Source organism: Mauremys reevesii, linkage group 10, assembly GCF_016161935.1.
Source record: "Mauremys reevesii isolate NIE-2019 linkage group 10, ASM1616193v1, whole genome shotgun sequence".
Taxonomy (NCBI): Eukaryota; Metazoa; Chordata; order Testudines; family Geoemydidae; genus Mauremys; species Mauremys reevesii.
The window spans coordinates 45,874,659-46,003,123 of record NC_052632.1 but is presented as its reverse complement, the minus strand read 5'-3'; the positions used below and the strand labels follow the sequence as shown (position 1 = coordinate 46,003,123).

Genomic DNA, 128,465 nt, shown 5'->3' with positions numbered 1-128,465 from the left:
AAGAGGCGCGGCGTGGTCCAGTCCGGCCCGGCTTCCTGGCCCTAGCCTGGCCCCGGCCAAGCGCCCCCGGCTCCCCCATGGCTCCAACCCGGCTCAGGCCCCACGGCGCCGGTCCCGGTCCTGGCCCAGCGGCTCCGGCCTGGCCCGGCTTGGACCCGGCCGAGTGGACCCGGACCCTGGGTGAATCTGTGAGGCGAGCAAATCCGCCAATAAGTGCAGGACCCACCAAGGTAGAGGAGGAACTTTGTCACAATAGTAAGATTTTTAAGCATGTGTTTAAAGTACCTACACATGACAAGAGAAGTTAGTAACATAAATATAGAAGCAGCAGCAGCAGCTGTTGTTTGGACAATTGTCCACCAGGAGATGGGGCTGTAAGATGCATTATGAACAGGATCTTTCAGTTGGGTGATGGTTTGATTGGAGAGCTGGACTTGAATGCAACCTTTAGTGACGTGGTTATGAACGGTGGTAAATGCAGATGCAGCAGCCAGGACCACTTTGAGTAGGAGCTCCTTGGCCAGTTGAACCCATGTGTTGTCTAGGTACAGGTTGTTATACCACCAAGGAGTTGCTCTCATTTTAGTGAACATGAAGGGCACATCACCTAGGGAAATTTCACTAATTTCCTTCTTGTGATGTGCACATCACCTAGGGTAAATGAGTCAGTAATCTGCAGGCACATGGAAGCGTTTGCCTGGAACTGTAATGGTGCGTACATGTAATAAGATGCAGTGGTGATGAAACACCACTGGGTAGCGGATACTTGTACAGCAACTTCACCATCTGCAAAAGGAAGGAGATCCACAACAACAGAAGAGGACGAGGTCATAGGGCGAAGAGTAGAACAGGAGCACACGATGTAATTGTCTGTTTTTGTGCAACAGTCCGAGGTTGTCATCAGTGTAGCATTGTTAGGGGATGGTGTCAGGTATCCAGACAGTCCTACTTTGTACACCATATTATTAGCCACATATTCAGTAGACTTGAAATGGAAAGAAGGAGGAAACACATGAGTAAGAATAACAGAAGGATACACAAGAAGGAAATTGGAGGAGGGTGAGTCTGAAGGAAGTAGAGAGGCTACTATTAGTTGTGTAGAGATGCCCGCAATGTGAGCAATGGCGAGGGAGGAAAGGGTATGGGACGGGTAAAACCCAGGCATACATCTAACATGTTTGGGTTGTTTTTTTTTTTTTTGCAATGTTAAACAGATCACGAGCCAGCATATCACAAGCACGACCTTTAGCTTGTGACTTGGCCAAGTTGACAATAGCATTGGAGGTTTTCTCAATGATTTTCTAAAAATCCTCTATGGCTACATCAATTGCAGTCAGAGCATAAGATAACCTGGTGTTGGTATGTCTAAGGGCTTGGTTGGTTTGGCCTTTGAAACAACATTTTGTGATCTTGCATTCCGAAATTGGGAGTTCTACATGCATGTGCCCACATTCCCTGAAGTTAAATACCCAGTTACAGTTCAGAGCCAGTGAGATGCAGGGAGGGAGCTGAAGACTGCTTCCTGGCTGTGGTAGTGGATTGAGACTTTGGAGCCTAGATGTTTTTGGAGGCCAGCTGTAACCACGATAGGTCCCAGGTGGTCCAGTCTGGAGGCAAGCCAAATGGCTGGTTTCTTTACTCATTCACTGCTGCCTCCTGTAGAGAGTTGCACATACTGGCCAGCTTTGAAACAGGTATCTTGTGTAACATGTACCAAGGGCAGATCCCAGGAGGCTGCATCAGGTATGTTTGCCAGGAGGATTAACGTGGGGAGTCACATTTGTTACCTAAAAGGATACAATATAAACAAAATGAATGTATTTATACATTTTACATAGGTTTTATGACCCCATGTTGGAATTCCTTGCACTTTCATAGAGGTATTTGTGTGGGCCAATACTATGACCTGATTTCCCTCTTGTACGACTGTCCAAGAGGGGGTCTCTGGAGGGTCCTGGGCTTAAGAGAGTGCTTAAGAGGGTGCACTTCTACAAGGAACCATTATGCCTTGCTGAAGTAAAGAGTAAATATTACCTACCATGTCCATGGCCTCAGATTTGAGGGGTATTGCTTGGTAGGTGGAGGAAATTGACTGGTAACCTGGAAGGGTGGGCAAAGATGAGCAGGCATCGAACTGCAAGACAGCTTATTTTCTGCTCAAATAGAAGGGAACCTGGAACATAATTCTTGAAAAATGATTAGATGTATCCCAAGGAAGAGCTACAGATTTGGTAGTGCAACAGAAGAGAGAAATGCATAATTGCGGAGGGGGATGGTATGAGTATGCATAAGTTTATCAGTAACTGTACTCTGAGCAAGGTTAAGAATTGCTGCAATGTCGCAGAGGACATCCATGCCCCAAATAGTCCCCTCTGCATTTGAAGCTACATAAAAGGAATGGGTCCAAAAGAATAGATTAGATTCTACAAGAACAGGATAGCTTTTGTAAGCCGTGAGTTGTGCACCTCCTACCCCTGAAATAGTAATATACTGGTTAGTAGTGGGGAGGGGGAGGTCAGTAATAGAAACAGACGCTTCCGTGTCCATGAGAATTGTGCATGGCTGGTCCCTTATCCATGCTTGTAAGTGTGGCCTCAAGGGATTTATATCTGCATCAGCAGTACTGACAGGTAAGAGGGGAGGGGGAGCCACTGGATCCTAGCAGGCCATGGAATTTAAAAGCCTGGCCACTTCCTCTTTACTCAAGTGTGAGTAAGGGTTGGCAGTTGGTTGAGACGCTGGGTGGGGCTGTTGTTGGTTACCCAGAGTTATTTGGCTTGGACACCCGGCTGCCCAATGTCCGGTCTCTCTGCATACAAAAGGCTGGGAGGTAGGGGGTGTGTGGGGGCAGGAACAGGTTGAAAGGGCAGTGAAGTACTGAAGGGATTTAACTGGCTGTGATTTTGTCCCTGACTAGGCTTTTAGGTTTTTGTGTTTGCAGTTCTTTTGGGTATGCCCGAGACGCCCACAATTATAGCAGGCTACATTATCTTTTGCTGTTACCACAGCAATGCGAGTAGCCTTGCTCCTTATTTCTTTAGCTTGTCTGGCTTCGCATTCAGAGGCCCACATACAGATGGATTCATAATCAGAGCTTGGGTTTACTCCCAAATTAAGGGCTGTTCGCAGGTGGGAGTTAAAACCTTCCTTTAACATCTTTAAAAATGCCTGATCCATTTTCTTTGGATCTGCAATGCCTGCATTGCTGGAATACATCTCCCACTTTCTCTCACAATACTGAAAGGCCGGCTCATCCTTGCCTTGTACGCAGCCCATGATCAGTCCCCAATTACCAGCTCCGTTTCCCAAGGCTTCTTGGATGGCTTCCTTAAACTCAGGGCAAGTAAGAGTCATATCATTTTCAGATTCAAATTTAACCGAGGCCCTAACACCGTTTCGGTGTCCTTCTGTAGGGATCTTGGCCCATGATAGATCGGGGCATTTAGCTTTTGTTAAGATATAAAGACCCCTGGGATGTAACATATAGGTGGTAATCATCTGGCTTATTCTTTTCCAGAAAATCAAATTTGGGTCTTTAGGCTTTAAATCAGGGAGATCTTTTAGTAAGCCCCTCATTTCCTCAGTGCTGAGAGGAGTGTACTTATAAGTATTATGAGCCACTCTGTTTTCACCTGTCCCTGACCACCAAGAGGTCACTTGGAGAGGGGCCAAGGGAGCACTGGCACTTAATTTTGGGTTAAAAGGGGAGAGAGGAGGAGGAGGGGGCCAATGATCTTGATCTTCCCCAATGTGGGCCGGGTTCCAATTTTGAATTTGTTTCTCAAGGTGTTTCCAATTAATTTCATTTTGGTCTTTATCAGTATCGCTGCTTGAGTTGGGGTTAGTAAAATTACCCTTCTGTTGTATGCTAACAACAATAGGATGTGCAGAGAAGGTTGTCTTCTGGGGGGTTTTTTAGTTTTGCTTTTAGAGCCTTGTTTTCTGCTTTAAGCTTGCTCAGCTTGCGGCTGCAATCTGCCTTTTGATTAGAGCTCTGATGTAAGAGACTTTTGGAGTGTTTCCAACTCTTGTAATTTTCTTTCATGTTCGCAATACATTATTACAATTCCTTTCTCTAATCTTCCTTTCATCTGACCAGACCACCACAACATGCTATCCATCATACTCATATCTTAGAATCATAGAATATCAGGGTTGGAAGGGACCTCAGGAGGTCATCTAGTCCAACCCCCTGCTCAAAGCAGGACCAACCCCCAACTAAATCATCCCAGCCAGGGCTTTGTCAAGCCTGACCTTAAAAACCTCTAAGGAAGGAGATTCTACCACCTCCCTAGGTAACCCATTCTAGTGTTTCACCACCCTCCTAGTGAAAGTGTTTCCTAATATCCAACCTAAATCTCCCCCACTGCAACTTGAAACCATTACTCCTCGTTCTGTCATCTGGTACCACTGAGAACAGTCTAGATCCATCCTCTTTGGAACCCCCTTTCGGGTAGTTGAAAGCAGCTATCAATCCCCCCTCATTCTTCTCTTCTGCAGACTAAACAATCCCCGTTCCCTCAGCCTCTCCTCAAAAGTCATGTGCTCCAGCCCCCTAATCATTTTGATACCCTCCGCTGGACTCTTTCCAATGTTTCCACATCCTTATTGTAGTGTGGAGCCCAAAACTGGACACAGTACTCCAGATGAGGCCTCAGCAATGCCGAATAGAGGGGAATGATCATGTCCTTCATTCCATCCATCTTTTGCCATTATCTTTTTTGAATCTTCTCATGTTTCCCTTTCATAAAATCAATGAGTCGCCCTCCCCTGGAGGGCATCACTGATGTTCCCTGGGGCCAGCCAATGAGTCTCCCTCCTGTAGAGGATATCACTGGTGCACCCTGGGGCACGCCAGTGAGTCGTCCCCCGCCCCCCCATGGAGAGTATTGTTGACGCATTCTGGGGCAATTCATAAGACATTGTATCCCAGCTTCCTGAAACCCACTTAAGCAGTGCTTCAGGGGAGACTGACTGAGCACACCCTTGTACTCAGTTTATTGCAGCACACACTCTGGTGCGCAGAACCTGGCAGTACAGCCTTTGCCTCCAGTGATCCCTGCACCCCAACAATCACTGAACAAACACAGTCCCATTCAGTCCTCTTGCCTGTGTGTCCTATATGTGGTTTGTATTAAAAAAGGGGTGTGGAGGGGTGCTTCAGAGAGTCCCAAACCAAGGTGTGTGCTAGAGGTGGTAAGTATCTATTGGGTTTCCGGGAAACGGGGCAGGCAAAGCCCGCCCCATGCTAACGGATCCCCCCCCCCAGCCTAAGGGGAGGTTCCACAGGGCCTCAGAAACCCACTAATTGTGGGGGACAACTAATAAAAGAACAGGGGCAAGAGTGCAGTCAAAGGGTCATAAGAAGGGAGCCTGACAGGAACACCGAGCAGAGAACCCCGGACAGCGCTCACTGCTCCTCAAAGGCATCGCGGGAGCCAGCAGACGCCGCCCAGAGGAACTCCGCCTGGAGACGTGAACGGACTAAGGATCAGGAAACAAGCCCCACAGTCGCAGGAGTCTCCATTGGCCAACCGCCTCTCCCTGGTCACGTAGATGGCCATTTTAAAAAGGTACTCACCTCTATCCCTGGTTGTGAGAAACTCTCCGAGGATTCCTGATCACATCCTGCTTGCAGTGCCAAAACTGTTAGGCAAAAAGATTCTTTTCCCCAAGAATCAGGCACGCACAGACAATATTGAAGGGGGTTTATTTATGGTACTGGGAAGACAGACAAGCAGCTTCAAAAATATGGTGCCACTGTGGCCAGTTATATTCATTCTTTTATCAATTCATTTGCATTTATCTGTACATACAGAGACAGACATTGTTACAAGTCGAGAAAGAACCCTGAACAAAGATAAAAATAAGAACAGTACGTACATATAGAGGTTATCCTAATTGCATCAAACATCTATGACTACCTTGCGGGGGAAGGAGGTGGTGGTGGGTAGCATTGTTCTAAGAACTGAGTTACTGGGTGGGCATTGACCATATAAGGTAAGCTAAGTTATCAGGTATTGACAGAAACTATGTCCTTGCTTCTCAGCAGTTTCTGTCTTTTCTTCTGGCTGAATTTTAACTCCTTCCTGACAGCTTCAAGTTTAACCAATTATGTATCCACTTAATGGTAGTTCTCTCAAGCCCCCATTCTCTAGCTTACTTATCAGAATGCCACGTGAGACTGTGTCAAAAGCCTTGCTGAAGTCCAGGTATATGATGTCCACTGCATTCCCCCATCCACCAAACCAGATACACTGCCAAAGAGGGAAATCAAGCTGGTTTGGCATGATTTGTTCTTAGGGCTTGTCTACAATGGCAATTTACAGCCCTGCAACTTTCTCGCTCAGGGGTGTGAAAAAACACCCCCCTGAGCACAGCAAGTTTCAGCGTTGTAAAGCACCAGTGTAGACAATGCACCAGCGATGGGGGCTGAGCCCCTCATGGAGATGTTTTTTTTAGAGCGCTTTAGTGTTGCCAGTGTAGACTAGCCCTTAGTAAATCCATGCTGGCTGGTAGTGATCACCCCTCCATCCTCCAGGTATTCGCAAATGGGATGTTTTATACATTGCTCTAGTGGCTTCCCAGGTATTGAGGTCAGGCTGACTGGTCTATAGTTCATTCCCCGGCTCCTCCTTTCCCCTCTTTTTAAAGATGGGCACTGTGTTAGCTTTCTCCAGTGTTCTGGGACCTCTCCTGTCATCCATGAGTTTGCAAATATTATTGCCAGAAGCTCCGAGATTTCTTCAAATAATTTCTTCAGCATCCTGGGGTGAATAACATTCAGTCCCGCTGATTTTAATTCATTCAAATTGGTCAGAAGATCTCTGACACATTCTTTACTTATCGTGACCTGCCTCCCTACCCCTTTATTGTCTATGGTAACTTTGCTAGTTGTTCAATCACATTTTATTTTTTGTGAGAGGACTAAAGCACCTGAACTACAACTCACATAAGGCACTGCAGTAGCATTTCCAAAGCAAAATATATTGTGGCAGGTTTTTTTTGCTTGGGTGTTTTGGTTTTTTTGATAGAAATTAAAAAAAAATATCCCCCAAAAGCAGTCACTTTCAATGACCAGTTTCATATAGTCAGACCCCAATTTCTGTTTTGATGGAAAATTTCCACCCAGCCCTAGCCTTGAGGTTGTTGGGAATCTTAATTAGCCAGCATTTGTGAAGAGCTGTGCAACCCTCTTTTGGGGGAAGGAGCTGGTCAGGTTAATGAAAGATCCAAGCCAGCAGGTATTCAGGTGTCAACACCCTTGCACTAATAGTGCCCCTTAAACTGTGTGCATTTCAAATGCCATCAGCCTGGGACAGAATGGAGAATGGGTGACTATAGGAAGCAGAACTCAGAACTCCCAGCTTGACCTCCATTCCTTGGGGCACTGTTGTACAAGTGCTGTCTTGTGACATCTCCCTCACTTTCCAGGTGTAGTGGGATACTTAGATGGTAGTATCTATACCTAGAAACTTGTTTCTATGTATTAGTGTTGGGGGCGAGCGGGGAGGGGTGGATTGTGCATGCAAAAATCTGCCTACACAGGGAGGCCAAGTTTGAAAATCCAGCCCCACTGTGAGGGGCATGTGATGGAAATGGACCATGCTGCCATCTGTCAGTACAACTCATGAGGTGTAATTCAAAGAGTTACTCTGAGCAAGGAGGGTTTTTTAAATTCTTTTGTTATTCTGTCCCTTTCCCCAAAAGGCGGAGATTGCTCTTCTAGGTTTTCATAGGAGGGGAACAGCCCCATGGTTCTTCTGGGGCCTGATCCATTGACGTGCTCAACATCTCCTAAGGGCTGCAGAGCGCATTGCAGGATTGTGCCCACTAGTTAGTGACTCCTATGATGCACATCTTGCAGACAGAGCTGCCAATGACAGCCCTTTGCTGAGTCCCTCCTTCCCTTTCATGCAGCAAGCCAGAAAACACTGTAGGTCCTTGTACCTATTGGGTTCTGGGAAGTGGGCGGGCGGAGGCCCGCCCAATGCTAAAGGATCCCCCCCCCCAGCCTAAGGGGAGGATCTACAGGACCTCAGAAACCCACTAATTTCGGGGGACAACTAATAAAAGAACAGGGACAGGAGTGTGGTCAAAGGGTCATAAGAAGGGAGCCTGACAGGGACACCGAGCAGAGAACCCCGGACAGCGCCCACTGCTCCTCGAAGGCATCAAGGGAGCCAGTGGACGCCGCCCAGAGGAACTCTGCCCGGATACGTGAACAGAGTAAGGACTGGAAACAAGCCCCACAGTCGCAAGAGTCTCCATTGGCCAACCGCCTCTCCCTGGTCGTGTAGATGGCCATTTTAGCCAGGACGAGGAGGAGGTTGACCAGGAGGTCCCGTGACTTTGTGGGGCCACGGATAGGGAGTGCGTAGAGAAGGAGGTGAGGGGAAAAGTGCAGCCAGAAACGTAACAGGATATTGGTGAGGAGCCGGTATAGGGGCTGCAACCTGGCGCACTCTAAGTAAACGTGCGCCAGGGTCTCCCTCACGCCGCAGAAGGGGCAGGTGTCCAGGACAGGGGTAAACTGCACCAAGTACACGCCCATGCTCACAGCCCCATGGAGGAGCCGCCAACTGATATCCCCGGTGGGCCTTGGGACCAGGGTAGAGTAGAGGCTGGCCCACTGGGTGTAGGTCCTTGTAGCAGGGTGGTCACCTGCTCCTGCCTTAAAAAGCTTAAAACAGCCCCAGGGAGAGGGCTGTGGCAGGGAGGGAAAAGCGGGGCTGATTAGGGAAAGCCGCCTCAGCAGGGGGCAATGTCCCAATCAGGCCAAGACTGGCTTAATGAGGGCCCAGCAGGCTCTTATAAGAAGGCTGGGGCCTGAAGCCAGAGACAGACTCTCTCTAGCTTTGAGAAGGAGGGACCTTGCTGCAGGGAGTTGAGCGAAGGTACTTGGAGTGGAGCAGACCTGGGGGAAGGCCAAGGGAGCTGGGGCGGTCTGGCCTGGAAACCCCCCAGGCTGTAGCCTAGTGGAAGGCCAATTAGGTACTGGGGTTGCAGGGGGCAGCCCATGGGTAGGCAGAGGCAGCAGGTCCAAACCCCCCTTGCCTATGATGAGTGGATTTTACACTGCAGTCTGCCCCAGTGAGTGGGGTCTAGATGGTGACTGGCAGTAGCCTGTGACTGAGGCAAGGTGGGGATAGAGGGTTGGGGGTTCCCCTGGGTGGGGAGACCCTGAGACTCTGGGGGTATTGCTAGGGTGCAGCACCCCAAAGACAAGGGGCACCAGGTCCTGGGAGGGACATGGGGGCCAGTGGCAGTGGGATACTGGCCTGCAGAAGGTGCTCTGGAGGGTAGAAATGCTAATTCCCTGAGATGACCAGCAGGAGGTGCTGCAGTGGTGAGTCATGCACTGAGACAGTCCTGCAGAAAACAGGAGCTTCTATTTTTAATTTTGGTTGCCAGATATTGATATTTCCTTTCATGTTTCTGATGAAGCTTGAAATAATGTCTTCCCTATTTCCTCTTGTTTTAAACAAATACATCTATGATGCTGGCAGAGGATTGCGGTAAGCTGTTAACAGACAAAAAATCTGCACAAGAATTGCATGTATCTCTCAACTTGTTTTTAATTAGGTCCTATGTAACCTGTGGTCAGTGTGTTTGCACACTATTTTCCAGTTACAATGTTGGAATATATGTGGCGTCCTTGAAGTAGGTGTTCAGCATAGAGCTGGTTTTAGTCTAAACAGTATTTCATTGGCAAAAAGCTGTTTTGACTAAAACAAGTATTTTTTGTGTGGGAAAAACTGTTTTGTTTTTGGCAAAAAAAATTGCAAGGGAAAAATATTTTGAAGTGAAAAGGTTCATTTTGGAGAACATTGTTTTTGAAAATTTCAAAAGAGCTCAGAATCTTAAACGAAAATGAGTTTCTCATTTTTATAGTTTAATATTTTTTCCTGACGTGGTGGTGGTAGTAGTATGTACAATGTGCTACTGACATGGTCATTAAATACTATGAAAATAAATTTCTAAATGAAATTTCAAAATCACAAATTTTCTAAAACCAAAACTCTTCAGAATTTGCATTTTGCAGAGAATCTTAAATCTTTTTCATTGTGATTTTGAAATGAAAACAAATGTCAAACTGTCAATATTTCCTCTGCAATGGAAATTTGAGTTTTGCGCAGCTCTAACTTAGCTGCCATGCTGCATTACACCCTGGAGATGAATGCAGGTCAAAAGGCCATATACACCTAGCTGCCCTCAAAGTATTTGGCTCTGATCATGCATTGGGCCCTGCTTGGCCCAGGCTAGGTCCCAGTTGGCTTTCTAAGCTGCTTGCTAGCCCTGCAGTGGGGATATGCTCAGGTCGATCCTGGCACATTAGCAGTTGCTGGTACAATATTGGGGTTTCATCTAGCAAGTAACAAACTGCCCACAGTGTGAGCAGCCAGCATCTACCTCTCAGTGGGACACTTCCCAGCTATCCCTGGTTCAGAACTGAGGGAATGCTCATCATGTGTTGTCATGTTTTGCTGTGAGATAGTGGGGGAAGTGCATAGGTTTGTGGAGTGCCAGGTGAAAGGCTAGCTCCTCTGTGCTTCTCTAGGCAACATCTGGGCCCACCAATCCCTTAGCTTTACCAAGGAATAGCCCCTCTCACCCTTGGCCTGGGCCCCCAGCTCCTGGAGGCATGTGACTACATGAGAATTGCAACTCCCTTTTCCCTTTTAAGTGACAGTTATAGTCCTTGTGCTTGGGCCCATGACCAGCTTGTAGCCATTGCAGCACTGTCTGCCTGAGTCTGCAGGTAGCTGGGAGGGGTAAACTGCTCTATGCAACTCTTTAGGGTGTCAGCAGCTTCTGGGGCATGGCAGTGAAGGGACTCCTTTTGCTGCCCTGGCTCTCCTGAGGGGATTGGGGGGAACCATCACTCCAAGTGGTGGTGGAGTCCCAGGGGGTCTAGGGCCCCAGCTTGTTTTCATGTGTCCCTAGTGGCACACGCAAAGGGGGAGGGGTTGGCATGCTCTCCTGGCAGGGATTGTCCTGGTGGGTTAGTAGGCCCTGCAGAGCCACCCCTCCCCCTTGCATGCCCATGGCCCCTCAGACCCAGAAGGCAAATGGGGATGGGGCTGATAATTGCCCTCCCCATGGAGCCCTGGGTGTGATGTTTTTCCCCTTCTACCTGCCTCCTCTGTTGCATAGTGAGGGAGAGGAGATGGCCCAGGGTACTTCCCTTCAGCCTCAGCCATCACATCTGAATCGAGAATTCCCTGTTTATTTCATAAGTCATGGCTGGGTATTTTCCCATGGGACCTCTCCAAGGGGTGTCAGATCCACCCCACCCACATCTTAACCGTAGCCTGCAGCTGGTGATTCATGGAGATGTCAGGATTTCAGTCAGCTTTACTGCTGCCAAGAGGGGCAGATCCTGCTCTCATATCCACCAGCCAAGGGTGTGCTGTCCTTAGCACTCTCACCCTCACCCACTGAGCCACAGCCAGAGAGGAAGGTCATTTTAGAGAGATCTTTATTGCGCTCTGTATGTTTCAGCCACGTAGTTCTGAGAATAACAACGTGAGGTGGATACAGCGATACTGCTCTAGCTCTTTTGGTGATAGTATTAGCAAAACACACTGGGAAAGAGAGCTTTAAGTATCTGAGAAACTGCTGTACAGTACCCTGCCCTTCACCTATAGAACAGCTGTCTCAGCCTGCCCTTTCCCTATAGAACTGCTGGACTGTTCATAGGTGCCTGGGACAGCAGGAGCTATAGCCCATATCCTGGTCTCTCCCCTGCCCCCAGTACATGTGGCAAAGTTCTGATGTCATATCCATGGCTGTACAGCTCAGTTACTCACTCTCCCTCCTCTCTTGTCTTCCCAGCTCTCTTCCTCCCCATGCACTGGGGGCGGGAAGCGGGGGGTCTGTGCTTAGCCCCATTTGGACATGAGCATGAAGAGATGATTGGGGGTCTGGGCTGTGATTTTTTTTTCCCTCTCACTTTTACAGTGGTATAACTCAGTGGGGCAGGTTCTCAGCTGATCTCCACAGAGCTTTGACAATTGACACCAGCTAAGGATCTGACCCATTAACTTCATGGGAAAAGTGAGTCAAGGATCAGACAGTTATATGGTGTAACTGATTCATCATGTGTAGGATAGGAGGATAATTGTGATTGAAGGGCCCAATACTGCAAAGTGCTGAGCACGCCCTGCAATACACTGAGCATCCTTGTCTCAAGGGCATTCAGGGGACTCAGATTCTAGCAGGATTGGGCCTTTTGGGGAAACAAAAGAAATAGAAGTGTGGAAAAGTTTCAGAATACTCACACATGCACCTCAGTCTAAAGGTCAGTGCTGGAAGCCCAGCCTCTGCCTCAGCTCAACCATATGCTCATCCTCTGCTACCTACAAAGCATAGAATCATAGAAGATTAGGGTTGGAAGAGACCCCAAGAGGTCATCTAGTCCAACCCCCTGCTCAAAGCAGGACCAACCCCAACTAGATCATCTCAGCCAGGGCTTTGTCATGTCACCATCTAGTGGTGTGAACTGCACCAGCTACCCCTGCCCCTGGTGCAATCCAAAGAGGGCATCTCAGGATGTGGAGTCCCAGGGCAGCAATAAGAGAGAGGACACTGGCTGAAGACCAGCTAAAGGGGTTTGCTGTGGGTTGGGACCATCCTTCCTTTCCCTCTTCCCACAGATCATGATCATCTCCTTATAGTCATCTCAACTGGCTGCTCCCCCAAAGACTAGCATGGTTTTCCATTCAGCCATTCACCCTTAGGCTCTTATTAATATGAAGATGGTATTCTAGAATCATAGAAATGTGGGGCTGGAATGGACCTTGAGAGGTCATTAAATTGAACCCCTTGCACTGAGGTCAAGTAAACCTAGACCATTCCTGACAGGGGTTTGTCCAGCCTGTGCTTAAAAATGTCCAATGATGGGGATTCCACAACCTTCCTTGGTAGCATGACCAGATGTTCCAATTTTATAGGGACAGTCCTGATTTTTTTGAGTCTTTTTCTTATATAGGCTCCTATTACTCCCACCCTCTGTCCTGATTTTTTCACACTTGCTGTCTGGTCACCCTATCTCTTGGAGCCTGTTCCAGAACTTAACTCCCCTTATAGTTAAAAGTCTTCCCTTATGTCTAACCTAAATCTCTCTTACTGCAGATTTAAGCCCATTACTTGGGGGGAGGGATAGCTCAGTGGTTTGAGCATTAGCCTCCTAAACCCAGGGTTGTGAGTTCAATCCTTGAGGGGGCTATTGGGGGATTTAGTTAGAGATTGGCCCTGCTTTGAGCAGGGGGTTGGACTAGATGATCTCCTAAGGTCCCTAATAATCTATAATTCTGTTTTTTTTACTATCCTACTTTCTGAGGACATGAAGAATAATTGATCATTGTCCTGTTTATAACAGCTCTTAACCTATCCGAAAGGTCTTGCTTTGAGCAGAAGATTGGACTAGATGACCTCCTGAGGTCTCTTCCAACCCTAATCTTCTATGATTCTATGAAAACTGTTATCAGTCCCCACCCCACCCCATCTTCTTTTCTCATGCCCAGGTTTTTTACCTTTCTGCATAGGGCAGGTTTGCTAAACCTGCGATCATTTTAGTTGCTCTGCTCTAGACTCTCTCCAATTTGCCAAATCTTTCTTAAAGTGTGGTGCCAGAACAGAACACAGTGCTCCAGCTGAGGCCTCCCCAGTGCTGAGTGCCTTCCACATGACACTCCTGTTTGTCCACCTCAGAATGATGATAGACTTTTCACAACTGCATCACACTGACTCATATTCAATTTGTGATCCAGTATAACTTCCAGACCCTTTTCAGCAATGACTGTCTAGCTAGTTATTCCCCATGTTGTAGCTGTGCATTTGATTTTTCCTTCCTAAGTGAAGTACTTTGCACTTGTTTTTATTGAATTTCATCTTGTAGATTTCAGGACAGTTCTCAATTTTTCAAGGTAGTCTTGAATTCTAATCCTGCCCTCCCAAGTGCTTGCAACACCTCTAAGCTTTGTTTCATCTGCAAATTTTATAAGCATCCTCTTCACTCCCATTACCTGTCACTAATGAAAACATTGAATAGTAGTGAATCCAGGACTGACCTCTGCAAGACGGACCACTGCAGGGCAACAGTAAACATGCCTGCCCAGTTTGACAGTGAACTACTGATAACTCCTTTGAGAATGATCTTTCAACCAATTGTGCACCCACCATATAGTAATTTTATCTAGACCACATTTGCTTATGAGAATGTCATGTGGGATGGTGTCAAAAGCCTAACTAAAATCAAGATATATCATGTCTACTGCTCCCCCATGCATCCACTAGGCCAGTAACCCTCTCAAAGAATGAAATTAGGTTGGTTTGGCATGATTTGTTCTTGGTAAAACCATGCTGGATATTCCTTACAATCATATTATCTTCTAGGAGCTTACAAACTGACCGGGTAATAATTTGAAAGGAAGCACCTGATTGGTTGATGAAGGTGCCAGCTGTTCAGCCATCTGGTATTACCATTCAGAGGTGAACTTAGCTCCCCTAATGAAGGTAGATGAAAGGATGCTTTTGGCTTCTACCTGAACCAAATTTCTGTATCTGTTCCAGGGTTCACCCATCATTGCACACTGATAAAAAATAGTTTAAAGCTGGGTCATGCCAGATAGGGGTTATTGCACCAGTGTTGCCATTAATCCTGAAACAGCACAATCATTCCAAAGATGAGTTGAAATCAACCCCTGCCTGCAGATCTGAACACCTTAGACTTGCAGGTGGGGTTGGGATCCTGGATCAGGTTTCCCAGCTGGCTTGTTTAATACAGTTGGCTGAATCAAGCACCTGTTTCTGAATGCCACCAAACTAGGGGGTGAAGGAAGGTTTGAAAGTCACATCTGGCTTCTGCATCTCAGCCCCAGCTTTGATTAGTGCCTCAGACAGCTCCCAGCAGCTCAGTGCATGCGTGACACTATGTCAATATAAATGATACAGAAATACAAAGAAACCCTTTGGCGTTTCCCTTAACAGTAAAGGAAAATGACTAAACAGAGCATGTAAGCCCAGAGATGTGACTCCATAAGAGTGCCTCCATCACTGCTCCCCATCCCTGCAGGAACACGGTAAATGATCACAAGCTTTTCTCCAGCCTTGGAGGAATTGGCTTGGGCTTCCTTGTTGCAGTGTTTGGCTCCAAGCTTACTGGTTGCGAGATTGTTTCTGAGCAGATCTTCCACTGTGTTCTCTGAATTGGCCAATGCCACGTTGACTGAGACCTCGCGAGTACCAACCTCATTGGTGGCCAGGCAGGTGTAGGTCCCTTCCTCTTGCTTGCTGAAGTTGGGGATGACCAGGGTACCATTCTTGAAGAGCAGAAAGCTCTCTGCATTCTGCTTGGAGCCCCCAGCAGATAGGTCATTCCCATCTCTTTCCACATTGGGCCCATTTATCTCTGTTCCTTGGCTAAAGGTCTGGATCTTCCATCTAATCTCTGGCTGGGGGCTGCCTGTGACACTGCAGTGCAGCATGAGCATGAGCCCATCATACAGCACGGTGTTGTCCAGGTTGGGGTGGTACGTCAGCTGCACAGAGGGAGGTGTACATTGAAGTTTAGGGATCTTCCCCAGGGGGATGCCTCTGAGGCTTTCCGGGGCTGCACAGCTGATGGAGTCCCTCTTGGGGATGGAGATCAGGGTGTTCTCAGCCCAGGTCTTCAGCCACAGGAGCCTGCAGGTGCAGTTCAATGGGTTATTGTAGATCTGCAACTGGGACAGTGAACTCATGGCATCAAAAGTGCCCTGGGCGATGGTGGTGAACTTGTTGTCATTGATCCACAGGGACCTCAGGTCTTTCAGGGTGTGGAAGGCCTCCCAGGGCAGCTTCACAAGCTGGTTGTTGTTCATCTTCAGCAGCTGCAGGGCACTGAGGTTGTACAGATCCCTCCAGGGGAAGTCCACAAGCTGGTTATGGCTGAGGTCTATGTTTTTCAAATGCAGCAGCCTGGCAAAGGTGCCTTCCTCAATGGCACAGATTTCATTGTGCGCCAGCCACAGTGACTGTACCTGGGTGACATCCAGAAAGGAGCTCTGCTGTAGGGAGGTGATCTTGTTGGCAGACAGGGTGAGGGTGGTCACGTTGGAGGGCAGCCCTGCGGGAACCGCCTGGAGACCTCTGTAAGCACATTCTGCTAGCTGGCGGCCATATTTTTTTTCTACACAAGTGCAGGGCTCCGGGCAGCCCTGGCTCACCGCAAAGAAAGTTGCAATCCACAGGCAGAGAAATGGACTCATCATTTCTCCTGTGGATAAAGAGACCAAGATTGGCACAAATTATTTTGCTTGCATCTTTTCTCTAAGACCTCACTGCTTCTCTCCTCTGGACCAGGGGCAGCTCTAGGCATCAGCAAAACAAGCAGGTGCTTGGGGTGGCAAATTACCAGGGGCAGCATAATGTTGGGGCCCCAGCTCAGACCTGAGGCAGTGTCCTGGGCTGGATCCTGACCACCCTTTGTTCTCTGACCGGGTGCCGCCAGGGCTGTGTGGCAGGGCAGGGGGACCTGGCTCAGTGGGGAGTGTGTCCCTGCTGCTCTCCCACGAGCAGTGGCCAGCCCCCCTCAGGCAGGAGCAACAGCTAGGCTGGGTAGCCCTCCAGCAGCGTGACTTGGTCCGATCCGCACAGACCACATGAGCTCTTAGGTTGGCGCTGATGTCCTGCCTATGCCAAGGCCTCCGGTGCCCAGCTCACACAGCGCCCAGATCACTCTTTGGACAGCCCAGTGAGTAAATGAGTACGCTAGTAGGAAATTGTTTTATTTCACTAACTACAAATTCTCTTGTTTCACTTTTTTTTTTAAATTTTAAACAGTCAAAAACAAAACAAAAAAATTGCAAAGTACAAACATGTAAAAGCCCAAAAAAATGGGGGGAGCCAATTTTTTTTGCTTGGGGCGGCAAAAAACCTAGAGCCGGCCCTGCTCTGGACTGCAGGTTGGAGCAGCATTTTCCCCTCTGGTTTTTATTTAGCCAATCAACCCAAGGAACAGCAGATTATTACAATACCACACATGGCTAGCTATAATTGTGGGATAATTGTGATGAAAAGAGGATTTAAATCTGCTCTGAATAAGGTATTTACATTCTAACAATAATAGATCCTTAGAATCCAGTGACAGATCTTTAGAATCCATACATATTGTAGCTCCTAAATAACTGAAGATCTGAGCTTTATGTTGACTAATCCCTAACACAACAGGGCAGCTAGGGTCCCCTAACTGACACTGGAGTACAAATAGTTAATAATACATAGAGCAAAATCAGCTCAGATTTCCCTCTGCTCCAGTTTCACAAGCGGACTTGGATATCTTTTTTCCTACATGCAGTTTTAGCTGCTACCTTCTTTCCCTCTCCTTATCATTTATAAGCAGATTTTTGTTGGCAAATATATATATCTGCAATGTCATGATTACTGTAAGGCAGTGGTCCCCAACCTTTTTCATCTGGCAGGTGCCGGACGACGAGCCACCAAGGACCATGGCCGGCGGACGAGCATCTGCCAAAATCCCCCCCGAGAAGCAGCAACATCAATAGGGTCACCGCCAAAATGCCACTGAGAAGCAGCGTCATCCAGAGGCATCTGCTGAAATGCTGCCGAAGATCAGCGGCATTTCGTTGGTGACGCCGCTTCTCAGCGGCATTTCGGCGGATGCTCATCCGCTGGACAGTACACAGGCACATATAGATGCCCCGGCAGGCGCCATGGTGCCCGTGGGCACACTGCATTGGGGACCACTGCTGTAAGGTTTGCAAAATGATTTTGGATAATGCAAAAGACAGGGCTGATTTGACAAACTGTGAGACAGCGTGAGATCAAGAAACCCATTGAATCTTATGCTATTATCACAAGATGGGTGCGAGGAGTTGGCTCCAGTCTGCATCTCTCTGTTGGAGAGAGAAATGTAAAAGAACAGTAAAGATTTCACATTAATCTGATGGCATTTTCTGCTCTAGTCGATGCATTTCTGAGCCTGGCAGAAGGCCTGGATGCAGAAGGTCTGACTACACTAGGAACTAGGCTGTGATTTTTCTTCCTCACATACACATACTTGTGCTAGCTCCATGAGAGCTAGTGCAAGTATAAATAACAGCGTTGCCATGGTGGCACAGGTAGCAGATGCAGAAGCATGGCTTAGCCGCACTGAATACATACCCACCAGTTTCAGTCAGGTTTGTACCTGGCATGGCTCAACCCGTGCCTCTGCTGCCACTCCTCATGCTACCGCAGCCACGCTGCTATTGCTACTCATGCCAGCTAGATGAGAGCCAGTGTGAGCATGGCTACACAAGTAGGGGAATCCCACCATTAGCTGGTTGTGTACATGTTGCAGCGGCCCAGCTAACTGAAGTGCCCCTACATAATGAAGTGAAGTTTCTACCAGAGATGGGCGGGACATTTTTCTCAAAACAGTTTTTTTTCCATGAAAAATGTCCTTTTTGTCTAAATTTACACACAAAGGGATCTTGATGAAACTTGTTTAGGAAAACCCACAAAACAAAACATTTTGATGCTCTTACATAGCACTTTTCATCAGTAGTGCTCACAGTGCTTTACAAAGGAGGGCAGTATTATCCCCATTTTTACAGCTGGGAAAACTGAGGCATGGGGTGGGGCCATGACATGCCCAAGGTCACCCCGCAGGCTAGGAGCCTGTTGCAACATTTTCGGTATGAAATGTTTTGATTTTTTTCATTCAGAATTACTTTTTGACATTATATTCTTGGGTGGGGGAAGAGGGGTTGTATAAAATAACATTTTAAAAGGTTGAAATTGGAATGCAATGACTTTGGCATGAATTTCATTAAATGGGAAATTTCTTCTTTTGTTTTTTTCATTTCAGAAGGGAAAAGATTTTCACATTGTGGAATTTCCCACAAAAATGGAAATTTCAGTTCCCCGCCTCCCTCCACTGGTTACACACTCGTAACCAAAATATCAAAGACAATTAAACTAGCAAGGCTCTGTAGCAGTACAAGCCTTTGCCATTTTGAATCATTTCTTTAAAAATATAAACACTGCCTGAACAAAAATCAGCACTAAATGGCCAAACCAGGGTCCATGAGCAGAAAAGTCTTGTGAATGGATGCTCTGCCACTGCTGGTGTATGGACTCGTTAGGTCAGGGGTCAGCAACCTTTCAGACGTGGCGTGCCAAATCTTCATTTATTCACTCTAATTTAAGGTTTCACGTGTCGTTAATACATTTTAACATTTTTAGAAGGTCTCTTTCTATAAGTCTATAATATATAACTAAACTATTGTTGTATGTAAAGTAAATAGGGTTTTTAAAATGTTTAAGAAGCTTCATTTAAAATTAAAATGCAGAGCCCTCTGGACTGGGCAGTATGAGTGCCACTGAAAATCAGCTCGCGTGCCACCTTCGGCACATGTGCCATAGGTTGCCTACCCCTGCCTTAGGTCAACTCCTGCATACAAGCATTAGGGTACTCAGGCCAAAACTGCTACAGTAACAGAGTAGCAAATGCAATGATCCTCTGCTCAAACACCCTGCTCCCCTGCACAGTGTGATTGAGTCCCAGTGAATCTATGCTGGGCGTGGCCCCTCCAGTCTCCAGGGGGCTGCATTCCAGCATAGAGAGTTTGTGTGGAGCCCCCTACGTTGCCTCTCCTCTACCTGACCCCCCTGCAGTGGCTTTTCATGCCATATGGAACCTGGCTGTGTATGGAGCCCAGGACTGACCCTTTACTTTCTTGTCAAAGGGCCCGATCCTGTAGACTTTCCTGGGACAAAATTAATGCACTTCTGTGGGTCTGTAGCCTAAGGAAGAATTGTGGGTTCAGACCTGTCTGGGATTCCAAGTCCCATGTTCACATGTGATAAGTAGCCTACCTGTAAATGCTGGTGGGGTTAGGCAGTCTGTTGCAAGGTGTATGTTAGCCCAGGCTGAAGCGCTGCTCAGTTTCTCAGGCTTGGGCTAAGAGTACAACTGGTCACAAATGTTTGTGTCCTGTCTTTGCTTGACTGTCCAGCGTTAGACAGTATATTGCAATCTGCCTAAGAACCCACTAAGTGGGGATGTTCCCAGAGTGTGTGTGTAGGGGGAGGGGAGGGGATTGGAAGCAATATTTGGAACATGGCTGTATTGCTTCAAAACCTGGCTTTTGTCTGCTTCCCATTTCCCATCCCCCTTTCCACTTCCTAGCCTCCAACAGCTCAAGCCTTATGCTTTGCTCAGCTGTTAAGAATGTGTCTGGATGTTGCTGTTGGTATTTGCATCTCCAGTCCTGGCCTGTGGATTTTTTTTTCTCTGCCCCCTCCCGGCCCCTTGGGCCAAGAAGAATGCTTTCTTCTAACATTCAGTGCATCTACTCCTCTGCTCAATCTTGCCAAGAGGATCCTGAGGCGTTTGCAGGTACAGTACTTGATAGCAATACAGGGCTCCACCCAGCTCAAACAAACACAGCCCTGTGCTTTCCTACCCTCAGGTTTTGACAAACATAACTTTTTAAAATTGAAACATCCATGGCTTCAGTTTCCAGTAAATAAAGTCTCCCTGTTCTGCAGGGGAGTCAGAGACCTGGCTTTAAAGCCACAAGGACAATTGATTTCAGGCTATTGTAGGGCCCGCATATCAGCTTATCAAACAGTTCTCCCCTACCGTTGGACCTCTATCAACCTCAGCCCAAGTAATGTTGCTCAGCGAGTCCTACTCAGAAATGATCTGAGAGGCAAGATTTTTCTACAGATAAATGGGCCAGTGTTTCAAATAATTACCTGGGGAAAGAAAGTTAAATGCTAATACTCTTATTTAAATGTAAAGGCTCCCATATTGATCACTTAAAAGGCAGACTGTTACCTCTTTTTGCTGCTTCCCCTTCTGGCTTCCAGAGCAAATCAGTTCAAGGCAAACTCTGTAAACATTGTTCTGGGTCCTGTCAGAGTCACACAGTCCAAAAATGTTAATAATAAAAATACCCACACAACTCTGCCCTGGCAAAAGAAGTGCCAAAGAAAGCACAATCACCTTTTGCTGGTTGCATGCCTCAGGGAGAAGCAATAGTCTTTGCTATTGGTCCTACAACAGTTGTACCCTTATTCCTGGTGTATTTACAAACAGAGTTTATTTGCCCAGTGTTGTCTTTGTGGGTATATGGGTAGGGAGGACTAAAAGCACTTTTAAATGAAAGTGATGTCCTGTGAACCAGTTGAATCACTGCTCCTCAACTGACATATTTTTTTTTTCTTCCCCTGGCAGTTTATAGTGCATAACATTTCAGTGTCCCACCAGGCTCATCCTGAAGACATAACTGACCACTTTATTTTCAGCAGCAAGGACCTGCCTTTCATAAGGGACTCTAGAAACTTAAATGGAAAAAGATGCCAAATTATTTTTCCCCTCCTCTTCTCTTGTGATACAGCTAGGAATCTCTTAAAGAAACAGTAAATGGCAAAACCAGCTTGTTATGAGAATTCAGGACTCCGAGCCTCTGAGCTGCAACTTCCACTTCCAGGGCAGATGTTCAGTTGATTTCTCTTTCTCTTCTCCCCCTGCCCCACCCCCTTTTTCTTTTTAACAGCACCAACCCACTTAAAAATCTGTATTTTTCCATGCTTTGCAATCTGAAGGAAAAATAACTCCAGGATTTTTTTAATGAATAACTGATGAAGCAAAACTCTTAAATGGCCTATTCCCCATTCTGAATTATTAGGTAGCCAGTGCAGTTCTGCTATGAAATATATAAATTCTCCTCATTGCCTCTGCTACTGATTTAGTGGCCAAAATGCCTGAGTCTGAGCCATACTATCAGCCATAAGTTAGCCCCTCTTCAGATCAGTAGCCAAGAACTCTACACATTAAGTTCTGAAGAGCTGATGATGCCCCTGGAGAAATCTTAGACATGCAGGGCCAGATTCTGTGATCTGGCCCAATGTAAGTTACATTTCCCTGCAGTGGCTGAGCCCTTTGCACTGAGTGGGGGATTTGCCCTGGGAGAAACCAGCTTGTGGTTCCGTATTCACTCTCCCTTGAGTTTCTTGCCATAGTGTGAGCAATTTTAACTCCCTCTGGGACCCACTTTTATGAAGGCTACTTTGGGGAGGCAATAAATTAGTGTGCTACGTCAACTAGCCTGTGGAACTCCTCGCCACAAGTTATCACTGAGCCCCAAAGCTTGCCAGGATTTCAAAAAAAAAAAGTTGAGCATTTCCCACAAGTAGTAATGGGAACAATCATGGTTACAATAGCTAGGATAAAAATATAAGGGATATAAACCCTCATTCATCAGCCAACTATTAACAGCTAGGAGTCAGGAAGACAGTTCCCCTATGGGCAGGTTATTTCATAATTGTTCACTATGGATTTTGTTCACCTTACTTTGAAGTATCTGTCTGGATGCTGTCAGACAGGGGACTGGAAATGATGAAAGACTGGTAATTCACAACTTTTGGAGATGGAAAAGACCTGCTAAAGTGTGTTCATTCCCAGGAAAGGGCAGATTAAAGTCCAATTTCCATTACTGGGACAGGTCTGAAGTGAAACAGAACCTATGCTGAACTCACATGGTGCTGTACAAGCAAGGTAATAAAAATGTCTAATGTACAAAACTCTAGCAAGCAGCTAGGTACAATAAATAAATAATAGCTAGGAGCTTCCATAAGCAATGATGTGTACACCAAAATGGCTGCTATGGCATCACCATAATGTAGTTGTTGCAGACAACATAGAAATTCAATAAAGTAGTGAGGTACCTGATCTTTGTATAACACTCTATCCAGGGTGTAGCAGATAAACATACAAACCCTCCAACATGTATCATACTGTGGTGGGGGTGGTAAAGCCTTCCTAACCCCACCCATTGTTTGCTGTATGCCTTGAAGCATGAGGATTGATAACCCTTGCCATTTTAATCCTAGCTAATGCAGGCTTAGACACTGTTCTTATAGTATCAATGTTTAATGTGCCAGAAACCTTTCTGTAACTTTACAGCAAGCTTGAGTCCTACCAGTGTACAAACAAACTGCACAAGAAATGAAAAGACTTCTTTGAGCCAAAAGCTTCCATGAAGTCACTGTAGCTATAGGAACCAGGGATTTAGGAAAAGCAGCAAGGCTTTGGCCAATTTTGGTTTTTGCTAGCCAGAGTTGTAGGATTTCATGGAGCAATGCAGCTGATTGTTGATCCACTTATGGCCAGATTCTGGCACAGGTCTGGTGTAAACGAGAGGCAAACTTGGTCCATGCTTTCTCAGGTACTGCACTTATGCACATGCTTATACACAAGCCTCAACAATACACATGTACACAAGCTTCAACAATGTTGAATTTAATCATGTGCTTAAGTGCTTTGCAGGATCAGGGCTTAAAACTAGTGCCCATCCACTATTTCATGTGTCCTGATGGAACAAGTGCAGAGACATCGTCTTTAGTGGTGTCAGGCCCATTTACCCCAAGGCTGAATTTTGTCCTTTGAATTTATTGGTGCACAGGACAACAGTAGGTGTAACAAAACTCATCCCTTACACAACACTTCCGAGCCACCAGTTTCAAATTGCTTAATTACCAGGCTTGAAAGGATTAGATTTTCATTGGTAAATATCAGTAAAAGTCAACTTCACTGTACACACACACACACACACACACACACACAAATTGAGGAAAAAATGTTTCTATCCCCAGTAATCAAAATTTACAGCTAGGCAGAGTACAAACAATGCTGCACGAGCATGTATTCAAGTTTGATTTAAGGCTATTGTCTTTGTATATTTTGACAAGTGATGGTGACAATTTGTGTTTTAACAGCTATGAAGATTTAACTTTTTGAATCTCAATGTCTATGGTCTTTAAATAATTATTGTCTGATCCCCCCATTATCTTATCCCCCCATAATTTCCTGCAATGGTGAAAATTGATGAAAATTGAAAAAATGCTTAAAATGCATAATTCTGTGCAAATGTTGACAACTGAAATTTGATACAATTTGATGCACATTGTTTTTTATCCATCAAATTGATTAAAAAAATAAAAGTTGACTTCTGCCAAGCCTGTTTACACCTGTGGTCCAGGCTAGCCTCCCAATGCCCTGGCAAGTGGTGTAGAAAAGGATTTGTATCAATCTGGCAGAAAGGTAAACTGAGGGAGAGGGAGGTGAAATGAATTCCTAGAGGTCATGCATGGCCTAATTCTGTTGTTAGTTACATCAGTGTGAACTGGGAGCGATGCCAGCCCTGCTAGTGGAGGTACTAGAGATGGGCCTATTAGTTTACCTTCCTGTTCAAGCCATGGTGCTGCTGTGATGATATATGTGAGTCACAACTGAGCTCAAAGCTGACTCTTGAATCACTGGCCAGGCTCATGGTCACAGGCTGTGCCATGAGACATCCCTCTGAAATGAGCCTGCTCCTGATGCCATAGCCATGGGACAGCTCTCATCTGAGATCCTTCCTCTGACAGAGGCCTTCTCTATACTAGAGAGGGTTTGCTGGCATTGCTGTCCTAGCAAACCCTCCCAACACAGCCAAAACTCATCCAGAAAAGAGGACTTGTGCCCATGCAGCTTATATACAGGAGCAGGGGTGGGGGAACGTAGTGCCACTGAAGTGGAAATATTGCGGTGGGGGGCTGATGCATGTTTCCAGGCCCCCTTGGTGTTTTCTGGATGTTTAAAGGGGCACTGGCATAGTTTGAGTAGGTTAGATCTCAGCAAAATCAATATTCCCATTGTTATTGCTGCTTGCTATGTGCTCCATAATATCTGTGAGAGTAAGGGGGAGACATTTATGGCAGGGTGGGAGGTTGAGGCAGATCACCTGGTGGTGAATTTTGAACAGCCAGACACCAGGCAATTAGAAAAGCACACCCAGGCATGCTGTGCATCAGAGAGGCTTTGAAAAACAGTTTCATGACTGACCAGGCTATGGTGTGACAGTTGTGTGTGTTTGTCCTTGATGCAAACCTGCCCCCTTTGGTGAATGTACTTTCCTGTAAGCCAATCCCCCTCCCCCCTTCGACCATAGTTGGCACAGGAAATAAAGTCCCTATTGTTCTGAATCCATTCATTCTTTATTTATTAAAAAATGCTTGAAATCACTGACAACGCTGACTAGTAAATGGAAGCCTGGGTGTACAAAGGGTTTAATAATGGGATGGGGTGGGGAAGGAGGGAAGGACAAGGCCACATTGCTTATTGTAGCCACACTACAAATCAAAGCTGTTTGAATGACAGCCTTCTGTTGCTTGCTGTCCCCTGGAGTTGAATGGGAGGGTGCCCGGAGTCTCCCGCCCTGTGTTCTTGGGCATTTGGGTAAGGATATGAAACTTGGCAAGGAGGGCAGGCAGTTACAGAATGGCTGCAGCGGTGGTCTGTACTCTGTGCCTTTCCTGCAGCTCCACCAGATGCCTCATCATGTCTGTTTGCTCCCCCATTAGCCTCAGCATCTCCTCCTGTGTCTTCCGATCACGTTTACTGTATGCTTTCCTGGCCTCTGCCACTGAATGCCTCCATGCATTCAGCTGTGCCCTATCAGTGCGGGAGGCTTGCATGAGCTTGGAAAACATGTCATCACGGAGTGCGGTGGTTTTTTTTTTGCCTTCTAATCTGCAATAACCTCAGGGATGGAGTTGATGCGGGGAGCAGGTATCCATGGAGAGTGCTGTGGTACTGGTAAGGTGTCCATCCCCCCACACAATGGAATGCAGCTGATCATAAAAGCTGCATGTCTGGGGCTCTGACCTGGAGTGACCATTTGCCTCCTTTGTCTTTTGGTAGGCTTGCCTGAGTTCCTTAATTTACACTACCTTAAATGTAGGAGTAAATTGACCTAACACGGCTAAATTCGACCTAACCTAGTAGTGTAGACCAGGCCTAAGATCTGGTCTGCACTAGAAATCTGTATTGTTTAACTTTCCTGGCACAGTTAAAGGTATGTTCTCCATTCCAGCCACTCCAGTATAAGGCACTGGTGTAGGGGGGTGTATAAACACCCACTGACAGGGTCAGGGTTAACAGGAGCCAGCAAGCCCAACTAGCCCATTCTGTGACCTGGAGTGGAGGCAGGTGATTAAGGATTAGAACCAGCCTATTAAAGGAAGCATAGCAGAGGGAGTTTACACTCTGGGCCTGCCCCCCCCCGGGAGAGGGGTGAAGGGCTCCAGAGGGCTTCCAGAGAGGCTGGGGAGCCTCTGAAAGTCAGAGCATTCTCCAGCAGACTGGGGAGACGCTGGACTTCTAGAAGGACAAGATCCCTGGGTCTCAGTCTGAGATACAGCCCACAGTGGGAAGCAAGCCAGGGAAACAATAAGGGTTTGGGAGGGGTTGATTCCAGCCAATTCATGCAGGGCTTTTGACCTGGCACCTGGAGGAGCAGGTGGGCCTGGCCTCTCCTACTGACCCAGCATGGGGTAGGAAACCTATCTGAGGTAGAGGAAGCAAGGACTATAAACACTGGGATGTCTGCACTACCCAAAGAGAGGTGAGATTATGACTAGCTGGGCTAGAATCGTGAGAACCCAAACCACTGTCTGGAGGGGGAAACAGGCAGAAACATTGCCCTATCACACCTGGCCATGGTGCTCTGGCTGATGAGTTTGCTCTATTATAGGCACTTTGCTACTGGTGTCACTGCACCCATGCTAGGCTAGGTGATACCGATTTAAACAAACTGCCTCGCTAAGTGATAGCACTAGAGTGATGCAAAAGCTGTGTGTGGCATAGGCCTAGAGAACCCTTAGCTAGCTAGGGCCTAATGCTCCTTATACAGTTGATCCATCAGTGTGACGTGAATGCAGAAGCTACTGACTCAGAACAGAGCATTTCACCCCCTCTCTGCCCTGGCACAATTGACAAACAAGGGGCAGGTGTTGCTCTGATGTTCATTTTTAAAACATTCTAAAAATGAGCTACTCTTTCACTATCAATAACCTGCATGTAATAAATCAGAGCTGTTGACTCCCACCTCTGATCGGCCCGCATTGCAGCCTCCTTTGCCTACTTGTTACGTTGTCAAACAAAGGCCATTCACCATCGCTCTGCACCTTTGTGCATTTCCTCACGTTCATCCCCAGCTAGTGTCAAACATCCAGAAGCTGACAGAGCCTGATTCTCATTTTCACTACGGCCCCTTTACAGGAACATGGAAGGCTGGAGGTTCCTTAATTTACACTCACTATCTGGCCCCCTTTACTCTGATAGACCTGTGCACAGGAGCCTTAGTGGAGATGAGCATCAGTCCCTGTCATCTGGAACCAGGGGTATTTTACACTAGTATAAACAACTGCATAAGGGAGGGATAGCTCAGTGTTTTGAGCATTGGCCTGCTAAACCCAGGGTTGTGAGCTCAATCCTTGAGGGGGCCATTTGGGGATTGGTTCTGCTTTGAGCAGGGGTTTGGACTAACTGATCTTTTGAGGTCCCTTTCAACCTATGATAAGATGTAATCAAACTGGACTATCCTTCTAGCTTTCTCCCCTGTGCCAATTTCCCCTTTCCTCTCTAGTCAGGGCCGGCTCCAGACCCCAGCGCAGCAAGCACGCGCGTGGGGCGGCCCTTTCCCGGGGGGGCGGCAGGCTGGGCCGGCGGACCTGCCGCAGTCATGCCTGCGGGAGGTCCACCAGAGCCCCGGGACGACCGGACCTGCCGCAGGCATAGGCGGCAGGTTATATACATTTGCGGTGCCCGGGCTCCAGGAATATTCAGGGCCGGGTGCCCTGCTCCAGCAATATTTGGAGCTGGGTCTCTCCCCCACCCTGCCTGGATCGGGCCCTGGCCCCCGCGGCCCCCCCCCCGCCGCGTCCCTGCCTGGAGCCGGTCCCAGCCCCTGCCTGCCACGCCCCCCCCTGCGCGTTCCCCGCCACGTCCCTGACTAACAAAAAAGCAGCGTGCACCTCTCCCCTGCCTGCTCCAGCTGCCAGGAGTAGAGCGGCTTCTAGCAGAACTGCTGTCTGCTGCCCCAGGGTCCTAGTGCCTGCCCTCCAATAATGGCAGGGCAGGCTGCCCTTCCCCTGCCCTTCTGCCCTGAGCCTCTCCAACGCCCCAAACCCTCATTCCCAGCCAAAGCCTTCATCCCCCAGCACCCTAATCCTCAGCCCCAGCCCTGAGCCCTCATCCCCCAGCACCCTAATCCTCAGCCCTAGCCAGAGCCCTCATCCCCCAGCACCCTAATCCTCAGCCCCAGCCCTGAGCCCTCATCCCCCAGCACCCTAATCCTCAGCCCCAGCCAGAGCCCTCATCCCCCAGCACCCTAATCCTCAGCCCTGAGCCCTCATCCCCCAGCACCCTAATCCTCAGCCCCAGCCAGAGCCCTCATCCCCCCGCACCCTAATCCTCAGCCCCAACCCTGAGCCCTCATCCCCCAGCACCCTAATCCTCAGCCCCAGCCCTAAGCCCTCATCCCCCAGCACCCTAATCCTCAACCCCAGCCCTGAGCCCTCATCCCCCGCACCTAATCCTCAGCCCCAGCCCTGAGCCCTCATCCCCCAGCACCCTAATCCTCAGCCCCAGCCCTGAGCCCTCATCCCCCAGCACCCTAATCCTCAGCCCCAGCCAGAGCCCTCATCCCCCTGCACCCTAATCCTCAGCCCCAGCCCTGAGCCCCCCCCGCAGCATGAACCCCTCATCCTCAGCTCCACAGCCCTCAACCCTGCACTCCCTCCCAGAGGGTGCACCCCTCACCCTGCCTATGCCCCCACCCCCTGCCCCAGCCCGGAGCCTGCACCCAGCACCCAAACTCCATCCCAAAGCCTGCACCTTGCACCCCTCCTGCACCCTATTCCCCAGCCCAGGATCGGCACCCCAGACCTCCCCCCCCCCCAAGTCCCCTCCCAGAGCCTTAGGCAGGTGGGGACAGAGTTGGGGGGCAGGTTCTGGGCACCACCAAAATTTCTACAAACTTGCCACCCATGGCCGCAGGCATGACTGCGGAGGGGGTGCTCGTCCCGCGGCTCGGCTGGACCTCCCGCAGGCATGACTGCGGCAGCTCAAGCGGAGCCGCCAGACCTGCGAACCGTCCGCAGCCGCGGGAGGTCCAGCCGAGCTGCGCGGGACCAGCGGTCCCTCTGCAGTCATGCCCGCGGGAGGTCCGCTGCTCCCGCGGCTCCGGGGCGCCTCCCGCGCATGACTGCTTGGGGCGGCCAAAAAGGTAGAGCCGCCCCTGTCTCTAGTGTCTCTTTCCATGGGTGGCAGGTTTGTAGAAATTTTGGTGGTGCCCAGAACCTGCCCCTGCACAAACTCCATCCCCCCAAAACTCTGCCCCCCACCTGCTCAAGGCTCTGGGAGGGAGTTTGGGTGGGGGGAAGAAGTGAGGGGTGCAGAGTGCAGGCTCTAGGAGGGAGTTTGGGGGAGGGATGGGGTGCAGGGGTGGGGCTGGGGATGAGAGGTTTGAGGTGTGGGACGGGGCTCAGGGCAATGGCAGAAGGGTGGGGTGTGGTGAAGGCTGTGGGGCTGGGGCTGGGGCTGAAGGGTTCATGATGCAGAAGGGGACTCAGGGATGGGGCAGATGGTTAGGGTGCAGGGGGATGAGGGCTCTGGCTGGGGCTGGGGATTTGGGATGTTGGAGAGGCTCAGGGCTGGGGCAGAGGGTTGGGGTGGGGGGATAAGGGCTCTAGCTGGGGCTGGAGATGAGGAGTTTGGGGTGTTGGAGGGGCTCAGGACTAGGGTAGAGGGTAGAGGGTTAAGGGTGCAGTGGGGGGGGGTGAAAGCTCTGACTGGGGGTATGGCCTTTGGGGTGGGGCAGGGCTGGGGATGAGTTTGAGGTGCAGGCAGGCTGCTCCAGGACAGGGGCCAGAGAGGAGGACTCCCCCCAGTCCTTTCCCTGCCGGCAGCAGCAAGCTCTGGGGGAGGAGTCCCCCTTTTCCGCCCCTCCCAGCAGCACACTCATCCCACCACTGTCACTGTATGTGCTCCTAGGGCCAATCTCAGGTCCAGGAATCTCCCTCGCCTCCCCCATGGTGGGTACCAGGGGGTGCTGCATGCACCTCTTCCCCTGCTGTTGCCCCTGACTGTAGCCTCACTGGGGGTGGAGGATGGGGCTGCCTCCTTGCCCAGCATGGGGCAGGAGCAGTGACTCGGGGGGCTGTGCTGGTGGAGGGTTCCACTGGAAAAGGGAAGGGTCTGAGGGGGAAGGGCAGGCTCAGTCAGTCTGCCCTGGCAGTTAATATGGGGGGCACTAGGACCCTGCAGCAACTGCTGCTGCAGGCAGCATGGAGCTGCAGGGAAAAGGCAGGGACGCTCTGCTCCCTCCTGGGCTGGGGAGGTGCACAGGGTCAGCAAGGGGGGGGGGCCGGGGAACACTCATGGGAGGCGCAGGGGGCGGCAGGTGGGGCGACCCAGCCCCAAACATTGGTGGAGCTGGGCTCCTGGGCTCTGACTATTGCTGGTGCCCAGGCACCATGTGGGTATGGAACTTGCTGCCCATGTCTCTGTCCCTTCGTGGCCTCTGACTCATTGTCCAGCATGACCCATGTTCGTCATCTACTCCTCTCTCTGCTGCATTCTCTTGGGTCTACTTTCTGTTTAACCAGCATCCTCTGTCCTCCTCTAGCACATCAGCCTCTGATTGCTCTGTCTCTGCTTGACTCCTCTTTCTCTGCCATTACTGGGAAATTGAGGTCAGCCAATCACACCCTTTTTGCTTCCTGCTTCTCCAATTATCTGGCCTCTGGGGCAGTCAGGACTGCAACCAGCTGCTCTTGGAGAAGGCCAGTTATCTGTTCCTTGAAAGAGTGAAAATGAGTTGCTCTCTGGTAATGAACAAACGAATCCCCCTGGTTCTTAGAGCTTTTGCTCAGCTTCTAACCCCTCCCCGCCTTCCAGGGGTGCGTGAGCTTGCCGAGGGAGTGGCTGATTGCACAAGGCTGTCCCTTCATTTCCCAAGGGACTCTTACACCAGCTGCTGGGAGCCTTAAATGAGGCGTGTAGGGCACAATGCATAGTACAGGACTGATACAACTCCACTGAAGTCAATATCACTTGGCACTTCTGGGATTCAGGCCTGTTCTGCTGTCTAGCACTACCAGGCAGCTGAGCGCATCTTCCTCCAGAGTCAGCTGCAGCCACTGTACTTCAGGAAACAGAGTGAGACCAGTGCTATAAAGTTTTTAAATCAGAACTCTCTTTACTGGATACATAACAAGATGTGTCCTGCATGCTCTGAGCAGGCATTGCAGAGCCTGAGCATGCCTCCATCACATGAGAGACCCCTTACACTGCAAGGCCCCCTGGTGACTAGGCATGACAAATTTTAAAGAGACAGTGTCACAATACACTACAATGCCATGTATGCTGCACCCACAAGTCTAGCCAGAAGACTGACTGGGTCATGTTCTGACATTTTATCAAGACACCAACCCAGAGCCTGTGCAGCTGATGTGCAAAGGCTGCAGTTCCAGGGTCACACAAGCCTCTCTTTACCACCTCTGCCCTGCACAGCATTTCTCTACATTGATATTATGTGGCGCAGCCCTGTTTTACAGATTGGGAAACTGAGACACAGGTTGACTACAAGATTTAGTCAAGTGCCTTGACATAGTACGTTGGCTATAGAGGAATTTTGGTCTATTTATATGATCTGAGTGGTGACTAGGCCTGTGATTTTTTATTCTGCTGATACTAGTATGGATGTTTGTTAGTCTCTAAGGTGCCACAAGTACTCCTGTTCTTTTTTTAGTATGGATGTATAGTAAGGATGTGTAGAAGCAGATGGGATGGGCTGAAAAGGCAGGGGAGAGATCCTCTAGAGAGGAAGGAGGGTTTGAGCAGAATGGCATGGATGGGCTTACTGGGCCAGATCCTCAGTTGGTGTAAATCAGTGTAGCTCTGTTGAAGTTACAGGAGCTTCAGCAATTAGATTTAGCTATTGCTGAGGAACTGGTCCACTAAGGACAGTTTATTGATGTGGCTAGTGTGTCTCGGCCCATGAGGTATGTCATATCTTTAATACACAGGCACATCACCTGCATTGTTCAACCTACTTCTTATGCACCCACTGGGGGAACTTCTACTCTGACATTCACAACTTGGCAACCCAGCTGACTTCAATGGGTTGAAGCATACAGATCACTGAGAGCAGAAGATGGGGTATATGTGAGAGGCAGTGTTATCAGCTGGTTGGAGCAGGAAACTGGGGTTCAGGACATAGACCCCCCCCCACTTCAGCAAAACACTTAAGCACATGTTTAAATCCCATAATCAATGGGCCCTAACCATGTGCTTAAAGTTAAGCGCGTGTGTAGGTGCTTTGCTGAACAGGATTGACAGTTGAATCAGGGCTTCAGTTGATAGTTGTGCGCCACTTTCAGATCCTTGCATAGATGGTACTATATAAATGCAAGGTATAATTCTACACTCTGAAGCCAACTCACCAGGTCAAGTCTGTAATCACTTGGTACCCCAGTTTCCCCACCTGTGAAACAGGGCTAATAATACCTACCGCACATAGGCTTGTTCTGGAGTTGAATCAATGAATGATGTTAAAGCTTCTATACTAAAAAACACTATCCAAGACCAAAAAAGCATTGATTGTGTAGGTTTTGTGCTCTCTTTATGTATTCAGGCTTTGACAGTAAAGATTCCAGGACTCTGAATGAGAACTATTTCTGAGAGCTCTTTGACCAAGTGTCCAGGGGTGGCACTGAGCATGCTCTTCATTAACACACAAACCCACAAGGTTATTTTTATGAAAGGACAGGGAAAGAATTAGAGCTGGCTGGTCCCTCTGATGTGTGGGATAGTCTATGTTCCAGGGTGCTTAGAAGCCCTGTGCCTCCCAATCTCATGGGAATACAATATATGCCTTTCTTCATTGGTACAAGATTCAGGAGAAGTTGCATGCTCTGAATAAAAGTTAATCTACTATGCTACAGGGCTAAAAAGTACATTACAATTGATAGGATTAGCCTGGGGTGAATTTCACCCTTTCTTATTATTAGCTGCAGTTCTGTGATAGGATGTCAGGCACTAGGACTGGTAGGGATGGGGGCAGGGGATGGCAAACATTTTCACAATATTGAATTTGTTTGGCATTGCAATGTTCTGGTCATTTCCATGTAAGACCTTGCAGGGAAATGCAAAGATATTTTACTGCCTCCAGGGGCCTCTGCGGAACCAGGGCTAGGGTGAGCAGGGTAGAAGCTTTGGGAAAAAGTCAAGCTCATCAGAAAGCTTGAGTTAAGGTTTATGAAGGCAAACCTTAGGAAGGGGTTACCTCTTGATTACTAATCCAGTGTGCATGTGTTCAGCCTCAAGGCCACTTGAATTCGCAATGACTCAAACAACAAGACATGGAGGCCTCTCTTCCAGAAGGCTCCCTACCCAGGGGAGGAGAGGGGCAGGAGTGACTGCTCTAGAGCTGGATATACCAGCTTAATGCCATGTGCAAAGGATTTTTGTAAGTCACAGGGAGGGCATGGGGACCAGCTCTGCTCATTCTGCACATGGGGAAATGCCCACAAAAGACTCAAAGCAGTGGAGAATCAGGTCCAGCAAGTTACATTCCCTCAATTGCATGAGAGACCCACAAATCTCTCTCTTAGTGCATCTTGGCTGGAAAAGCATGTTTATAATTCTCTTGGTCAACACCAGGGGGACCTGGGAGAAGGATTCCCTGCCCTTTACATACTCTATCTGTCATCTGCCCTTGGTATTGTGAAGGGAGGATAAACTACCGGGCAAAAGTGCAGTGGACTATTGCTTCCTCTCATCAATGAAACTCAACAAGCCATTTTATGGCTACTAATGCTGATATTGATCACATCAGCGCAGCTCAGGACAAACAATTGCAATGCAGCAGACTATACATACCACAGCATGTCGGTGCATCCAAATGATTATACATTCCCAATGACTTGGCTCCATTGCTGAATGCTTGCGGGACTGATCCTTCTTCCACACTGGTGTAAATCAGGACTGAGTCCATGGAGTCAGTATAGTTAAATCAATGTAAATCCAAGCAGAATTAGGCCTTAGAAGGCTCAAAATAACACTGGAAATTCTTGTTGGTGTCCTTTAGCCAGTAGAACAATGTGAGCTCATCTCTCTATGGGACTGTCTCAGAGACAGACCCTCAGCTCCTGTAAATTGGCTGTGCTCCATTGAAGTCAGTAGAGCTATGCTGATTTACATATGCTGGGGATCTAGCCCTGAAAGTTTAGGGGCCTGATCCAAAGCCCACTGGAGCCAATGGAAAGATGCCCATTGATTTCAATGGGTTTTGGATCAGACCCTCCAGTTGTAAGCTGCCCATGCTCATGAAGAAATTAAGGAATCGAATGGTGCAGCTGAAATATTAGTCTAATAAATGGATGTCATCATCCCAAATTAGGATGGGATCTAGTAATTTAGAGTCTGATTCTGCTGTCACTTGCACCTGGTACAATTTGGGAATAACTCCACTGAACTCAGTGGGGAGCCCAGAGGAGAGTCACACCCCCAATGCAGCAGATGGCTCCAAGTAGCCACTGCAGTTCACATGTTATCCAACATGGAAACAATCTCTTCCAATTGTTCTGCAATGGGGAAGATCCTCCCCTGATGTAGCTCAGCTGTGAAGTCAGTGGAGCAACTGTGATTTGTTCCAGCTGACGATCTGGCCCCCAACCTGTAACAATATCTTCTAGCATTCTTCCCCCACAGCAGATTCCTTGCTAAGTTCCTTTCAGGAGATTTCCTTCCTCTTTTTCTTGCCTTCTCCTCTCCACTGCAGGTCAGATTCCAGACCACATTTGAAAACAACCCCCTGTTGTCCTTGGCATTGATTTTTGGCATCCTTCAGCAGCAGGTGAATTACCTTTTTGCAAACAGGACAGCTAAGTTCCTGTTTCCTGCATCCATTCAGCTTCTAGCCAAGGCCTTGGGTTAGCAAAATGCTTTAGCCTGTGTTTAAATCTAAGCACAGGAAGGGCCCCCTGACTTGTGTGGAGCCATTAATGAGCTCAGAGTTAAACCTGTCCTTTGTGGAGCCGGGGTCATGTCGTCGTTGCAGAGGCTGCATCATGATTGTTTAAAAAATCTTCAATCACACTTTATATTAAATTTCCATTGATGAGGAGTTTATCACTGATTCAGAGATGTCATACGCATGTCACAGACAAGAGTATATATGTTGCAGAAAATTATGAGCACATCAGTGGAAGGTGCTATAGATGGGTATAAGCAACATGCAGGCCTTTATAACAATTTATAACCATTGACTATTAAAACATCTATTAATAATTTATTAACACTTTATAAACTATTTATAAACAGAGACAGTATAAGTGTGGCTAAATTACCTATGCAATTTGATGATTGCAATAATGATTTTGTATGATCTAAAACTCCATCTTCTGTCATAGCCTTTCTGACCTCTCCCTATTTTTTCCCTCTCCAAATGCTAATTAATACCCTCCAAAAGGGAAAAGTCCCAGTGTAATCCAGCACCAATGTTTTTCTCATCATAACTAGATTCCCTGTAGAAACATTAGGGGGAAAATCTATTACTCCATAATTAATTGGATGCAGAAATGACTGTACTTCCTTATTCTTTGTATGTTTCAAGGCATAAAACTCAATTAAAATGTATTCACAAAAGGGGATTGATCTATACTGGGAATTCTGAATCTCTAATATCTTTTGAAGTGGCCACATCCTAATAGCTGAAAGCAGAGAAAACATTTGGGGCTAATTTCTGGTCTGTTACACTGGTGTAAATCAGGATTAACTCCAGTGATTTTAATGAATTTACAGTAAAGTCATTCTGAAGATCAGAGTCTGGACCATATTATTCTCCATTTTAAAGAGATTTAATCCATCCATTCTTTTGTCTTGACTATGTCTTTTATTTTTATAGTCCAGGTTTGCTTTCTTTCAATATAGCCGTCTAGAAAAACTTAATGTTGACAAAGGCTGAAATTTTAAAAAAAAAAAATTGTACCTGTGCCTGAAGGGTGGCAAATACAAGTTCCTGAAAATGGTTTGTTAACATGCTTTATTCACGGATTTTGGACTTGCTTAGTTATACGAAATATGGACATTATTCTAACATATGAATATAGAATAGTCTCTGTCTTCTGTTTGTGTGTACAATTATATATTTACACAAACACACATGCATTCCGAGATTCACGGGATTCACAGATTGTGAGTGTGTGTGATATTTCTCTCTCCTCCTCTGTTTTTTTTTTTTTTTTTTTTTTTTAAATTCTGAAGTCTGTGGTATACAGGCGGTCAGACTACATGACCACAATGATCCTTTCTCGCTTTAAAATCTGTGGATCCTGTCTGTCTATGAATGCAAGTATGTTTATGGGTAGGTATCTATGTGTATGTGTGTACATGGCTACCCATTAACACACACACAGGCGTTAATATATATGTAAGCACACAATCTTTGATATATATTCCTATGTGCAAAAGCAAACGCTGGCTAGCTCTAGTCTAGATGATAAAGGAAATTAAAAAAAAACAACAACACTGATCTTAGTGTAATTGTTGGATAAAACCATTGGGTGGGGAAGGTGATTGCAAACACCTCAGTGGGGATGTTAGGCGTTGCTAGCTCTGAAATCGCCTCGTTTTACATGGAAACTAGCTGCTGTCCTTCGTTCTTACAGGTTGTGCTGCTTTCCTACCCGCCTTCTGGTTGCCCCTGGGGTCGGTAGCGCTTCTAAACGGTGGGATTCCGGGATGCCCAACAGCGCTAAGGGGTTTGGGACCCCTTGTTTTGGAACAGAGCCTGGCGTTCAGGAATATAGCCTGCGAGGGGTACGCACTGGGAGGGTGTGTCTGCCTCAGCGGAAACGCCAGGGGAAAGCTCCAGTCCTGTCCCAGGAAGGGCGGGGAGGGTCTAGTTCTGTGTTGGGGCGCGGGTGGCTGTTTTAGGAGTCGGAGTAAGCTCACTACTTCCTGAAGATCAGCGGGCCAGGGGCACAGGAAGCTGGAATCTTTACATCGGGGCTCAAATAAAACAGACGGACCAACTCTCCCCACCCCCACAGGAGTGCACGGTTCCTTGGGCTTACATAGAATCTTACATACACACCCAGTATATACATGTTTGCAAAGTATGTTACAGCGGACCTATGCGTCTATATACGACATATTGTTAACGTGCGTGTCTAAATAATCATAGCTGCACTCAAAGTATGTACGTTGACCTACATACATAAAATGTGAGTACACATAATGTGGGTGTGTAGGTCTACAAACACATTCAAATATAAACAGTGTTCTTTATTTACAAAGTGAGTGTGTGCATATCTGCGCACGCCCCCCTAGAGTACATACTTTTTTTCACATACGCAAAATGTGTGTATAAATAATCTGTGTATGTGTTCAGACACCCAAAGTACTTTTACCTTTATTCACTGTGTGTGTGTCTATATCTACATACACAGAGATTTATCTACACGAACAAAACACGTATATAAATAATTTGTGTTATCCACACACAACGTACACACATTTACCTTTATTCACAAAGCTGATGTGCAAGGGTGTAGATACATGTGTCTATATCTGCACACACGCGGAGTATATGTATTATCTACACGAGCAAAACACACACACACGTATTATATATCTGCCTGTGTATATATCCACGCCGCGAAAGTACGGGCATTCACCTTATTTCATAAAATAGATGCATGTTTATAAATAATTGGGGTGTATATTTATCTGCGCGCACACGCACAGAGTATACACATATACCTACATAAACAACGTGTATGTGTGTATTTGCACACACATCCTCAGACACACACGAAGCACGTACCTCTAGACACACAGTACATAGAATGTTCATACAGATACTTTGGGGGCTGTACCTCATCAATAAAGGGGCCATAGTTAAATATTACCCTGGCCTGTGTGTTGGAGTCAGTCAGTTTCTCTCCCCCGCAAGCACCTACCTTATTTGAACATACGCGAAGTCTAGTGGCCAGTCTAGTTTTATTCTTGCTCCATCCATGTGACAACTTTCTCGGTGCTTTCCCTGCATGGTAGACGAATTTATTGTTGGGATCGGGGTTAGGGTTATTTCATTCCCAGTTTTTTGTCTCGGGTTTTTTTAATCACTTCGCGAAACAAAACAAAACATGTTATTGGCGATCAACTCTCCAAATGTCCCTGTGCTCGTAAAGGTAAACACAGACAAAAGGTATCTGTGAAACAAAGCAGGCTGTCGCTTTGTAATTCCCTGAAACTGCCACCTCTAACGACGACCCCAAATTCTTTAAAGAGAAAGAAAATGCTACAAAAACAAACAAAACCACGAAGGGAAAAAAATCCCTCCGGAGAAATTAGAATGATCACAACCACAATTTTAAAAATAACTGCATCTGAAAAATAAAATTCCAGTTTAAGACAAAGGAGAATGTTGTAGGGGAAATAATTATACTACATCTTTTTAAGTTAAACTGAAATATGGATTTGATTTTCCATTAATCTACCCCATCCCCTCCATAAATAATGGGCAAAGAGTCCATTTTAAATCTGTTTTATTGACTCTTCACATACAGAAGCGCTTAGAAAAGGTTATGGTTCCGTTTGTTTTCAAGGTTGCTTTTGAAAGTATTTAACAATCAATTAACAAACAATCTTTCTTTGCCTTGGGGACAGTTGTGCTGATTCATTTTGATTTTTGGTGCTTTTTTAATACAGAGACAAAAATAACCCACAAATGCACCTGCTGCATATACATTTCAGATTTTTCTCAATTCCACGACAAAGGTTACCTATCATTTCCCGTTCCCCTTTAAACATCACAGACTCACATCAAGGGTACATACATTTCTCTATAAGCACGCTACTCTACTCAACAAACATCTAGGAAATCTCAGTGAGTCACATGCCTCCCAGAAGGTCTGGGAAAAAGGGACAACAAAGATCAGAGGTGGTATTTCCACACTCCCTTCCCTACCTCTAAAGAAATGAGAAGCACCCACTAGTTAAGAGAGGACCAAGTCACACACACACATCTTAAATTCTACAGCACGGTTCCATTAACAGTCTAGGTACAGGTGACCCGCTAGATCAGCTTGTGTATCTTTGATCGGATGGTCAGGACCGGTGTGGGTTTCAGTTACCCACTCACCCATCCTCCCCATACACGGATTTATACATCCCAGCGTGGGAAGGGCACGGCTGTTTGCATTGGCGTGGGAGGGCGATGGGAGCTGTCCAGTACAGAAACTGCCTGAAATTGACATCACTCACGCTTGAAATTGACAACTGGCCTTGATGAAATTAACTCAGGATATCTTCGATTTTTTTTATGTGAAAGAGGGGGAAATAGTCAATCCATTGTATTTTAATTGTAACAAACCAACATAGCTTTTAAAAAAGACCACAGCCTCCGTTTAGGATTAATATGTTGGGAGCAGATGGTTTTGTTTTGTTTTAAAACTTTGTATTTCAAATAGTGTGTTAAAAACTTTTTAAAGGCCAATTCATTCCATCTATTTTGTTTAACCCCACCCTGAAGTACTTAGTGAGGCCAGAAAAACGGGTTGGGATTTGAATCCTGTTGGGTTTCCCCCACGCTGGGCTGTTGGCAGAAGTGTCTTTGGAAGGATGTAGCTGATCAACCAGTGAATGGCTCAGGTCCCACCTCGAGTTTGTATTATACGATATACTGGTTGGGGCGGTGGCTGTGGGGAGGCCAGGGGTCGGATCAGCGAGCTGGCTGCCTGTAGTTCCCATTGATCTCTTGGGCGATGTTCACAGCCTCGGCCCCCAGGGGCAGCCTGTCGCTGTATTCGGACCCCACCTCAAACTCCTCCGGGTTGGCTTTGGATTGGGACTCGGCGATGGACTCGGCCACCAGGCTCTCGTCTCGCTCCCCCTCCGCCTCCCGCTCCTCTTCGCCATCCTCCGCCTCACTTGGGTTGTAGTTCTTTTCCGACTCCACGTAAGAGGCCCGCGGGTCGAAATCGGCCGCTATGTGCTTCTCCATCTGGTCCGGGTTCTGGGCTTTCATGATGAGTTTGTAGGTTTTGCCCTGATACTTGGCGAGCAGGTGGCAGCAGGTGGCCCCCAGCAGGGGGACGGTGGCCAGGGCCAGCAGGAAGATGCTGACCACCACGATGATGATGAGGGAGGGGATCTCCTTCTTGGTGGTGAAGACCACTTGCACCTGGCAGTCCTCCCCCAGGTAGGTCAGGCAGACCGAGTAGTTGGTGCCTGGGGTCAAGCCCTGGAACCAGTAGGAGTTCACTCCTTCCTCTATCCTGGACCACTGCACCATGGAGTGGCCCTGGCCGCTCTCTGCGCACAGGTAGAGCGCTCGCAGGTGGGCTTTTTCCGGCTGGCCGTAGAAGGGGGTGAGCTGCACCTTGGCCTCCTTCTCCGACACGTCCAGCGCGATGACGCCCAGGTCGAAGGTGTGCTGCTTCAGCTGGCCGCTCTGGTTGAAGGCATGGTTGGAGACGTACTGGGTGTCCGCGCTGGAGCCGCAATTCTTCTCGAAGGGGGGCCGCTTGGCGGGGACCTGCTCCAGGCCCGGCGAGTGGGAGCTGTGCCGGGTGGGGCTGAGGGGTTTGGGCCTCTCATCGGGGCTGAGGACGCTGTTCTTGGAGCCCTTGGGGCCCGGCTTCCTCTCGCCCGGCTGCGCTTTGCCGGCCAGGGGATCCTCCATGGGGTGGGCGGGGTATTTCTGGGCCCCAGCCACAGCCACGTTGACCGAGGTCTGATTGCTGCCCAGCTCGTTGGTGGCCAGGCAGGTGTAGGTCCCTTCCTCGCGCTTGCTCAGGTGGGGGATGACCAGGGTGCCGTTCCCGTAGACCAGGAAGCGCCCTGCGCCCTGCTTGGAGCTGTCAGACGGTAGCTCGTTCCCAGCCCTCTCTACGCTGGGCCCCTTTATCTCCAGGTTTTGGCTGGCGGTCTGCACCTTCCAGCTGACCTCCGGCTGGGGGCTGCCCCTTACGCTGCAGTGCAGCAGGAGCGTGAAGCCGTCATAGAGCTCGGTGTTGTCCAGGTTGGGGTGGTATGTCAGTTGCACGGAGGGAGGCGCGCACTGCAGGTCGGGGATCCTCCCCAGGGGGACGCCTCGGAGGCTGTCCGGGGCTGCACAGCTGATGGAGTCCCTCTCGGGGATGGAGATCAGGGTGTTCTCAGCCCAGCTCTTCAGCCACAGGAGCCTGCAGGTGCAGTTGAAGGGGTTGTTGTAGATCTGCAGGTGAGACAGGGAAGTCAGAGAATCGAAAGTGCCCTCGGCGATGGTAGTGAACTTGTTGTTGTTGATGCGCAGGGACCTCAGGTCTTTCAGGGTGTGGAAGGCCTCCCAGGGCAGCTTCACCATGTGGTTGTTGTTCATCTTGAGAAGCTGCAGGGCACTGAGGTTGTACAGATCCCCCCAGGGGAAGTCTATGATCTGATTGTAGCTGATGTCCAGGTTCTTCAGCTGCACCAGGATGGCGAAGGTGCCCTCCTCGATGGCGCTGATCTCGTTGTGAGCCAGCCACAGCGAGGTGACCTGGGTGACCTCCACGAAGGAGCTCTTCTGCAAGGAGGTGATCTTGTTGGCGGACAGGCTGAGGGTGGTCACATTGGAGGGCAGACCCACTGGGACCGCCTGCAGATCTTTGTAAGCGCAGTCTGCGAACTGATGGGCGTATTTGTCCACACAGGAGCAGGGCTCCGGGCAGCCCTGGCTCATCCCCAGGAAAGCTGCGATCCACAGCCAGAGCAACGGGTCCATCTTCCTCCTGCAGCTAGAGAGAGAGACAGGCACGATTACCCCACCCGCTCCTAGCCTCGGAGACACAGCTGCGCTCTCTGGCTTGGGAGCAGCCTGGTCCCTCCGCTTTCCCCTTAACCCAGGGAGAACAGGAAGCAGCGCTCTGCTCCCGACGGAAAACCCAAGGCAGCGAGAGCTCCCTGCTCAGGGGACAGCGCGCTGCACAAGCGGACCCCCGGACATGTGTGATGCGCAAGATAACATCAGCCTAAGTAGTAACACACCCAATCCAGAGCTAAGAGCCAACAAATCATTGTTTCATTTCGTTTTCTTTCTGCCTATTTCTCTGTTCTTTCATCGGATCGCATGCCGTTTGGAAGTTCCATGGAACCACGTTTCCGGCACACCCGAAACTCAGACAGCACTGAGCAGTTTTAAAATTGCGTTGGAAATATACACGATCCAGCTTTTCCTTTTAAAAGCCCCGGCATCCCTTTCTTAGACTTTCCTGTTGAATTGGTCCTGAAGCTGCGTGGCACTGAACACCACGAGAAAGCTCCCAGGAGAAGAAATACATTCTCCAAAAAGCGCTGTCTTAGACTGATAGCAGAACAATTGATAAAGCAACGATTATAAACTTTGACAATAAAAAGCATGCTGCCCACAAAGACATGAATAAGGAAAGATCCTTATCTATCTAAAACCTCCTGTGTGAAACCACGCTCAGATTTATCCTAATAACCTATAGTTTCCCCGGTGTTAATTTGAAGACAAACCGTGCCATTTGGGAAAGGCTGCGGATCAGAAAGCTAGGGAATCATTAGCATTTCTGCCATGTACCCCTGCTGCTTCCCTGCTTCAGATGCGAAGACAAACACCCCAGCTAGAAACAGACAGAGCTAACATTTGGGGCTAAACCCGGGCCCCACTGGAGCCCATGGCACAACTCCAATTGACTGCAAGGGAAAAAGGATCCAATCTACCATAGCATCAGAAGAGATCATTTTCTTTTTCCGCCAGCAAAGCTGTTTGTACCTGCGGTCCCTTCTTTGCTAGTCCATCATGCCCTGCCTTTACAACCATGCCACGCGTGGCACACAAAAGCTACCACAATCTGCAGGCAGCTCCCAAAGCCAAAAAGGAAAGGGATCTCCTCCAGCTAACGTCCTACGCGCAGGTGAAGTTTGCGCAGCCTTACCTGCTCAGCTTGAGATCTGGAGTGCAGATCTATGGGGGCAGCTTCCAGGAAAGCACCCAGCTGCAGAAGCCAGACTGAACTCCAGGCATTTAGTTGGGAAGTACAGGGAGCCCCAGAGATGGGTGGACAGCTGTGGATCTGTTGCTCCTGGTGGTGGCTGGCTTTAATTTTGCAATCGCAGAGGCAACACACATTTTTTGAGCTTTGAGCTGCCCAGGCTGCGAGTCCCACTATCCTGGTGACTGATCCCCCCCCCCTCGGCCCCCTCCCTTTTTAAAATTGCTGCTGGGTTGGAGAGTCAGTGCGCGCTCCCGATGCGGCAGGGAGCGCGCCTAGCCTCTCCCACCTCCTGCATATTCTGAGTGTGTTAAAGCTGTAGGGATTCCCACCAAACCCAATGCAATATTTATCATGTCAATATGTTTCCCCGTCCATGTGCCATCTTTCAACTCTCCGCCCTCCTCCCGCACATTCCATGTTTAGTGAATCTATTTGTTGTGCACTAATTGAATGCAAATAGCTTCTAAGCACTTCAGTGTGGAGAGAAACAAAGGAGGGGGCTGGACTAGATTATCTGGGACGAGTTTGCTGTTTTGAATGGCTTAAACTCTTTTAAAAGAAAAATAAACATGCAGATGATTTGATGCAGCCTCAGTGAGAACCGATCGTGATCAACCTCACCTCCACGCATGTGTTTGCATAAAGTCTTTTAGCTCCATCTCTCTCGACCTGCTTCCGCCCAGAGCGCGTTAGGTTTTGAACTATATTAAACAAAATAAATAATTGATTTTATTTGCAGAATTGATCCCCCTCCTCCAAGTAATTCTGGAGCCAGCTGCAGCACCTGGACGCAAGAAGGAAATGATGCTACCGCTGCTGAGCATGTTTTTTAATTCAATGAGGCAAGAGGGGAAACAATAAAACTATTGTTAAGTTTTAACCATTCAACATGTACACAAATGGATGTTTGAAAAAAATTAACCCCAAAATCATTTAAAATGGGTTGAATCACCATTGTATATATGTAATCAGAGAGTTATAAACTCTCAGATCTATTGTGTTAAGGGAGAAATGAACAAAAATTCACATGCAGGAAGAAATATACATTTTGGTGTACAGTACGTCCACATAATGTTACTATATACTAATATGTATATATATATAATATACTTTCACGTGTGGGTATATATTCTTAACTAGATGTGTGTACAAATACATCCATCCATCAAACATGGATGTGTACACGTAAACCCACTATAATATTATATACATTCACTTATGAACATATACAATACATTCATTACATGTTTGTACATCTATATACATAAACATTATACACACACACACACACTTACGTGCAGGGAATATACACGCATTATATACAGAATATATGCGACATGTGTCTACATATTCAACCCCACACACGTTTGGGTGTGGCGGGGCCCGCTGTGAATGAATAAGGGTTTATCCAATTTTGCCGGGTGTCTCTAAGAAGATCAATACCCTCTGACATGCTCATACATATTTTAATGGCCAGCATTTAAATGAATGCCAAAAAGGGGGGGGGTATCTGAAAAGAACCTCTGAAAAGGGTCTTCTGCTTTCGAAGAAGCTTTTAAAATTAAATATTAACATCCACAGAGCACAGTGCTTTGTTAAACAAACAGCGTCCCCTGAAATTGTTCTAAAACTCATCTTTCTTTCTTTGCCTCACCTACACAGACATTTGCACTACGTTAGTTAAACGGATTTACTTAAACCAGTTTAATTAATCTGGCACAAATGCCTGTGTAGACCCTCTTAAATTGGTTATCTTGGTTTAGTTTAAACCTGTTTCTAATTGCAGTAAACTAAACCGAAATGATCCTGGTTTAAACTGAAATAAGACCCACCATTCCACCTGGTCTTTTGCACTGGTTTAATAAAACCGATTAAAATCAGACCTTTAGTTAAACTGGTGTCACCCTGTGTAGGCAAATCCAAATTTGTCTACCTGCTCTGATCCCACTCGGAGGGTCTGCTGTGCTCAGATGCTCAGCATAGTGTCCCAGCTCCTCAGGTTTATCTGCATGCAGCTCCTGGGGGAACAAATCAGCCTGTACAAAGGTGAACGGTATCTGGCGTGATCATGCAAATTAAACCGTATAAAGCCACTGCCGGGGACATCTGTCATTGGCTGGAGTTTGGGGAGAGCAGAGCAGAGAGAGCTGCAGTGACCAGGGTGGGACTGGTGTCAGCTCGACAACAATACAATCATCTTTGGCAACATATAGCAAGTATTGGTGCTGGCGCGCTGCTGCCTTTCCGTGCAGATCTCGAAAGTCTGGTGAATCAAAATCCGTTATTATCTCCTGAGCAAGCCTGTAACTTTTGGAAAGAAGGTGAGCTCTTGCCCTGAGGGTTATGCATGGTCCTGTGGTTATGTGAAGGTGCTGCATTAAGACGCAGAAGAGCTGGGCTCAATTCTTGGCTCTGCCACTGACTCCCTGTGTGACCTTGGGCAAGTCATTTAATTCCTGTTGACCTCAGTTTTCTCATCTGTACAATGAAGGTAATAATTCTGTATTGCCTATTTAGACTATTTAGTCCACTCTGGAGGACTTTAGGGCGAGATGGAGATGATGGATTCAACAGATTGCCCTGCCTATAACTGGATCTGCCTTTTGTGAGGCGGTAGAGAAGATGCAATAGCCTAGAAAAGCAGGTGAAGAAAATTACTTTGCAGCTAAAAGACAAGTCTAATTATTTAATTGCTTCTGGGCTCCAAAGTCCCATCCTCCCCTAATAACACAGGGAAATCTACACCTGCTTATGATGGAGTCTAGCACTAACGTGGCTCCAGCCCGGACATTGCTTCCTTAACAGTGCAGTTCTTTCTTGTAGGAGAACTGCAGGTCGATTGGGATTAGAAAGGCAAAACTAGGGCTGATTTGCAGCTAGTTAGACAAGGATTGTTTTCAATTCCTCTGGTGCTGATGACATCACTTTTTCTTTAACACTAAACAGCGAAATGCCTCCGTCTCTCAGCTGTTCCGCGGTGCCAGACAGTTCCTAGCCCCCCGAGCTCTGTCAGCATTAAGGGACCTGCTATTTATTTTTGAAAACAGCTTAATAAAGGAAGCTCTCCGGGCTGTGTTACAAGCTTTTACAAACTGTCTCTCCTATTGCTGCTGCTTAAAGCAGCCTGCACCGAAGGAACCAGCAGACAGCTCCCGCCAGCCACAACACAAGCAATCGAGGGGTGAACTTCTTTCTCACCCTGACGGGCTGGTGGTTGAGCTGTCTCTCCGAGAGAGATTCCTCAGCAGCTTGATGACCTGATTGCCTTTGTTTTGTCTTAAGCCTGGTCTACACTAGGCGTTTAAACCGGTTTTAGGAGCGTAAAACCGATTTAACGCCACAACCGTCCACACTAGGAGGCACCTCATATGGATTTTAATGGCTCTTTAAACCGGTTTCTGTACTCCTCCCCAACGAGAGGAGTAGCGCTAATATCGGTATTACCATATCGGATTAGGGTTAGTGTGGCCGCTGATCGACGGTATTGGCCTCCGGGCGGTATCCCACAGTGCACCACTGACCGCTCTGGACAGCAATCTGAACTCGGATGCAGTGGCCAGGTAGACAGGAAAAGCCCCGCGAACTTTTGAATATTTCCTGTTTGCCCAGCGTGGAGCTCTGATCAGCACGGGTGGTGATGCAGTTAAAAATCAAAATAAAGAAAGAGCTCCAGCATGGACGATGCGGACGTGATTGCTGTAAGGGCAGGCAAAACTGTTCTATCAGCGCTCCGTTACAGAAGACGAAATTCAAAATCATTTTTTAAATATCTCCAGACAGATGCTATAGCAGGGATTCAGCGCACTGCTGCGTGGCAAGCGTAACGGAAAGCCAAAGAATCAAATGGACGCTCATGGACTGGAGGACTCAAGCTATCCCACAGTTCCTGCAGTCTCTGAAAAGCATTTGCATTCTTGGCTGAGCTCCAAATGCTTCTAGGGTCAAAAACAGTGTCCGCGGTGGGCAGGGGCGGCTCTAGGCACCAGCAAAACAAGCTAGTGCCTAGGGCGGCAAAATGTAGGGGGCGTCCCCTACTGCCGGGGGGGGGGGCGGCAGGCTGGGCCAGCGGACCTGCCGCAGTCATGCCTGCGGGAGGTCCACCGGAGCCCCGGGACGACTGGACCTGCCGCAGGCATGACTGCGGAGGGGGCCCTTGTCCCGCGGCTCGGCTAGAGCCGCCCCTGGCGGTGGGTCAGGGCATAGCTAGGCAATTTACGCACCCCCTCACCCACCCCCAGAAGTGAAAGGGAAAACAATCCTGTCTTGACTCTTTTACATATCACCCTATCTTTACTGAATGCTGCAGATAGACGGGATGGTGCAGCACTCAACACCAACATCCTTGCTCCCCCCCCGCCATGGGTGGCTGATGGTACAATAAGACTTATACCCATCGTCATCATCAGCCTATTGGCACATGGGGCAGTGCAAAAGGACTGGTAACCATGCGTACTAGCATCGGTCAGGTCAATCAAGGGCGCCTGGTCCTAATTTTTCCTGGTAGATGGTGCAGTATGGCTGATATCCATCATTGTCATAGCAACAGGGGGGTGAGCTCCATCAGCCCCCACCCTTCATGTGTAAAGAAAAGATTCAAGTGCCCCTGAACTAGCAGAGGAATGCTGGGCTCCTCTCCTACACACTCCTTACTGTCCTGTCTGGACTATCATAGCAGCTGGAGGCTGCCTTCACTAACAAGTCACTGTGTCTTATTCCTGCATTCTTTATTACTTCATCACACAAGTGGTGGGACAATGCTACGGTAGCCCATGAAGGCTGGGGGAAGAATGAAATGAACAGGTGGGGTTGTTGCAGGAGCACCCCCTGTGAATAGCATACAGCTCATAATTTCTGCAGGATCTGACACAGAGCAGCTGTGCTCTCTGGTTCTCTGATACAGTGGTTCTCTAGTACACTTGCCCATATTCTAGGCAGGACTGATTCTATTTTTAGATACCAAAAAGGAGGGATTGACTCAGGGAGTCATTCCCAATTTTGGCTTTTGCGCCCCTGGCTAAGAGCAGCCAGGGGCACTTATGACAGCAGCAAATGGAACAGTGCAAAAGGACTGATAGCCATGATCATCTTATTACCAATTTATAGATTGGTAGATGGTACAGTATGGCTGATAACCATCTCTGCTGTCATGCAAAAGCAAAAGCATGCTGCTGTGTAGAGCTGCTGAATCGCCTCTGTCAGCGGCATCTAGTACACATACGGTGACAGTCACAAAAGGCAAAACAGGCTCCATGATTGCCATGCTATGGCATCTGCCAGGGCAATCCAGGGAAAAAAGGCGCGAAATGCTTGTCTGCCGTTGCTTTCCCAGAGGAAGGAGTGACTGACGACATTTACCCAGAACCACCCGCGACAATGATTTTTGCCCCATCAGGCACTGGGATCTCAACCCGGAAATGCCAAGGGGCGGGGGAGGCTGCGGGAACTATGGGATAGCTACGGGATAGCTACCCACAGTGCAACGCTCCAGAAATCGATGCTAGCCTTGGACCATGGACGCACACCACCGATTTAATGTGTTTAGTGTGGCCGCGCGCACTCGATTTTATAAAATCTGTTTTACAAAACCGGTTTATGCAAATTTGGAATAGTCCCATAGTGTAGACGTACCCTTAGACTGGTATCCAAGTGGGACGGAGGGGATGAAAGATTCCGCGTTACGATGCCTGGTTCTCGGCGATGGCAGCCTTGTAACTGTTGTTACTCGTAACAGAGGCTGGGGGCGGTTTTCGGCTAACTAGTGACCTGCTTGAGGAGTAGTGCAACCCATCAATGGTTTGTGCCCAGCAGGGGCGGCTCTAGCTTTTTGGCCGCCCCAAGCCCCTGGCAGGGACCGGCAGGACGCCTCCCACGGCTTGCGGCCCCAGGCACGCACTGGTCCCCATTTCACACCGGGAAGCAGTGGCATTCATTAGTGTTAATGATCACATTCCACGATGCTAGAGACAGGGCATTAAGGGAGCTGGTCCATGGCTCTAACACACTCCGGCAGTTCCAGAAGCGTCTGCAGTAAAACATGGCCCCGTCCTTCCAACTGCTGGTCTTGGGGCTGGGAGGGGCAAAGGGCCCGATCAAAAGCCCACTGAATCCAATGGTAGGTTTTTCACGCACGTCAGATGCTTGGGCTCAGCCGGCAGAGAGTGGGGGGAGGAGGACAAAAGGCGGTGGGGAGGAAGAACGGCCTAGCAGATAAGGCTCTGTCCTGTTACTGAGGAGACCTAGCTTCCATTCCTGGCCCTCTCTCTCCTTCTTGTATCTCCTCCTGGATGTCCCCTACCTGTCATGGTCTTATCTATTTTGACTGCAAGCTCTTTGGGGGCAGGGACCATCTACTACTGGGTGTTTGTAGAGCACCAAGCACAATGGGTTCTCACTCTTGGCTGGCCCTTAGGTACCACCAGAATACCCATATTCTATACAAATAGGTACCTAGATGGATGAGGTGTGGGGGGAGGTGGGATAGAAGATGACCAACACACAGATGTGTGGGCCGGTGGGGCAGTTGGGATTTAATATAGCCCCACTGTTAGACCTGCAATAGAGGCCAACCTACAGGATGGGGAGCGAGCAGATACTGGACACAGTGTTGGTATATAATACTCTAAATGATCTTTATTGATTACAAAACAAACTTTACTCATACACATTCACACCCCAAACATACTATACCAGAGCCCAAAGTCTGCTAGAGAAGATTATTGCATTTGGAACATGCCCTTGAATGGAAGGTGTGATGGAACTGGATGCAACACTCGATACCTTAGAAAATGTGTTTGAGAAATATGTACAGCTGTACAAGCCTGATGCCAGTAAAAAGCAAAGGGCAGTAGTATGGCTGTTGTGGCAAACTGTAAAAAAGGAAATTGCATATAAGGGGGAAGTCTGTTTGGTGTGTCTGAAATTGACAATAAAACTTTATTAGCAATACCATGTGTTACATGTGATACAAACTTATGGGATACAATACATACAGAGAATGGTTAATCTGTTACGTAATTGACAATGGTCTTTTGAATAGTTCAAAGATCCTCATATATGGAATCAATGAATTACAGGATGGAAGAAATATATGGAATTTAATTGGGATCAAGCCACTCTGAGGGGAGAATGGAAAGGCAGAATGCTGTTATACAACACAGGGAAGCAAAGAAAAGCAGCAATGGCCTGGGTGTTGCCAAAATTATTAATGCAGAGTTATGGCAAATAGAAATAAGTGAGACACACTTGATTCAAGAAGAAGGGGATTATAAATTAGTACAATTAACAAAACATTGTGAAGAGTGGGGAAGAAGCAAATAGGCGTCCCTACAACTAACTTGGTCCCTAGCGGGATGTCATTTGAACCATTCAAGTGGACAAGGTACCATGCAATATTTAGCCTCTAATGGCACAAGAGTGTTTGATTTAGGCAATGGGTGTATTTGTGTGGTAACCACTGAAAAAACATGTATTTTGGGGAAGTATGACAGAAAAAGGCCCAACTGAATCATGTAAATGAAATGTAACGGAGGTCATTATTAATGGAATTATTTACTGAGGTCCTCTATTTTTAAAAAAGGAAATTGTTTGGGAACCAAAAGATGTGGATTGGTCCTTTGATTTGGGGAAAAATGGGAAAAACTGAGGGAAGTGAAAAAAAATCAAGCAATATGCAAAAGATGTATCTAAGTCTGTTCAGCTGGGAAAAATAAACATTTTGATCCACAATGGTCAAATATTAAAATTGGGGAAAGAAGAATAATTGGTAATTTCTTATTGGTATGATGTTTAAAGGATGGTTTCCCAGTGTCACAGCTCTTCTAAATTTAATGCAACATCCTATTGTGATATTATTTGCATTAATGATTTTGTTAACCTTTTATTATGCTATATTTATACTGCCGAATAAGAAAGCGACAAGAAGTTTTGGAGCAAGTGATGTATAAAATTGAATTGTTTGCAAAATTATAACGTGATACAATAATTAACAGCATAATCATGTATCGAGAGGGGGTATTGTTGGAATGGGGGAGTGGGGGAGGGATAGCTCAGTGGTTTGAGCATTGGCCTGCTAAACCCAGGGTTGTGAGTTCAATCCTTGAGGGGGCCACTTAGGGATCTGGGGCAAAAATTGGTCCTGCTAGTGAAAGCAGGGGGCTGGACTTGATGACCTTTCAAGGCCCCTTCCATTTCTAGGAGATTGGCATATCTCCAATTATTACCTTTAAAAGAATATATATATCCCAACACCACCCCATAGCACACCAATGAAGAACTGAATTCCACTCTAATTATGGATGCCTTCTCCTTTTGTGGCCCAATCCTGCAGTCCTTGCTCAGGCAAAACCCATTTTAGGAGTCCAAGACAGTCTTGTCTATGTAAACAGTACAGGAGTTGCCCAGGCAGATGAGGTTACCAGATCCCCTCTGTGGAACCAGGGGCGGCTCTAGCCATTTCGCCCCCCCAAGCACGGGGGGCGCTCTGCCAGTTGCCGGTCCCGGCTCCAGTTGACCTCCCACAGGCTTGCCTGCGGATGCTCCACCAAAGCCGTGGGACCAGCGGACCCTCCGCAGGCACATCTGCAGGAGGTCCACCGGAGCCAGGACCGGCGACCGGCAGAGCGCCCCCCATGGCATGCCACCCCAAGCACATGCTTGGTGTGCTGGGGCCTGGAGCCGCCCCTGTGTGGAACTCCTGACCAAAATCCCGCTTATATTGCTTTGGGATGAAATTCACCCCTGTGTGGAAAGCCAGCACTAGACCCAGGCATCTACTGGTAGCAGTACATGTATTACTATGTACATCTTTTTTATCAAATACATTAGGCAAGGACTTGGAAAGGTGACACCATGCCCTGCTGATTGGATCCTCAGCAATTTTGCATGGGACTTTCTAGAGGATGAGCTCTGACCCAGATTAAAGTTACTGTAATTCATTGCCCCTTTTCTACCTCCTACTAAGACTTCTTAGTCCATATTGTGACCAGAGACAAGGTGCTGAAATACTGCATCAGTGTTTTTCAAGACATGTTCCGGTGAGTGGTATCTTGATGGGGAGTGGTATCCTGATGCTAGAAACAGGTAATGGAAAAGACCTCTTGGACTATCCCACTGCAGAGATCAGAGTGATTTTTCCTGTTTCTCTAACCGATACTCTTATTTCTTTACTTCAGTTCTATACTGACCTATGGCAAAAGCGCCTCCTGGTGGATGGACTGTGCGATTGCGTCCATATTTTCCTAGCTACATCTTCAGCTGAGTGGTGTTTTATGGGAGAGGAAAGAAGATCCTGGATGCAATGAAACTATAAATATGAAAATGTGTGTACAAGCTGTCAATCCATACAGAAGGTTCAAAGGGTGAACGTTTGCTGGCAATGTGGTGTGGTGGACAGAACATTAGCCTGGGAGTCAGGAGATCTAGCTGCTATTCATGATTCTGCCATGGGCTCACCTTGGGAATTCACATTGCTACCCTGTGCCTCAGTTTCCCCATTTGTAAAATGAGGATCATGAGGCCCTGCTTTGGGCCATTTTATGAGCTCGTGGGATGGAAAGCTGGTGGGTCTCAAACCTCTTGATGCAAAAGCAGCAAAAAGTTTTGTGGCACCTTATAGACTAACAGATATATTGGAGCATGAGCTATCGTGGGTGAATATGTCTGTTAGTCTCTTGATGCAAAGGTACTCCTCACAGTCTGAGCACCAGAATGCTCCCCCTTACCCACAACTGTCACAGACTATGTCATTGCATTTGACAATTTTCTGGTAGGTGCTTATCTTGGCCTGCAGGTGGGCGAAGAGCAGGTTGTGCTGGTCTGGGATCCTGCTGGCTTCTGGGATGGGAGCGCAGCAGATGGGGCACTGGACAATGGACTTGTTCACTTCTAGACAGTTGGCGCACAAGGTGTGAAGGCAGGACAGGAGCTTGGGATTTCTGGGTTGTTGTTTTTTTTTTCTGGCATCTGTGGCAGAGTAGGAAATGGAATTTTTCCTCCATCGCCTTTGGGAAGGAGATGCTTTGGGAAGCATGGAACTCCCCCTCACCTGCATTTTCCAGCCAACTCTACTAATGAGTTCAGCTCTATGTGTAGGGTTGGTGATGCCTGGGAGGGGCAAGAAGGGTCACATGCCCCTCCCCAGATGCCAGGGGGGCACATTCAGCAGGGAACAGCAGCAGTGAAAGGGGCAGAACGTGGGGCAGCTGGCAGTTCCTCCGGCATGGCTGTACCACCCGAGCCCTGCCTCCAGCTCTTCCACACAGCTGCATCTCCTGGCTGGGGTCTGTACAGCCCTACCAGAGGACAGTGCTGTGGGTGGGGTTGCGGGCGGTACTGGTACAGCTGCACCAGAGGAGCTGCTGGTGTGGGGAGCCAGGCAGCTGCTCCGGCATGGCTGTACCAGTACGGCCCTCAGCCCCATCCTCCGGTGGGGTGTACAGACCCCAGCCAGGTGACACAAATTGGTATCCTGAAATCACTATCCAGTGCAACAGGAGAACAGACCCCCCCCCCACAGGTAACATGGGATGGGGGTGCATGGAGCGAGTGCGGGGGCCCCCGGGCAGGGTGGAGTCACGAGGGGTGGTCATGTGAGGAGGTCACGTGCCCCCCCCTTTAGCTGGTGCCCCCCTTTAGTCCCTTCTATGAGTTGCCTATCCCACCAAAGTGCCTCCCAAAACAGGGAGAATAAATGGCAGTGACTTGCAGTGAGATCTATGAAGCAGGTGCTCTGGGCACCACTCAGAAGTATGATGTTGAACTGGTAGGAAGCTCCAACTTGGCCGACCAAGGACTCAGACAGGAACAGCTCCACAGCTGGCAGTAGCTCCTCAGGGCTAGGTTTCCTCCTCCTGCTGCTACTGGTGGTAGTGATGGCAGGAGCTGGTGGTTCTGCCTCATTCACTGTCACCACACTGTCTGCTAGGGATAAAGGTGTAGAGATGGGTTCAGGGGCACCAGGGTGATTGGGATGAAGTTAGCTGTCAGCCCAGGAGTGGCAGGGATCCACAAGCCACTGTCCAGTAAAGCTCTGATGAGTGGTCAGAAAGGAGTCCCCTAGTACTTCCTGTCCATCCATCCTCTATCGGCCACACGTATAGCACACGAATCCCCATTGTATCGGGGTATTATATTAACCTGCTACAACATAAAAACAGAGGAGAGTGGTATTGTGAGTCCTGTTCTAAGAGTTAGGATGATGGTTAGGGTAATAGTCTGGGATTTAGGAGACCCAGCTTCAATCCTCTGCTCTGCCACAAGTTTCCTGTCTGAGCTTAACCTGTCTGTGCCTCTGTATACTGGGGATAATAGCACTGCCCAACCTCTGATGGGGGCTCTGCAGCTAAATACAATTGATTGTGAGGTGCCCATATACTAGAGCAAGGGTTTGAGAAGTACCTAAATAGACAGTCCTTATTTAATCTCTTCTTCCTGTCCTAGTGACCATTAAAGAGACATTTGGCAACACTCACTGCACAGCAGCATCAGAGGGATCAATTAAATCCCTCCCCTCACAATGGGAGGTGTCCGTGCACCTCAGCTGCTGTTCTAAGTTCACTGCTGGCAACAGATGGGCTGCTGCTGGGAAAGGGCAGTCACTCCCTAGAAAGAGGGAGGAGTGTTTGGAGGCTGCAGTCTCTCCCAGGGAGGAGGATTTGGAGCTGGTACACCCTGGGCAAGGAGGGGAACCAGGGTGGTAGGTAGCAGTACAAGGAAAGAGCAGTGAGGGCTGGGAGAGGACAGCCCAGAACTGCTGGGTGTAGGGTCTCTGCACAGGAACCCAGAGCAGAGGGCAGGCTGGGTGCCCCTACCCGCCATTGAGAGAGTGGCCCCTGAGGCAGTGAATGGGAAAACTGCCTGGGGCTGCTGAAGGACAGACTTTGATATACCCCAGAAATGGGGAACACTGAGTGACACGGCTGGAGGGCTGACTCACAAAGAGGATGCTGTAGTTCCTGGGACGGAAAGGAGCTACAGACTGAGAGAGAGGTGGTGTGATGGCATGCACCCACAGGAAGGGATGTCGGTCTCAAGCGCTAATCCCCAGAGTGACCAGGAAGAGGCACCAGACAAGCAGAGAATGGTGTGCCCCATGACACTCTCCCATGGCATGGGGCCAGAGATCCAGCATGGGTATGGAGCTATGGGGCCCCATGTGGGGTTTGCCTTAGTACAGGCAGTGCCTAGCATATGGGGTGGATGTTCCAGTGATTGAGCGCAGCAGGACACTGGGCAAACGCAGACTCCTGGCATCCCCTGAGCCGATGGAGGGATTGTCTAGCTGCTGCGTGAGCTCTCCTTGTGCAGGGGAGGCTGCTGGGTCTGGTGCCCTGGGGCAAGTCCCCCTGCAGGGCTGCCAACCATCTCATGTGATGTCCCTACCACGCCTGCTCTCAGCCACGTCTCGCAGCCAGCCAAGCTGCAGGGATTGCCCCACTATGTCTCTGGTCGGTCGGCAGGGCAGCACTGGGGCAGAGGGGCCCGTGACCTCCACTCCTGCTGCTCCCCGTGCTGGATTGGCCCAATGGGGAACAGCCATGGGAAGGGGAGCGGTGGCTGTAGACAGCTGCTTCAATGTCACCTTATGCTGGCTTTTCAGGGAGAGGGCCTGGCTGCAGGGAGAGAGTGGGGTGCAGAGACTGAGGTGGGCAGAATGGGGGTCAGGGGTTGGAATGGACAGGGACAGGAGGGGGAGAATAATGGGAAGCAGGGTCTGCTCCAGGATTTCCTACCCCCTCCCCCAGTTAATTTCTCCTCCCCTCCCGTCAGCAAGCCTCCCACCCCCTCGGAGTGCCCCATGCTCTTCCCAGCCCCATCCTCGCCCCCCCCACAGTTGTCCAGTCTCTCAATCCCATGCTACCCCTACTTGAGGACAGGAGGAGTAGACCCTGACAGGGGACAGAGATCCATTCTCATTGCCACACATGGGGCTGCCTGGCAAGGTGTGGCGAGGATAGGTAGGGGGCACGTCAGGGTCTTGCAGACCTCACTGCACCCAGTGGCCGGTACAATCCTGGCTCCATTAGGGACAAGCCTGCTGCACATTGAACGCGTTGGCATCCTGGGCACCAGCCTGGCCTCCTACATGCTGCAGGCTGAGACAGGCAGCCTGCAAACAGGAAACTTGGCCTGTTGGAGCCCTGCAGCCAGCTGCTCCCTTCCCTCAATCCTGACTCAGCCTTCCTTGGCAGCAGTGGAAACTTCCAGCAGCACTTCCTCCCTGCAGGTCACACAGAAAAAATGAAAGAAGCTGTGGCACTTCTGCTGCCCCTTATTCTCTATTGGCCACAGCAGTAACTAAACAAGGTGGTCTCACAACACATTTTTGGTGGCGTCAGAGTGCATCCACCAACTCATGAATGATGGTGGCTGCTCTGACAATCTTTCTAAGCTCAAGCCCTGCTGGCCTGGGAACGTGGGTTGGGAACTCAACTTGGTGCAGTCTGGAAATGAACCGGCTGCAAGTCATGCAGCTGGCTCACGGTGAAGGGGCAGGGGGGCCGATTGGGTCCATGAGGCAAGAAATAACATGATACAAGGGAGAGACGTTTGCCATGCTCTTCCTCTCTCTTCCACCTCCATCTACAGACATCACCATCAAGCGACTGAAGCGCTGATCAAAGGGGAGAGCCTGGCTGAAGGGCAACCAGCCAGCCTGTGGTGAGAAGCATCTAAGTTTGTAAGGGCATTGAAAGTGTTAAGATCAGCTTAGAATGCGTTTTGCTTTTATTTCATTTGCCCAAATCTGACTTGTTATGTTTTAACTTATAATCACTTAAAATTTACCATTATAGTTAGTAAAACTGTTTGTTAATTCTACCTGAAGCAGTGTGTTTGGTTTGAAGTGTTTCAGAGAGTCCCCGTGGGATAACAATCCTGGTACATATCAATTTCTTTGTTAAACTGATGAACTCATATAAGCTTGCAGCGTCCCGCAGGCATAACTGGACACAGCAACATGGAGGTTCCTAGGGTTGTGTCTGGGGCTGGAGATATTGGCTAGCGTTATTTGGTTGCATAATCCAAGAAGTAGGTTACATGCCAGAGGCTGTCCGTGAACAGCCCAAGAGTGGGGGTTCTCACAGCAGAGCAGGGTAAGGCTGGCTCCCAGAGTCAAGGATTGGAGTCACCAGTCCAGATAACACCAGAGGGGAACACCACAAGCCTATTCACAGAAAGCAGAAGCTGTCCCAGTGGCTGGGGATCACCCTGGCCATATCCCCTTTTCTGCAGGAGTGGGGATGCACAGGAGTTACTGCAGTGGTTTCTGTGCCAGTGGCAGATTCCCCTCTGCAGGGAGAACTGTCTCCTGGCTGAATCTACTGGCTTTGCAGCCGGTCAGTGCGGGGAGACCATCCTCAGAACGGCTCCAACAGACCATAAACATAGCCCATCATTTTACAGGATCTTCCTGCCAAGCTGTCTGGTCCCCCGCTATTCAGAGTTTGGGGATAGGTCACACGAAAGAGAAATCTGGGCTAAACACCTGCATAACTATGACATGGGAAAAGAACACACATTTTCTAATTCTGTTCCAAGAGACATGGTGTTGACTGTTTAGTGCTAAAGGACTGTGCAGAGATCCTTCTGGATGCAGAGGGGGAAAAGTGATTAGGGGTGTGGTATATGGACAGTTACCTATTAGCACTAAAGGATCATGATCATGTAACATTTTCAAGAATGCCTAAGAGATTTAGGCACCCAAGCCTCATTGAAAGTCAATGGGACCTTGGTGCTTCTTGAAAATGGCAACTATCAGTCATTAAAACCATACTGTGCCTTTCTTATTCTCTGTATTGTAGTAGCATGCAGGAGTTCCATTCAGAGCTCAGCTCTCCAGCATGCTAGGCACGGCACACACATGGAATGTGTCTGTGTCTTGGCTCTGACACCTTGGAGACTTGAGCTAAGATTTGCACTAATATTTAAGTGCCTAAATCCCCTTGGGAGTTAGACGCCAAAGTACCTTTGTGGCTCTGGGTTCTATTCCCAGCCCTGCCCGCATGTCCTGTTATAATAGTGAGCTAAGTGCAAGTGAACTAGTCTGAAACAAATATATCCTGCAGTGTTACCCATGTGGGTCTGTTAAAGGCAGCTGTCCTGTAAGGGGCAGCGGGCTCAGCCTTGCCTGTGACCCAGTGGCAATCCCCCAGCTGAGCCTAGACTGGACTCATTTGCTGTTAGTGACCCCAGCTGTGACAGGGAGAACTCCAGAGTGCAGAGCTCAGTCAGGGAGGAGACCTGGGACAGAGGAGCTGGGGGTGTGCTGCTCTCTGTGAAGGGCCTGAGGCACAGGGCTGTCGAGAGTGGGTTTGGGCCCCGGTGAAAATTTTTTTCGGGCCCCCCAGCCAGGGCGGACCGGCTAAACAGGGTTGACGAAGCCAGGGAAGCTGGGCCTCGGGCCCCCTTCCAGACCGCTGGGCCCTGGTAATTTGTACCGGCTTCCCCTCCACCCCTTGTCAGTCCTGGGGGCAGGAAGGCTAAAGAGGGCCATAAGGCTGGGGTTAATCCCCCTGGTGTCCAGGAAAAGGGGCAGGCCAGAGAGGCATCCTGTGGGCTGGTGTTGCAGGGAAGGAAGGAGCTTGGAGGGCCTGGAACCAGAGGCAAGAGGCTGAGAGGTCGGAAGTGGCTCAGGGAAGCAGCAGCAGCGTATCTGAAGGAGCAGGCTTAGCTGCTGAGCATTGGATCCCTGGGCTGGACCCCAGAGCAGAGGGTGTGTCTGGGTTTCCTTCCCACTCCAGAGGCAGGGACGTAAAAGCCCCAGCACAAGGACTCTTGAGCCCAGGGTGAGGCTGAAGACTGGGCCCGGAGGGCGGGTTGAGGAGCAACCCCAGATGGATGGCAGGACCTCTTGGGATGTTTGGACATTTAATTGTACTTTGTTACCACAGAAGGGGCCTGGACTAGAAGTCGCTGAGCCAGAGAGCTGGGTTGTGCACAGGAACAAGCCTTCACAGGGCCAATGAGGAGACCAACAGGGGGTGCTAGAGGTAAAGACCCTGGGAGGCACATGGTGGTGAGTGGTACTGCTGACAGTATCTAAGATTGGAGTTGAGAAGGAGGATGGCCTTATAGTTAGGGCAGTAGCCTGGAACTTGAGACTGAGGTTCAATACTTCATTCCCTTGCAGACTTGCAGTGTGACCTTGGACAAGTCACATATAGGGTGACCAGATGTCCCAATTTTATAGGGACAGTCTTGATTTTTTGATCTTTTTCGTATATAGGCTCCTGTTACCCCACCCCCTGTCCTGATTTTTCACATTTGCTGTCTGGTCACCCTAGTCACATAGCCTCTCTGTGCCTCAGTTCCCTTCCTGCCCAATGGGGATGACAGCTCTGCCCCACAGGGGTGTGCCATGATAAATACAATCAAGATTGTGAGTTGCTCAGTTACTGTAGCTACGGTACTTCTAAGAGTCCCATTACTAGATACAGTCAAAACGTTATACTAGCTGAGAAATTAACATGTGATCGTGTCATTAAGTCTGGTAATATACCGGGGGCATTTGCATGTTTGCTCTTTACTTTGAATGATATTGCCACAGTTCCCATAGCTCTTGCATGGGATGTGTCTGTTACATGGGACAGAGTGCTGCAGCAGGTGGGGTTAATGGGCATTCACTTGGGCGGACTTGCCTCACTCATGTTCAAGTTGACCAAACCTTTTACCTTAAAGCAAGACTCAGAATGCTTCAGGCTTCCTGGGTCCCTCTGATTTCTAACAGCAACACTGATTCCTCAGCCCGGGGCCCAAATCCTGCTTGTCTTCCTCATGGGCATAGTGCCATCATCTCCAGTGGCCTCACAGAGGGGTAAGGAGTGTTTCAATAAAAAAGAACAGGCAGGCTTAAAAACACAGAAAGCCTGTTTATAAAAGTAATGTATAGTGATAAAAAAGTTTTTCCCTAGGTTTTAGACTAGCACTGGTCATTTTTTAGTAAGCCCAATATGAAACAATTGGCTTTTTCAGCAAAGCCATTGTTAGCAAAAACAGCATCCGTGGGTATGTCTACACTACAGGATTATTCCGATTTTACAGAAACCGATTTTTGGAAACGTATAAAATCGAGTGCACGCGGCCACACTAAGCACATTAATTTGGCGGTGTGCGTCCATGTACCTAGGCTAGCATCGATTTCCGGAGCGTTGCACTGTGGGTAGCTATCCCATAGCTATCCCATAGTTCCCACAGTCTCCCCCGCCCACTGGAATTCTGGGTTGAGAGACCAATGCATGACGGGGCAAAAACAGTGTCGCGGGTGATTCTGGGTAAATGTCGTCAAAGTAATTTGCTAACAAATAGAGGTTAAAGTTTTGTAAAGGCCTTGATGAACACTTGAAAAGACAAACCTATCTGAAGACACAGCCCTTTTGTATGTGTTGTAATAAAAAAAGCAGACAAAAGCACCCCAGGCCTAAACCCTAAGAAATTTTTTTTCCCTAAGGTTTTTAGTGAGAACAACTTGAAACAGCCTTTTGAAGGTAGTGAATTAAAAAAGAAGAAAGCCTTGTTTTTCAAAGGGGTTATCTGAAGACACAATTTTTTCATTTAGCCCCTTAGGCATATGTGTTTTCGTAACATGTGAGTTTGCAGAAACAGCCCCGAGTTAAAAACAAGGCCTTTACAAAACTTTAACCTCAATTTGTTAACAAATTACTTTTATAAACTAGCTGGCTGTGGCTTTAACCCTAAGGTAATTTCTTTTTTATTTTACCTTGTAAATAAAACTACTTACAAAGCAATGCCTTCTTTACATAACAAAAGGAAAATGTTTAGTTTAATAAATAGAGGTGAAAGTTTTTTAAAGGCTTTGATGAACACTTGAAAAGACAAACCTACCTAAAGACACATCCCTTTAATTACAGGAGTGTTTCAATTAAAAAAGCACACAGAAGTATCTCTGGGAAAAAGTTTTTAAAAGCAGGCCTAGGGCTTTCTTGTTATGTTCTGGCCTTCTCCTCTGTGATCCACTGACTCACAGAGGTTGTTTTTGCTAACAATGGCTTTGCTAAAAAAGCCTGTTGTTTCATATTGGGCTTACTAAAAAATGACCAGTGCTAGTCTAAAACCTAGCTCTGGGCAGTGCTTACCTCAAGCAGCTCCTGGAAGCAGCAGCATATCCCCCCTCCGGCTCCCAAGTGGAGATGCAGCCAGGTGGCTCTGCGCGCTGCCCCGTCCACAGGGACCACCCCCGCAGCTCCCATCGGCCGCAGTTCTGGTGCTGACTGGAGCCACCAGGATCCCTTTTCAACTGGGTGTTCCCATCAAAAATTGGACACCTGGTCACCCTAGATTCATCCAGGCATCAACAATAAATGAGTGAGCCTGTCTGCTCTTCCTTAGCTGAACAGGAGAAGAGAGGTGGTGATATCCCTGTAGGATGGAAGGAATAGGGCCATGGGGTGGCATCTGCTTCCCCCAGGTTTGAATTTGAACCAAGAGCAGATGGGATCAAATGTTCATCCTGGAGAAACCAGCTCAGTGCTGGTGCAGTGCCATGGGAGAGACTCTGTGTAGAGATATGGCCAATGTCAGCTATGACCTACCCATGCCTGTGGCACTGAACATAGAATGCAGCAGGTTTAGCCCTCGGAGGCTGAGCATTTGACCGGGTTTGAGCTGGCAGAGGCATGTGTCTTTCAGTGCTTTGCGACACTCCCCTCCAGCTAGGTCATGCTCCTCCTCAATCGTCTGGAGTTCACATCCAGAGCTGGACACCGGTTTGCAGTGACTTCTCGACTCCAGACCTGGTGAAATGCACAGGGGGATTGTGGGCATAAAATCCCAGCTCTCTAGGGCTGCCACTGGAGCTCAAGGAGTACTTCCATGTGTATGAAAGCTAGGAGCCTCCCGCTACCAGCATGCAATGTGATAGGCACCCAGACACCATGCTGATGGGCATTATAAGATGGATGGAGAAAAAGGTTTGAATCCATGTTCATTTACCATTCCATCCAACAGGGGATCGCAGTGGCAAATGCTCATTAGCCAGGACATTGCAGGACCTACTGGAGGGTCCCCCTCAGAAGGCTGGTGGCCACCGTGAGTCCTAAAGGGCAGGGAAAGAGAGACCTACAAGGCCACATCACCCATGTGGAGTAAATGTTCCCCAAGGTTCCTAGAAAAATTATCACATCCTGTGGCTCCTGGCTGTGGGTGAGGCAGGCTCACATCTTTGCAATCAGCTGCTTCCTCATTCCAGGTGCAGCAGATGATGCAAAACACAGGTCCTGAGAATCCTGTATGTAGGGAGGTAGGATAATGGCTGAGACTAATTGTACAAGAGAGACACGAATATGCCAAATTTAGGAGTGGGCCTGAGAGCTTAATAAAGGTATTCACAGCTCTCTCTGGCTCATACTGTCCTCCCAGGTAATGCCTCCTCTGTCTCTTTGGATGATAAAGGAAGATGCTATCACTCCCCTTGTCTAAAGAGAAGAAAGGGGGAGAGTGGGGTGACATGAATATTTCAATTGAGTGGTAGTCTGTCTAGGGGGAAAATGGCTTTTGCTGATCCTGCCAGATTTCCAAAGGTGTGTGTAGCAAATAGGCCCCTCTACAGTTGTGACATGGGTTAGATTACAACCAGGAACATCTTAAAGACTCTCTTAGTTTTAAAAGGAGTTTAATCATACATGACAGATAGAGCACTGGAACAGTCTGGTGGTGACAGACATGCTAAAAGCACCTAAGGATAGGTAGCTCAGTAACGGCCTCAAGCTGCAGTTTGTTGCACTCTTGCTAGGAAAAGGGAGAGCTGTTTTTAGCTGTTTAGCAGCTTCCTCTCAGGTGCAGATCGGGAATGCAGCGCTTGATCCATAGCACAGATACACTGACAGTTGATGGCACCAGTAGAAGCAGATCGACTGTCAGCAGCAGCACTGAAGAATAATATATCTTATCACTCAGAGCTTCAGGCTGATGATGGAGAGACCTGAAGTCACTGGCAGCCCTCTCTCCTGCTACGACTCCTGCAGTTCACAGAGGACCATATTGCGCATTGCCAGAGTCTTTGCAGCAGACCTGGTGAGCAATTTCTCCTGCAGCAAAGGCTGGAGGGAAGTGTAAGATTCGAGGTTGCAATGAGAGAGTATAAGCCTTGGATCTGTATCTGTGTGGATCTCCAGAAGTTTACACAGATCCCTTAGGGCCTTCACTGATGCCAGAGCGCTGCTGTCGTTCAGAGGCTTGTGCAGGTACATTCTCACCAGGTTCTTCATTTTATAAAGACCAAACGTGGGAATCTTTTCCTTAATTAAGGGCAGGGTGTCCAGGTAACCACAGACAGTTGTGCAGAAGTCCCATTTCTTGGCAAAAGAATCCAAGGCTTTAAAGAGAATGGTGAGCTCTGATGTCCAGAAGTTATATACAACTAAGATGGGCTTGGGAACAGAGCGGAGGTAGCAGAGAAAGTGCTCTAGCCCTGTCTCAAGGGAGACACCTTGTGAAATCAAACTGAGCACAGACTCTGGGGTTTGTATCACAACCTTAAAGCTGTTTTCTCCATTCGCTGCAGCCAGCTGAGTGATAATCTGTGCTAGAGTAGGAAAATGGCAGAATCAGGAACTTTAGAGACATCATTCAGCATCAGTAATGCAGAGAGAACTGGGATATGGGGAGCTGAGAGAAAGGAGTCAGAGGGCCCAGTGATCTCTTAGTTCTTGTCAAACTCTGGTATTGTAGGGACGCCCTGCCTACTAGCTGGAGATCTTTGCCTTCTGTAAGTGATGACTGGGTGTAAAGGCAGCGTTGGGGGAGGAGGTTCCCAGCTAGTCCATCCTGCTGTCTCTTTTCCAAGCAGATGAGAATGCTTGTGCTTGGAGCTAAGCGAGGTCCTGTTCAGAGAAGGCTTAGATTCCAATTATTTATTCACCTGATGTAACACACTAGCAAAGTGTGCTTCTTTGTCCCTCTAGTGGCAGGCAAATCAGCCTGGCAGGCAAAGAGGATATCTAGTGGCAGGCAAAGAGGATATCAGCTCTGCTGCTGCTTCCTGCTAATGGAGTTAGTCCTTCAGTGCAAGTGGCAGGGGCCTGTGCTTTGGAGCTAGACGGCTCAGGTTCAGTGAAGACTCAGCTATGGTCATTACAATAGTCACTGGATTGCTCTGTAAAGCACTTTGTTCCCTTAGTGATTGGCACTATAGAAATATCAAGGGTAGAAGGATAAACAAAGGGGGAGTGGACCTGGGCCAAGGATTTTCATGATGCTGGGGGCTGATTTGTGTGAAGCCCTGTATGACTGCATGTGTCTAACCTGAACAGGCCTTGGAGTTTGTAGGAACTCCAGAAGGAAGATCTGCTCTGGATTGGTTAATAGCAGAGCAGGAGCAGGAGCTGCTATAGAAGCTCCTATCCCCTGCCCATACCACACAGCTTATCTGCTAATAGGGATTCTCAATGAGCAAAGCAGACTCACTGTCTTTGTTGACCTTCATGTCGAAGAACACCAGCGTGCGTCCCCCAAAGCCAGCGCTGGCCACAACCCCAGAGCCTGGTGCACTGCTTTCCCATTCGAACCGCAGGCATGAGGAGGAGTCCTTGCTGCCCTCTAGCATGCTGGAGAGCTGCAACAGAAAACCAGAGAGAATGAACCATGCTCCACTAGTGCCAAGAATCATCCGGATTCACCTGCACTAGGAGGGAGCCCTGTGCATGTGCTGAGAGGTGGAAAAGGAGGCTAGGCAAAGGTGGCCAAGCCGGAGGGTAGAGGAGTGGCTGAGTTTAAAGTCTGCACTCTAATGCCTGTCTAGGTAACCACCTTGACACTGGTGTGAGCTTGGGACCGTTCCCCCTCCCCAAAGGGAAAGGAGAAGGAGGAGGCAGAAAAGTCTTGTTCCATGGTCTTGTCTGGTCTCTTGATGCTCATCTCTAATGCTGTGGGAGCCAGATGAAAAACAAAAAAGCAGATGGGAATGGATGATGATGCCTTTTCATATTCTTTTTCTCCAGGTTTTCACTAGCACCACACAATTCTGAAATCTCACCTGACGTGAAATATGTTGACCTACTTTGCAGTTGGTTGAAAAATGGGGGCACAGATTTTGAAATGAAAAAATTCTCCATGATTTATTGTTTTTTCTTGGTTTTCAGCAAAATTTGAAATGTTTTGGGCAGAATTTTGAGACATTTCTGATAATTTCTCCTCTCTCTTTGTCTCTCTCACCCCCTTGGTATTTATGAAGCACTCAGACTAAGCACTGTAAGGCTCTGTACTCCTTGGACAAATGAAGGGTTGCTTTCTACGTGACATTCTGCAATTCTCTTTCCATTACAGATGTGCCTGCACTTCTGCCATTCTGCTTGGGAGACTAGTCTGGAGTTTAATAGATCTGCAGCTTAGGAAATCGTTGTGTCTTGTAAACACAATCTGCAAAAACACCCTGTCAAGTCAGGTCCCAAATAATTGTGGTTACTAAATATATCTTAACAGGCAGGGCTACGCTCCACACAGCTGGCTGGTTGGGCTCTGGTGGCTTCTAGAAAACATGGTGAACGCCACTGGAGGGCTCATCAGCTTTTTAAAGGGACACTACCCTTTTCCAATAGACTACAGAAATATTGCCTGCTGTCCAGCTTACATAATCTTCCGCTCAGTTTCATTTAATTCATGCAAGTTTATACCCCTTGAAACAATTCTTCTCTCTCCTTTGCATACTAGGAACACATTGCATATCAGGGCTTGATTCTGCTCTCATTTACACTGGTATAAATCAGAGGGAAGTCCATAATCAATTGAGTTACCCAAGGACAAAAACACTGTGCTGACTTTTCCTTTTCCTTTCTATTCACAGCAGTTGAGAGGCTAGGTCTTGCTGCCACTCCCCTGGAATGAGAAATCAGTTGCTTCCAGTTTTCCACAGAAGGTATCCTGAGTATGAAAGATCCCAGAATTTGTGCCATTAACTGCCCACAGCAAACTAGCCCTTGCTGCATCATATCTAGACAGAGGTGTGGGCCAGGGGGTCAGACCCAGAGCTCTCAGGTCTGACACTGGTGCCTTGTGTGTGTTGGGATACAACTGCTGACCCTTGCTGTGTCTCAGTTTTCCCACCTGCAAATGGAGAGCGATGACTTTAAGCACTCTGTGCTGCAGGAAATGTGGGTTCAGTTCCTGGTTCTGCCATGGGACTGCAAGGTGACATTGAGCAAGCCACTTCCCACCCATCTGTACAATGGAGACACTGATACTGACCGTTGAGATCTTCTGCTCTCTATATAGTATCATTGACACCACCTTTCTACAGAAGGGGAACTGAGGTCCCTAGGTCACACAGCTGGCCAATGGCAGAGCCACAAACAGAACCCATCTCTCACACGGGGAGAAGGGATAAATACCAGGGAAGGAAAGGCATTATTTAAGTTTAGGGCCAATGTTGGCATAAAAACAAATGAATATGAAATAGCCATCAGCAATTTTAGGCTTGAAATTAGATCAAGATTTCTAACAATCAGAGGAGTGACATTCTGGAGCAGCCTCCCAAGGGGAGTAGTGGGGGCAAAAAATCTAACTGGTTTCAAGCCTGAGCTTGATAAGTTTATGGAGGATTGGAATAATGATACTGCCTATAATAGCATGTGGCCCATCAGTCACTGCTAGTAGTAAATAGTCCCAATGGCTGCTGATGGGACAGTAGATGGGGAGAGCTCTGAGTTACTACAGCAAATTCGTTCCCAGGTGTCTGGCTGGTGCGTTTTGCACATATGCTTAGGGTCCAACAGTCTGTCATATTTTGGGTCAGGAAGGACTCCTGCCCCCCCCCCTGCCCCCCAGGTCACATTGGCTGAAGCCATGGAGTTTTTGGCCTTCCTCTGCAGCATGCAGTCACTTGCAAGTTTAAACTAGTGCAAATGGCAGATTCTCTGTAACTTGACATCTTTAAGTCATGATTTGAGGACTTCAGTAGCTCAGCCAGAGGTTCAGGGTCTATTACAGGAGTGGGTGGGTGAGGTTCTGTGGCTTGCAGTGTGCAGGAAGTCAGACTAAATTATCACAATGGTCCATTCTCGCCTTTGAGTCTATGAGTCTAAGTCCCAGTCCAGTGCTCTAGCCAGAGCTGTAACCAAGGCAGTGCAAATGGGAAGTCACCCAGGCCACAAAGCTGTGGAGGAGGAAAAATGGGGCAGAAACAGAGGTGACATGTAAAGCCCCAGGTGGCAAGGCTTGGGTGGGCCAGCCCCACGCACCAGTGTGTTAGGGAGAGAGTGCCATCTCCAGCCCCTGACTCTCCTCAGTGGGCCACCCAGCCTGTCTGTGTTGGCGGGGGCGGGGTGGTTGCAAAAACCTTGGGGGCATGTGACTGGGAGCAGAGAAATTCCATTTGGGGTTGGGGTTGACAACTTTCTAATCCCACAGATCCAAATACCCTAGCCACGCCCCTGCTCTTCCCCTTCCCTGAGGCCTGCCCCACTCACTACATTCCCCCTCCCTTGGTAGCTCACTCTCCCCCACCCTCACTCACTTTACTGGGCTGGGGCAGAGGGTTGGGGTGTGGGGGGGATGAGAGCTCTGGCTGGGGGTGCGACTTTGGGGTGGAGCTTGGGCAGAGGGGTTCAGGGTGTGGGAGGGAGTTCTGGGCTGGTGCAGGTAAGGGCTCTGGGGTGGGGCCGTAGATGAGGGGTTTGGGATGCAGGAGGGGGATCCAAGCTGGGGGGTGGGGTGGAGGGGTTCAAGATGTGGGAGGGGGGCTCTGGGCTCAGGCAGGGAGTTGGAGTGCAGGGGGGGCAGGCCCTGGGGTAAGGTGGGGGAGGAGGGCTTTGAGGTACAGGAGGGGGCTCTGGGTTGGGGGGGGCTCAGGGCTGGGGCACCGAGGGGCTAAGGCAGGCTTCCTCCCTGTCCTGGCACCGCAGACCATGCTGTACCCCAGAAGCAGCCAGTAGCAGGTCTGGCTCCTAGGCGGAGGTGCGGCAGGCAGCTCTGCGCGCTGCTCTTGCCCACAGGCACCACCCCTGCAGCTCCCATTGGCTGTGGTTACTGGCCAATGGGAGTGCAGAGCCGGTGCTCAGGGCAGGGGTAGGGAGTGCGGAGCCAGGACAGGTAGGGACTAGCCTGCCTTAGCCCTGCAGCGCCACCAACCAGACTTTTAACTGCTCGGTCAGCAGTGCTGACCAGAGTTGCCTGGGTCCATTTATGACCAGGTGTTCCGGTCAAAAACTGGACACCTGGTCACCTTATTTGGGGGGGCTCTCAGATTCCATTTTATATTCCTGGCTTCCATTTTGAATAAGCAAGAGTCACTCCACCATTAGAAGCTGAAGGTCACAGAACATGAAAAACAGAATTGGTGGGAAAACCAAATTGGTGGGGAAAAGGTGGCGAACAATGCTAAAAATAGAAGAAGATCATACCACTGTCAGGTAAATAATGATCCCAGTTTAAAAACAGATCTGACAGTTTAGAATGTTGACAGTTGGCATGTGTCCAAGAAGGATCTGACAGGAAGGTATTAACAGAAGTGTATGGAAAGTTCTGACAGAATGGTATAAAGGTCAGTGTGTCAGTTGAGTTGGACTGAGAGCTGGTGGGAGTCGAGAGCTGATGGTTGAGAGAGCTGGCAGAGAGAGGAGGAGAGCAGCAGAGGGAGCCCTGCTCTGCCACTGGAGTGCAGAGACAGAGAGAGAGATAAGAAGCAGAGACCTGAGGAGAAAAGGCAGAGAGAGAGCGTGCAGGACAGTGCAGCGAAGTCTGTCAAAGTTCTAGTTCTGGTATAGTATAGTGTTAGTGTATATGTGTGTGGATGGATTTATAAAGATCTATTTGCATGTGGTAATTGTAAAAGGAATTTATACATGTAGGACCTAAAAATGTATTTAAAAACTGGTGTCAGTGATCTGTGAACAACTGATCTCCAAAATCAGGGTGCATCACTTAGCACCACTTTGTACTGTAAAGCAATATGGTTTGGGGTGCTCTAACTTGTGGAAGGGATTTGTGTCTTATAAGATCAATAAGGGATTTGTGCCAGGGATTGGGTTTATAACATCTAGAAGAGGTGTTAACATTAAGAACTTTAACTTTAGCTTGTTGTGAGGAATAACATCAATAAAGGGTGCCTTGTTTAAAACACGGCTTGTGTCACTCATTTATCGGAGGGCTGTATCCATGCCCTCTAAGATTTTTCCTTAACCACCCTGGAGACCCATATCTAATGAGAACAGATTAGTCATCTCAGGATACCCAAATTCTGTTTTTGGGATAACAATCCCGTGTGCCCCTCACCCCAATCCCTGTCGCTTGTGAGTGGAAAAAAGATGGAAAAAATTGGTAGGGGGCACAAATATGCTTGCTCGCCTCAGGCGCTAAAATGCCCAGTTATGTCTCTGGTTCTAGTCCCTAGGCCATAATTGTGCCTATGTCCCAGGGCTGCTGGGAGGATTACTCAGGTACTATATGTGCAGTGCTATAAAGTGGAAATGTGCTCCGCATTACTGCCATGGTGGCTGCTGCTGATTGAATTTGAATTGGAATCTGGGGGGCTTCTGTGAGATTGGAATTCTCCTGCCAAATCGGAGGGCTCCCAGGAAATTGTGGCTTCTGATGTGTCATTTTTTAACTAGTGGAACAGATTGTTTGCTCAGTGAGGCCTGGTCTACACTAGGACTTTAATTCGAATTTATCAGCGTTAATTCGAACTAACCGCTCAACCGTCCACACCAGGAAGCCATTTAATTCGAACTAGAGGGCTCTTTAGTTCGAATTTGGTACTCCACCCCGGCAGGTGGAGTAACGTTAAATTCGCACTTGCTAGCTCGAATTAGGCTTGGTGTGGATGCTAATCGAACTTAGCAGCTCCGGGAGCTATCCCACAGTGCACCACTCTGTTGACGCTCTGGGCAGCAGTCCGAGCTTGGATTCTCTGGCCAGCCACACAGGAAATGACCCGCGAAAATTTGAATTCATTTTCCTGTCTGGGCGGTTTGAATCTGACGTTCTGGTTGCACATCGGGGCGAGCTCCGCAGCACCTGCAACGATGCAGAGCTCTCCAGCAGAGGAGTCTGGGCAATCCCAGAATAGAAAGAGGTCCCCAGCATGGAGTGACCGGGAAGTCCAGGATCTGATCGCTGTGTGGAGCGAGGAGTCTGTGCTCTCGGAGCTGCGCTCCAACAAGCGGAACGCGAAGACCTTCGAGAAGGTCTCTAAAGCCATGAAAGACAAAGGATACAGCCGGGATGCGATGCAGTGCCGCGTGAAAGTGAAGGACCTAAGACAAGGGTATCAAAAAGTCAGAGCGGCAAACGGACGCTCCGGAGCCCAGCCCCAGACATGCCGCTTCTACGAGGCACTGCATGCCATTCTAGGTGGGTCTGCCACCAGTGCCCCACCAGTGACGGTGGACTCCGAGGACGGAATAGTGTACCGGGACAGTTCCTCCTCCCTGTTCGCCGATGGGGAAGATGAGGAAGGGTCTTTTGAGGACGGCGCAGGCGACATCGAACCCACTCCCGCTTTCCCTGACAGCCAGGATCTCTTCATCACCCTCACAGAGATCCCCTACCAACCGTCCCCGCCCGTTAACCCGGACTCGGAATCAGGGGAAGGATCAGGCGGTAAGTGCTACAAACAGGGAAACATTTATTTTTTTAAGAAACAGGGATATATATAAAAAATAGAAATACTATATTAAAAATTTTAAATATCAAACTATACAAAAAGTAGGTCTACACATATAGGAATGGAGCAATAGTCCTCTGGGGACAGTTCAAAAAAGCTCTCAGAGAGCAGCTGGAAAAGCCTCAGCAGGAGGTTCCTTGGTAGAGGTGCCTTGTTGGGTGCTCCGTTGAAGCACACTCTTCCGCGCCAGGCCATCCTCAGGTAAAGGGGGACCATCGCCTCGACGAGCATGGCAGCGTATGGTCCTGGTCTGTGCAGGGCTTCTGTGAGCATCCGCTCTCTCTGAGTCCTCCTGACACGCCTCAGGGTGATGTCGTTGTGGAAGTGCTGCATCTAATTAGTGGAATTAGTGTACTGTTACTATTGTGAATGGTAGACTTTTACTTTGCATAAGAATGACCCTCGCTTAACAGACTTTTACTTTGCATAAGAATGACCCTCGCTTAACAGCCACGTGTTGGAGGCCACAGAGGAAAAGCATACAGTGATCTTTCCCGTTCACTGGCGGGAGGTGCCGCAAAACGGTCATCTTTTCTGCTTTGCACATTGCCTCCAGCAGGAGAGCACAGCTAAGCACTAACTGATAAGCACTCTGTACTGTAAGGCTTACCAGGACTTTGTGCAAGAGGGATGCAGCTGTCTCTCCTCGCTTGTGCGCTATCCAGTGCAATCGCGCAGCCAATGAGAGCGTATTCTGAAATCTCGGACTAGCTCCGAGATCTCCTGAGACTTGGTTCCCTCTTTGGTCTTCTTAACTGAAACTGACTAGACTGTGTTTACTGTTGGCAAACATGTATTTGTTCAAGGAAATCACCTACTTTTTCGCATCACACAGCTTCGGCTCCTTCCCGGACTGCCCCGGCATCCCCCTCGCAGAGGCTGGCTCAGATTAGACGCCGAAAGAAAAAGACTAGGGACGACATGTTCCAGGAACTGATGGCCAGCTCCAGAGCGGAGGCGGCAGAGCAGAGACAGTCGAGGGAGAGCCTGTGTCAGCAGCATCGCACACACCTGGAACGGGAGGATAGGTGGCGGCAGGAAGACCAGCAGGCGACTCAAACGCTGCTTGGTCTAATGAGGGAGCAAATGGACACGCTCCGGCGCCTTGTAGATGTTCTGCAAGACCGCAGGCAGGAGGAGAGAGCCCCCCTGCAGTGCATCTGCAACCGCCCTCCAACGCCAAGAAGTCCTGTCCCCCCCTCACCCAAAGTTACAAGAAGGAGGGGCGATAGGGGCCGTGAGAACTGTCCCTGCACCGCAGCACACCGATAATGTTCGAGACAACTCTCGCGCTGTAAATTTGTACAAGCTCTTTCCTTACAGCATCAACCAGTCCCAACTCCAAGTTCAAACCCCCCACTGTGTACTACATTATTAAAAGCGGTTTGGTGTTACTGACTGTTTTCGTCACGTTTCTGGTGTCAGAAGACTTTCTGTTGTTCTGTGGGGGGGGGGGAATTGTAATTTCAGTGCATAGCCCACAGTGCCATGCTACAGACTTGGCTGCAGGGTCAACTGCAGGGCACACACAGACTGCAGTCACTAGGCACCAGGGACAGTCTGTGTGGTGTATGCTGCCCCGGGTCTTTCCTTGATGTGTATGCTTGTGCAGGGTCCTGGTGCCTGCCATCCCCGAATGTAAAGGCAGGCTTCCCTTCACATGCACTTGGACCGTAGTCACGATCCTCCCGGTGCCCTGAGCCCCAAAGAGACCTCATCCAGGGCAGATACTCACCCTTCCCCCACACCCCTCACCCCTTCCAACGCCCAAACCCACAGCCGTCATGTTAACCCCTATCCAAAGACGGCACCCCTCGCCCCTTCCTGCAAACCCACCCATCAGTGCACACCTTACCCAGCACAGAATGCTTCCATGTTTCAACCAAGAAACAGAAATGCAAAGTCAACGAAAGATTTATTATTAATTACTAAAACATGTCCTTAGTTTTAAAACGTCCTTCGGAAGTGGGGGAAACTTGGTTTATGATCAGGCTCTCTTAAAATCAAGTGGACAGTCACAGGTTACCCTGCTCTGTGAGGAAACTCGCTTTCAAAGCCTCCCTGATGCATATCGCTTCCCGCTGGGATATTCTCTCAGCACGGGTGTCTGGCTGATCGTAAACAGCAGCCAGGCGATTTGCCTCAACCTCCCAAGCGGCCAAAAAGGTCTCGCCCTTGCTCTCACAGAGATTGTGGAGCACACAGCAAGCAGCAATAACTACGGGGATATTCTTTTCGCTGATGTCCGAGCGAGTCAGTAAGGTCCGCCATCTCCCCTTGAGACGTCCGAAAGCACACTCCACCACCATTCTGCACTTGCTCAGCCGGTAGTTGAAGAGTTCCTTTTCACTGTCCAAGGCGCCTGTATAGGGCTTCATGAGCCAGGGCATTAGCGGGTAGGCCGGGTCCCCGAGGATCACTGTAGGCATCTGCACATCCCCAACCGTTATTTTGTGGTCCGGGAAGAAAGTGCCTGCCTGGAGGCATCTAAACAGACCAGAGTTCCTGAACACACGCGTCATGAACCTTGCCCGCCCACCCGACGTTGATGTTGGTAAAACGTCCCCTATGGTCCACCACAGCTTGCAGCACCATTGAAAAGTAGCCCTTTCGGTTAATGTACTCGCTGGCCTGGTGGGCTGGTGCCAGGATAGGGATGTGAGTCCCATCTATAGCCCCACCGCAGTTTGGGAATCCCATCGCGGCGAAGCCATCTATGATGACCTGGACATTTCCGAGAGTCACTACCTTTGAGAGCAGTTGCTCAACGATTGCGTGGGCTACTTGAATGACAGCAATCCCCACGGTAGATTTGCCCACGCCAAAGTGGTTCGCTACTGACCGGTAGCTGTCTGGCGTGGCAAGTTTCCAGAGGGCTATGGCCACTCGCTTCTGCACACTCAGGGCTGCTCGCATCCTTGTGTCCTGGCGCTTCAGGGCAGGGGACAGCAAGTCACACAGTTCAAGGAAAGTGCCCTTACGCATCCTGAAGTTTCGCAGCCACTCTGTGTCATCCCAGACCTGCAGCACTATGCGGTCCCACCAGTCTGTGCTTGTTTCCCGGGCCCAGAATCGCCGTTCCACACCATGAACTTGACCCATTGCCACCATGATCTCCACTGCCCGGCGTACCCTGCTTTCTGAGAGGTCTGTGCCACTCTCCTCACCGCGCTGCCGGAGCCTCCTCGCCCGGTTTCTCAGCAGCTGACTGTTGCAGAGGTGGACGATAAGGTGCGAGGAGTTGACAACGGCCATAAGTGCAGCGATGATCGCAGCGGGCTCCATGCTCGCAGTGCTGTGGCGTCCGCGCTGTAACCGACCAGACAAGGGCGCGAACAGATTTCCCGCCGGCGCTTTCAAGGAAGACAGGGAGGGCGTGATTGACGGTTCAATGACGACACATTTTCCCCCCCAGCATGCATTGGGGGGAAATCCCACAATTCCAATGGGCAGCGGGGAGTGCGGGAACTGTGGGATAGCTTCCCACAGTGCACCACTTCCAAAGTCGAAGCTGGCCCCGTGAATGTGGACTCAGAAGTTCGAATTTGTGTATTTAGTATGGATACACAAATTCGACTTATTAAGGTCGAATCCACAAATTCGACTTAAGTAGATTCGAAATAGTCCTGTAGTGTAGACAAGCCCTGAGGGAGCATGAACTCAGCTCCCTGCCAGACAGGATATGGAGGAGCCCTTCCACAAAAACCCAGCAGCTGGCCCCTCTCCCCACCAGTCACATTTCCTGTCAGTGCCACAGTATCCCCAGTGTCTTCAGGAAGGACAAACCACTCATGGAAACTCTCTTAGGCTACATCTATACGACCCGCCCGGGTCAGCGGGTAGCGTTCGACTTCTTGCTCCCGTTGACTCCGGAACTCCACCACCGCGAACGGCGGTGGCGGAGTCGACGGGGGAGCCGCGGACTTCGATCCCGCGGCATCTGGACGGGTGAGTAGTTCGAACTAAGGTAGTTCCTTAGTTCCTGCGTACCTTAGTTCAACCCCCCCCCCCAGTGTAGACCAGGCCTTACTATTAACTGTTGCTACAGCTGAGCCAAGCACATCTGCACATTGTTACTGAGTAGTAACACATGGAGATAGTCCCAAGCTGTGAAATTTTTTGGGAAAATTTCCTAAAGTGCCTATGTGACTTAGGAGCATAAATTCCATCTACAAAAGTGACTTAAGAGCCTAAACCCCACTGATTGTTAATGGGATATAGGCTCCTAAATCCAGGTCCCCCACGATATTTAGGTGCCTGCCATTGAAATCAATGAGAGTTAGATGCCAAAATATCTTTGAGGATTTGGGCCTGAGTGACAAAAAGTCACTTCTGAAAATGGGACTTAGGCAACTTTTGAAAATTCAACCCCTGATTGGGATTAAGATCTGACTCTGAACTTTCCTAAAATTTGGGGGTGGGGTTTCAGAGATTCCATGGCCAGAAGGGACCATTGTAATCATGTGGTCTGACCTCCTGTATAGCACAGACCAGAGAACTCCCCCAAAATAATTCCTAACACAGATCTTTTAGAAAAACATCCAATCTTGATTTTAAAATGATCAATGATGGAGAATCCACCATGACCCTTGGTAAACTATTCCAATGGTTAATTTCTCTCACTGTTAAAAATGTACACCTTATTTCCAGTCTGAATTTGTCTAGCCTCAACTTCCAGCCATTGGATCGTGTTCTAGTTGGGGCATTGACTTGGGGGTCCAGCTCCCCTGTTTCCAAACCAACCCTCTGTTGATAATTTTGGGCAGGGGAGTTAAGGGGGAGGGAATCACCAAATGACCAAGACAGAGATTAAGATCAAGTAATCTGTGAACTACACAGTATGTGAGGCCAGTTGTCTCTAGTTAGAGAATTCACAGCACACCCGGACTCTGTTGCTAGCCCATACACTAAAGGCAACAATTCTAGGTCTTAGCTTCTCCTCTTACACTGTTACACTGACGTAACCCCACTGATAATGGTGGAGTTACTCCTGATTTACACTAGTGTAAATGAGGAGATTCAGGACACAGTCATAAGAGGAAGTTACTTACCTGTAACTGGAGGATCCTTGAGATGTATGGTCCCTATTTGTATTCCAATCATGGGTGTGCATGCCCGCCATACACCGGAAGGTTTTCCTAGCAGTGTCCGTTGACATGCACATGCATTGTGCGTTGTCTTGTACTCCCAGCTGAGGCTATATTAAGCCATGTGGCTTGATGCCACTCCAGTGACACTCTTACCACTGAGTAGTGCAGTCCACAACTGAGGGGATGAATGGTACACCTCTTGAAGACCCTCCAGTTACAGGTAAGTAACTTCCTCTTCTTCTTTGAGTGATGGTCCCTATATTTATTCCAAACATGAGTAAGTACCGAGCAGTGATCAGTGTGGAGAGGGGTGTGAGGATGCGAGAGGCAGTGCGGTGTGTAGTATGGTGCATCCCACTGACGCATCGTCAGCCCCTCCTTGGGCAATGGCATAATGGGATGTGAATATGTGCATGGAGCACCATGTTGCTGCTCAACATGTGACTTGCCAGAAGATATCCATCAGGCAAGCAGATGTGGTTGCTTGCACTTGCGTAGAGTGCACCGTAACTCTGTCAGGCGGCGGCATGTTGGTTTGGGATGGAAGACAAGGAGGTGAACAGACTGATTGAGGTGGAACTGCAAAACCAACTATGGGAGGAACTTAGCATGCAGCTGTCAGTAAATCTTATCCTTGTGAAATTCTGTGTGTGTGTGGAGGTGGGTGTCAGCGATCATGGCTGCTAGTTTGCTGACCCATCTAGCCGAGGTAATAGTCACTAGGAATATTGCTTTCATGGAGAGATGGAAGAGGAAGCATGTCGCCATCGGCTTGAAGAGCGGCTTCGTGAGGGCAGATAGAAGAAGGGTAAGCTCCCCTGGGGGCGTGGGCTTAAGTACTGTGAGGAAACTGTTGAGGAGACCTTTTGTGAAATGAATGGTGGTAGGGTGTGTGAACACCGAGCTGCCATCCACAGCGGGGAAAGGCACTAAGTGTGGCCAGGTGGGCTCATACAGAGCTGAGAGCAAGGCCCAAGATTTAGAGTTTGAGGAGATAATTGAGGATGATAGGTATGGATATAGGTATTGGTCTCAGGTGATGGTGATGGTCATGAGGACATGAGGTGACTCATTTACATTTAGCTCAGTAGTAGGTCCTGGGGCATGGTGCTGGATGAAGGGAGTACAGACCAAGGGTACGTCCATACTTACGGCCAGGTCGACGGGTAGCGTTCGACTTCTCGGAGTTCGAACTATCACGTCTAATCTAGACGCGATAGTTCGAACTCCGAACGCGCTCCCGTCGACTCCGGAACTCCACCACCGCGAACGGCGGTGGCAGAGTCGACGGGGGAGCCGCGGACTTCGATCCCGCGGCGTCTGGACAGGTAAGAAGTTCGAACTAAGGTAGTTCGACTTCAGCTACGCTATTCGCGTAGCTGAAGTCGCGTACCTTAGTTCGACCCCCCCACCCTAGTGTAGACCAGGCCCAAGACCTTGGAAGGGTCAGTCCACCAGGTGAGGTAAGACCAGAACCATCTTTGGGACAATGATTTTGGCATCCAGCTGGTCCCTTGTAGGGTCTGTAAATGGAAAGGAGCCACATTTGGAGTCAATGCATGTGCAGACATGCATGTGGTGTCACATAGGTGCAGGCTGCCATGTGACAGCAGAGGGAGAGTAAATGGCAGACTGTGGTGTGAGGGTTACAGTGTAAGTCCACAACTATGGCTGTCAACATCCCAAAGCATCTGCTGGAAGGAAGGCCCATGTCACAATGGATTTGAGCTGTGCCCCACTGAAATTGATTGTCTGAGTAAGTACAAGCACGGATTTCTCCTCCCAGGTAGGGGTACATTAAGTGGCCAATGTGGAACATTGTTGCTGCCACTGCCATCACAATGCCAAATGGGAGCACTCCAAACTGTTATTGGTGTCATCTCACCTGGAAACGGAGAAATTTTAAAGTAGATGGGTGACTGTCAATGTGGAAAGAGGCGTCCTTCGTGTCAAGAGCTGTGAACCAGGCCCTGTGGGAAAGGGAGGAGATAATAGATGCTAGTGTCATCAGGAGCCGAAAATTAGGTATGGGGAGGTGCCCTCTGCCCTTCTATGAAAGGAAGAAGTATAGGGAATAAAACTGCTTGCCTGCGAAGAGAGGTCTCATGGGCTCTACTGTGCCCTTTGCAAGAAAAGCATCTGCTTCTTGCTGTAGTAGGCATTGCTGGGAAGGATCTCCGGGAAGTGGGGGCAGTGGCAGTGGGGAGGAAAAAAAAGAAATTCTATGGAGTATCCTTGGTGGATGATCTCCAATACCCAACCGTCCATCGTGATCTTGCCCCAGTTGTGGGCAAACAGGGCAAGCTGGCCCCCAAAGATGACCTGGGGGCCGCAGGTGGCAACGGGGACGGTTCGCAGTTCTCAACTATGATGTCAAAACTGTGTCTTGGTTTGTTGGTGGGCCAGGGTGGAGGAGGTGGCCATGACAGATGCTGTGGGCGGCTGTCACTGGGGTTGGTGGTGTCTACATGTGTGTGTGTGTGCCGCTGATACTAGGCCAGATAGGCTGGGGATGGAATGATTGGTGTTGCTGTTTGCGTTGGAGGGCTAGGGGATAGATCCCCATGGAGCGCAAAGTTGCTCTAGAGTCTTTAAGCGAGTGAAGGGACTAGTCTGTTTTGGCAGAGAACAACTTATTCTCATCAAAGGAGAGGTTTGCACCTCCTGAGGAAAGCCAGAGGACTGCAGCCAGGAGTCTTGTCACATGACGACACCCATGGCAAGGGAGCGCAAAGACCTGCCCGTGGCATCGACTGCCAGTTGGAAGCCCACTTTGGCCACCAGGCACCTCTCTTCCACCAGGGTATTAAACTGTTGGTTCTTGCTAGAGCAGTGTTGTTGCTGAAATCATACTTAGCCAGCAGAACCTGGTAATTTGCAATTTGGCATTGCAATGCTGCCAAGTAGCCCTTTTTCCCAAAAAGGTCTAGGCGCATGGCCGCCCAGTCTGGTGGACTGGACTTGTGTGTGCTGGTGCACCTGTTCCATTGCTGCATGCATAACCAGAGAGCTGGGGGATGGGTGGGAGAAGAGAAAGTACGTCCCCTTAGTACTGGCAAGTCACACATTTTGGTGTGAGGGTAAAGGAAGCAGGAGTGTGCCACACTGTCCATGTGGGCTGAAAGACAGCACCATTAATGGGCAGTGCCAGCCATGACGGTCCCTGTGGTTGGAGGATGTCCTGCAGTTGATGGTGCTGGTCCTGGACTCCTCTAACAGTATGCCCAGATCCTCAGCTACCTGTTATAACTGGACCAGATATTGCTTTTGGTCATTGGTGGCCATAGAAAGGGAGGAATGAGGATCTCATCAGGCAGGCCACGGTGAGTCAGTAGGAACCTGTTCATTCACTGGCATGGGTAGCTCACAGGCAAGCAATGGAGAAGGCAGGTTGGGCAGCTGCAGTTGCTCCATCAGGAGAAGAGGCTCCAAGTGGCTAGGAGTCTGAGGGATGTCTCTGGAAGCACTGGAGAACCGAGGTGGTGGTTGTGGGGATGGTTAGATCAGTAGGCGTGAAGGCAGTGGGTGGATGGGCGGTACGTGAGCTGGAGACCGGTCAGGGCAGGCAAATGCTGGGACAACCAGCAGTATCACCAGATCCTTCTTGTGCTTCAATTCACTCTCGGTATGGGGAAGCTTAGCACTGGTGCAGCAGTGTTGGCACACGACTCCTCACCTGACCTGGTCTGGCTCGGGAAGGGAACATTGCACTTGGAGGCGGCCCTCAATGGGCACTTGCTCAGATGCCCATGAGAATGCTTTGTACTCTCATGTCTTGGCTCGTCCTTGACAGTTGGTAGTGTCAGATGGGAGGCGTGGGAAGTGCTGGGAGGAGCACTCACCACTGGTGATGGACCACCGCTGCAGTGACGGTTCCGAATGAGAGCATGCCTGCGGTCTCATGGCTCCTCCATAAGCAACTTTCGGAGGTGAAGTTCCCACACTTCCCAAGTCCGTGGCAGGAAGGACTTAAGAGATCTTGCAACGAGTCATGATATGAGCCTCCCCATGGCAGTAAAGGTAATGCTGGTGCTTGTCATTCACCGAGAACAAGTGGGGGCACAAAGCACAGTTTTTAAACCCTGGAATGTGGGGCATAGTACCCGGGGAAGGGAAAACATACCGCGAGCGGGGTAAACAATCTCTAATTAACTACACTAACTACTATGTGTACTTACCATGCTATACAAGCAAACAACAAACAAGAACTCTATACAACAGTCGAAAGTGCTCTCTTTGTGAAAAACTGAGATGCCAGAGGAGCAGGGGTTTCGACTCCAGCCATGTGGCAGTAAAAGGGAACTGGCGCTGCGTTGACTCATCCAGTATAATATAGCCTCAGCTGGGAGCACAAGATGACGTGTGAGTCAATGGACTCTGCTAGGAAAACTTTCCAGCTCAGGTGCATGGTGTGCATGTACACCCACATTTGGAATACCATATAGGAACCACCACTTGAAGAAGACTCTAAACTCATAAGTACTTTGGCAATGGTGTCTTGACCTAAGTCTCTGCCTATCAGTTACTATTCATGGGAGGCAGAACTATTCCTAGTCCTTAGGTTCAGTCTGAATGGGGCTGGGGACAGGACTTTCCCTGTGGAGGGTCCTTGGTGGTAAAACTCACCTAGAGGGCATCTGTTGGAGTCCTTCACCAGCTGCTTACAGGGTGAGATGAGTGCCATTTATTTGAGCAGGCTTATCCTTACCTGTGGCTTGGGTTTGCGCTGCTATTCTCTTATATCTGCTACCCTTTTCACTGCTGTTGATGCCATCAACTGACTCAGGGTAATGGCACCTGAGTCTTTGCCCATGTGCCTGGTCCTTCGGGCTGCTTTCTTCTTCCTTTCCTTAGCACATTGGCATCCCATGGAGATACCCACTGGGGGGCCCCCATCAATACAGCCAGACAGCAGCTCTTTACAAGGCAAAAGGGGCAGCTAGATTAATAATTGTCCCAATTCACTCTACACCTGGTAGCCGGGATTTCCAAAGGAGTCTGAGGGAGTCAGGTGTCTGAAAAGCATAACGTTCTCCTGGATTTTCTTAGCCAGGAGTGCAGTGAGCGCAGGCTCTGAGCAACGGTGCTCAATGACTTCCACGGTGAGTCAAAGCACTCTGACCTACTGAAGCTATGATGAAGGACAGATAAAAGGAGGATTCACAGATGCAGACACAGGCCTGGGAGGTGTGTGCAAAGCACCCTACCCTAATTAATCCTCCCAGCACCCCCGTGAGGCAGGAAGGGTGAGTATCATCATCCCCATTTGACAGGTGGGGAAACATGAATGAAAGGTGAAGTGAGTCACTCAAGGCCACACAGTGAATCAGTGGCAGAGCCAGGATTGGAAGCCAGTCCCCTGTGACTCCAAACTCCATGCTTGTTCCTCCAGACCATGCTGCCTGTGGGAGAAAATGCCAGAAGGCATTAGGGTTTACCAGAGGGACAGGGGTGCAGGAGGCAGCACTGGAAGAAGGAATGGCATGAGAATAAGTCCCTTGGTTGGATTGGATCCAGTTCCCATTTAGGCACAGTTCACCACAGGAAGAAGGAAAGAGAAATTGCAAAGAAAACAGGTAAGGAAGATGGCAGTGGGTTGCTTTTAGTTTGGAAATAGTTTTATTGAGAGTAACAAGAGTGACTTACATTCCTGCATTATTATCCCATACAAAAGCACCTCCATGTTACATTCCCCAAAACCATGGCCCCCATCCCAATCTTATATCCAACTCCTTCCATTGAAAACATGTCCCCTTCCCACCCCATCAATTCAACTGCTTCTTTATTTCTAAGGACATTGGCCACTGGGATTTGCCATGTGGTTAAATATATCATTAATCCTGTGGATTTTTAATATTGTTTTCAAAGCAAGGGGCAGGCAGTACCTTTTTAAAGTGTTACATGAAATTTTAGCTACACAACTACTATTAAAGTTTCTACACATTGAACAGCTTATCCCCTATCCCATGCATCAAAGATGGTCCCCATTTTTATAGCCCTAGATAATTGCTAATGCTGATACAACAGTAACAAACAAACTACAGAAAATCTCATTTGCTAATGTTTCCATGTATCAAAGCTTCAAGGGCTGATCCAAAGCCCAAGGAAGGCAATGCAAAGACTCAGGGCCGGTGCAACCATTTAGGCAACCTAGGCGGTTGCCTAGGGCACTGGGATTTGGGGGGCGCCATTTTCTTCGGCAGCGACCGCGGCGCCTGGATCTTCAGCTGCCCCAGTTGCCGCAGGCATTTAGGCGAAGGGAGCTGGGGCAGGGGAGCACGAGGAGGGCCACCTGCAGCAAGTAAGGGGGGGGGTGGCACGCAGGGGAACTCCCCGCCCCAGCTCACCCCTGCCCCACCTCCTCCCCGAGCACGCCGTGGCTGCTTCACTTCTCCCGCCTCCCAGGCTTGCGGCGCCTGAGCTGATTGGCGCCGCAAGTCTGGGAGGCAGGAGAAGTGAAGCAGTGATGGCGTGCTCGGGGAGGAGGTGGGGCAGGGGTGAGCTGCTTCACTTCTCCTGCCTCCCAGGCTTGCGGCGCCAATCAGCTCAGGCGCCGCAAGCCTGGGAGGTGGGAGAAGCGAAGCAGTCATGGCGTGCTTGGGGTGCTCATGCTTGTAGCAGAGTGAGCTGGGGCAGAGGGTTGCCTCAGGGTGGAGGGTGGGGAGCTGCCGTGGGGGGGGAGGGGCGCCTCAGGGCGGAGTGGGGAGCTGCCGCGGGGTGGGGTGCCTCAGGGCGGGGCGGGAGCGCAAAGTGGAAGTTTTGCCTAGGGCGCGAAACATCCTTGCACCGGCCCTGCAAAGAATCCCACTGATGTCAACTGCTTTGCAGCACACCCTAACTTTGCCCCTGATCTGGGCCAATTCAGTTTGGAACAGACAATCTCTGCCATATTGCTTTATCTTTGGCCTATGCTAAAAATTCTCTTCCCTGTGAGGTTTATAAATTCCACAAGCTTCAGCCTCTAGAGTCTTTAAATAAAATATGGTTAAAGACTGATCTTGTAAGTTTCTTGATATGAAGCTATTTTGTCTGAAGATCTTAAAAGCTCTGCCTATTTCTTGAGCAGAATGGGTAAGTTCCTTCAGTCAGAGATATTTTGACTCTGACAGTGCGGCGTGTCATGGACAATGGTGGCATCATTGACAAAGTCATCCTTAAAACGAGTAAAAAAACCAGGAAAGTTCTAATGGGCAACACACAGAACTGCTGACTTCCAACATTCCAAACTTCAAACCATCTGAACCGACAGCCTGCAGACATAGCCTGTGGTTTTAAATCTGAGTGAGATAAAAAAACAAGACAAGTTTGAAGTTCCTGGGCCCAATTCTCCTCTCACCTACTCTGGTGTAACTCAAGAGTGAGCGCACTGAAACCAATGTAAAAGTGACAGAAGTGAGAGAAGAATTAGACCCTCTACATTTTAGTTATATTGAGTTATCTGAGAGCACTTTCTAATGGAGACCAACAGAAATTATTGTTCGCCCACTCCCCCATTCTCCAATAACTCACAAATAGCTCAAATGAAGTGGCCCAAACAATTCTTCTTTGGGCTGAGACAAAAACATAAAATTGAAGCCTGCATTTGTCTGTGTAAATTATGATAGCTGCTTTCAACTACCTGAAAGGGGGTTCCAAAGAAGATGGATCTAGACTGTTCTCAGTGGTACCTGATGACAGAACAAGGAGTAATGGTCTCAAGTTGCAGTGGGGGAGGTTTAGGTTGGATATTAGGAAAAACTTTTTCACTAGGAGGGTGGTGAAGCACTGGAATGGGTTACTTAGGGAGGTGGTGGAATCTCCTTCCTTAGAGGTTTTTAAGGTCAGGCTTGACAAAGACCTGGCTGGGATGATTTAGTTGGGAATTGGTCCTGCTTTGAGCAGGGGGTTGGACTAGATGACCTCCTGAGGTCCCTTCCAACCCTGATATTCTATGATTCTATGAGCCTCTGAAAGAGCAGCAAGCTGGAAATCAGTCTTAACTAGATCACATGCTACCAGCACCAATTATAAAAAATGATTTTCGTGCATTTCATTCTGTCATGTACCATAGCACCACTATCCAAGTTAAGCTTGAAGAAACTAGTTCAGAATCATACTGCCAAATTCTATAAAAGATACTTCCTCCTATTTAATTTTTATACCAGTGTCATCAATCAATAAAGAATAATACCAGAACATCTCAATGAGAATGATGTAGGAAAGTGCTTGAGTTCCAGAAAAAATACCAATTGGGCAGAATTTGTGGGCTGGACACGACTGGAAATATTAAGTATAGAAATGTGCAAAAGGATTTTTATTAGGAGATTTAGCAGTTCCCTTAGACTCCTTTGGAAATCCCAGGAAAGATGCAAAGTTTGGACCTGAATCCAGATCTTTACTTTTTTGGGGCCATCTCTAATTAAGCGCTGATCACTTATGTTTCTTACAAGCCAGGAAAAGAAAACACCCACAAAGGAGGAAATGAACTCCCTGAGAGAGGGGGACATTCACACAGATTGACTTGAGAAGGTCATTTCATCAGCGCCATCTGCAAAGCTGTATTTGCATGTGATGTGAGACCATTTCAAAGTACTTGCTGGCACATCCCCTGCAAGAGAAAATGCCTGAGGAAGTGAGAAAATGTCTACACTACGCATTTAAACCGGTTTTAGGAGCATTAAACCGAGTTAACGCCACACCCGTCCACACTAAGAGGCCCTTTATATCGATATAAAGGGCTCTTTAAACCGGTTTCTGTACTCCTCCCCAATGAGAGGAGTAGCGCTAATATCGGTATTACCATATCGGATTAGGGTTAGTGTGGCCGCAAATCGACGGTATTGACCTCCAGGCGGTATCCCACAGTGCACCACTGACCGCTCTGGACAGCAATCAGAACTCGGATGCAGTGGCCAGGTAGACAGGAAAAGCCCCGCGAACTTTTGAATATCATTTCCTGTTTGCCCAGCGTGGAGCTCTGATCAGCACGGGTGGCGATGCAGTCCTAAATCAAAATCCAAAAAGAGCTCCAGCATGGACCGTATGGATGTGATCGCTGTATGGGCAGGCAAATCTGTTCTATCAGAGCTCCGTTACAGAAGACGAAATTCCAAAGCATTTTTAAAAAATCTCCAGACAGAGGCCACAGCAGGGACTCAGCACGTTGCTGCGTAACGTAACGGAAAGCCAAAGAATCAAATGGACGCTCATGGAGGGAGGGAGGGGGGACTGAGAACTCAAGCTATCCCACAGTTCCTGCAGTCTCTGAAAAGCATTTGAATTCTTGGCTGAGCTCCCAATGCCTGTAGTGTCAAACACATTGTCCGCGGTGGTTCAGGGCATAGTTCGTCAATTTACCCCCCTCACCCACCCCCAGAAGTAAAAGGGAAAAAAATCCTCTCTTGACTCTTTTAAATGTCACCCTGTGTTTACTGAATGCTGCTGATAGACGCGATGCTGCAGTAGTCAACGGCAGCATCCTCGCCCCCCCTCATGGGTGGCTGATAGCTGATATCCATCGCCATCATCAGCCTTGTGGCAGATGGTGCAGTACAAAAGGACTGGTATCTGTCCTCATCATCAGCCCGTGAGTGCTCCTGGCTGGCCTCCGGTGAGGTCGGCTGGGGGCGCCTGGGTAAAAAACTCCTGATCATTCCCAGTAGATGGTACAGAACGGCTGGTAACCATCTTCATCATAGCAACAGGGGGCTGAGCTCCATCAGCCCCCGCCCTTCATGTGTAAAGAAAAGATTCTGTTCTGCCTGGACTATCATAGCAGCGGGATGCTGGGCTCCTCTCCCCCACACTGCTTAATGTCCTGTCTGGACTATCATAGCAGCTGGAGGCTGCCTTCCCCTCATTTTATCTCACTAACAAGTCACTGTTTCTTATTCCTGCATTCTTTATTACTTCATCACACAAATGGAGGACACTGCAACGGTAGCCCAGGAAGGCTGGGGGAGGAGGGAATCAACAGGTGGGGTTGTTGCAGGGGCACCCCCTGTGAATGGCATACAGCTCATCATTTCTGCGGGATCTGACACGGAGCGGCTGTGCTCTCTGGTTCTCTGATACACTGGTTCTCTAGTACACTTGCCCCATATTCTAGGCAGGACTGATTCTATTTTTAGATACCATAAAGGAGGGATTGACTTGGGGAGTCATTCCCATTTTTGTCTTTTGTGCCCCTGGCCGATCTCAGCCAGGGGCACCTATGACAGCAGCAGATGGTACAGCACAAAAGGACTGGTAACCGTCATCTCATTGCCAATTTACAATGGCATGGTAGATGGTACAGAACAGCTGATAACCATCTCTGCTATCATGCAAAAGCAAATGAATGCTGCTGTGTAGCGCTGCTGAATTGCCTCTGTCCGTGGCATCTAGTACACATACGGTGACAGTGACAAGAGGCAAAACAGGCTCCATGGTTGCCATGCTATGGCGTCTGCCAGGGCAATCCAGGGAAAAAGGGCGCGAAATGATTGTCTGCCGTTGCTTTCCCGGAGGAAGGAATGACTGATGACATTTACCCAGAACCACCTGTGACAATGATTTTTGCCCCATCAGGCACTGGGATCTCAACCCAGAATTCCAAGGGGCGGGGGAGACTGCGGGAACTATGGGTTAGCTATGGAATAGCTACCCACAGTGCAACGCTCCAGAAATCGATGCTAGCCTCGGACCAGGGATGCACACCACCAATTTAATGTGCTTAGTGTACTCGATTTTATACAATCTGTTTTACTAAATCGGTTTATGTAAAATCGGAATAATCCCGTAGTGTAGACGTACCCTGAGACAGTTACAGCGGCATTCATGAAACGTGGGTCCAGGTTCCCCACTGCCCTGCACCCCGGATAGTCAATTACACCTAGGCAGTCTGAGCAGAGCAGATCCGAATGCTATTGGTTCATGCCCACTTTGCACAGGTGTGAGTGACATCACAAGACATGGTGGCAAAGCCAGCCCCTGGTGGGGCCACTGAGCTCACCACATTGGAGTTGCAGCAATTGGGCTAAAGGATACGAGTCCAGATGGGGTTTGCCAACAGCTGGAGATCACCAAAGCACAGGTGAGAGCTACCCATGCTGGTTGTACTGGGAAGGGAGAGGGGACTTGCATTGCTTGTTCCATGCTCAGAGCCGTAGTCAATGAACAGGGCATGTTTGAGATGGGACAACACCTTGAACCAAATATTACTTGTGTGGCTCTCTGGGCTTCAGGGGGGTTACAGCAGGGATGAATTTGTCTCCTTTTGGTAGCATTAAGCAATGCATTTCTCCCTCAGCCTACGGCATTGTGGTTGGGTGAGTTGCACCCGTGCTTGCCTGTGACTTGATGTACAGTCAGCAGCCATCTACTTCTACTCAGGATAGTCTCTGATACCAGTCTCCTGAGAGAGGCACTGTAGAATAACCATACCCAGTTCTCAGCTAGCACGGTAATCTGTAGAGTGCTTTACAAAGGAGGGCAGTAGCATTATTCCCGTTTTATGGGTGGGGAAACTGAGGCACAGAGAGCTGAAGTGACTTGCCCAGTGGCAGAGCCGGGAGTAGAACCTAGGTCTCCTGAGTCTTAGTCCTGTGCCCTACCACTAGGAAACACTGTCTAGGAGCAGTAAGTGGATATGTCAAACACATAATGCCTTTGGTGAAGGGGAGGCATGTGCCTATCTGGGAAAGAGAGAAGGGATGTCTAGACCACTGGGAACATCAGCGGGGGGGGGGGGGAAATCCACAATTGGCTTCATTTTGGAAGGATGTTAAGCAATCAGAAAGCAGCTAAGGACCTATCCTTGCTATTACAGAAGCAAGAGCTCAACCCATTGTGGTGCATTGAGAAATGGCATAGAGTCACTGAAGGAGAAGAGAGTGAGCAAGCAAATGATGAGAACTCTTGCTGAACAAACATCAGGGTGGTGGAAGAATGTTCTGAAACATCTCAGCAGATTCCTTCTGCTGGAATCTGACCAAGGTATTGGGAGAGGAGCCAACAGATAATGTGGTTACTCATTCAGAAAGAGTCCCGGAGAAGAAGGTTAAACTTATACCTGCCTGATGACTCTCATCCAACTAAGGAGAGGTTTTCTTGCCCACACCTAGGAATCTCAAAACGTATGTGATTGGCAGATTAATGTGGATCCTTAGGACATGCCAAACCTTTAGTGCATGGTCTCAGAATCCTCACTGAACCAAGTGGGGAGAAGTGTAATGCTAAGACAGGTGGCTGAACGTCCCAACCATAGCGTGCTTGTGTTTCCATTCACTGCTGTTGATCTTACAAGAGGCAGCGTGAGCGGCAGCGACTCTCAGCATTTTGGCACAATCGATATTGCATCCCAGTTACTGTGGATCCTGGGCTCTTATTGCACTCACCATTGTGTCTTCGTCGGTATCTTCAGAACTACTTATCATGATGCTGGAGTCTTCTGAAAACAGAAGACAGGGAGTCAAGTGCCAGTTTGAACAGGTGCAGCGTGAAAGCCACTGAGGGCTTGTGCAGAAAGGAGCACAGGACAGAGGAAAAACTCGCAAAGCAACGTGGGTCCCTCCCCAGCCACAGAGTACTTGCCAAAACCATGTAAGGGCCACATAGTCGGCTGGTTAATGAGTGTTGCATTAGAGTCCTCTCCACTGGCTGGGGGATAGCAGCTAGAGCTTTTACAGAGAGGCAGTTTCCTCTGTTGCTGCATGTGCCGATTTTCCTTTTCACCCCAGCTGAGATACATTTTACCTCTGTGCTGCCCTCCTGCCCTGATCTGCTACAAGAAGTCCAGTGCTTCAGGGAATCATTTCCAGCATCATAGCCTCCAATCTGCCTGGCATTTCTATTCCTTGCTTTCTTATTTTCCTCCCTTACTCCCAGTTTGACTCCTGAGACCTTCTGCTGCTGTTCCTTTCTTCCTTCCCTCGGTGTTGAGGCTGTGTGGTTGTGTCTCTCTGCATCACTGTCTAGCCACACTGAACTTAGTCTTTTCCATCTCCTCCTCAGTCAATTTTTTCAACTCCCTTATTATTTTCAGTCACTCGTTTCAGAACAGTTCCCTGTTTGTCTGTACGTGAAACCAGGAAAGCCCAGATTACTAGATGTTACTATAGATCATGGATTCTCTGCCTGTGGTCCAGATCCCTGGCAAGGGACTCGTTAACAATTTGAGGTTGTGGTGGGTGGGACTTCTCTTTATGGCTATACGGGAAAGGTCCCAAAATTATTGGAAGTGGGGGTGGTCTCTGAACTTTTGTGCTGTAATATGGGGTCATGTCATGAAAGAGGTTGAGAAGCCAGCTGCTCTGCAATGACTGTAAAGGCTCCATCAATGGCCATTTGGTTTTACACGTTGAAGCTCCAACTCATTTGATTTTCATTGGGCTGCCGTGACAATTAGGGAACCCAACCCTTTACCCTGGGATAAGGAGTCTTGGCTAAGCACATGTCACTACAGCCCATTCAGACCCCTCCAGGCCTTCCAGGTGATGTTACCTGATGGCTGGGTATGTGTGGAGGTACTAAAGTGTGATGGGGTGTGCAAGTCTCAGCCAATGCCAACGCTGAAACCTCGTCCTGCTGCTAGCCTGTGCTTCCCCATCTGGCTCCACAGATGCCACTCCTCTCCCAGGGCCTGTTACCTGCCTGCTCACCCCTACCCTGGAAGTGTGGCCCCATCACTGCCTTCTCCAGCTCCTCTGCCAGCTCCCCCGCATTCCAGGTTCCAGTGGGAAGTTGCCTCCCTCCATGGATATGGTCCATCCTCTCTCCTTTCCCTTCCCTCACCATTTCCTCTGCTTGTGGGCCATTGATTGGCTCTCTGCCCAGGGCTGGTGCAAGAGCATTCTCCTCCACAGCTCCTTCTAGTAGGAAAAAGCCTTTTTGTATCTTTCCGCCTTGCCAGCCTGTTCACCCAGACGGGGTTGGTTCACCTCTCTTAAATTTAAACACTGGGACTCAAATGAAGAGCTTTCCTGGATCAGCAGCTGTATCTGTCAGCTCTTCTTCTCAGGACTTCACTATGGAAAACATGGGAGGCTGCATTTTTAAAAGTATCCACCAGATGTCCCCCCTGCAGTCCCTGTCTGTCTGTCGGCTGGGACACCGATCTGGCTTGGAGGGCTGGGGAAGGGCCCAGTACTATCTGGGCAAGGCTGTGGCTGCATTTTAGACTGGTGGAGCTTGATCCCTGGCTGGACTGTGCCTGTGCCTGCCTTGCCGAGCACTGTGGCCTCACAAGTTTGCTAAGTGGCCCCAGTGTGATACTTGCTGATGTTGTGTGATACTTGACCTCTCTCATACCCCTCCAGAGATTCTAGTTTTCCATGATAAAAACCTCCCACAAAATTCTCTGATAAAAAAACATGAAAATCTGTGTTTTTCCACGATTAAAAGGAAACGCTGAACTGTAGTTTCCCCAGCCACAGTATAGACAGGTATCCATTGAACACAATGTTTGATTGATCTATTTACAATTTTTAAGCTAGCAGTCTGAGCCCTGCTGTCTGGGGCTGACAGCCGGAGCTCTACCTGTTCTCCAGATTACCCGAATTTTTGATTATCCGATCTGTCCCCGGTCCCAATTAGATCAGAGAATCGGGGTTCCACTGCATGTTCTTATTTTTTAACAAAGTGTAAAAACGAGAGATTCTCTGTAAAAACACAAATTCCATGTTTTCCCCGGCAAACAGATTTCTAGGATCCCTGCTTCTTCTTCTTCTTCTTCTTAATTGATAATAATAAATAATAGCAGTAGGAGAGGTGAGATGGGAGTGCTAAGAAAACAGTTCCAAATATTTGTTTTGAACTACAATGTTGGCAACCCTAGCTGGGTCCCAGTCCTGTGCTCTATCCACTAGGCTGTACTGCCTTTGCCCTCCTCCTTACATGAGCATGGACGGAGCAAATTACAAAGCCAGAAATCTGGAGGGTGAGGCTGTGACCTCTGCTTCATAATCATTACGTTCCTTTCAGGACCCTTCTCGTGGCTACGTCTAGCTGCTTTGACCCAAGCTCCCCTTTCCAGATGCCCCGTTGTGATCTCCCCACAAGGCTCCCACTTGGCCCTTCCTACCTTGATCTCCGGGCTCAGAGTGGGCGTTTCCCAGCTCCTGTGAGAGCACAGCACCCCTCGCTGCAGGAGCCCCTCCGCAGTTTCTGCTGGGTGTTGAGGTGCTGGGCCCAGGCTGCAGGTCCCAGTCTAGCAAGCCCTGGTCGCACTTGCTGGGGGTTCTCTCGACCACCTCGGGCTGAGATTCAAGCTTCAGCACCTTGGGAGGTGTCTGGATGGCTTTTTCCGCTTGGCCTCGTTTCCTCTTCCCCGGGGGAGCCTGGGGAGGGAGAAGAGCCCCTAAGCAGTGTGGGGATGGGTACCCCCCCCAGGGAGTGTTGTGGGGCAGGCTGCCAGTGTGTTGGGCCAGAGGTTTGCTCGGTCCTCTGAACACCCAGACTGGCTGTGGGGGACTCTTTAAAATCCAATGACTGCTCAAAAGGTCCAGAGTAAAATATAAAGGGCTGGATTGTTATTCGGAAGTGAGGTCTCTGCTCTGTCATCCGGCTCCCTGGGTTTGGGCTGCGATGCCACATGCTGCCTGCAGGGGGTGGGTGGAGTGCACAGGGAGTGGGCGGAGTTATGACCCTCCTTTGCCCCACTTCACATGCTCCAGTCGGCGCTGGCTGGGCGCCCCGGGCAGTGGGGAAGGAAAACTGCACCTTTCTCAGGGCTGTGGTAAAAGAGAGGGGGCTATGGGAGGGACTGTGACGCCCCGGGGGTACTGCTGGGATAGTAACCTGCGCACACAACCACTAGCTCAGGGTGAGTGCAAAGGGCAGTCTAGCCCTACATGGTCAGAGTACTGAGTGTGAGCTCTTTTGGGCAGTGGTCATGTCTCTGTGCTGCATTTGTACAGTGCCTGTGTAGCACAATGGGCTCCTGGGCTGTGCCTGGGACCTAGAAGCTGCCGCGCTACAACCAGTGACACCCCCTTCTCTTCCCTGTGCACTTTACGGAGCGCTGTAGTGAATCTGGGGCCCGAGTGCCAGCCTCTCTGAACCCACAAGACAGACTCTGGGCAGGAGGCAGTTGTGCGAGTTTCCTCCACCCCACTTGCACCCCACCCTGCCCTGCAGAGACCACCAGAAGTGTTGGGTTTGTCCAATTTTTGGAGGGGCCCTGGGGGATGCCTCCAGCAGGTGGCGTAAGGGGCAGAGACCCCGATACCCCCCAGGGAGAAGAAAAATACCTCCATCATACCAGGGACAGGCTCCCTTATGCTTGGTTCTGCACATAGATTTAGGGAGACACAATCCCTGCCCTGAGGAGATTACAGGCCAAGAAGGCAGAGACTTACAGGGAGGCAATCAAATAGATACAACGTGCTGGTGTGAATCAGCATAGCTCTGACAACTTCTCACTACAGCCCAACCATCTGCTGTACTTTTTGGTCCAATTGTTCTGCGGGCCGCTGGGCTCTTCCCGCATGAGCTCAGGTCCGGATCGGAGAGGGAGGGTCATTGGCAAGCCAGAGCTCAATTTTCCATAATCAGCAGAAAACCTACCATGCCCAGGTGCGTCTCCTGGATGTTGCCAGTAAGCATGGGAACCGGGTGCTGCTCTCGAGTCCTGAGCTGAGTGAACTCCTCTGGCTGGAGAAAGCACAAAGGAGCTATTAAAAGGAGCCCTTGGCATTCGGGCTAATAAGGGCCAGTGGGTATCTGAGGTCAGCTTTTCGGAGTTCTAATCTGGACATTACAGGGGCCAGATCCAAAGACCCTGTGGAGCTGCTTCCTCAGCTTGGGCTGATTGGTGACCTGCTACAGCTGGGGAGAGAGAAAGGAAGAAGCTGCTGCGAGAGAGGCTGAGGAACCACTGAGTGCAGGGGCCTGGTGTGATGCAGCCCAAGTAGTTGGACCTCCAGAGGAAGAGGATCACGGGACATGAGTCTGGGAAACAGCTGACTTGAGTGGCAAGGTAGGGAGTGGTTCAGGGAAGGAATAAGAACATAAGTATGGCCAGATTGGGTGAGACCAATGGTCCATCTCACCTAGTATCCTATCTTCTGACAGTGACTGGTGCTAGATGCTTTAGAGGGAATGAACAGAACAGGACAATTATCAAGCGATCCACTCCTGTCATCCACTCCCAGCGTCTGGCAGTCAGAGGCCAGGGATATCCTGAGCATGGGATTGCATCCCTGATCATCTTGGCTAACAGGTACAAAGAAGGGCCACTAGGATGACCCGAGGAATGGAAAACCTGTCTTATGAAAGGAGACTGAAAGAGCTTGGCTTGTTTAGTCTAACCAAAAGAAGGTTATGGGGGGGATATGATTGCTCTTTATAAGTATATCAGAGGGATAAATATTAGAGAGGGAGAGGAATTATTTAAGCTTAGTACCAATGTGGACACAAGAACAAATGGATATAAACTGGACACTAGGAAGTTTAGACTTGAAATTACATGAAGGTTTCTAACCATTAGAGGAGTGAAGTTCTGGAACAGCCTTCCAAGGGGAGTACTGGGGGCAAAAGACATATCTGGCTTTAAGACTAAGCTTGATAAGTTTATGGAGGGAATGGTATGATGGGATAGCCTAATTTTGGCAATTAATTTGGCAACTGATCTTTGATTATCAGCAGGTAAGTATGCCCAGTGGTCTGTGATGGGATGTTAGATGGGGTGGGATCTGAGTTACTACACAGAATTCTTTCCTGGGTGCTGGCTGGTGAGTCTTGCCCACATGCTCAGGGTTTAACTGATCACCATATTTGGGGTCGGGAAGGAATTTTCATCCAGGGCAGATTGGCAGAGGCCCTGGAGGTTTTTTGCCTTCCTCTGCAGCATGGGGCACGGGTCACTTGCTGGAGGATTCTCTGCAGCTTGAGGTCTTCAAACCACAATTTGAGGACTTCAATAACTCAGACATAGGTTAGGGGTTTATTACAGGAGTGGATGGGTGACATTCTGTGGCCTGCATTGTGCAGGTCAGACTAGAGTGCTCCTGTAGCACCTTGATCATCCAGTGGCCCCACTGATTGTTTGGCAGCCTTCCTGTACTTAAGATTTTTTTTGCTATTAGTTTTTGTGTCTTTTGTTAGTTACTCTTCAATTTCTTTTTTGGCCTGTCCAATTAAACTTTTACCACATTTTTTACTGTGTTGTTTAGCCATGGTGGCACTTTTTTGGTCCTCTTACTGTTTTGTTGTTGTTAATTTGGGGCCTACATTTAGTTTGAACCTCTCTTATGGTGTTTTTAAATAGTATCCATGCAGCTTGCAGGCATTTCACTCTTGTGACTGTTCCTTTTAATTTCTGGAAGCCAGCTGGGAGAAACCAGTTCTAACTGCTTCGTATAGGGTCCATGGACTGGAAACAAGAGGAGTGGATGGGTCTGGGTTCCCCTACACACCCCAGCAGAGGGGTTAAATGCTGTGGTTTAAAGGGGTCTGAATCCCAAGGGGCTGGAGACGGCTGACCCTTTTCTATAGTTACCAGCATCCTGTGTCACTAGACATTTCATCACCCCTAGAGGGGAGTGACCACTAAAGAGTTGGCTAGAGTCATAGTGAGAAACTACCAGGCACAGGACTAAATGGTGATTGGCTGAACAAAGGGGGCATATGTGCCATAGTACCTGTTCAACTGTGGGGAGCACGTGCTTCTGCAAGCAGCCCTGGAGAGGTTGGGAATAACAGGCTGGCACAGGCCCCAACAAGGCTCTGGCCAGGGCTGTACAGGAGGTCAGATGAGATGATCCAATGGTCTCTGCAGGCCTTAATCCTATGGGTGACATTCTGGACCCATTGAAGTCAATGGCATTAGAATACCTAGGTGTTATGTGATGCTTTTCATCAATAGATCTCAAAGCTCTTTACAGAGGAGCATTATCCCCATTTTACAGATGAGGAACTGAGGCACGGAAAGGCAAAATGACATATCCAAGGTCACCCAGCCGCAGAACCAAGAATAGAATCCTAATCTCCTGAATCCCCATCCAGTGCTCTATCCACTAGGCCACACTACCTCTCCTTGACATCATGAAGGCACGATGTTACCTCATGGACCACCCATCCAAATGTGCTTCCCTGTCTCCTTAGTTGTTTATATAGGGCCACCATTGGGCTACAGCGCTTTGTGAAGCACAAAGCCAGGCCAGGCTCTAGTCCAAAGGAGATTACAGCCTCTATGGGATGTCACCACCTCTTTGTGTGGCCTTTCTAGGGGTCCCAGCTTCTCCTAACAGACCCTTTTCGGTTTGTTTTCAATCAGATCAGTCCATGAACTCCCTCCTTATACTGACTCTATCAGCCCTTCAACTCCAGGGCATGCACTCTCTTTCTGTCTCCTGGATGCTTTCTCAGAGGCTGCTTGGTGTGGGTCTGTAGCCCCTTGGCTATCTCAGGCCTTTCTGCCTCTTTCTCCCTCTCTGTTCTCTCCCTATTATACCAGCTCATTTTCTCTGTTGGTCACAGGTGTGGCTGCCTGTCTCCAGGGTTGGCAGTTCTGGCAGCTATGCAGGTATGTGATCAAGCTGATTGCCTGTAAGCAGGAAAGACTATCCTCTCCTTTCTGCCTAGGCTCAGTACAGGATGTGTGACCCCATTACAGAGACCGACCAGTGAGAGGTGGAGCAGGCAGAGCAGCGGCTGGCCAGCGAATGGGGGGTGGTGACAGCGAATGGGGGATCTCTGTTATTAGGTGTCTGGACAGGATCTCACCCACAGGCTTCAGCACAATGAGGTGCCATGTTCCCCTCCTTCGGCCTTTCCCCTGCTAGCACTTCGTGGGAGGGACGCGGCAGCCACGCTCCCATCAGTGCAGAATCACGTCCCCCCACACTCCTAGTCCTGCTCAGCACTCCTTACCCCCCATCACGCATGTAAACTCAGCCAGTGCGGCAGGTGGAAGCAACTACAGAATCAGCACCTTCCCCAGCCCTTAGCATGGCAGGAGCCCTCCCCTACCTCTTTGATAAGGGCAAACGCAAATAGCTCCTCTCACCCAGTCCTTAGCTGAAGACACCTCAGTCTCTGGAGCTGCTGGGGCAGCGCAGGAGGCAGCATCTACAAAGGAGAAAGATCGAGCTGGGTGGGGCTGTTCTCAGAGACAGTGAAAATACAGTGTCAGCAGAGTGTCCCCATGCCCTGCAAGCAGCTAAGCTGGAAGTGGCCTTTGCGAAAGGCCTGTAACAGTAAGAACTGGCTTGCTTCTCATTCTGATTCCCTATCCCTCATCAGAAGCCTGACTGCTAGGTTCTGGATGAGCCAGGGACGTAGGTGCCTGCTATCTTAGCCAGGAGTCCAGCAAGCAGAACCACAGCAGTAAAACCAGCACGTCATAAAATCCTGGCTAACAGTCTTCATATCTGCATGGGGAGATGGGCAGAAACCACTGAGTGATACTACCAGTAGACCAACCTCATTGCTGGTGGAACTGACTGCAGTGGAGTTACACCAGGGGTGAATCTGGCTGCCTGTTTTCAGACAGAGCAGAGAGTTGCCACCTGGCTTGCAGTGATGTGGGAATGGCCTCAACTGGAGGAGGCGGTCCTGAGTCCCTGCTTTTGGGAAACAGCTTCCTATTCTGAAGGGGCAACTCCTAGCTCTTAAGTCATCCAACTAGCTGACAGGCGGGCCCAGTTGCGTCGGAGTGCTATGGATTGCAATCCCAAAACTGGAACGCACAGGCTGGATTATCCATTGTCCTGCACCTCAGGCCATCCTTTACATCAGTAGGTGCAAAAGGCTAGGGAATCAGAAAGGGAGCTATTGCCACCCACTTTGCACTGGTGGGAATGATGGACCCATAGCATGGGGAGATGGTGAATCAGGGGAATGGGACTGAGGCTGAACCCTGACAGTTAGAGCACCGTTAGCTGAATGAGGGCCAATCATGCAAAGAGGGAAAGAACTTCTGGACACTTGAGAGACACTGATATTTTGTGGGTTTTAACACAGCTGCCCCAAAGTATAACATCTTCCCCCTTGCAAGAGGGAAAATAGTTTGCACCATTTTCGAGGTATAGTAATTAGTAGTTAGCAAGGCAGGGCAGGTGGTACATTGAGGACCATCTAGCATGTCAATCAGACATGGCATCATGCAGCCATTCCTCCATCCCACCCAGCACCACCCCATCTCACTCCAGCAGGAGCCACATAGGTCAGGTCTGTGAAAGCATCTTACCTCTCTCCCCAGTCACTCTTTCAAACAGAGCCTGGAGTTCAGCTTTACACTTGGTGAAGTCTCCAGCCTGGACACTGGCTCCCACTGCCAGAGGCTGCAGCTTCATGAGCTCCTCTAAGGACTCCTTGATGAAGGGGTGCATGTCCATCACTTCCTGGTCCGACGCGTAGAGATGCATCTTCTCCACTAGCTGCTCACCAGCCCCCATCCTTTTGAGCACGGCTTCCATCTGCTTCAGCTTCCCCTCCAGGTCCTCGTTCCCCAGGCGGTGCTGCCTGTCCACCATCTCCAGCAGCTCCTGCTCCTTCTCTCGGATCAGCTTCACCATGTGTTTGACTCTCTTTTGGATCAGCTCCTGGTTTTCAGTCCTCACTTGGTCCATGTGGTCAGCTTTGCCCTTCAGGCTTTTATAGACATCTTCAAAGTGGGCCTTCTTCCTCTTCAGCTCTTCGCTCAGGCTCCCCAGCTCCTCCTGCCTCCGCTCGATTTCTGTCTGGATGTTGCAGTAGAGTTTTGAGTGCTCACTATCCAGGAGCGCGCAGGAACAGCAGAGGGGCTTTAAACATCCTCTGCAGTAGATATTACTGATGCAAACACAATACAGTTTCATTTGAATGCATACTAAGAAGTCCATCTTCTCCACAACCCACTCCTTGGGCTACAGTTGGGGCTGGGGCAAGCACTTTGGTTGTAGCCACATCCTGAGCCTTGTGATTAGAGCTGGTTGGGATTTTTTCAAACAACATTTTTTTTCATCAAAAAATGCCAATTAGTCCCAAGTGAAACCATTCACAAACAGGATTGGTGTAAATGAATTTCATGCCTCGACAAAATGTCAAGCAATGTTTCAAAAGGGTTAGTTTTAACATTTACAAAATGAAAAATTCTGGTTTTCTGGTCGAAAACAAACAATCTAAAAAAATAAGCTAATTGAAGTAAAAAAAGAGAGAGCTTTATAAAAAGAAGAAAAGGTCAAAAATTAAACAAAATGTTTTGATTTACACAAACGGAAACCTTTTCTGATTTGGAAAAATCATTGAGATTTTGACTTTTTGTCCTGATTCAGGATGTGGAAAAAGTTTTGAATTCTCAAAGATTTTAGTGGGATGGAAAACCATTTCCCACCCAATACTATTGTGATGTGAGGTGTAGGGAAAAAGGCGAAAAGTGGAGGAGAAGGAGAAATAAGATCTCCAAAGTTTCCCACTGGCAGCCAGACTTATGAGGGTTGATTCAAATATTTGGCCATTGGCATATCCCTAACAAAGCATTCCTTATTAGCACATAGAGAAAATGGGCAGAGAGATAATGGGATAATAGCTGCACCCTGTGGAAATTCCCTTCCCATTCTGGGGAATGCCTTAGAGATTCTCTGGGACAGATCCTCCTCAGCTGGTGTTAATGGGAATAGTTGTGCTGAAATCAATGGAGCCATGGTGATTTACACCAGCTGAGGATGATGCCTTTTGTTTTTCAGGGAGTCCAGAAAAGGGACAGTCTCCAAAGAGAAGATGAATGGAGAAAATCTGCAGCCCAGCATAGCTACCCAGAGGCTGGAATCTATAAGGTGATTCATTAGGAGCTGTTTGTAGAAGTTGGCAATTCGCTCTTGACGAGAAATGCTACATCCCTTCCTCTCTGATTCCACTTCTCCTCCCACTCAACTGCTTGTAGGTACCAACCAAATTAATAGCTGAGGCACAGAAAGGCTAAGAGACTTGCCCAAGGTCACACACAGTCTGTGATAAAGCAGGGATTTGACACCCACCACCAATCTCCCAGGCCCTAGCCTAGTCCCCTAAGCACTGGACCAGCCTTCCTTGCAAGGATATACTGGTGCAGCTGCAGGAATGGTACTAATGGTGTCAGCTGCAACATACCCAGAGCTCAGTCACTACTTTCACCATGCAGGTTATGCTGAGCAGATTTCCATGACTTGGTGGTGAAAATGCCTTAGTCCCATCTACCCTAATATCTTAGCACTGATTTCAGCTGCACTGTTTCTGGCAGTCATTAGCCCAGCTGCACCCAGTGAGTAAGCGAGACAGAATATCCAGGATGTCTATGCAACAAATGCTTCTCATTTGCAGTAATCTCACTGGGCCAGATTCTGATCTCCGTTAGAGTGGCATAAAGCCAAGCATAACCCATCAGTGACAATGAAGTCATTCTGCATTTATAATGGGGTAAATTGGATCTGAATCTGGCCCATTCTGAGGTTAAAACTGTGGGGTCTGGGATACAGCCACCTAGAGCCTGAGCAAATCTGAGACATGCAGAGAAATGTGACCTGAGATTCTCTCTCCTCTTGCCCAGTCTTGTTTCTTTTCATGCCTGTCACTTTTCAGTTTGACGGCATCCCAATTAATTCCACCCCGAAGTGTGATTTAAAATGCTACAGGCAACCAAAGAAACAGGGCTGGGTAGATGGGAGGAATAATCAAACCATTGTTCTCTAAGAGAACCAGGAATTTAATTAGTGATTGGTACAGGCTGCAACAGATTACTACACATGTGTTATATGCATGATTGGCAGGTGAAGCTTCCCCTCGGTGAGCTCCCCTCCCTGTCCTACCTCTTCTGTCTGTGGCCTCACCCACACTGCATCCCCACTTTGCCCCAGGCCCACCTCCTCCTCCCCTGCTGCAGGTGTCCCTCCTCTCCATCCCCCCTCCTCCTCACCACTTGGGCCCCTGCTGCTGCTCACTGGTCCCTCTTCCCCCCACTTCCTGCTCAGTCCCCTTGCCGCTGCTCGCCAGTCCCTTCTCTCCCCTCTTGGCTCCCCTGCTCACCCTATGCAACCCTCTTCTCCTTCCCCTCTCCTCCCCAGTCAGCCCCACTGGTTCTGTCCCCTGTCCCCACTAGGCCCCCCGTCTCTGTTCGCTGGTCCCTCCTCCTTTCCTCTTCCCTTGTCATCCCCCTCCCTGTGTGCATCCTTCCTCCCCTCCCCACTCACCTCCTCGCTCTTCTTCCCACCCACCTCCCTGCCACATCCCTCCTCCTACTGGAGGCTGAGTGGGGGAAGAGGAGGGACTGGTGAGTGGGAGTGAGGGTGGGGGCTGAGCAGAGAGGAGGAACCGATGAGCGGTGGCAGGGGGCGGGGTGGAGAGTGTTGAAGAGGAGCAGCTAGGTGGAGAATGCTGAGCTTTTATATGAGCCATGCAAGTTCCAGGGCAGCTGAGGAGGCAGTATCTGCTACTCAGCTTCCTGGGTTCATCAGTAATCTCCATGGGGAGTCCCAGGGACCTGGGAAGCAGATAGCTGCCTGGGAACTTGCATGGTGCATAATAAATAAGCAAACTCTTCCTGCAGAAGTCCACTCCCAGCAGGGAGGGGAAGAGGTGGAGCCACCATGGCCCAGGCTTTTGGTGGCAGGATCAGCGTGGGCTGCGCTGGGGAGCCTTAGCCCCTCCTGGCCTATTGTACCTGCCACCCATGGTTATATTCCTTTCCATGTGACACATGCATAAGGAATTTGTAAGACTCCATGGGCATGGGCGGCAGGTTTGTAGACATTTTGGTGGTGCCCAGAACCCACCCCCGCCCAAACTCTGCCCCCCACCTGCCCAAGGCTGTGGGAGGAGGTCTGGGGTGCAGGCTCTGGGAGAGAGTTTGGGGGAGGGAGGGGGTGCAGGGGTGGGGCTGGGTTTGGGGTGGGGCTGAGGATGAGAGGTTTGGGGTGTGGGAGGGGGCTCAGGGCTATGGCAGAGGGGTGGGGTGAGGGCTGTGGGCTGGGGATGAGGGGTTCATGATGCAGGAGGGGGCTCAGGGTTGGGGCAGACAGGGTGCGGGAGGATGAAAGGTTTGGGCTGTGGGAGGGGGCTCAGAGCTATGGCAGAGGGTTGGGGTGAGGGCTGTGGGGTGAGGCTCAGGATGAGGGGTTCATGATGCAGGAGGGGGCTCAGGGTTGGGGCAGACAGGGTGCAGGGGGATGAGGGCTGGGGCTGAGGGGTTTGGGGTGTGGGAGGGGCTCAGGGCTAGGGTAGAGGGTTGGGGTTCAGGGGGGATGAGAGCTCTGGCTGGGGTTGGAGATGAGAGGTTTGGGGTGCTGGAGGAGCTCAGGGTTAAGGCAGAGGGTTGGAATACAGGGGGATGAGGGCTCTGGCTGGGGTTGGAGATGAGGTGTTTGGGGAGTTGGAGGGGCTCAGGGCTAGGGCAGAGGGTTAGGTTGCGGGGGGGTGAAAGCTCTGGCTGGGGGCTCTGGGGTGGGGCAGGGCTGGGGATGAGTTTGGGGTGCAGGCAGGCTGCTCCAGGATAGGGGCCAGAGAGGAGGACTCACCCCAGCCCTTTCCCTGCCAGCACCAGCGAGTTCTGGGGGAGGAGCCCCCCATCCCACCCCCCCAGCAGCCCACTCACCCCCACCACTGTCACTGCATGTGCTCATAGGGCCCCTCTCAGGTCCAGGAATCTCCCTCGTCTCCCCCATGGGTGCCGGGGAGTGCTGCGTGCGCCTCCTCCACTGCTGTTGCCCCTGACTGTAGCCTCACTGGGGGTGGGGGATGGGGCTGCCTCCTTGCCCAGCATGGGGCAGGAGCGGTGACTGGGGGGGGGGGGAGCTGTGCTGGTGGAGGGTCCCGCCGGAAAAGGGAAGGGTCTGAGGAGGAAGGGCAAGCTCAGAGTCAGTCTGCCCTGGCAGTCGATATGGGGGGCACTAGGACCCTGCAGCAAGCAGCATGGAGATGCACGGAAGAGGCCCCGGGAGGTGCACGGGGCCAGCAAGGGGGGGCCGGGGGACACTCGGGGGAGGCACGGGGGGCAGCAGGTGGGGCTGGGGGGGAGACCCGGCCCCAAACATTGGTGGAGCTGAGCCCCTGGGCTCTGAATATTGCTGGTGCCCAGGCACCACGTGGGTATATAACTTGCCGCCCATGTCCATGGGATCTTTAGGAATAGAGGCTTTCTCATACTAACCCAGAGGGTGTATCAAGTCAGTGCCTCCAGCAGTGGTCAATGTGCCCCGTGTCAGATGAAGTGTGTGTGGGAGGGAAATCCCAAAATGTACCTGGCTGATTGCTCAATGGGGTGTGTGACACATGCTTTGTCACCCTTGTTACTGCACCACACATAGAAGTTTGAAGTGTCCTCTTGCCTCCAGACTAAAGACCCTGGTCTTTTAATTCAAGCAGTAAGGGCTCATGAATTTAGATCATAGAATATCAGCAGAAGGTCATCTAGTCCAAAGCAGGACTAATCCCCACACAGATTTTTGCCCCAGATCCCTAAATAGTCCCCTCAAGGATTGAGCTCACAACCCTGGGTTTAGCAGGCCAATGCTCAAACCATTGAGCAATCCCTCCCCCTCTAAGGTTCCTGCTGAAGAGCAGCCCTGGGGCACTGTTAGAGGTGCAGGGGGATGCGAATTCTAGCCTGACCCTGTCGTGATCTGCTGACACCTTGAAGCAAGGGTGGGAATGTGCAGAGGCCACTTGAAAAAGAGCTGGCCTCATTTTACAGATGGGGAAACTGAGGCACAGGAAGAGGCTGTTGTGACATTACACCCCATATTCTGCATAGAAAGATGGTTATGATATGAATACGGCATAACTAAGATATACTTTATGCAAGATGGCTCATGTAAGATACCATTGGCAAGGTTATGATTTACTGAGTGTAATTATCCAATTTGTATTCATGTATCATTTCTGTATCTAAAGTTAGGAATATTGACTATGTAACAATTACATCTGTGTGTGTACGTGGGAGGAACATCCACCAGACAGTAGGCAATCCTCCTGAATGACCCATTTAAGAAGGACAATAGAACTCTGAAGATACAAATTTCCCACCATCCTGAGGTACTTCCTGGGATGCTTCATTGACACTACAAGGTCAGGTGATAATGTCACCTGATGAAAAATACCCCCTTGGACACTGCTGGTACTTTTCCACTGTAGGGGGATGGGGATCAAACAAAGGATTCCGACCTTAGGTAAATCCTTTTTAAGGGCTGGGGAGGGGGTTGATCTTGACTCTCCCTCCATTGCCTACCCAAGAAGAAAGACTGCTGAAAGTACCTGAAGGGACAAAGGAACTAACCTGAGGAGAAAGGCAGGGGTGAGTCCAGACTGAGACAGGGGTCCAGTCTGTAAGAAGAAATAACTGGAACTGTAAGCTACAAAAACTCTGCAACTTACCTAAAATAACATTTAGAGTGAGAAATTACTTCTTGAAACAACTCTCTTTAAGATCTTACGCTTAGTATGTGGATTTTGTTTTATTTGCTCAGTAATATGCTTTGCTGTGTTTGCCATCCCTTATAATCACTTAAAATCTGCCTTTTATAGTTAATACATTTGTTTTGTCTATTATTAAACCCAGTTTGTGCAATTTCTACCTGGGGGCAGGGGGAAGGGCAAGAAGTTGTGCATATTTTTCTTCACATTGAGGGAGAGGGTGAATTTTTATGAGCTTGCGCTGTGCAGATCTTTCTATACAGCACAAGACAATATTATTTTGGGTTTATTCCCCAAATGGGGTGTGCACATGAGTGCTGGGTGAATCCTCTCACACAGAGCTGGCTTCAGTCTGTGTCTGCTTCTGGGTGTGGCCTTACCTCTGTGTGTGTGCTGCAAGAGGCTGGAGAGCCTAATTCAACAAAATAGGGAGAGAGAATCCAGGCTGGTGGAGCAGGAGGGCTCAGTGAAACCCCAGTACATCAGGTGGCATCCCAGAAGAGGGGTCCAACTCATCACAGCTGTGACGTGCCCAAGGTCGCATAGTGGGTCAGTGGAAGAGCTGAGAATAGAACCCAAGGGCCATATTCTTGCTACATGACTCAAGTAGCTCCTGAGGAAGTCAATGGGCATTACCTTCATATCTTGGTGCAAGAAGAAAGGGTCCTAAATTCCCTAGACGGGAGACCTGGCTTCACCACAGACCCTCCCTTCCAATACCCTTTTCCAATGTGCTCACAACTTTGTGGGAATAAATCACAGCAAGTTGATGTTCTTACCTTGTAATGTAGTTCTGGTCATTGTGGGTGGGATTGGAACAGAAGAGGATTCTGGACTTCCTTGCTCCCTCCAGAAACTGTTTGGCAGATTCTGCCTTCAGATCTCCCACCTTCCTGGTTTCATGGCTTTTCTTCTTCAAGAACCACTGGTGGGCCTCAAAGCATCTGATGCAAAAGAATTCCTCACACTCAGAGCACCAGAATTCAGCCAGATCCTTGCAGCGGTCACAGACCAAGTTGCTGCTGCTGACAATTTTCTGGTAGGTGCTCAGCTTGGCCTGCAGATTGGCGAAGAGCAGGTTGTCCTGGTCTGGGATCCCGCTGACTTGTGGGATGGGAGCATGGCAGATGGGGCACTGGCCAACGGGCTTGTTCTCTTCCAGGCAGTCGGTGCACAAAGTGTGAAGGCAGGACAGGAGCTTGGGATTCCTGGGTTCTTTCCGGCACCCCTGGCAAAGCAGGAATTGAAATTCTTCCTCCATCACCTTTGGGAGAGAGAGAGAGACCCTGGGGGTCACTAATGCTATGCTGCTCTGCTGAGAGCCCCAGTGAGTGATGGGGGGCGGAGCGTGGGGGGGGGGGGGGAGAGGAGAGATGTCTCTATGTAACAGTAATAATATTACAAACTAACCATGTAGTGTTTGTTTTTTTAAATCCCTTCTATCCATTTTAAATTTGCCACCTTTCAATTTCCCCAGGCATCCCCTTGTTTCTGTGTTTTGAGGAAGGGTGAAGGGGAACAAAGGGAACTATGAAGTGTTGTGCTATGTGGTATATGGCCTGTGTGATGGGGTGGACCAGGACTAGAGGCCTACTGGAGGCTGCCGGACCCTGCCCCTGAATATTGCACTCATATGTTTGTGCTTACATATTGCAAATTCATGGCCCTCAACATCATGCAAACTGGCTTATTACAGAACAGTTCACAGTGACATTGCATGCAGCAGAGCTGCATGCCTATCTCTCCTGGGTGTCTACATTGTCCCCACTGCTCAAGTATAAAACCTCACCATGGAAAGATTATTTTATCCAGTCCTGAGAGCGAGGGCAATATTATTATACCCATTTTGCAGATGGGGAACTGAGACACAGTGCAGTTCAGTGACTCGCCCAAGCCACCCAGGGGTTAATATGCAGAGATCTCACAACTCCCCAACTCCCACAAAACCATCTCACCCCTCTTCCCCACTGTGTCTGCCAACTAGTTATCAGCTATTAAAGCAGAGGCTGGACTCTGTGCCCTGGACAAAATTTGGAGGAGGACTCCAATTATCCCTTAGTGGTAAGAGATGGAGGAGAGCCATCTCTCCCAGCAGAAAGGAATCTCAGTCCAGATAGGGCTGTGATGCTACCCCTCAGCACGAGCATACTGTCATGCCACGTGTGAGTCTCTCCACCTCTGTATTAAGATCTGCTGGAGGGGCGGCGTTAGCGTCAAACACCACATGACATACGTTAGGCACTTAATGCACTGCTGAAAGGTGCTCAGATACTATGGCAATGAGCGCAGCATAAGAATTAATATAGAACAGACACAGCAACAAGTGCAACAACAAGGATTTTACACTGGTGTGCAGATGGGTGGGAGATGGAGGTGAAGCTTCAGCCTTGACAAAGCTGTAGTTACAAAAAATTAGTCTCCATTCCTTGTCAGCAAGTTTGCAGAGCAAACTTCAGCCCCTCCCCTGCTGGGAATATTAGCCCTAGCGATGTGTGTCGTCGCCAGGTGGGTGGAGTATGGCCTAGGGGGTGTTGTGTGGGCTTGTTTTCAGTGGTGTGTGCTGCTTTTGAGACCCATTTCAGCTTGTGGTTGTTGAAAAATCTAGCAGCCAGTTCCTGTTGAAGTGAATTACAATGCAACTTTGTCAGGTTGGGTCTTTGGGATATCAGCTGGGGAGGGAGGCAGACAGGTAATAGAGGAACATGTACAAGTAGGATGCCAGCTCTGAGAGCTAACTCCATGGTTCTATCCTGGGCACTAGATCCAGCCTTCTCAATATTTCTGAGATAGTCCCAAATTCATGGCCTGCCTGCCTGCCTGATGTGCAGGAAGTTAAGGGGACCCTCCAGAAATACAGAGGTGCATGAAACCACAGCATTTTGCCCTCTCGCATCATGGCACAACGGTGTCACAGGACAGTGATGTGCTGAGGCTGTGCCAGAATGCTGATGACTGTTGTGCCATCCCATCCGGAGCAGAGTGTGACCCCCAAAGTGGGTCTCTCCCAGAAATGGTCTCCAAACAGTGGGGAGCTGGGGTAGTCTCATGCAGGAATTCCCCCACCCCCTCTGCGTAGTTGGGAAACAAATGGCACTCTAACACCCAAAGATGAGTGAAAGATAAAATACCTGCATTGAGAGCGGATGCACAGCCAGCTCCTGCCACAGCTCTGGGAACGGTCTGTCTGCTACTGTGGCCAAGAGAGAGCAACAAGGAGCTTCCTGCGAAGCAGAAGCACCACAGATAGTTTCATTTTCTCTGTGTGACCTGCAGGGGGGAGGAGCTGCAGGAAGTTTCCACTGCTGCCAAGGAAGGCGGCACAGCCTAATGTTGGGGGAAGGGAGCAGCTAGCTGCAGGGCCTGAACAGGCCGAGTTCCCCGTTTGCAGGCTGCCTGTCTCAGCCTGCAGTATGTAGGGGGCCAGGCTTGTGCCTGGGCCCTGCTTTACGTCTGGATTTTCGTGGACATTTCTTTTTTTTGATCTGCCCATCTGTGTCCGGGAGGATTTTTCAAATAAGAGGCAATGTCTGAGACTCTTCCTTGCAGAGCAGACCTTGCAGCTCAGAAAGAGCTGTCACCATGCCCCGAATTGTTCCCTCCCATATGGCCGCACCTGCCAGCAACATAAATTGCTCCCTGTCAGAATTTGCTGCCTGTGTGGTACTGAGAACATAACCTGCCCCAGCCTGGCCTGCCAGGCAAGCGGAGTTGCCATTGCCTCTAGCTGGGCTGCCTGTCCTGCCGTGGGGCCTCAGAGCCTGGCCAAGAGGGGTGAAAAGGCCAGGCCCTGGCTCTGCACCCGGAGGAGAGGCCTGCAGGGAGGCGCTGATGGACTGGCGCTGTGTCCTGGACATGCCCTCCACCTTGAGAATGAGACTGCAGGTACCCCCTCAGTATCCCCAAATACCCCCTCCCACTACACATGCACCCCCCCAAATACCTCCCTCCAAGTACACACACATACACCTCCAGTTCCCCTTCCCTCTTCCCCCTGGTAGTGTCCTCTGTTTTGGAATTTGAAACATGTAAGTCTACCTGTGCCCATCCCTGCTTGGCAGCCCCATGTGTGGCAATGAGAACAGATTGCTGTGCCCCACCAGGGTCCCTCCATCCACCAGGGGGATGCCAGGAGTCTGTGTTTGTCCAGTGTCCTGCTGGGCTCAGTCACTTGAATCTCCATCCCATGTGCTGGGGATGCTGGGCACAGACATACCAAGTCTCACTCATTGGGTATGAGCCTCACTCATTAGCATGCTATCTCTTTCTCCACACACATTCCTTAGCTTATCTTATTCATTTTGAGTAAATAGATAATATTTTTACTCAGGCACTGCAAAAAACAACAATACATCCGGGCCCTCAGGCACTGGGCCTAGAGCTTGCAAAACTGCTTTCCAAGCGTGCATGCTGTGGTAGCTATGGAGACCCACCTTGAGAGGAGACTATGCAGGAGGGGTGTGTGTGTGTGTGTGAGAGACAGTCAAGAAAACAAGTTTGCTCAAAAACCAAGCAGGGCTTTTGAAAGTTTGCGGGTTCTGAAAATACAGTTCAAAATTTAAGCCACACTGGACAAATTCATGTTCTCTGGGATTTCCAACCATCCAGGTTTTTTTTTTCCTACCAGCAAATAATTGTTAAAACCCACTGGTTTGCATTGGCTCTTAAGCAAAATAAGCAGTCACGGGATAAGAGGGAATGTTCTCTCATGGATTGACAACTGGTTAAAAGATAGGAAACAAAGGGTAGGACTAAATGGTCAGTTTTCAGAATGGAGAGAGGTACATAGTGGTGTCCCCCAGGGATCTGTACTAGGCCCAGTCCTTTTTAACATATTCATAAACAATCTGGAAAAAGGGGTAAACAGTGAGGTGGCAAAATTTGCAGATGATACAAAACTACTCAAGATAGTTAAGTCCCAGGCAGACTGCGAAGAGCTGCAAAAGGATCTCACAAAACTGTGTGACTGGGCAACAAAATGGCAGATGAAATTTAATGTTGATAAATGCAAAGTAATGCACATAATCCTAACTATACATATACAATGATGGGGTCTAAATTAGCTGTTACAGCTCAAGAAAGAGATCTTGGGGTCATTGTGGCTAGTTCTCTGAAATCATCCACTCAATGTGCAGCGGCAGTCAAAAAAGCAAACAGAATGTTGGGAATCATCAAGAAAGGGATAGATAATAAGACAGAAAATATCACATTGCCTCTGTATAAATCCATGGTACGCCCACACCTGGAATACTGCGTGCAGATGTGGTCGCCCCCATCTCAAAAAAGATGTATTGGAATTGGAAAAGGTTCAAAAAGGGCAACAAAAATGATTAGGGGTATAGAACGTCTGTCATATGAGGAGAGATTAATAAGATTGGGACTTTTCAGCTAGGAAAAGAGGCGACTAGGGGGGGATATAATAGAGGTCTATAAAATCATGAGTGGTATAGAGAAAGTAAAAAAGGAAGTGTTATTTACTCCTCATAATACAAGAACAAGGGGCCACCAAATGAAATGAATAGGTAGCAGGTTTAAAACAAACACAAGAAAGTATTTTTTCACGCAACGCACTGTCAACCTCTGGAACTCCTTGCCAGAGGGTGTTGTGAAGGCCAATACTATAACGGGGTTCAAAAGGGAGCTAGATAGATTCATGGAAGATAGGTCCATCAGTGGCTATTAGCCAGGATGGGCAGAAATGGTGTCCCTAGCCTCTGTTTGCCAGAAGCTGGGATTGGGTAACAGGGCATGGATCATTTGATGATAACCTGTCATTGTCCACTGTCAGAGGACTGGGCTTGAAGGACCTTTGGTCTCACCCAGTATGGACGTTCTTATGTTCTTATTGCATGGAGAAGTCTCACCTGCCCTAGACTTTAGTATGAGCTAGGACATTGAAGTGTTTCAGATGCAATATTAAGCAGTGTACATTTTAAAAAGCTATTAAGTGCTGGTTGGATTAAAAGCCTGGACTATTGGATGTCACCAAGAAGCAAAAAAGAGAGTCCCTGTACTAAGCAATGACCTGACACACCCCTGTAAATTCTTACTCTTTGAGGCTGTAAATCTCATTATTAAGGACAGCCAACCCTTGGTATCTCAGTGGGCACCACTGCCTAGATTAAGGCAAACCCCAGATAGGGTTGCCAAATTTCTAATTCCAGAAAACCAAACACCCCTCCCCGCCCACTGCCCCACCTCTTCCCTGAGGCCCCACCCTCCCCCTTCCTGAGGCCCCATCCCCCATTCACTCCACACCCCCTCCCTCCCTTGCTTGCTCTGCGCCACCCTCTCTCATGTGCTCATTTTCACTGCAAGGCCCAAACAAGCATATTTATTGTTTTGATGGATATATTATATTAAGTTCAAGTTTTATTTGTTACAGGATGCTAGAGCTGGCAGCAAAATAGTCAAAAAGGGTAATTTTAAAAAAAATGAAATTTCACAAAGGTTTTCATTATTCTTTCCCTCCCCTCTTCCCATTTTTCGTAACCAGCTCCATGTTTTTTGTTCACTAAAGTTATTGTAATTTTACCTGTGAAATTAGGACCACACATTATCACAGCTGCAATGGGTCCATTAAAGACACACTCCTGAAGCCCAAATACAAATCCATAGAGGACAACCACAGAAATGCACATCTGTCCAGATACCTAGATAAATAAATCTGTAGAAACTGACGCCCACACCTACCTACAGATACACGTGTATTCATATGTACACATCTAGCATGCACTAACACATATACTTCCTCATTATTTAATATTACAATTGTTGTTTAGTGCCTAGTGTCACGGATTGTCGGGGATCACAAGGCCCTGCACCCCCGGCTTCCTGCAATTCACCATGACTCTCAGCCAGCCAGTAAAGCAGAAGGTTTATTTAGACAACAGGAACACAGTCCAAGACAGGTCTTGCAGGCACGGACAACAGGATCCTCCCCAATTAGGTCCATCTTGGGGTCCCAGGGACACCACAGCCCCATTGGGGAATCAGAGCCCCATCTCTGCTTCCCTTCATTCCCCAACCACCTCCTGAAAAAACTCTCTCTCCCCAGTGTCTCCTCCTCCCAGCCTTTGTTCAGTTTCCTGGGCAGAGATGTCACCTGGCCTCTAACCCCTTCCTAGGTTCTCATGTTACATGCTCAGGCATCTTTCCTCAAGGCCAGTCTCCCATCCCCCAATGCAGACCATCCTCCCAGGCCAACCCTCCCCACTCAGCATTCACAGACCACATTAAGAACAGTCCCAGTTCGTCACACCTAGAGATCCCAACTAAGATCAGGGTTCCAGGGTGGTAGGTACGTACTGGACATACACATAAAAAGAGAGAGTGCAACAAAGAGTCTATAATGTAGCTAAACAAAGGTAGGGAGAAATGTGTGATACACTGGCCCTTCTGCAATTCCTAGTCAACAACATTCACTTTTTAAGAAATAATACATTTCTTCTAGAGTTCCTGTCTCTTTTAAAAACTTACAGAATGAATACACACATATTTTATGTCATCAAATTTTTTGTGCGCAAGCCAGCAAAAGGAATAAAAGTCAAAGAGTTAGGCTGCAAATTTTATTCACACAGATATACCCACATGTGGCAATACACCCACCTCCCCTACACAAAGACACACAGTCTCTTACACACATATAATGCATGCATGTACACACTTGCCTACACAGACACACTTTTTCGTACACTTTTCCAGGGCTTGCCTAAATCACCCAGCTGGGAAGGGAGGAAAGTGGGCTGGAGGGGAAAAGATGGGGGTGGGGTTGAGGAGAGAGGATGGGGAGGGAAAGAGGCCAAGGATGAAAGCAGGATGGGGGTGACAGGGGGCAGTGAAGCGGAGATGATCGGGTGTGGGTGGGTATGTGTGGGGTGGATGGAGATGCAGGGGGAGGCAGAAGGCAATAGGTATATGAGGATGTGAGGAGACACAGGGGTATATAGGGACATAATAGGAGTGCAGCAGTGTATGGAGGTGAATGGGGTGCAGGGCTGTGGGGGGTGAGGAACATGGGGGTGGCAGCTCTGGGAGGGGGAGAGGAGGGGGGGGAGAGCACTGTAAGGGGTACAGGCCTGGGATAGGTAGGTTTGGGGGACAGGACAGGATGGGACGGGGGAGGGATGCAGTGAGTGGGGTGGGGAGGGGACAGGGAAGGATGCAATGATGGGGTATGGAGGTGCGGGGGTGGGTGGGACAGGGAGGGATGCAGTGATGGGGGATGGGGGTACAGGGGGGTTGGGATGGGGAGGGATGCAGTGATGGGGGTGTGGGGATGGGACGGGGAAGGACGCAGTGAGCGGGATGGGGATGCAGACTCATTCCCAGCACTTGGAGATGGTGATATACATACCTCAAACTCCTGGATGCCGGTGATGGGGTGACAGACAGACTGTGGTTCGCCACAGGGCACACAGTGCAGCTCAAGCCTAGCCACACAAGGAGTGCGAGGAGAAGAGGGCCGGGCAGCAGTGAGAGAGGCGTGCGCCACGCGACCCCTCAACAGCTGCCTGCTGAGCACTTGCGAGTTCCTCCCTTGCCCTGACCCAGCCAATGGGAGCTGCACCTGCAGGCAGGGGGTGGGGGAGCATGTGGACCCCCCGTCCGCCCCTAAGACTAGGAGCCGGACATGCTGGCTGCTTCCTGACCCAGGAGCTGCACAGCGTGGCAGCTAGCAGGGAGCATGTCAGCCCTGCTATGTGGCACAGCGGTGCCGCCAACTGAACAGCCAACGGCCTGGTCAGTGGTGCTGACCGGAGTTGCCAGGATCCCTTTTTGATTGGGTGTTCTGGTCCAAAACCGGACATCTGGTCACCCTAACCCCACATGAGGCTCATTGCCCTTCCCCCATGCTGGACCTCTGGCCTCATGCCATAGGATGGGCACCCCCCAAAAGAGCTGTTTGCTGGGCCCACTGCCAGCCCTCTGCCTGGAGCACTGCTCCTGCTGTGTGCTCAGGCTGGGGCCTGTCCCAGAAGAGGGATGACTTAATCCCCACCCAGTGCTCTGCGGGTGTGGGTACGGGGGGAGACTTGGGGGCAGCATCCCAGCAGAACGAAGCCATGACAAGCAGCAGGTTGGGGATCCTATTGGGCAGGTGTTGGCCTTGCTTCCATAGCATTTTACCCCTTCTCTGCAATGGGGTTCAGGCTGGGGGTGAGTGGGTCCTTTGATTGATAGGTTTGTATCAATCCCAGTGTCAGAGCCAGCCACCACCTGACTGTCCAATCAGGACCCTCTGCCAGTGCAACCCTGCACCTCCATGCTACAGAAACTCCCTGATTCTCTTCCCACGGCCCAGCTTCCCCCCACCCCAGCCTCCCCGCCCCATGGAAAAGCAGAGAGTGACAGCTGAGGAGCAGCTGCTGTCTCACACCAGTGCTGAGAACCTGGGGCTGGAGTCTCTCCCCATAAGGCCGTTTCAGGAAACAGGGGATGGGGGGAGGCAGGTCAGCCATAGTCAGGGGGGCATGGGTGACCCCAGGGGATGATTTGGCAACTGAGAAAAACCTTCCCCACCCACAGCCTAATTCCCCTGTGCTGGGCTCCTAGTGGATGCTACTCACCCCACACCCCAGGGGCTGCCCTGGGGGATCCCCTCGCCAGTATTCTCATTAGATTTGTTGACAATGATCACCCCAAAGGGAAATCTCCCTCCCAAGGACTTTCCCCCCAATCCCCATCCTTGCTGGTCAGTGTCAGCCTTCGGAAGGGGTCCCTGCAGCACATTGAGAGAGGAGCTCCTGGAGAGATGCCATTCTGCTGCTGCCTCTGGGGAGGTTGAATGGAGGCCTCCCCATGGCAGATGGAGCTGTTCTGCAGCTGATGAAGCAAACCTTCTTAGGAAGAAAACCTTCCTCCTCCCCTGCTCTGCAGCCAGTACTGTTCTCAGTGCCCACATGACGTAGAAAACCAGGAAGTGCTACTGCGCCCGCATCCCTGCCTGGAAGGAGACAGACCAGATCAACTGGCAAGGGCTACAAAGGGATCTGCTGGCGTTACAGAGGAGACACAAAGCAGATGAAGACACTCACTGCTCCAGCCTAGGAAGGATTGTCTCTGAGCAGCCAGGGGAGGGAATTGGATCAGGGTACTGGGGAGTGAGCCCTTAATGTTGCTCTGTGATGGCTCACCTCGGATTAGCAATGATTTCTGATCTAAGGCTTAAGAATTGCCCTTGGCCTGGTATTGAAAAGCTATGGTGCAGCTGTTTGGCATTTGACTGTCAGGTGTTTTGTCTTTATTTATGGTGCTGATGGGGCTTGGAAATCACCCAGAACCCTGCTGGCTAGCTACAAAAACTGTGTTTGAGTGTAGAATGCAAGCAAGCAAGGACTATATTTTGTTACCCCTCTGGCCTGCAAAGGCCCCCTGAAGGAGCCATCGTGTGACTGGATTTCTCAGATTCAGAGTCACTTGTAAAGACTTGTTTGTTTTTTATGCAGCATCTTGAAGCATTCTTGGTATCTTTTTTCCCCTGCTCCTAAACAGCTTGGGTGTGCAGGGATTTTTACGTTAACCTGCAGGTAAGAACGGCACCCACTTGCAAGATTCAAAGAATCAAGCAGGACTGTGTGGCTGTGCTTTGAGCTAATTGGATATTGATGTTCGTGGGGAGTGAGCAGATTATTTGTTCAGTCTGAAGCACTAGGAACTGAATGCTGCCCTGGGGACTCCCACCAGTCAGTTTACCGGCAGGGTGTGCAGGGGGAAGGGATGGAGAGATTATTGAAAGTCTTAGGAGGTAAACTGGACCATGTTCAGCCGGTCAGGATATCAAGCTCTTCCACTGGGGGACTATAACCATTTCCCACAGTCCAGCATTGGAGTCTATGGATCTCAGAAGAGCTTATTTTCCTTTGGGCATGTGCAAGACCCATGGGACCAGGTCCTGCAAATGAAAGGTGAGTACAGGACAGGGGAGCAAGGTTTCCTTCTCTGCTGGCCCAAGCATCATCATTCACCTTGGTGGTTATAGCCCCTGCAAACACTGGCCTCTCCCTCACGCCAGCCTTATGCAGGTTGCAGCTCTACGACTGTGCTGGCATTACTCCTGACTTGCACTGGGTTGAGCAGAATAAGGCCCTATGGGGATTCAGGGGTTGGAAGAGTCCAAGATGGAGGCAGGCTGGGGGAGTCCAGTCTGGGGATTGTCTCCTGTGGTCCTCAGTGAATGCTGTTAGGCATATGGATGTTCACTGACCAAGAGCAAGAGACACCGGGCCAGATGCTGCTCTGTGTTGTGCTGGTATCAATCTGGAGTCACTGCACTGACTTCAGTGGATTGAGGCTGATGTAACAGAGCAGACTGAAGCTGAGGCAGCCCCTTCTGTCTCTGGGGTGGTTTCCAGCTTATGGCATTCCCCTCAAGGACAATGCTGCTGAAGGGCACCAGGGCAGAGATCTGTGACCATGGTCATTGGGTGGATCCATGAGTTGCCTATGAGATCCCAGGATTGCTTTCTGTGGTTCGCTGCATGTGTGTCTTGAAACAAGGGAAAGGCCATGGGCCTGAGACCAAGCTGTGGGCGATGCTGAGGGACTGGGGAGCTGCTGCTCTCTCCAAATTCATTCCCTGCCCCTCTCTTTCTCTCCTACAGGTTCCTCCCAGTGCTGTCTGTCATGGATTTGCCATGGGATTGTCACATCTTTGGCCTTCCTGCTGATGGTCATCACCTTCCCCATCTCCGGATGGTTTGTCTTGAAAGTAAGTGGGAAATAATGCCTGGTCCTTCCCCCTAAATCCAGGTGGTGGTGGGAGGGGGAAAGTCTGAGGAAAGGCAACGATGCCCTTTTTGCTGCTTGGAGTGTCCTTAAGAAGCTGTATACTCACTGCATTGTGTACTGCTGCAGCCTTTCCAGTGGGCACCTATGGCATAAAAGCCAACTGACAGGAGTGGCAGCATTCTCTCCACCTCAGGCCAACCCCTTTGCGCTGCCGATAAGACCCAGCTCTCCAGACTAGAGCCAACCCACCAGCTAGTCCATAGCGAGTATAACATCAGGAGTTCCTGTAGCGCAAAGGCTGCCACTGGTGCACACAGTACTCTCTCTGCATTTCTAGGGCACCTTTCTCCTGAGGATCAGAAAAGGCTTTGTAATCATCATGAATGAAGCCTGGCAATGCTCCAGGTGTGAGTGCAAGAGGCTTTCTTGGGGGACTGGAAGGGAGGAGTGTCTTTATTTTCTACTATTAAAATTTGTGTAAATGTATATTCAAGGTAAATGCAGCTGCAGGCTACTGGCAAGTTGTCAGTGCAGCCTGTGGCATCTAAAAGTTAGGGATCTCCTGGTCTTGAGAGGTGCCACGTAACCTTGACTCCTGTTGACTCCAGTGGGAGTTGGAGGAGCTCAGTTTGCCTGTAGTGTGCCTCATCTGGACATGGGATTCTGCTCAGCTTACTGAGTACTGAGTTTACAAGCAAACATCTGGGGTCACCTGTCAGAGAAGGGTATACCTTGCAGGTGGGGCCAAATGACTTTTAGAGATCTCAGTAGTTTTTCATTTTCTCCTCAGTTGATTTGAATGTAATGAATCATGGCCAGATGCAGCAGAGACCATGGTTGTCCTTGGGGATTGAACCCACGAGCTCCACACCAGAAGCACAAACCCTTACTGTTGGTGCAAAAGGATGAGCTTCATTAGCTATGTGGGGCTCTTATGTTTGCCAGAGCCAACCACTAGAGGGAGCACTGTGCATTAAGCACAGGCATTGTAGGGACAGAGAAATGACTTTTCTTAAACTGCCCAATGTGTGTTTTTCCTTCTGCCTATTTGATTTAAATGTTTCCTTTCCAGAAAGTCCCTGCCTATGAGCGAATGACTGTATTCCGCTTGGGCCGGATCCGAGCCCCCCAGGGGCCAGGCATGGTCCTGCTGTTGCCATTCATAGATCACTGGCAACTAGTAGACTTGAGGACAAGAGCCTTTAACGTGCCACCACGTAAGGTGAGCTACATCCATTTCTAAGGTGGAGGATTTGCTATGTGATGGGGCAGCTTCTCCAATGAGCCTGGTTATCCATTGCAACCCTCTTGAAGAGATCAGGGTATAGACCTTTGCAAACCTTCCTAGTGAAAGCCACATGTTGAATCTTGCATGCTTTGGGCTTTCATTCCAGTTGTAAAATTGTAGTACAGATTCACAAACCTTTTAGATGAACTGAGGCCAAATATCATGAGATCGCAGGCCAGGTTTTCCTTCCATACAGCCTTCCGGGGACATGCTGAGCCAAGATTTTCAAAAGCAACCAGTGGTTCTGGGTGCCTGAATTTGTGGGTGTCCAAGGTAAGTGACATCTGCTTTTCCAAAAGTGCTGAGCATCCACCTGTGAAAATCGGGTCCTTTTCAGGTATCTCCAGGTAGGCACCCACAATCACTACTCTTGTAGAACTTGGCTGTGATTTAGACCAGCCCAACCTTGGTGGTTTGGGCCAGGTTGGTGTTTATTCCAACTCAGAATGAAATGGGGAGAGGGATTTGAGCCATGGACAAAAGACAAATGTCTCATCAACAAAAATTATTAGTTGCAAATCTGTGTGATCTGAAATTGAGATGATGTTGTTAATGTAACCCTTCTGCCACGTGGAGCCAGCAGCAACCAGGGCTGGGTTCAATATCTAGGAGTTCCTTTCCATTGATGCAACACAGAACTGGCTTGAGCCCCAACCCCATAACCTGGGAAAATTACACATCACCCCTAGGCGCACCTGAGAGGCAATAGTTTCCCACTCGCAAGCACAGAGTTTGAGTGTTAATGAAAGGAGGGAAGTCACCCAACATTAATTAGGGAAAATGCCACAAGCGGGATTCATAATCATAAAACTGTGAGCAGGATACCCATCCCAGCGTGTGTGGGGCAGTGCTTTCCGCCTCATGTTCTTGAGTTCTACGACCAAAAGTTCCTTTTCTGTGCCACTCTCTGCTCCCTTACCATACCCCACTCACAGTGGTTGTCCTTGGTCAGAGAAGACCCAGGGTTCAGAGGTGCATCTGTGTGAGTTCACCTCCCACCTGGGGAAGAAGGCACCTTGCTTGCTTCACCATCTGAGCACTTGCTTTGGCTGGCCGCCCCATCAGCCATGGTTCCTCTGCACTGGCCGTCCTGCCAGCCGCTTGTTCTCACTGCCTCGCCAGCCGCTTGTTCTGCTCACTGCCTCACCAACCACTTGTTCGCCAGCCGACTGTCAGTCACCTTCTGCTGTCCTCTGCACACCAGTCTCTTAGTAATTTTCAACTCTGTGCAGAACATAGTCCCACCCCAACTGATATCAGCTCTGATTGAGCCTTTAAAATAATAAAGAGGCTCCTAATGATGCCTATTTAGCACTTTCTTTTAACAGTGTGGAGGAACAGGTTAAATCAGTCTGGAGAGGACCCCTGGAGAGGGCCCACATCTCCTGGCTGGGACACCTGTCCCCACCCCTCTTACTGTCACAGGGCTCTGGCATTCGAGCCCCTGGCTTAACAAGGTCCTTTCAGCTGTGGGGGACCCTCTCGTTTGGGACAGGTTAAGCAAATTTCTGTTCCCTTTTATTCATACAATACTGACAACATTGGTAATAGCATTTCACTGCCCCTGCATTCAGTACTAAAATGATTTGTAACCCAACACCAGCCAAAGTTGATTACTTTGAGCAACACACCACTCTATCTGCTTGATATCTAAGCAGAGCAAGAGCAAACTGTATTTACATGAACACACCTAAAGTCTCCCTCCCTCCCAGCTAGCTGTCAGGGAAGAATTCATTCAGACCCTGCTTACATCGATAATAATAATCATGTTCTTTATGACAGTGTCTAAGGGCCAGCCAAGAATGAGGCCCCATTGTGCAAGAAGTGGACAACCACAGAGTACCAGATGGCCCCTGCATCTGTGATCTTACAATCTAGATAGACAAGACAGACACAGGGTGAGGGAGGGGGTAGAATTGTGTCCCCCCCCCCCCCCGATTGGTGCTGGGTGACCCTGTGAGGGTGTAGCGTTTGGGTCTGGACAAGTACCTTAAAGTTGATTCAGATACTCACCTAAGACAGCAACATTCGGCCAGAAGGCTCACGCTGACAGGTTGCCTGATGAAATCTTGAGTACTTCCGATGTCTGCTTGGGGTGGAAACTACACAAGAGGAGCCCTTAGCACAGTCTCTTGGTTGCATTGGCATCTGGTTCCAGAAGGACCAAGAAGTGCCATCAGTAAGGCCCTACCAAATTCACAGTCCATTTTGGTCAATTTCATGGCCATAGGATTTTAAAAAATCATAAATTTCATGATTTCAGCTATTTAAATCTGAAATTTATCGGTGTTGTAATTATAGGGGTCCTGACCCAAAAAGGAGTTCGGGGTGGCGGGGTGGTGGTCTCATAAAGTTATTGTAGGGGGGGTTGCAGTACTGCTACCCTTATTTCTATGCTACTTCTGGTGGTGGTGCTGCCTTCAGAGCTGGGCTGCTGTAGAGCGGTGGCTGCTGGCCGGAAGTCCAGCTCTGAAGGCAGAGCCGTCGCCAGCAGCAGCACAGAAGTAAGGATGGCACGGTATGGTATTGTCACCTTTACTTCTGCACTGCTGCCTGCAGAGCTGGTCCCTCAGTCAACAGCGGCCATTCTTCTCTTCTGCACTCTGAAGGCAGCAGTGCAGAAGTAAGAGTGGCATGGTATGGTATTGCCATCCTTACTTCTGCGCTGCTGCTGGCAGGGCACTGCCTTCAGAGCTGGGTACCTGGCCAACAGCTGCAGCTCTCCAGCCACTCAGCTCTGAAGGCAGCCAGAAGTAAGGGTGGTAATACCTAAAATAACCTTGTAACCCCCTTGCAACTCCCTTTTATGTCAGGACCCCTCAATTTGAGAAACACTGGTCTCCCCATTGAAATTTGTATAGTATAGGATTAAAGCACACAAAAGACCATATTTCATGGTCCGTGACACATTTTTCATGATGCATGAAATGAAGGAGAGGGAGTTAACTCATTTGGGTTTTTGTAACTCTATAAATAAGGTTTGGTTTGAGATTTGTGGAGGTTGGTTTGTGGGGTTTTCCTACATTTTGTTTTGCCTGTTTAAATGAATCAGGGATGCCCCACTGGTCAGGAATCAGAATTTGGGGGATAGCAGTCCAGATCTTCCAAGGTATGTGGGCATTTAACTTCTATTGAATCAATACCTTGGAGGATCTAGGCCCTCTTTGTTAATGCTGCTGTTCACAGCTGACCTCCAAGGATGGAGCCGTGATCTCCATGGGGGCCGATATCCAGTTCCGGGTGTGGGATCTGTGGATTGCCACGTACACGCAGGGGCGAAAGAAAATGCAGGCCTGTTATTTACCAGGCTGCACGTGGCAATAGACTATATTGGTAAGGGATGCAAGGAGAATATGAGTCACGATGCAAACTGCAGACACACACACACAACTAAAGTTAATCAATTTAAAGTTTTATTGGGGATAATTACAAGGGGTAAGGGAGCAGCGTATGATTAGCTAATAGAGTTAATGAAACTTAAAACACACAATGACTAAAATATCTACTAACAATATTTATAAACAAAGATGCAGCATTTAGTAGTAACTGATACTTACAAATACAAACCAACGCATAACGACCGGCAAACGTAGAAGCTCTGTTTGAAACACGTGAGCTGAGAGAGAGGCTTCGAGGTGATCAGGCTCGGTTACAGGTGTACACAGGATACACAGGACTCGTTTTTCTTTCTCCTCTCCCTGCCTGCACATGGCAGGCAGGCCTAAAGTACCAACTATGACATCATAGAAGTGTCATAGGGGATGGGGCCCAAAACCTGTTTGTGTTCGTTTCTGATTGGCATAAGCAAAGTTTACACCAAGTAGGGGAGCAGGTGCCTTAAAGTCTGGCTTCGCCCCCAAAAGGTGAGGAAATGCATATTGTCTTAGAATGCGTTCAACACTGAATGACAAAAGAAGAGGCCAGGGCAATACCGGTATGGGCAAGTTTTACAGGATGCAGACAGGAACTCATCTCAACAGGATCCAGTGCTGTTTGTCATGATGGTGAAGGATCTGAATGCAGCCATCCGAATGACGGCCCAAAACGCCATGACCAAGACCTTGCTGAAGAAGAACCTGAGGGAGATACAGACGGAGAAGCTGCGGATTGGGGACCAGCTCCCGGTGAGGGTTTGCTTATGACCTTGGGCCCTGCTCCTGTGCTGTGACATGGAAAGTGAAGCAGCCCATTGCAGTCTGTGCCTCACCAGCTGCAGGACCCGAATCCCTAATTCTCTAGCTATGTAACACACAGAAATGATGACCAAGGAGGGAAACTATAGCTGCTGCACTCTGAGTCAGCCCACAAGGGACTATGTGGACTCTCAAGGTTTCACTGTGTCTCAGAGCCAGAGGTGTGCTGGGGTGTGTAGGATGCAGGATAAGGTGGAGATGCAGCCCCTGTGGGGCAGTCACAGGAGAGAGGCAGGCAGAATGCCTCAGGGGGAATCAAGCGAAGGGCTACCAGGTGTAAAGAGGATAAGGCGGATACACAGAGGACACCTCAGGACTACAAGGAGGGAATGGAGCATACTCTGGGGGCCTCTCTCGTTCCATGCAGCCTGCTCAGCCAGAGCTCAGAGTGGAAGGGGTCCTTTCCATGCTCCATTATAGTCTGTTGCTTTGCACTTACCCAGATCTGACTGGGATGTTTTTGCTTCTTGCTTTGCTGCTGGTCTTTTAGCTTGAAATCAACGACATGACCAAGTCTTGGGGCCTGGAAGTGCATCGGGTTGAGCTGATTTTGGAGGCAATGCTGCAACCCTCCCAAGAGAGTCTGTCCGGACCTCTGACCATGACACCCCCGATCCCTGGGTTTGAAGGACTAGATAGCACCATTCAGCAGCTGGCTGCTCACTTCTTTAGCAACAGCATGGCGGTGGCAGCAGCAGCTAGTCCTGAGACAGGTAACCATCCCGGCTACACCTCCCTCTCCCACGCCTGCTACGTGCTCTGCTTTTATCCTCAGGAGGAGAAAACAGCTTTGTTGGCTTTTAAACAGCCCGGATGTCTATAGGCATCAATGGTTGAATCTGGCTCTCAGATCCCGAGTGGGACAGACCATGTCTGTTGTGGCAAAGTTTTGCCAGAAGTGACTGTAGAGCAGCAACTGAGGTGCGAGGACACCTCCCATTGTGAGAGGAGGGATTAACTGGTATCTCTGATGCTGCTGTGCAATGAGTGTTGCCAAATGTCTCTTTAATGGTCACTAGGACAGGAAGAAGAGATTAAATGAGGACTGTCTATTTAGGTACTTCTCAAACCCTTGCCCTAGTATATGGGCACCTCACAATCAATTGTATTTAGCTGCAGAGCCCCCATCAGAGGTTGGGCAGTGCTATTATCCCTAGTATATAGAGGCACAGACAGGTTAAGAGACTTGCCCAAGCTCAGACAGGAAACTTGTGGCAGAGCAGAGGATGGAAGCTGGGTCTCCTAAATCCCAGACTATTACCCTAACCACTGGATCATCCTAACTCTTAGAACAGGACTCACAATACCACTCTCCTCTGTTTTTATGTTGTAGCAGGTTAATATAATACCCTGATACAATGGGAATTCGCGTGCTATACGTGTGGCCGATAGAGGATGGATGGACAGGAAGGACTAGGGGACTCCTTTCTGACCGCTCATCAGAGCTTTACTGGACAGTGGCTTTTGGATCCCTGCCACTCCTGGGCTGACAGCTAACTTCATCCCAATCACCCTGGTGCCCCTGAACCCATCTCTACACCTTTGTCCCCAGCAGACAGTGTGGTGACAGTGAATGAGGCAGAACCACCAGCTCCTACCATCACCACCACCAGTAGCAGCAGCAGGAGGAAACCTAGCCCTGAGGAGCTGCTGTCAGCAGGGGCGGCTCTAGCTTTTTGGCCGCCCCAAGCAGTCATGCGCGGGAGGCGCCCCGGAGCCGCGGGAGCAGCGGACCTCCCGCGGGCATGAGTCCAGAGGGACCGCTGGTCCCGCGTGGCTCGGCTGGACCTCCCATGGCTGCGGACGGCTCGCGGGTCCGGCGGCTCTGCTTGAGCTGCCGCAGTCATGCCTGCGGGAGGTCCAGCCGAGCCGCGGGACGAGCGCCCCCTCCGCAGTCATGCCTGCGGCAGGTCCAGTCGTCCCGGGGCTCTGGTGGACCTCCCGCAGGCATGACTGCGGCAGGTCCGCCGGCCCAGCCTGCCGCCCCCCCCCCCGGCAGCAGGGGACGCCCCCTAGATTTTGCCGCCCTAGGCACCAGTTTGTTTTGCTGGTGCCTAGAGCCGCCCCTGGCTGTCAGCTGTGGAGCTGTTCCTCTCTGAGTCCTTGGTTAGCACAGTCGGAGCTTCCTACCAGTTCAACATCATACTTCTGAGTGGTGCTCAGAGCACCTACTTCATAGATCTCACTGCAGGTCACTGCTATTTATTCTCCCTGTGTTTGAGAGGCACTTTGGTGGGTGAGGACTTTGAGCTGTGTTGTGTGTGGGTGCAAGTGTGTGCATGCTCTTTATTCCCCACACAGAGAGCTGAACTCATTAGTAGAGTTGGTTGGAAAATGCAGAGTTGGGGGAATTCGTTGGAAAAAATCAACTTTTCAGTGAATAATTGAAATATTTTGGTTCTGAAATGGTGCCACTTTGGAGTTGTAGTTTGGCGGGGGTGGGGTGGGGGGGTGAGGCACCCCAGTTTCCTCTCTAACACAAGCTCCTGGTAGTATTTGTTCTCTGTATAGGGGTGTAGCACCCCATGGGTCAGCCAGAATTCGCAACCAAGACAGCTTGGGTATAATCAAGGAGGATCCCTGTTCTGCTGTGTAAACAGAAACAGGACGCTGAGCAGGAGATGGGACTATAAGCTGTTGTGTATTTGGTTGTCATGGTTTTTGTTGCTATGGCAACTGAGTTAGATTATTATGGGTTAGCTCAGCCGGTTTCAACCGGCTGTGTGAGCTCTCTGTATATCTGTAAATAAAATGGAGGTTTTGGTTAGCTGCCTGCTCTCTGGCCTCAAGTGATTGCTTCCTACACCGGCTGCCCCAAGGATATAACATAAGCAATCCAGGTTGCAAGGGGTGGTGATATCTCTCTCTCCTAGGCTCCAGAAGATGAACCTGACTAGGCTCAGAGACTTTGTGTCAGGGGTCTGGGCGCTGGCAGCCCAGCTCAGTGGTTAGAACTGGGCTGAGGGGGCAAAGGGTCAGAGCCCAAGTCAGGAGCCAGGAAGGGGACATGGGCTGGAGCACAATCCATCACAGCTGCGGGGCCCAGCATTGAGCAGCCAGCGACCTGCTGCTGAGCTTAAAAACAGGCCTGCTGACTCTCTTCAGGCAGCACTAGCAGAACCCATCAATCAGCCTGGAGAGTACTCAGGCCCAGTGGGAGGTGCCTGGTTCTGACACCTTGCTGTGAGGTCTCTGAGCTGAGGAGTTATGAGCCAGGGTCTGAGGTGAGATCGTATTAAAGGAGACACATTTACTCTGATTAGCTTGTTTTTTGGCTTGCACTTGTCCAGATCCTTTATGAGGAACGTTTTGATACCAACTGGGGAATATAAGATAGAGCTAACCTGCAGTGTCACATTCAGCCACAAAAGGGTGCATAGGAATGGCATATAGCTTTACATTTCCCGTGATACCACACTGTTCCATGACCATGCCTTTCATGGCAATGATGCACCATGGGAGATGAAATCCAGCCTGGCTGGCACAGGAAGAATAGGAGCATGAAGCGCCGGAACTACAACTCCTATCAGGCACCGCGGCAGCATTTCCAAATAGAAGTATTTTGGTTTTGCAGCTGAAAATATTCCAGTTTTTGGGCACTTGGTGGTTCAACAAAAAATCAGTTTTCTGTGGAGAACAAAAACCCAATATTCCTTCAAAAAAAAACACATTTAGATGGAAAATTTTACATACAGAAATATGTCTCCTGCTCATCTCCATAACAAGCAGTGACTGTGGTGTGGGATTGCTAGTTGTTGTCCACCTGTAGCCCAAGGTGGCAGGAAGACACTCCCCTCCAATGGCTGCTTGGCCTAAAGCACATTATCTGGGTGATCTCCACTTCTTAGCTGATGGGCAGCCATGTTGCTCGGTAACTCACCAGCATCCTCGACATTAACTGGCACCTTTGTTGGTGCCCTCAGCATAGAGGGTGTGGAGGAGGACATCCCTTCCCATCTGGGATGCTGCTGGAGCAGTGTAGGGAGAAGCTTGCCCTGCTGCTGGAGGGAGGGGACTGTCCCCTTTCACCAGTGTTAAATTCACTTCATTAAACAAACCAAACACAAAGGGCCTCTGGCTTCCCCAAGGTGTTAGATGTGAAACCCTGATACTGATCCCCTCTCTCTCCCTCTCTCATATATCCATGCCCTGCAGGCAGTGGGCGGATTGGCCGTGGGGACCCTGAGCGCAACCCTGATGTGATTCTGGAGATGATGGAAAATGACCTGCAGGCTTTCTTCTCAGGTGAACTTCATCCTCTGAGTGCCTACGTGAGCGGGTTGTGTGTCAAGGGCGACCTGAGCATTGCCCTGAAACTGGAGGAGCTCTTCAAGGCAATGAAACAACGTAGATAGAGAAAGAGAATGTGTGTGAGAGTGTGCATGCACATGTGTGCATGGTGTGAGAAGGCAGGAGTAGCAAAGAGTCTGGCAGGAGAACCATCTGATTGTGAAGGGAGTGAGGATTCAAGCTCTTCTATTCTCTGTTTCATGCTCTGGGGATATTGATCATTGCCCAGGGAAGCAGGAAGACAAATCCCCTCTTTGATGGGATCCCTGGGGTGCAGCCTGGGACCATGGGACTGCTGTACCCCCTTAACTCTCCAGCCTGGGCTGTCTCTCACAATGCTTTGCAAATGATAAGCAGCAAACCCCTCTAGGTGCTGTGATCACTCAGCACAACTGCATGTGGAACCCCACACGCAGATTGCATGAATGCTCCCAGAGCCACTCATGAATCACAGAGAAAGGCACCAGCCGAATCCCCCCAGTTCCCAGCACTGTACTTCAAGAATATACCATCTTGCACTGCTCAAGACAGCAGTGCAAGGCCTGGTCTACACTAGGACTTTAATTCGAATTTATCAGCGTTAATTCGAACTAACCGCTCAACCGTCCACACCAGGAAGCCATTTAATTCGAACTAGAGGGCTCTTCTCCACCCGGCAGGTGGAGTAACGAGCTCGAATTAGGCTTGGTGTGGATGCTAATCGAACTTAGCAGCTCCGGGAGCTATCCCACAGTGCACCACTCTGTTGACGCTCTGGACAGCAGTCCGAGCTTGGATTCTCTGGCCAGCCACACAGGAAATGACCTTTGAATTCATTTTCCTGTCTGGGCGGTTTGAATCTGACGTTCTGGTTGCACATCGGCACCTGCAACGATGCAGAGCTCTCCAGCAGAGGAGTCCGGGCAATCCCAGAATAGAAAGAGGTCCCCAGCATGGAGTGACCGGGAAGTCCAGGATCTAATCGCTGTGTGGGGCGAGGAGTCTGTGCTCTCGGAGCTGCGCTCCAACAAGCGCGAGAAGGTTTCTAAAGCCATGAAAGACAAAGGATACAGCCGGGATGCGATGCAGTGCCGCGTGAAAGTGAAGGACCTAAGACAAGGGTATCAAAAAGTCAGAGCGCCCAGCCCCAGACATGCCGCTTCTACGAGGCACTGCATGCCATTCTAGGTGGGTCTGCCACCAGTGCCCCACCAGTGACGGTGGACTCCGAGGACGGAATAGTGACAGTTCCCCTCCTGTTCGCCGATGGGGAAGATGAGGAAGGGTCTTTAGAGGACGGCGCAGGCGACATGGAACCCACTCCCGCTTTCCTGACAGCCAGGATCTCTTCATCACCCTCACAGAGATCCCCTACCAACCTCCAACCAGGACTCGGAATCAGGGAAGGATCAGGCGGTAAGTGCAACACACGTATAAACATTTATTTTTATAACATTGTTATAGAAAAATAGAAACAGTATTTACAAAATTCTAAATATTAAACTATACTATATATTAAAGTATATGAAGAGAAGGTCCACACAAATGGACTTTAAGAAATTCTAAATATTTACAAATTAAAACATTCTAAATATTAAACTATAATATATATTAAACTATATAAAGAGAAGGTCCACACAAATGGGGATAGAAAAATAGTCCTCTAGCGACATTTCTACGAAGGTGTCATTCAGTTCCTCGCAAAGCCTCCGCATGAGGTGGAAGAGGAAGCAGACTCTTCCACGCCAGGACATCCGAATATAGAGTGGAACCATCGCCTCTACTAGCATTGCTGCATATGGTCCTGGTCTGTGCAGAACATGCGGTCTTTCTGGGCACGAGTGACCCGCCTCAGGGTGATCTCGGTCTGCAAATACTGCATCTAAGTAGGGCAATTAGTGTAGTGTTACTATTGTTAATGGTTTACAATTAGGTTGCATAACAATGACCTCGCCTAACAGCCACGTGCGAGTCCACAGAGAACAAGCATGCATTGATCGCGCTGGCGGGAGGGGCTGCTAAAGGCTTATCCTTTCTGCTTTGCACATTGCCTTTAGCAGGAGAGCACAGCTAACCAGTAACTGATAAGCAGTATGTACTGTAAGGCTTACCAGGACTTTGTGCAAGAGGGATGCAGCTATCTTTCCTCCAGTGCAATGGCGCCGCCAATGAGAGCGTATTCCGAAATCTCGGACTAGTTCTGAGATCTCCTGAGACTTGGTTCCCTCTTTGGTCTTGTTAACTGAAACTGACTAGACTGTGTTTACTGTTGGCAAACATGTATGTGTTCAAGGAAATCACCTACTTTTTCACATCACACAGCTTCGGCTCCTTCCCGGACTGGCAGAGGCTGGCTAAAGAAAAAGACAAGGGACGACATGTTCCAGGAACTGATGGCCAGCTCCAGAGCGGAGGCGGCAGAGCAGAGACAGTCGAGGGAGAGCCTGTGTCAGCAGCATCGCACACACCTGGAACGGGAGGATAGGTGGCGGCAGGAAGACCAGCAGGCGACTCAAACGCTGCTTGGTCTAATGAGCGCCTTGTAGATGTTCTGCAAGACCGCAGTCAGGAGGAGAGAGCCCCTGCAGTGCATCTGCAACCGCCTCCAACGCCAAGAAGTCCTGTCCCCTCACCCAAAGTGACAAGACGGAGGGGCGGTAGGGGCCGTGAGAACTGTCCCTGCACCGCAGCACACCGATAATGTTAGAGACAACTGTCGTGTAAATTTGTACAAGCTCTTTCTTTACAGCATCAACCAGTCCCAACTCCAAGTTCAAACCCCCACTGTGTATTACATTATTAAAAGCGGTTTGGTGTTACTGACTGTTCACGTTTCTGGTGTCAGAAGACTTTCTGTTGTTCTGTGGGGAATTGTAATGTCACTGCATAGCCCACAGTGCCATGCTACAGACTTGGCTGCAGGGTCAACTGCAGGGCACACACAGACTGCAGTCACTAGGCACCAGGGACAGTCTGTGTGGTGTATGCTGCTCTTTCCTTGATGTGTATGCTTGTGCAGGGTCCTGGTGCCTGACATCCCCGAATGTAAAGGCAGGCTTCCTTCACATGCATTTGGACCGTAGTCACGATCCTCCCGGTGCCACGAGCCCCAAAAGAGACCTCATCCAGGGGCAGATACTCACCCTTCCCCACACCCTCCCCTTCCAACGCCCAAACCCACAGCCGTCATGGTAACCCCTATCCAAGGACAGCACCCTCGCCCCTTCCTGCAAACCCACCCATCAGTGCACACCTTAACCAGCACAGAATGCTTCCATGTTTCAACGAATAAACAGAAATGCAAAGTCAACGAAAGATTTATTATTAATTACTAAAACATGTCCTTAGTTTTAAAACGTCCTTGGGAAGTGGGGAAAACTTGGTTTATGATCAGGCTCTCTTAAAATCAAGTGGACAGTCACAGGTTACCCTGCTCTGCGAGGAAACTCGCTTTCAAAGCCTCCTGATGCATATCGCTCGCTGGGATATTCTCTCAGCACGGGTGTCTGGCTGATCGTAAACAGCAGCCAGGCGATTTGCCTCAACCTCTTGCTCTCACAGAGATTGTGGAGCACACAGCAAGCAGCAATAACTACGGGATATTCTTTTCGCTGATGTCAGTCAGTAAGGTCCGCCATCTCCTTGAGGCACACTCCACCACCATTCTGCACTTGCTCAGCCGGTAGTTGAAGAGTTCCTTTTCAGTGTCCAAGGCGCCTGTATAGGGCTTCATGAGCCAGGGCATTAGCGGGTAGGCCGGGTCCCCGAGGATCACTGTAGGCATCTGCACATCCCCAACCGTTATTTTGTGGTCCGGGAAGAAAGTGCCTGCCTGCTAAACAGACCAGAGTTCCTGAACACCATGAACCTTGCCCGCCCACCCGACGTTGATGTTGGTAAAACGTCCCCTATGGTCCACCACAGCTTGCAGCACCATTGAAAAGTAGCCCTTTCGGTTAATGTACTCGCTGCCCTGGTGGGCTGGTGCCAGTATAGGGATGTGAGTCCCATCTATAGCCCCACCGCAGTTTGGGAATCCCATGCCATCTATGATGGCCTGGACATTTCCGACAGTCACTACCTTTGAGAGC

The 128,465-nt window shown here is 49.3% G+C and overlaps 4 protein-coding genes and 2 long non-coding RNA genes across 12 annotated transcripts; 2 read left to right on the top strand and 4 right to left on the bottom strand.

The window, feature by feature from the left end:
• Window positions 1-378: 378 nt before the first annotated feature.
• Window positions 379-33,871, bottom strand: ISLR (immunoglobulin superfamily containing leucine rich repeat). Of its 3 annotated transcripts, none has more exons than XR_005585828.1 (2): window positions 20,834-20,977; window positions 379-1,787 (listed from the first exon to the last, which is right to left on the bottom strand). XR_005585828.1 is itself a non-coding variant. In XM_039493074.1 (2 exons), the coding sequence occupies exons 1-2, from the start codon at window positions 33,798-33,800 to the stop codon at window positions 14,988-14,990; spliced, it is 1,308 nt and encodes a 435-aa protein (XP_039349008.1). In that variant the 5' UTR covers window positions 33,801-33,871; the 3' UTR covers window positions 12,977-14,987. The 3 variants fall into 3 exon arrangements, 2 of the variants coding, with proteins under 2 accessions (XP_039349008.1, XP_039349009.1); XM_039493074.1 differs by lacking the exons at window positions 379-1,787; window positions 20,834-20,977 and adding exons at window positions 12,977-16,261; window positions 33,767-33,871; XM_039493075.1 differs by lacking the exon at window positions 379-1,787 and adding an exon at window positions 12,977-16,261.
• Window positions 33,872-38,452: 4,581 nt separating this feature from the next.
• Window positions 38,453-43,540, bottom strand: ISLR2 (immunoglobulin superfamily containing leucine rich repeat 2). 2 transcript variants are annotated; one of them, XM_039490295.1, is made up of 2 exons: window positions 43,498-43,540; window positions 38,453-41,652 (listed from the first exon to the last, which is right to left on the bottom strand). In XM_039490295.1, exons 1-2 carry the CDS (start codon window positions 43,533-43,535, stop codon window positions 39,615-39,617), a joined length of 2,076 nt encoding a protein of 691 aa, XP_039346229.1. In that variant the 5' UTR covers window positions 43,536-43,540; the 3' UTR covers window positions 38,453-39,614. The 2 variants fall into 2 exon arrangements, with proteins under 2 accessions (XP_039346229.1, XP_039346231.1); XM_039490297.1 differs by lacking the exon at window positions 43,498-43,540 and adding an exon at window positions 42,817-42,895.
• An 18,964-nt stretch (window positions 43,541-62,504) lies between these two features.
• On the bottom strand, window positions 62,505-106,156 carry PML (PML nuclear body scaffold). Of its 4 annotated transcripts, none has more exons than XM_039491779.1 (9): window positions 106,026-106,156; window positions 103,677-104,161; window positions 96,725-97,308; window positions 95,543-95,604; window positions 92,101-92,187; window positions 90,617-90,872; window positions 87,933-87,985; window positions 64,294-64,441; window positions 62,505-63,412 (listed from the first exon to the last, which is right to left on the bottom strand). In XM_039491779.1, exons 1-9 carry the CDS (start codon window positions 106,029-106,031, stop codon window positions 62,838-62,840), a joined length of 2,256 nt encoding a protein of 751 aa, XP_039347713.1. In that variant the 5' UTR covers window positions 106,032-106,156; the 3' UTR covers window positions 62,505-62,837. The 4 variants fall into 4 exon arrangements, with proteins under 4 accessions (XP_039347713.1, XP_039347714.1, XP_039347715.1 ...); XM_039491780.1 differs by having other exon boundaries at window positions 87,933-87,982; XM_039491781.1 differs by having other exon boundaries at window positions 63,276-63,710.
• On the top strand, window positions 68,250-102,726 carry LOC120373386. Its single transcript, XR_005585519.1, has 3 exons — window positions 68,250-68,579; window positions 98,202-98,291; window positions 102,379-102,726. It is a non-coding gene; the product is annotated as an uncharacterized LOC120373386 (long non-coding RNA).
• A 6,659-nt stretch (window positions 106,157-112,815) lies between the features above and the next one.
• Window positions 112,816-124,929, top strand: STOML1 (stomatin like 1). Its single transcript, XM_039491024.1, has 7 exons — window positions 112,816-113,801; window positions 114,498-114,604; window positions 115,697-115,846; window positions 119,099-119,163; window positions 119,877-120,036; window positions 120,596-120,818; window positions 124,261-124,929. The coding sequence occupies exons 1-7, from the start codon at window positions 113,654-113,656 to the stop codon at window positions 124,458-124,460; spliced, it is 1,053 nt and encodes a 350-aa protein (XP_039346958.1). The 5' UTR covers window positions 112,816-113,653; the 3' UTR covers window positions 124,461-124,929.
• Window positions 116,650-119,527, bottom strand: LOC120373123. Its single transcript, XR_005585401.1, has 3 exons — window positions 119,470-119,527; window positions 117,926-118,060; window positions 116,650-117,136 (listed from the first exon to the last, which is right to left on the bottom strand). It is a non-coding gene; the product is annotated as an uncharacterized LOC120373123 (long non-coding RNA).
• Window positions 124,930-128,465: the final 3,536 nt, after the last annotated feature.

Bases quoted from the DNA above. Each gene is read 5' to 3' on its own strand.
- ISLR (XM_039493074.1), bottom strand. From the start codon at position 33,800: ATGTATAATCATTTGGATGCACCGACATGCTGTG. The intron at 16,262-33,766 runs GTATGTATAGTC...CTTTATCCACAG, and splicing joins GGATGCACCGACATGCTGTG to GAGAAATGATGAGTCCATTT.
- ISLR2 (XM_039490295.1), bottom strand. From the start codon at position 43,535: ATGGAGCTAAAAGACTTTATGCAAACACATGCGTGGAG. The intron at 41,653-43,497 runs GTGAGGTTGATC...CTCTCTCTCTAG, and splicing joins ATGCAAACACATGCGTGGAG to CTGCAGGAGGAAGATGGACC.
- PML (XM_039491779.1), bottom strand. The intron at 95,605-96,724 runs GTAAGATGCTTT...TCTCCTTTGTAG, and splicing joins AAGAGTGACTGGGGAGAGAG to ATGCTGCCTCCTGCGCTGCC. The intron at 63,413-64,293 runs GTGAGTCTGCTT...TTCCTACTCTAG, and splicing joins CATGAAGGTCAACAAAGACA to CACAGATTATCACTCAGCTG.
- STOML1 (XM_039491024.1), top strand. From the start codon at position 113,654: ATGTTCAGCCGGTCAGGATATCAAGCTCTTCCACTGGGGGACTATAAC. The intron at 115,847-119,098 runs GTGAGCTACATC...TGCTGTTCACAG, and splicing joins TTAACGTGCCACCACGTAAG to CTGACCTCCAAGGATGGAGC. The intron at 120,819-124,260 runs GTAACCATCCCG...CATGCCCTGCAG, and splicing joins AGCAGCTAGTCCTGAGACAG to GCAGTGGGCGGATTGGCCGT.